Source organism: Xiphophorus maculatus, chromosome 10 (genome assembly GCF_002775205.1).
Source record: "Xiphophorus maculatus strain JP 163 A chromosome 10, X_maculatus-5.0-male, whole genome shotgun sequence".
In the NCBI taxonomy this organism is placed as follows: domain Eukaryota; kingdom Metazoa; phylum Chordata; class Actinopteri; order Cyprinodontiformes; family Poeciliidae; genus Xiphophorus; species Xiphophorus maculatus.
Genome location: NC_036452.1, coordinates 18630384 through 18736155, shown reverse-complemented (window position 1 = coordinate 18736155; position 105772 = coordinate 18630384). Strand labels below are relative to the sequence as shown.

The 105772-nt window shown below is 41.1% G+C and overlaps 1 protein-coding gene across 12 annotated transcripts; it reads right to left on the bottom strand.

The window, feature by feature from the left end:
* Nucleotides 1-8140: 8140 nt before the first annotated feature.
* On the bottom strand, nt 8141-103653 carry LOC102234723 (protein shisa-6 homolog). 12 transcript variants are annotated; one of them, XM_023340814.1, is made up of 10 exons: nt 103406-103653; nt 102024-102966; nt 100659-100819; nt 87436-87540; nt 39008-39046; nt 19668-19730; nt 17067-17087; nt 12656-12808; nt 10429-10529; nt 8141-10231 (listed from the first exon to the last, which is right to left on the bottom strand). In XM_023340814.1, exons 2-10 carry the CDS (start codon nt 102539-102541, stop codon nt 9347-9349), a joined length of 2046 nt encoding a protein of 681 aa, XP_023196582.1. In that variant the 5' UTR covers nt 102542-102966; nt 103406-103653; the 3' UTR covers nt 8141-9346. The 12 variants fall into 12 exon arrangements, with proteins under 12 accessions (XP_023196582.1, XP_023196581.1, XP_023196583.1 ...); XM_023340813.1 differs by having other exon boundaries at nt 10429-10532; nt 103406-103652; XM_023340815.1 differs by lacking the exon at nt 17067-17087 and having other exon boundaries at nt 10429-10532; nt 103406-103652.
* Between the last annotated feature and the right edge of the window lie 2119 nt (nt 103654-105772).

Here is a 105772-nt window from a genome sequence, read left to right as displayed (position 1 = left end):
AGTGAAACAGGGAGGGAGGGGACGGATCTACCAAAGTGTTCATGCTCGGAATGAAAAAGTGGCTTTCTTTAATGGCGTGCTTGTGCGAGATATAAGGTATCAAGCAGTTGCTAGGTTACAGGTCAGTCCGGCACGGCTAATGCGAAAGGTATAGAGATTTCACAGTGTGTATGATATCCGAGCAAGCAGAGTTCTAACTTTGGACAAAATACGATAACGTGCTAGCAAGGCTCAGCAGTAACAATAACCATGGCAATGACTCAAATGCAGCTTTACTCTCTGGATATGTGCCATTCACCATAAAGGAAATACATGACATTTTCAAACTCACTTGGAGACCTTTAAATGTGTCTTGCGATTGCAGCAGTAACTATCCCAGTGGTGGTCATTTGAAGGATAGACTGCTCGTCTTTAGCACAGGATGCAGGAACCCCTCCACTCGCCCTCTCAGCCCTTTTTTACTTGCTGTCAACTAACAGGTTTCTTCAAAAGCTGGTTTTCCCCTTTCGTACTCTGATTGTAACGATGGTAATTTTGGACAAACGCTTTGGATTTTTGACTCTGTCACTCTCCTGCCAACCTCGGTTAACATCCTCGAAAGAGCTTTTCCTTTTGTTCTGGAGATTATTTTTTTGCATTTTGCGCAAAATATGCTAAACTCTGAGAAATGGAACCCGTTTCCTTCATAAACAGTACAAGAATTGGACATTCCCATGAAATTTACCTGCATATGTAATTGTTGACATCAAAGAATGAACCAGAGTTGTGAGGGATTCGGGACATGGCTTCTTTCTTTTGATTTCTTCTTCACGTTACTTGCGGAAGCACTGTGGCTTTAACTCAAATGTCGTGACATCATCGACTGGAAGTGTGCAGAGATATGACGTACTCACTTTCAGATAATCCAACCTTTAAATTTATAGCATTTAATGGGCAAAAGTCACGTGTTAGGAAATAATTGTTTTCAACAAACTCAAGTGAAACATCTTCAGCTTATCCCAAATCCTGCAGGAACTTCCTGTGGGAACTTACTGGAAACATCATATTTGTCCAATATTTGCTTGTCTGCACAGTTAAATCATAAATGTAATTTAAACTGGTTTTCTTCTTTTTAAAATAACTTTTCATGTTTTTCTATGTCTGTGTTTTCCTTCCACTAGGTATAGATATTCTCTCATGTATTATAAATCTAATATTTACCTTTATGTGTTGGGAATCAGATCTATGTTTTTCTTTTTTTACTTAAGCACGAGACTTTTGTCACTAAAAATGGCATTTACGGGGTACAGATTTCATGAATATTTTTGTGCGGAAGGTATAAATGACATTCATAGAAAATGCTGCAAAAACATGCCCATACATAATATTTCTATGGCAGTCCTTAGTGTCCAAGGAACGCAGATGGAGCACAAAATGAAGGGACCCCAGAGGGTTAATGCTGGTTGATAATAACTTCCATCAGCAGCACATGTGCATAATTGGTGTGATGCAGAACAACATTACCTCTCAAAGCCCCCGTCCCCTGAAAAAGTTATTTTTCTTTTTTGGTTCTGTCATCCATTACCTGTGTACCAGCAGAGTGTCACATGGGTGATCTTTGTTACTGATTTTGCCCCACACCTTCCAGTAACGACTTGACAACCAGACAGTGTTTGCACTACCCGCCCCTAAAATCCCCATCACGCTCCTGACGGAGAGAGCTTTGCTGCCGTGACAACCAAAGTGCTGCTAGCATTAATTTTCACAACAGATGTGCTGACAAATTGCACGGTGGTGTCTCAGCCTGTAATTGTGCCCGACTCGTACTCCTCGGCTCGCTCAGACTGTAGGAAGCGAGGAGCGTTGGATGGTTTGGGCCGGACCTTACCTTACGTTACTCCCCTACCCCCACCCACCATCCCCACCCTCGCTCCCTCCAGCCCCCGCCACCCCCATCCCCGCAGCAGCCAGCAGACTCGAGCCGCCAACTAGGACGGCTGTGAGAAGAGCGAGTCGGGTTTTGGCTCTGGCTGGAGGACGGAGTAATTAGCTTTGACACAGCTGACGAGTTGCTAATTAAATGTTTATCTGACTCTGGCATCTGTCATAAAACAAATGTCTGCTAGCTGCCTACAATCTGTGGATTATTCCAAATAACTGGGGTTAGGTCCTGCTTGCTGGGCACAGGGCGCACTCTGAGCAGCCAGCCGTAGAAATAGCAGCTTCTGTCCTCTTTTTAGAAGCTCACTGCACTCACAATGGCAATAATTATCTCTGTTCACACTCAAGTTGCACTCATTTATTTCATGCTTAGAAATTTAATCTTCAAGATCCTTATTTGAAGCCATGTAATTAAAATCCTCTCTTTTTTTTCCCACTTTTCCTTGAGATATCTGCTTACCACTCATTACAACAGAAGGAATTTAATGGCTCCTGTTACGACAGGAGAATGTTATATTATTTGAGTTTGTGGATGATAATTTTAAAGAGTTGTGCATAAAAATTTGCCCAGCTTTCTCCATCTGTAGGAAGCTGTTTTGTGGGATACTTCTATTTTGATACAGCCAAAAAAATACCAACATCTCACACAAATAGCTTTTATCAAAAATATGAATTTGTGGCATGTTTCTATTAAATGAATGTTTTTTCTCAAAATTCTAGTTTGCACAATTTCAGGGTTAACGTAAATACAGCTATGAGAATTACTCCACAGTCCAGTTCACAAGTTCTGTTTTTTTTCCGCCACAGATAAGACCAACATATGACTAAACATGATGTGTTCATGTTTTCAGTCGACCACCGGTAGAGAAACGGTGTGTTCCTGCCACATGGCGTTCTGCTGCTGATTGTCCTGCTGGTGTTCCAGTGCTGGACAGAGGTTGAGGCTGTAGCAGGCAAGAGGCAAACGAGGTGGCTGGCAAGAAGTTGAACTTTGTGGTTCAAGAGATTTAAATGAAACTCAGGCAAGCTCCCCAGTGTTACTCTGTCCAACACATTGGACATGTGGGTAGACTAAGAACCAATGTCATGTCCTGACCTATAAAGTAAGAAACCCGCGACAGTGTACATTTAACAGAACAGGAAAAAAGAGAAATATATAAATATCTGCTCTACGTTCAGCTCTACTTTCTGTTAAGAACTGAAGAATAAGCTGATTCTTAAAATATCTGGACTACACTCTTTGTGCGCCACTGCTGAAGTCTGAAATGAAAACGTCTGTTTAACATTCAGACATGTCGATCTGAGCGTTCTCACTGGCAGCACTGTCTGGCCGCAAAAGCCATACAGAGAACAACAAAACATCCCACGTTAAGGCTTCCTAGCCTCGATTCATGTTTGCTAGAAAAAGCAGTGCCGACGGGTAATAAAATAATGCTTGTGCATTTTAAGTCGGCGAGAAACAACTCATTATTTTCCTGGTCAATGTCTTCAATCTGAGTTAGAGTATCACATCTATCCTCTGACACTTTAAGCTGCTCTCTCATTCATATTATTCAGTTTGATTGCAGTCGCATATTTTCATTTAAATGCTGATGGGCTCAAACATCAGTGTAAATTGAAAAGCCAAACTTATTACTGTGGTTTCTTTTCTATTCCTTGGTATGTTTGGATATGGTGGGAGGGAGAGGCGGTGGATTGAACCCGTCTTTGTTTGTCATGCAGATTCAGACCCATGGATTTCTATGAATGTAAAAAAGGTTCCAAACTGCACTGACCTGCATTGAAATCCTCCATTTTTAAAAATTCAGATGTCAAACTGAGTCACAGCTCAGGCCAGTGGCTAGACGTCCTGCTGAAAGAGCGAGTTGGCATGTGAGCGATCTGTTCACGACACACCTCGGGTACACAACCCTCCAACTGCTTCTCTACACCCGACTCTTTAAAGTTGGCAGCCTGGACTGTAAACAACACCAAGCTTTAGCAGAAGCAGTTCCAGAAGTACAAAAACTCTTGTGTTACGAGTTGCTACAGCTTAGAGAACAGAGACAAAGAGGTTTTCACTCCCAGCAAAGGCACAAAGATAGGGCAGCACAAAGCTATCCTACAGGGATGTTTTCTAGAAGTTAGGTTCTGTGAAATGACTATCTGCAGTTGTTTCTTTACCTGTGGACAAACTTGTTGGACCTTACAAAATTATTGCTTTCAGGTGTTTCACTCTGTTCCATGGCCACACGTGTATAACAAGATCAACCCTACCATCGCTAATGGTCCAGTCATTAAATTTGCTTGTCTCTAAATGCTCCATCCTGAGCCATTTGAGGTATTATGACCAAGTGGAAGTGATTCAGAATGACAGCAACTCAACCATGAAGTGGTAGACGACATAAACTCCAGGAGGAGTGGATGCTGCAAGTCAATGACTCAACGCAATCTGCTGGGTTTCCTTGGAGAGAAACTTTGAAACTACTCTGAATAATTAATTGAACTTATTGCACTGTTTGTTAACTAGAATCGATTTGAATGTATGTATGATTGAACTGAAATTACTTTTTTTGTGTGAAGAGTCTCAAGACGATATTTGTTGTGAATTGGCGCTATCAAAATGAACTGAGTTGAATTAAATCAGTTCACAAACCAGAGTCACCAGATGCTGAGGCACTTAAACTTTCTGCAGTTAGTAGCAGGAACCTATTCTTGCTGCCTGAACCTTAGTAGTTGCTGAGACAGTGGCACTTCCTTCAATTGTGTTGTTTGCAGTGTTAAATTTTGTGCAGAGTTGATTCCAACTTGAGGCTGTTTATAGCGAGTTGCGTTTTCCCTCTTACTTCAAGATCTATTTTAATTGTCCAGCATAGCCTGACATTTTGGAAAATTTCATTCGCTGAACTATCTGGGAATTACTATTGGATGGCTCCTCCCACATTTCTGCACACTAGTGCACAAAGCAAGGCTCATCGAGGCGAGGATGGTGAAATTTGCTGTGGAAGAACTTGACTGGCCAGCAGAGAGTCCAGATCTTGATCCAACTGGAATGAATTAGAGTGTAAGCCTTTTTGTCCAACATCAGTGTCTGACCTCACAAATGGTCAAAAATTACTACCAACTTACTCCTGAACTTTGCAGAATCGCAGGTAGAGTTCGGCTTTTAGAACATAAAATATAATAAAAAATCAAATCCTGTGGATGGCTGGGAGAGAGCAATTAAAAAGACAAGAAGAGATTTTGCAGATGAAGACATCAGGAGTGAAATGATGAAAATCCACTCTGTGTAAACAGTCCTTTATGAAACCTTTGTCATTTGTTCTTCAAATTGTACAATCAGCGGTATCCACAGGGGAGAGCATCTGACCTTTGGATCTTTGGTGTTCTAGTGTTTAATTTGCATTTCTGATGTCTTGCATTTCACCCATGTTGCTGAGCTTTTTTAATAAGCTGTCTTTGAATTTTTAAAGGTTTTGTTGGCTCTAGTGGCCTTTATTTGAAAGCAGTTTGACAGGAAAGAGGGTAATGAGAGAGGAGGAAGACATGTGGCAAATGTGGCTAGGCCGGGAATCGAACCTGCAACTACCGCCATGAGGACTAAGGCTTTATATGTGGGTCGTGCTTTGCCGCTGCGCCACCACAGCACCTCCCTGAATTTTTATGTTTGACTAAATAGTACAGACTTTGCTTGTTTTGTAACAACCAGCTGATTTTATCCACTCATCTTTAGTTTGACCAGTTTGACCAAATGGCAAGAATAATTTTGGAAAAAGCCCAATAATACGGTTTTGTGCTTGAAGTCTTGACCAATCCACATCAACTGAACCATAGGTGATGTAAATGAAAATATTGTTTATCAAGACAGGTCACCTGCTGCCATTGCTTAGTTACATTGTTCTGGTGACCACTAGTCTGTCCAGTGTAAGTGCCAAGAGCCGATTTACTCTGCATTTTGTAATCATTATTGTACCTGAACTCTTTTTAACATATATATATATATATATATATATATATATATATATATATATATATATATTAGATGTTCTTTTGGCAGTTCCTAAGAGAGAATAAGGATATCAAGAGAAAAATGGCAAGAATTTATTTCCTGTTTCAATGTCAAGTATCAGCTCAGGCTCCTAATCCAGCCTTGCAAACTTGATTCCTTAAGGAAACCTATTGTAATCGTAGTTTGTGTGTGAGTTTTGTTGTCAGCTTTTTTGCATTGAGTTTTCAGAAATTGTTCTTGATGGTCTACCAACCTCTTCAGGGTTTAACCTGCCTCCTGCCTAATGGCTGCTGGAAATAGACACCAGCAAACCTGCACGAAGAAGCAAATATAGACATTAGATGGATGGACTGTATATCTAAATTATGGTTTTCAAGCTATACTAATGTTTTAGCCTTTTACATTTTTGCTTAATCTTTACTTAGTACAAAATGACTTAATGAACTTTGTGGTTTTGTACAATTTAGGTTAGATTTCAACAATTTTTACTTTCAAAACATGACAGGTGGGCTGTAATGACAAAGAACAGACAGCTGCCAGATTTGCTAAAATACCCATATGGGATTCTTCCTCTTCTTTTAATTAAGGAGAAGTTAGATAGAAATTAACTGTCAATAGCACCTACTCACAATGGTATTTTGTGTGTCAGTCATCATAAATTTATCTTTGCTAAGCAGCTCTACTAACACAATTTTCAAGGGACCTTCATTTTCCCTAATGGTGCGTTCACCCCAAACGCATTCTGAATGTCGGCCATGTCTGGTTTACATTCAAAGTTTATGTGGAGGCGCATCAGGGGCTGTTGCGGCGCATTTTGAGCATCTAGCATGAAATAATTTGAACCGTTTGGAGCGTTTTGAGCGTCCAATGGAAAATGGCGGCTAGAGCTGGCGCGTCTGACGCTCCCTCGATGCGCCTCCACGTAGACTTTGAATGTAAACCAGACGCATGGAACGTGAGGTGTAAAGCAAAATGTCAAGCGTCTGCATTCAAAGTGCACACGTGTCGAACTTGAAGCGTTGGACGCCGTTTGTGACGCACGTAACATGTGAACACACCATAACATGGAATTTCCAGATTCTAAGAACATGTCTGTAAATGTTTAGCTGATTTACAGTTTTGCAGATTTTACAGATTTGCATGTTTAGCTGATTTTTGTACAACCCCCCCCCCAAAAAACATTCCAAGCTATTAAAATCTTATAGTTAAAAAATGTTCAATTTGTGTCGATTAAGATGAGTTGGACCTGGCAGCCAATTCTAATGACTTGTTTCAGAGAAGTCGAGACCCAGGTGGACTCTGCTCTCATCAAACAAGCTTAAGTGTTTTTGTCAGACAATTGACAAAAAGTTAATTGGTGCAAAAAGTCCCAAAATATTGCATGTACTGAGAAAATGTGTTGGACTTCAACTAGAGAAAGTTTGCATATTCTCAATGCATGTTTACAATGAGACGACTTTTAAGTAGTGCATTGCTTCCAACCTCTATTTCCCATGTAAATTTCAATTGGTTTCTGTACAATTAACCATCAAATGCAAATGTTACCTACGTTCAAAGTCTTTTAATTTCGTACAAGTCCACACTGGCCTTGACCCCTCTCCAACTAGCCTTGAGTTAATAAAGATTTATGTAAAATGAAAATAGTATGAAGGTTATCTACTACAGGAACGTTTTAAATTTTAATAGCACCTCACCTTAACTCCTTGTAGACTACAGATGTCGTTTTACTTCTACCCACTTTTCTCTGAGAGTGGATAATTTTTCACATTTGCTAACCAAATAACTAATTTTAGTTTTATTAAATACCATTATTATTCAATTGAACAATCTGAACTTAGCATCTAGTTGAGGCTGTATTTTGTTTATACAACTGTAAATAAATTCAGATAAGTAGTTTTAAATGAAGAAATATCCCTTTTAACAGATTTCTATTCATTTAGACTTTATTATTGATTTTTTTATATATATCTAGGCAGTCGGTGTGAATCTGATGCAAGTACATTATTTGTCTAATGGCTTGTTCCAGTGAATTAATATGTTTATAATGATAAAATTTAAGGTAGATTTTGAAAGATCCCCCTTCCTCAGATTAAACTTCACTACAAAGGCTACCTATATTTAATTTTCACAACTCGCCTGCAGAGCTCATGAAATGTAATCAGCGTGGTCTAGGCGAGTAGGAACACGTCTAACAAAGAAAAACAAACCACACAAAGACCTCACCGAGCCATGTTGCATGTTTAGAAAAATATGGATGATTTATTTGACCCTACTTTTGACAAGCCTTGAACTCCATACCCGAGAAATTTCAGTCTTCCAACGTCAGTGCACTGCAATCTACATCCAAACATGAATGTGGTACATTTGTTGTTTGCAGCACATTCATTCACTTCTTGTCCAAGCACGTCTGCAAAGAAACACAATAATTATCTTTTCAGATACTTGGTTAAGTGGGTTTCTATCTTGAACTCACAAAACAGTGATGAGTTATAGTTGTTTAGAATCTATTTAAAACAGACAGTCTAATACAAAGTTCATCCAGTACAGACTTCTCCATAATACTGCTTCTAGGATAGCTTATTTACAATTATCTACTGGAAGCAAAAAATGAAAAGAAAAAAACAAACAAAAAAACAAGATTGCCATTGTTTTAAGAACAAAACAAACTAGCCGTCACTATTCGAAGTCAAAGATAAACCAAAACTGAATATTTTCTATTGATTGTGCTTTGTAACCCACAAAACCACTTGATATTCAGAAATGGAACATCTGTCAGAGGCACCAAATACGAGTGTAGATAACATCCATTTCAGTTTCTCTCTTGAGATTCTCTAAAGCTATGAGTTAGATGGGGCGTAAAAATATTCTTTTTATTCCTTTATTTTATTTATTTATATATTTATAAAGATATTACAGGCTCCCTCTTGTTCATCGCCTGTGATGGTGCTGCTTTGCACATCAGAAAGTCACAGAGGAATCACTTTTTTGTCTATAACCATGCAAAGCCCTTAAGATTTGCCAGAAAAGGTCACAGATTGTTGGGACAAAGGGGTCTGATAAAGGCTTAAACAGACACAATCAGTGTTTTCCACTAAAACATACACAGATGCAGGCCGTTAAGACTGTGGACAAATAGGATTATCCAAAAACTGGAAGTTATATTAGGCAGGTTAACTTGACAATGCCCAACCTCACCCCTTCCACAACCCAATCTGGCTTTAAATCTTGCTGGGCATGTTTATGCGGTGTACAGTGTAGTTCTTTGTTCCGGTCTCACAGTAAGCTAGCGGATGATCTTGGTCCTGGAATCTTCAGTTAAGGAAAATGTAGTCACTACGTCCTACTCTACAAGGTGGCAAGTGTAACCATGTTCTGCAATCGACCCCACTGCCTGGTACAGCAGTGATTCTTCTAGCACAGTTTAGGTTTGGGTTGCTGTTACACAGTCACCTCAGTCTTGCTGCCGGTGCGGTAGTGCTGTGGCTGTTGTTGCTGCTGCTGCTGCTGCTGGTGGTGCTGTGGGATATAGTGGAGCTGCTCCACAGTGTGAGTTCGTCTGGAGGCAAACACTTGCCTTTTATTTGCTGTCTGGTTCATGGCTAACGTGTTGGAATGCACGGCCACCCCCGCCCCCGGTGCCCCGCTGCCGCCACCACCACCGGTGCCACTACCACCATTGTTCGAGGCACTGGGATGGGAGTGCATTTTGGTCATCTTGTAGCGATCCATGAGCGGAGTGGCCGGTGTGAACACGTCAGTGTGTGAAATGGCGCGGGAAATTGACTTGTCACTGCCATAGAAGCCGCCAGAAATGCTGCTGACCATGCCACGCTTCAAGGACATCATCAGCTTGTCCGGCGACAGAAGAGGATCTTGGGACAGGAGGCGGTCTTGCGAGTACAAGCGGTCCTGTGAATAGAGGCGCTCTTGAGAGTAATGGCGGTCTTTCGAATACAAGTGCTCCTGGGACAAGAGTCGGTCCTTGGAGTACATGCGATCCTTGGAGTACAGGCGATCTTGCGAGGTGTGACGGTCCTGTGGCAGAAGACGCTCCTGGGAACGAAGACGTTCAGCAGACAGGAGTTGTTCATCTGAGAGGATTCGGCCTCCGTAGGGAGACATGCCCTCAGAAGACATGTTGTAGTCCTGGTGGGGACCACTTTGTGGGACCAGAACGCGGTCTTGGGACATGGCCCTCTGGACACGGCGAGGCCTCTGCCTTTGCTGTGACTGTTGCTGTGAAGACTGCGACTGAGGAGGGGCCTGGGAGATACTGGAAGGTGGGGGCTGGCTTTGGAGTTGCTGCTGCTGCTGTTCCCGATGCTGGAGAGAAAAAAACAGAGAGAGGGTAAATTTACTCACAATCTGAGGCAGTTTAGTTGGAATCTAGTGGATGATCATATATAGCTTTGAAGACATTGAAGTCTGGAGGCTTACAGCCGGCACTTATACTTCACACTTCAGAGAACATGACCTCATTTTAAAGACTGCTCACTCAAATCTAACCCTTGTGCACCCACCTGTTCTTGAGTCATTTTGAGAACATGCAAAGGAAGAGTGCTTCTTGCTGCCAGGTCAGGCAGGTGGCGCTTACGGGTGTAGTAGTCATCAACTTCTTTATCTGCTACAGAGGAAATGATAATTAGGAAAAGAAAAGGAGGCGAGCGATGAAGAGAGAGATCCAGGATGTGAAGGAACAAGAAAACACACAGGAAGATGTTTAAACGGGGAGGGAAAAATTGGATCAAGAGGAAGTGTAGAACATTGCACACATAGCAGAGAGCGATGTTGACAGACCCATCTGTGTTTCACCTTTCCAAGCACATGAAGGGGAATAGAAAGTAGAGGAATTGCATATTACATGCTAGGCACACAACATCCACATATCCTTGCTTCATCGGGAATGCTACGGTCAGCCCTGGCTGTGTAGGGGGGAAACTTTTCAAAGGTCATGTGAAAATCTATAAACAGGAATGCTCATTTCGCAGACATGGAGGGAAACATACAGGCACTTTATACACTCATGCTGGAATGCTACTGGTTCCCAGGCAAAAACAGGTCATCCTTGAGAGCTGCAAGAGGTTTCATATTACGGAGTGGGTGTCAGCAGACAAGAAAACATGCTTTTAGAGGCAGATCAAAGTGACAAGAAGACTTTCGCAGATGATCAGTTGTAGGGAAGAACATAGAATCAAGGTCATGCCACACAACACAATCACATGCATAAAGACTCATCACTAAATTACAAACATGGTGACACACATATACAAAAGTTGGCCCAGACGTCTTGTCAAAGATACACGGAATTGGCGTCCGTGAATGTCGGTGAGTAACTGGTCCGCCGCTGTACTAAATTAGGAATGAGCGCAAGCGGAAATAATGTATGCAGAGCTCCTAAATGACTTGTGTGTGATGCTATCTTCTTCAGTAATGAGTGCAAAAGTGTTCATGCCACCTGTCCATATTTGATTCAGCCAAAATCCCCTTTGGCAAGCCACGGGCGCTCGCTGCAAATCGATTCATTATGAGAGATAATAAAAACAAGATGTTCCTATCTCAAGCATAATAGTCAGCGCGATCTGGGCAGGGCATTGCAAGCTCATCAACCATATTATCACGGAGTGAATTAATAACTTGAGATGTATACTGTCCTACATGGCAACAGTCTAAATGTTTTTTTTCTTCAGTTTGATAGCAATTTGCATTAATAAGCAGAAGCATTATTCTCTTTTATTATCTCAACAATGAAACCGCTGTGCTATCTTCCCTCTCACACAATCCTGCATGATCCGTCAGCATGCCCACAGTAGTTAGGCAACAAAAAGAAACAGCACAGCCTTTTGGCTATTTGCTGCAACAAATAATTTGCTATGGAAGCAGAAAGAAAGTTAGCAAAACTGAAGGACACAGCCTGGGGATATTTGTACTGCTTTGTACACCAGCTCTGTGGTCGGCTTCTGTTGTGACAATTGAATTCATTTGTTTTTGATTTAATGCCCATCAAAAGCTGTTATCTTAATTTTTCCCAAGCATTGTTCACATGAAGGGATAACAACTAGCCCTGCGTGCTGCAGAACCATTTCACATTTTGGCCAGAAACGGTTGCTGGCAAACTTGCCGCCGTGGAGTGAACCCTGACTGGAGGAGCCGTAGATTGTCATCCTTCACTTTGAGCGCATGCCAGCAGTGAAGTTGGGCAGTCTTGATGAGATTACGCAGGCCTCAAGGAATATTTGCGTTTCCCTTAAACAACATCAGGAGAGGAGACCTCATTACGCAGCAGAAATCCAGCGTAGTGCCACTAAATCAATACGAAACCAAGCCGCGTCGGGCCGGGCGCAACACTCCACTTAATGCTGTGCTTCTCTGCTCTGAGAGAATAGGTGGCTGCAGTTGTTAAGAGGAGAGGAGAAAAAGCAACGAATATCAATGACTCATAGTGTCTGTGAAATGACTCCACTGAGTTTCTGATGGATCAGAGCTGAGAAATGAATACCTCAATTAGATTTGAACCTCTCTTGATTCCCCTTTATATTTGCTCAAATTGGAGTATTGTGAATGAGTTCTTTTGCTAGATAACCTCAAAACAGCAGGAAAATCTAATTCTTCTCGCTTCCAGTGAGGAGTCATGGAAGCACACATGATGCGTTTTTGTTTTCTTTCTGTTTTTGGGGAGTGGGGGGGTTATCATGCAGGCACCAGGACCGGGATCCTTCTCTTGCATTAGTGCAGTGAACTTGGACCTACTGAGTTTCTTCAGGGATGAGAACCGGCTTAGGTCGGCCTTGACGGCCGCCTCGTAGGAGGGCGGCAGGTGTGACAGGCTCTGGAAGGAGCGCGAGAAAGACAGGTCGTATGGCTCCGTCTGCGAGGTCAGGATGCCGCTTATCCGATTGTTCTCTGGAGACACATACGTACATATACAGACACAGAAGAAGAAATAATGGGCTTCCCAACCCAAACTCCTTCAAAAGACACCGAGCACGGATGAGACCCCAGGCGATCAGCACAGACGGCCACCTGCTGAAGTGGAGGGAAACAAGAGTAGGCTGATGGAGGAGCTGAAGTCTTAGCTGTACAAATATTTCCTGGGGGTTCTAAAGGTGCTCTGAGAACATCGTCTCATGGAGAAATAATTTATGGTTGAATCAGTTCCTTTTGGTGCAGGTAAACTAAGTTAACAAAAGACACATCTTCACATTTTCTCACATTAAAACCAAAGATTTTAATGTATTTCATTGGGATGTTGCGGGATTGACCAACACAAAGTAGTGTCTTTCACATTAGGAGAATTCTGTCCTTTTATTTCTTTACAAATAAAATCGTCTTCAGACCCCTTTACTTTGATACGCCTATATAAAGTCAGGTGTAAACAGATTTTTTTCGTAAATGGAGTTCGCCTATATGTAAATCATCTGTTCTGTGAAGGCAATTTGTCTGTAAAATGTTGCTATTGGTCTAAAGATCTAAAGACTTTTGAAATGCCAGGTGCATGAACAGTGCAATATAAATAAACCTGCCTTGTCCTCTCTAGCCAGAATAGTAAATTTGCTTACTGCATTCAAGTGTTAAAATTGTCTAGTCAAAGGCTCAGTGGTAAAGCAGGCACAGCATATGCAAAGGCTACAGTCCTCATGCAGTTGTCCCTGGTTCAATTCCCGACCGTAGGCCATTAGCTGCATGTCTTCCCCGTCTCTTTTCTTGTTGCTGTGGAACAAATCCCACTAGTGCTACAAAAACCTTTAAAGCAATAGTCAGTGTTCAGACATGAATCCAATCAAGAATCTGTTTCATTAATTTAGAACGTCTGTTCACAGAAACTCCCTGTCAATCAGACTGAGCTGGAGCATTTACTCATGGGCATCAGTTTTAGTCTGTAGATGTGCAAAGCTAGCCAAGAGATACCCCAACAGAAACGTCTGTCAATCGTCAACTGAGGGAATTTGAACGTGCATGTACTCCACACTGAAGATTTGTATTTGTAGAGAGTTATGAAAATCATTGCTATGCCCCCTTCCACTTTTATTCTCCACTTTGTGTTGGTCCATCTCATAAAATGTCAAGATAAGATACACTGGAGCCAATGGTTTATAATGTTAAGATGTTGGAGTGTTATTGATAGATTTGGAAGCCAGCATCGAAATTAAATGTGTGAAGAAATGAAGAATAAAGCATTTTTACAGTTGGCTGTACTTAATAAATCTTCAAAACCTCCAAACACTCTCCTGGCTGTTGGCTTTGCAAGAGCTCCAATCGTTGTATTCTTTCACAAATCTCGCCTTTGAAGTTCTATTTCTGTCAAAAAAAATCTATATAAAAACGTCAACATCCAAGTACCTGCTTCTCAGAAACAGTTGCGCATCTAAAACTCCAGCTTTCTGTCGGTGGCAGTGGAGCAGTGGGGTGGTTGGGGGGCACTATAGGTGGAAACATCACATAACTGAGCGAGCGTTTGCTGCGGGACTGACTCGACAGGTGAGGCGGTGGTTTGACGTGAGGAAACGGTGCTCTGAGAAGGAAACGAGTGGAAGAAAACAAGACAATACACGGAACGAGCGCTGTGTGCTGGAGAGTGACCCTGCTCATGACAGCATTGTGATGTGATCTGGGACCGGGCGGGGGAGCAATGCCCGGACTGACTGTTGTTGAAGCGACGTGATATGGTTTCAGGAAGACACTCGGGGTGGGTTGCTGCCGAGAGGCATGTCTCAAGGACCTAAATCTTGTGTTATTCTCACTCCACTTTTTTTTCTCTTTTTCTTTTATCTCGCATTCGCACGCATGCATGCGTGCAAGCATCCGGAGTCTGTCCCATTTACCTCCGTCTTCCTCACTCTGTCAATCTTATCTATCCCGCCATGCTGCCACCCACTTTTCTCCGATTCTTAATTCTTTCTTGTCCATCCAGTATTCCCTTCTCCCTCATTTTCTCTCTGGCTGCTTCTCTATCTCACTTCCCCTGTGAGCCTTGAGTCTGTCACAGTGCAGAGCAGCAGCATGGGTGCGGCTTTAAAGCAGCCTCCATTGAACAGATAAAAAATAAAAAATGGGGCTTTAGTAAATTTCTGCAAGATGGAGAACATGAGGCTAAAATGCAGCAAAAATGTAGATGAGACCATCTGAAAGGGACAAAAAAAAAAAAAGTTGGCTAATATAAGAAGGAGAGAAAACTGGACGGGAAGCTGGACAAAGTAGGGAAGCTGGACAAAGTAGGGAAGCTGGACAAAGTAGGGCAGAGGGGCGTCGAACAACTGCTGGGGGTCCCGGGAGCTGCAGGGAATGGGGACTGAAGGATGTGAATGATTTGTAAGTGGAGTGTTCGGCAATCCTGCATCAACAAGGAAGAACCGACTCAGAATGTGGCATGCTGTTAGCGTTCAATAGAGCAAACACGTTTTTACCCCTTCATCAAGACGGACACTACAACCACACAGACCTGGCTCAAATAGTCCCAGGCTTCTGGGAATGATCAATTTCACACAAAGCTTTACACCATAGAACTTGAGATTATATGTTACTGCCAACAAATTCAATGGAAATGTAGAAAAAAAAAATGTTGAGTGTGAATACTGTGGAGAGAAACCTGTATGATGGCTGAACGTGAGACTGGTCACCTGGAAGTGGTTGCCTGAGATCCTGGAGTCTCTAAGCAGAGAAACTGAATCAGGGTAAAAAGAAAATAACAAATTATTATATTGTTTATGTTGCTTAAACTGTTTGAGTAAGAGCGATGAGCTTGATGATATAAAAATTTGGCTTGTGCATTGAAGTTGCAACGAATTTTAATTCGATTAGTGTTGCATCACTCCATTCAGTTAGTCACTGTGATGACTAGTCACCAGACCATTAACAATCAATTGTCCATAAACATTTATTGAATTATTTATTTCTGATTCAGTAAATGATTTAGAATATTGTTTTCCCTTCTGCTTTGCTTTGTGAACTGCATGTTTGAACGGAGATTGTAGCAACTGTTGTTTTTAGCTTTTAAAGCTAATTTGGCTAATTTGATATTGATATCACCATTACTAACCATTACCAGTAATGGTGATGGTCATGGCAACTATCACTAATCCTTTTACTAGTTAGTGACCATTAAGTTTTCTTTGCTCCTTTTTACTATTTTTCTGTAATTTATTTGCATTCCTTGAATGTTGCTAGCCTTGCTATAAAGAGTTTCTTGAAAATTGGAAGTTGAGGTATTTTTGTTAATAAATTTTCATCGTTAGGAGAAAAGCTGTTTGCTTTTATTTATTCTGTTTATGTTTATGGCTTTCTGTTTGAGAGCCGTGACGCAAAAATTCACCCCTTTAGCTGTTGTATAAAACCACACCTCACCAGATGGGCATTGATAAAACAATAATTGACTGTTTGGCTAATAATGGTTAATACAGAGGTGTCCTGAGTCGATGAGATCTAAATTACCAGCTTTATTAACATTTTCCCTTGGTCCTTATTAATAGATATTAACCAAACCTATTGTCAGAGAACATCAGTTTCACACATGACTACTGCAGTGTTTAACTTGCATTGGGTTTTAGGTTAGGAGTAAACCATCTAATTAATCGTCATTATTATCTTTTGACTTTTTTAAAAAGTCATTATGAGAAGTTAGTGGATTGGAATAAATATATATTTATTTCCACTCTGGGTCTCTTACTTTAAAACAAAACAGTCATGATGCAGAAACTAACAATAGTCAATATCGTCACAGCGGTTCCTGCTGTTTTTGGCCGAGTTATATGTTTTTTCTTAGCGTAAATATGGAACTGTAGTATTTTGGCCTGCTGTGGCTTTGTCCACAAAAATGACAAACTCAGTGGCAGAATTTGTTGGCAGTAAGAAAGATTTAAGTCGCAACTTAAAACCTCGGTTTGGGTTGCGCATTTGCAATCGCGTGAAATCTAATAGTAGTTTGAACCCAGTATTTGAAACCACATGGCAAACCCTGAAAGTTTCCCGTCGGAGCGGGACCAAACGGGCTTTCAAATCTACTTAAATCAGGTCTGAAAAAAAAAAAAAAAAAAAAACACACCAGCCGATGTGGAAGAAAGGAGGACAGAAACGTGAGGGTGGGTTTGTGGAGGATGTACAGTATGCGTGATCAAATGGCGTGAAGAAACACTTATATCAAATCAAATATGTATGCATGACTTACCACGTCTCAATGATCGGTGAGCTACCAAACCCAAGTAAAAACAACAACAACAACAAAAAAAACAACAGTAGTGTTTTCAGAAACATGTCAATGGCAAGAGGGGGCAGAAAACATACCGCACACAAACCTTCTCCACATTCAGCATGACCAGTGCAGAAAATCCTCCCACAAACAATTATTCTGATGAATTCAGCCTTCGCCTCCGGAGGCTCCGGTTCCGGAGTCTGTGCCTGATTTGCCATTTTGTGCGTGTGATGTAGAGCAGCGTGCTCCGGGTGTGTCAGTAGTGGGCCGCAGAGAGGCTCGGAACATTGGGTTTTATCTGGGAAACACACTGCATGCTGAAATGCGAAAGGACTTTAGCCAGACTGTGATCAAAGTGGCTGTGTTAGATATGTTGTTGAAATGGATTTTTCATGTTTCCCACAGATCTCCAGGCATTTGTTCCCAGTGTGTGGCTTGCTTATCTGGGTAAGTGTGTCTACACCATATGGTCAATTATGTCCACAAAAGGAAAGAGCTGCTCTGACTGCAAGACGTCGGACTCGTTTCCTGCATACTTGAAATATTTTTTCCTGTTTTCTACTTTCAATGAAATGTATAAGAAGAAAATGAAACAAACCAAATCTAAATGGCGGGGTTTGTGTTCAGATCGATGGCTCTTTGCTGTTCGTTCTGGGATTTTCTGCTACGTCTTTGTACGTGGGAGTCTGCAACCCCGGACCAGCCTCGGCAACCCTCACAAGAACAATTTAGACTTGACAGCTGAATGACAGAAATAATAACAAAAAATTATTTGTAGTGTTGCTTCTCTTGGGCGCTATCGAGTTTTGGTGATAACTTTTGTTACTTGGGATCCCAGAAAAAAATTCTGAGTTAATATAAAAAACATTACTGAAATAAATTAATAATGAAATTTCACATAAGCTATAAAATGCTTAGATACTTTTTTTTTCTTAACATGGCAACTCTAAATAAGTGTTGGCTTATATGTATCTCAACTCCTGATGTCCTTTAGGATGGACATTCAACTTTGAAAAAAATCCTGCAGTTTGACAATATTTCCAAAATAACTTCAAATACTATCACTGGAAATATTGGAAATGTTTATACTGAGAGCAATTTTATTAGCCTCCCATGAACTTAAATTTATATTTTTGAAACAAAATAGACACTCGCCACTCCCCTTCTCTAGTTTCAGAGCAATGCTTGTCTTGTCTAACGTGTGACGCTCACCCATACCCAAGTTCAGATTTAGAACTTCATTGCCATAGGTCAATAATAAACTGGTCAGTGAATCATTGAAATGACTAAAGTCCTATTTTTGTATTTGCTTAAACCCAGAAATCCATCATGTCCATTCCAGTGGACGTGAGGTCTGATGGGGTTTTAAGGCGAGTTTTTATCTGACAAAACAATATATAGGCACACAATTATTATCTTGAAAGTTCTAATCATGTATTTCTGTGACTCTCTAGAGCAGGGGTGGGCAATCCTGGTCCTCGAGGGCCGGTGTCCTGCAACTCTTAGATGTCTTCCTGGTCCAACACACTTGAATCCAACAGCTGAATCACCTCCTAGTGCAGTCAAGTTCTCCAGAGTCCTGCTAATGACTGTATTATTTGACTCAGGTGTGTTGAAGTAGAGATGCATCTAAAAGTTGCAGGAGACCGGCCCTCAAGGTCTGGAGTTGCCCACCCCTGCTTTAGACCAGCGTTTCCCAACCCTGGTCCTCAAGGCAGACTGTCCTACATGTTTTAGAGGTTTCCCTGCTTTAATGTTTCTGATTCAACTGATTGCAGTTCAACAAACGCCTGTTAATCTGTCATCAATTGAAATCAGCTGGACTGAAGCAAGGAAATACCTAAAACATGCAGGACAGTGAGGAGCAGGGTTGGGAAACACAGCTCTATAGTCTAGAGGGCCACATAAAACCTTATGGCGGGCTGAATTTGCCCCCCGGGGCCTTGAGTTTGACAAATGTGATCTATAGGCTAAATCTGTGCGAAATATGACTAATAATTGTCCTGACAACTGATTCTCCCACCTGAGCTGTAGGTTTCTGCTGCTCCTCCAGAGTTACTTTCTTAGCTTTCTGGTGGTTTCTCTGGCCATGATTTTTTTCCTGGTTTTCCCAGTAAAGTTTAATTTTTATAACGTTTCCCAGTGGTAGGTGTCTTAAAGCTTGGCTAATTCCTTCATAACCAAGCCCTGCTTTCTGCCTGACCTGTCTGCTGCGTTCCTTGGTCTTCATAATCCTGTTTGCAATATTCTCCAGCAAATTTCTGAAGCCTTTACTGCACAGCTGCATTCATACTGCGATTTAATGACCCACAGGTGGGCTCTACTGCTCATTATGAACCAGTTTTCCCATATGTCTGCTTCATAAAACCCCAATAAAATATGTCGCAGCTTGCCACTGTAATGTGACAAAAAGCTGGAAAAACCCCAAGAGATATGAATACTTTTGCAAGGCACTGCACACGGAGCGAAACTGAGAGAGAGGAGCGCGTCATCGGGTTTCCCCGCCCGTCTTTTTCCAAGAGCCGCCTCTCGAACACAGAGCTGAGCCAAGAAGTCACTTCAGTCACTTTTTCTTACCATTCTTAGGTGTGCGTGTGGGGCTACCTAGAGCCACATGGTTATAGCTGTGCTGATGGGTACCTGCAATGACAAAAAGCAGTGAAAGATCTGTTGAATGTCCAAGAGGAGCTCCAGGTGTCAGAGTGCAAATACAGTGGTGTGAAGGAGAGGCATTTAAAGGGATAGTCCACTGCTTTCAATGGCGTCTATGGTTTTTTTGAGGGCGAAAAACCATAGACTCTGTATTCGACTTGTGATCAGAAGGTTGTAGGTTCGAATCCAACTGCCCCCTGCCACATGTCGATGTGCCCCTGGGCAAGGCACCTAACCCCAAATTGCCTACTGATCTGCATATCAGTGTATAATTGTGTGGTCAAAATGATTGGAAAAGCACTATATAAGTTGAGTTACCATTTGAGTTGGATGCAAAATTATGACTTTTTTTTTTTTAAGTAGGTGAAATATCCCTTTACTTATTTATTAATTTTTTTACTAAATTAGCACAGTGGACATGAAGACAGGAGGAGAGTGAGAATTGAAGCCTGCTTAGACTTCAGCTCTACCCAAAAAAACTGTTTACATCAAATAGCATCCAGAGAAGAAGAGCCAACAGCAAATACATTAGAGAAGCAAAAAAAAATAAATAAAACAAATAAAAACATAAAGCAGGGTCAGTATGCAATATTTATTACATCCTGTCCTGGAACACACAGGCAAATTGTATTATTTAAGAGTAAGTCATACACAGCGACCACTTGAATCGATGCGGTCCTATTAAAAACGATAATATATATGCAGAGCAGCCGGCACAAGAAGCTGCTGGAAGATTAATGAAGCAGGAATACTTGCTGACCAGTCCGTGTTCTATATGTTTCGGCTACTACTGAGGAACACACAGGCATTTACTGCAACTTCACATTCCATAAGCAACATCCATTTTGAGGTAACCCGGTTCGAATCCATCTCAGGCCAAAATAAATAAATACATCTTCCAGAAAAATAAAAAATTAAAATGGCAGCCCCATTTCTAAACTACCTTTCTTCCCCGGGGCTTTAGAAGAAGTGGGGGCGGAGAAACGCGTTCCTTCAGTTCCGACGGCTTGTGGCCAGATCCAGTCCACAGAAACACATTTGCTTAGTTATTGTGAGTGCTGTGTTGATGTTACAGCTCTGGTTTAACTTGCTCCCACCTCGGTTTTTAATGCCACATTTCTCATTTAGTGGGGATTTCATGAGCTGCTTTAGACTAGATAAAATGATTTCATCAGTTGAAAATTCAAATAGCAAACATTTCTTAATTAATAGAAAGAGCCACCTTTATTTAAAGTATAAAAACATTGGGTGTTATTTCTCCTGATAACTAGGCTACTAACTGGCCAGTAAGACTCCACTGTTCAGCCAAGCCTGAGAAAATTTTGTCTTGACTTTGGCCAAGTCACTAAACTCCTGATCTAAAACTTTTTCTTACCCAAGAATCATTTTTAAATCATCTCCGATACCAAATCCTGAACCATAGATAATTATATGTGTTTTTAAATCCTCTCATTTAGATAATTGGAATGCTCCTTTTTACTTGTGTTAACAGCAGAAAAGCCTTTGATCTTCTCCAGATAGTGCAACGCAGCTCAAGGCGCTTCTGCAAAGTGCAATTGTCTAACACGGTTTGGCCGTGAATTCATCTAAAATTCAAACCGTTTTACTTTTTATTCCAACAAGTAGAGATAATAATAGGTAGTGGCCGTGGTACGTTCAAAAAAAAAAAAAAGCCCGAAATAGAAACATCGGCCGCGTGCATGTAACACCGCAGTGACATTCAAAAGCTTCAGCAACAAAAACCAGTGAAATAATGCGGCAGATAAAGGAGAAACATAAAACATAGAAGCACTGCGTGGAGCCCAGCAGCCCTCCAAAGTGACATCTTTTCGAATTTTTATGACAGAAGGCTATTTTCAACACAGGCTGTCACTATCACACCATCAGGCTTCGTGCGGTAACCTTGTGAGCCGCATTGTTCTGTTATGTATTGTGATGGAAATACGCGGCAAGCTTGGACTCACAGAATCACACTTACGAAGTCAGAAGGAATGATTGAGGAAATTTCATTTAACACGACAGCTTCCTCCGCCCCGGAGGCAGCAGGCTCACGCACAGAAGTACACAGACCTTTAACACACCCAGGAATGGTTTACCATCCTGGAGCTGCTACAGAATCCCTTTCGCAAGACTACACATAAAACAGTTTGCGCATTTTCTCCCAGAATAAACTAATCTTACTTGTTTTTAGGTGCATCAATGCTCCTGAGTGTTGACAATGCTGATCTGAGAAAGGTTTCTGACATAGCTGGGTAGTCCTGCCGCAACAACTTTTTTTTCCCTACACGCTTTGAATGGCTCACTAAAAGAAAAGAAGTCAAACCCAAATCACCAGCACACATCTAACAAGTTAACACGCGGCTCTGATTCTGTTTTGGTTTGGGCTTGACATGACTGTTGGCATCTGTATCTAGCCTCTGGAGTCCACCAGATCATTTTCGTGAACAATGCATCTACGATAAAACTGACTAGCAAACTCTCACTTTCACAACATAACAGTAAAAGAAGCCTTAAGGTGTACTTTCTGGGGTTATTGTTATCCCCCTATGTTTCCACTACATTTATCAGGGTAAAAACAGATGACCAGGGTAACAAAAGTAAACATTTCCCCCTAAATATCTTGGATAACATTTGGTTAAAACTTTAGGTCATAATACCAACCATTGGTGTCGTCCTTATATTCTCCAAAACACTTTACAATACAATCAGTCACCCATTCATGCACACATTCACACACAGATAGTGGAAAACTACGTTGTATCCAAGGACACACTAACTGTTTCAATTAACTGTTTTTCATGCGTATTTGGAAGCATTTCAAAAGTAAAAATGGCATAATTCATCAATTTTGCAAAAAATGTTTTTATGCCCGCTTGAGGTAAGTTTTGGCTTTTCTAAAAAAAAAAAATAATTAAAATGTGTTAAAATATAGATGGAAACACATTTCTCAAGTTATGGCAAAGTTAACACCCCCATCCTCTCGTGGTTTCTGTGCCTTACCAGAGGCACAAACCATTAACTTGGAGGAGTGGCGTCTCTCCATTTTTCTGTGACGTATGGGCCATGCTAGTTTGCAACTTCTAGCTCTTGCATATTACAGCAGTATTACACAGCTACACATAGCTTATTGAATTATGCTGGCTTGGCTGAGTCCCCCGAAACCAGGAGACAGAAATGTGACAAATTCCACTGAACGCTGGATCTCATCGTCCAAACATCCCTTCTGTGTCCGTACCATACAACTGCTCAAGTATTTTATCACAGCTTCAGTAGGATAGGTTGTTCTAAACTCAAATTACAGTGGATATGTAAAAAAGAAGTCATTTTCTACATCAACTTCATCCGTCTAATGAGAAGCTAAAATATACGTGGAAGATGGAGGACGCCTCAGACAGACCGCCAGTCTATTAGTGGGCAACAGAAAGACACACACGCCCACACACCCCAAAAAACTATCCACAACCAAGATCTTTGATACGGCTCAGGGAATACAATTTCCTGCTAACGTTTCCGCCAGATGATGCTAAAGAAATCTCCTGACTACTTTAGATTTGAAGGCGTTCGGCGATAACGAGCGGCGACATTTATTTTTGCGTGTGGGGTTGTGTGTGTGTGTGTGTGTGTGTTACCTTCCGCCTCAATCGGGAGAGTGGTTTTAATTTCAAGCCACAGAATCAAGAGTTTCAGCCAATCATCCACCCTCCCACTGGGTAAGGAGTGTTTTGCAGATGACAGGAGACGTGATGCAGTGTCGCGGCGCTCGGCTGGGCACTGCACTGTGGAGGTGCTTTAGTTGAAAGATGGGACCTTTACTGAGCCCCTTGTACTGGGAAAGATGATGAATGACAGCCATTCTCAACTGTGTGTGTGTGTGTGTGTGTGTACACGTATATGTGGCTTTTGCGTGTCACGTGTAAGGAGGAGGCGGCAATAGACGGAGGCTACGACATAGTAATGCCGTCGCGACACGTTCTTATGCTGTCTGCTGCTGTGCCTGTTTAAAAATGCATTAGAGCCAACTGGTGAAACATCAATTTACATCTGTCACAGAAGTGAAGGAGGAGAGCGAGGCTCACATCACAGCTCTCGATATTTGCTCAGGCTATGAAGATAGATGGCATGTGTCTTGTCTGTGTTCCTCCTTTCTCTTTACTCATATCTCTGCTTAACAGCGACTCTCACTACAAATATTGCTCAAACGGCGGTAAATCCACACACATCCGAGGCCCTCTCTGACGAACATATTAAACGGTACTCATCGTGATAAAAAAATGTCTGCCCGTTTACTGTCAGAACTGGAGGAATCCAAGCTGCGGTCGGAGATTTGGAAGCGATAGTCGCTGCTTATGGATGGGCAGTGTTGGTGTTTTCAAAACGTGTCGGGAAAACAGCTTTTTTATATTTCCTGGAGTTACAAAATTAGTTTGATTATTTGAGTCTGACAGAGAGACGAAAACAAAACAATACTTTCTGACCGTACTTAAGTGTCGAGCTTTTTAGCTGCATTGTCCATTAGTGTGTCCATTAGTTTAGCCAAATAATCCACCTCTCACCGGTGAGAGTTGGAGAATCAGTCGAATCCAACACAGACTTTGGGTAACTTGCGAACTGACTCGTCTACCTGTCTCTCTGCAGAGATGCTTTTCCCCTCTGGGTATCGCAACAACTTGGTTGATTTCCAGAAAATGTCACTTTAACCACAATAATAATAATAATCATGATGGACATTTAATTCCACATTCAATCTGTGAATCCAAGCGCTATCCTGTCTTAAACAGGAGAAACATTCACATGTCAGATACTTAGCAAGGCCGCAGACTCCTTATGTTATGAGGTTCCAATAGAACCTGCATGAGGAGTTTGCTTTGACGAATCCTACAATCCCGCAAAACCATTTGACGTGGACGGCTCGCAGCCAAGGTGTGTGTGGTTTGTTTTAATGTTAACGTTTTAAAAAGAAGAAATAAAAGTAGTGGAGTGGCGCAGTACTGTTTTCCTGTTTGGGCTTCAGATTGTTGGAATACATCAGATAATAATACCATCAGAACTAAGAAACATTACATCACTGAACTCTTTCAGGAAAACACTTAATGGTTTCTAGGTAATCAAAACTGTACTCATGTCTTGAATCATTTTAAAATGATCTGATATGTTTTCACCTTTTCTTATGGATGTGACTTGTTTTTACGGTAAATTACAGCAGCTATACACTGAAATCTGTCATAAACCATAAGTCATGTACGTTGTTAATCTCTTCCATCAACCTGCTAGAGGAGTACTGATGAAAATTTGCTTCTTTGGCTAAATCTGGCATATTTCTGTGATGTATAGTCATGGTTCCCTTTATGAAATTATTAAAATCCACAAAAAACAATCCAACATCCATTAAACTTACTAAATTAGCTCTAATAAGATGTTGTGCTAAACTCCTGGGCTGAATCCCACTCTGGGATCTTTTTACATAGACTTTGAGTGTTTCCCCATCCATACGTGGGTTCTCCCCGGGTACTCTGGCCTCCTTTCACAGTCAATAAACACCAGTGTTGGCTTAAATTATCTCTTTTAAATTGCCCTTAGGTGTGTGTGTGTGTGTGTGTGTGTGTGTGTGTGTGTGTGTGTGTGTGTGTGTGTGTGTGTGTGTGTGTGTGTGTGTGTGTGTGTGTGTGTGTGTGTGTGTGTGTGTGTGAATGGTTGTCTGTCCTGTGTGTCTCAGTGATGGACTGGCAACCAGTTCAGGGCGCATCCTGCCTCTCGCCCAGTGACTGCTGGAAACAGGGACCAGCCCCCCAGGCACAACTGGGTAGAGACAATCGGTGGAGGAAGTTGGAGTTGACTTGATGATGGATTCATGTAAGAAAAAAGATTAGAATCACTCTTTTCTTTAAAAATTTTGAAAAAAGTGGAGAAATGCTTTAATGTCTCTAGGTAAGGGGTGGCAGGAATCCAAAAAAACAAGAGGGAAATGAAAGAATAAGTAACTTGTGCTTAAATGGTTTTGCAATGGCAGCCCTAATGACCATCCTCTGATTAATTTAAGCAGCTGCCTAACACTAGAAGAAAAAAAAAAATTAATAGAGCTAATCAGCACCAAACAGGAGCAGGCTGAGCCGTAATGAGGACATGACAGTTAAATTCTTAGTGAGACAGAAATGAATACCTGCTCTGAGTTTTGACACATTATGGATATTGTGCTAATGAAAATTCAGGCAACCATAAATATTAAAAACAATTTTAAAATCTACACAAACGACTCGAAAGACACACAACGGGGGGGAATAAAGCGCCCAGCGAGACGCGGCTGGCGCTTCCATCACAGACGGCCATTTGTATGTTTCAAACTGAATTGGACTAAACGAATCACTTCTACTGTGTGGAAATTGCAAATTTCTCATCACAGTAAACTGTGAACCGAATGTAGCAGAAGAAAACCTCGAGCTCCTGAGAAAGGAGTTGTTTATTATTTATGTTATTTTCATCCCAACTCCTCGACCTGTTTTGTTTCACGTGTTTGCAGACGCAGCGGAGTATCGGCTTCACTCCACAGCGATCCGGCTGACCCCTCCAAAAGTGCTGGTAAGAGTGTGAAATGAAACGCTAGATAAAGTTTTAACGTGCCGGCGCGGCGGTGCTCTGTTCCACCGAGCCGCTACAGATGCACAAACATGACCTTCATGGTAAAAACATCAACGGCAACAACCCGTCCTGTGAATCCTGACTGCAAAAACCAACGCCTGAGGTATAGAGAGAGGGCTCTGTGGACCGATGGAGCAGAAATTTATTATTTTAAACTGGGGCTGTTTTTTTATTGATTAAATCTGAATTATTTAATGTGAATTAAAGGTGAATGCACTTTTTTACTTTAACATGGTTTATTCTTAACCTTGAGGGTAAATCGTGGATTTTCTGTAAAATTTCTGATCTCTGGATGGTGCAAGGTTTTGGACTGTAATGCCAACTTCGACCAACTCTGCTTTCTCTTAAAGAGCTGGAACTTAAGAAGACATAAACCAGCATTGAAAATATGATTGCTCTAAGCGATTGTTGATGATTGATACAAGAATCAGAGTTGACATTTTCATAACATCTTAAAACAAGACATGTTGATGGAGGAACCATTCTGGCTTCAGCATTGTTACAACAGTGGACTCTGGATATATTTCATAGACAATGCAAATTTTTATCAAACACTAACACATCTTGGATGCTGCCAACATCTTCAAAGCCAATATTTTTGACAACAGACAGATGTTTAAAGTTTAACTGGATAAAAATATATGTATATTCTATATTCTCTTCTCACCGTCTGTGATCTTCTGACAGGGTTTCACTTTCTTCTACAGTCAGAATGAACCACAGAGATGCTTTGAGACGTAGAAAATACGATTTGTCTCTAAAGAGCTTCTTAAAACTTTTTACTGTATTTAAAAAATATATAAATAAAATGAACAATAGATATCAAACTCTGAGTCTTTTTCACTGAGTAAATGTAATAAATTTGGTCCCCAATCAAACAGAATCTCCAGGATTACCAAGTCTGAAAACACCCTAAGAATGAAAGTGGAGGTTTTTTTTCAACTGATCTGACAAAATCAAACAGTAAGAAAAAAAAAAAAAGCATGTAGTGATTAAAAGTGACTTTCAGATTCAGTTTTTAGGCCCTAAGGAATTTCTCTACAAGTCATTACTAATATCCTGGAGAATTGGAGGGGAAAGAAGCCTGTTTCACAAATGTACCTGGCAAACAAGTAAACAAAACTGCATTTCAGAAAGTTCGGCAATACAGACGTAATGTTCAGTTCCTCTGCAGCCATGAGTTTAATGTTCACAGGAATGAAGTTGGGACTTTTAATACAACTTCCTGCACTACTTTTCCGCTACTCTGCAGTAAGGCCCCCCAACGCCCATTTGTACGCACAGCTAAAAAAAAAAAACCCAAATGTGAACCAACACTAGGCAATTTTCTCAAATTCTGATCTCACTCTGGCGATTTCCACTCAAAGCCCCGGTCCGAGGGGCTCTGAGGAGACGGGCGTGAGCTTCACAAACCAGCCGAGCAGAATCAGAGAAGGGCCGAGGCTCATTAAGACCCCGGGCGGCTTCGTTCAGTGATCCCATCATAATCTGGAGACCAATTAAATTCATTCAAGAAACTCCAGCACAGTAGCCTCCCACCAAAACTCTCCTTCCGCTTATCAGCTCCTGACACCCCGCGGCCTCGTCACCTTCCTGGCCTCCTGAAGCTTATGTCAGAAAATAACCTCCACACACGGCGTTGCTCTGAGGCAACCCCAGGAACCTATTAGTGATTAAAGTTTCCTCCCGCCTACCTCGATGTCGGTCGGCTCTTGCATTTACCTCCCTAGCTTGTCGTGCTAAAGCGCGTTCGAAGCCAGCGGTGCCGTTTCTTAACACGATGACAAAATCCTTTGTGACTGACAATGCCCCCTTCAGATTACCGGAGTTAAATCTCTAAATGGCCGTTTGCGCTGCCAGCACGCCGTGTGTGTTTTGTGAGACTTAACGGTTAAATCGGCCTCAAACACATCTACGATCAGTGAGCTGCGGAGACCGGTCGCACACGCATTCCTCTAGATACAGTCGCCTGCAACTCCACAAGAGGATTAATCACATTAAATTTCCCTCTGCTTACACAGTAAGGGTTCTCTGGAGAATACCTCCTTGGCGAGTTTGCATAATAACATCCAGATGGCGGGCAAGTGAGTCAGTAATATGACATTTGGTGTGGCATTTTGTTTCACATCACACTTCCAAGCATCGCATCCATATAAAGCACTCTGGGGAGGCATGCCAAGGGAGAGTGAGCCAACTGGAAAGCACCTTGAAACCCCCTGCCAAGGTTAGAGAAGCAATCGCAGAGCTAATTGTAGTTACACGCTCGTACCCGTATTCCTGTGACTGCCATTGATTTCTGCATTCTTTGATGTCCAAGTGGGAATCCCGCCTATTTTTCATGAGAAGAAATGTTGCAGTGCCTTGCAAAAAGTGTCCTCGCCCCTTGATCTAAATGGCCAGAACAATTAATTGCAGCTTGCAGTGAAAGAAATGTACAACTTTAAACTTTATAGAAATAAAAATGCGAAAAAGTTGACATGATTTTGTGTTCAACGTGTCAGAAAACTAACTCTATCACAGTGAAGCTGCAAAACACGGTGGTGGCTGCATTATGCTGTGTGATATTATTTGCAGCAAGAATAGGACAGCTGGTCAGAATTAAAGGTAAAATGGATTCTGTTTATTAGTGTGCATTCAGTTGGAAAACCTTTTAGAGATGGCAAAGAAAGGTGCAGGATGATGACACAGTTTCATCTGGAGATACTTTACTTTAAAGCAGAATGCCCTAGTCAAAGTCCACACTAAATCCAATTGAGAATCAGACTTCTGTATAAATGCTTTCAACCATGTCTGACAGAGTTTCAACTATTTCCAAGCAGAGTTACAGACTGTAGATGTGGGAAGCTGGAAGAGACATGTAGTCACTAAAGGGAAAATGATCAATGGGAATGAAAACTTTTACAAGACTCTGTGTGCTTATAAAAGAGAAGGGGAGGAGAGAAAGGTGGTGCACTGCCAGCAACTCATTTATCCGTGCAGACAAACGTGGTCATCAGGGTGTTTGACTTGGCGCCCATGCGTTGCCAAAAGTCAACTTCATTATGTCAAGTAAAAGCAATTTGCAGGAAAACAAACTCGCAAAATGCCAGAATCCTCGACTCTTCCACTTCCCACAGGAGAAAAAGTAAGAAGCCGGGAGCTGGGTGGAGCGCAACAACAGGAAACTATTCCACCGGGTACGGGTGTGTGATAAGTGTTGACGGGGGTGGGAGAGCAGATAGCATTGTGACGAGACAGTGAAATGATGTTGGTCTGAGTCGTTTATTTATTTATTTATTTTTTAAGTTTAAACAAATATCTGTGGAGAATAATCTCATCCAGAACCAAAAGAAGTCCATACAATGATTTAAAAGGTCATCCTTTCCTCCCAGGAGGGTGTTTACAGTCATGCAGGAATATTCTAGCCTCGGGTACATCATTAAAGGTCAACTTTATATCACATGGACACTGGTGAATTAACTCCACTGTACTGCAGCGTGCAATGGAAACCAAGACGTTAAAACTGGACGAACAACATTCTCTTTAAAGTTACCCTTGATACAAAGACCACACTCTAATGTCCCTGCAATGAAAGCTCACTTGATGGACAACGTGTCAGTATTACAGAGGATAAACTGGCCTACTGGTGTTTGTACAGGGCTCTGAACACGCTCTGAGACTCCTCACACTTTCTAAACAGCTGCCATGAGGCCAGTGGTGGCGCAACATCAAAAGCGCAATCAAGAGACTGCCACACAGCTTTCTGCCTCGAGATGTTAATTACGTCCCGCATGCGGTACTCTACCTGCTTTCAGGTCAAACTGCAGGAGTTTTAAAGGAGCTAAAATACCGTCGTGCTGCTGTCAAGATTATGACCTTCATGTCATCGTAGAGATTTTACGTTTTATCTATTTGTGTTTGTTTAGATACTTTGGGTTATTTTGCCATAATCTATTGAAGATCAAAGAGAAACATTCACATTTTGCAAACTTTTTGCTTTATGGTGCTGATGGAGTCAAAACAAAACTGATAGGATTTTCTTTTGACATGCCAGACATACGTGCTTTTCAGGGTGTTTTCACACCTGATGGTCAGGTAGACTCGGTTTGTTTGGGGACCGAAATTGCAACATTTGTTACATTTTCAGCTGGTCATACTGTCCAGACTAATGGAAAAAGTTGTTCCCCTCCCTCATCTGTGGTGGCGCTGCCAAATGAAACAAAAATACCAGAAGAAGACATAAGTGCAACTTCCTTCTTCAGAAAACTTAAAACAAAAAGCGATTATAGGATTCCTTTTTCGTCTTTGTAAAAGCTCACGAGTCATTTTAATGCTGGCGCTAGACTCTCATGTTTGTTTTGGTTGCATTTACCCAGAATGCCCTGCGCTACAGACCACTTCCTAGACCTTTCACACAAATGAAGTAGAGTTTGATTAAAGTGGACTAAACAGGGCCGATGTGAATGAGTCTTGAGAGAAAAATCAACACTGGGAAAACATGCATACATCACTCAGAAAGGCACCGTCTTAAATCTGAACCTAGAACCTTCTTCCAGCGCTATCATCTACAAATGAGAGAACTCTAATTTGAAAAGGCGATTATTTAGCCTGCCAACAAAATTTGTCCAACCCCCTTAAAAGAAACAATAAATACATCAGGCAAAAAAGTTTGCATGGTATACCTTTACCCAAAGTCCAAATAATTGATTGGTGCACATCGGGGAAAAGCACCCCTAAAGTTTTAGGTTTCAACTCTTTCAACTCTAGCATGGTGGACTCAGACAGCCTAGAATACACTACAGACAGATAAACACAACCTAATGAAAAGCCTAAAGGCTTGATATCACTCAACAACACACGAGAGTGGACAGAAGAGCAGTGGGGAAGGGAGCGCGGGGCTATGGAGACAGAAATACACTGGACGCTGGATAAAGTGAGATAAAAAGCAGATAAGAGAAAAAAAACCAAGGATTTGGTGGAGTGCTGCAATAAAAAGTAGAGAGAACCATCAACATGGGCGAGTGATCACAAGCCCTCACAGCGCTCCCTCAGCCCCTCACCTCCGCACCCCCCACCGCGGATTCATAAGAAAGCCATCGTCTGCTCTCTGCTCCGCTCCCCTCATGGCATCCTTCTCTAAAACCAGCAGCCATTCTGCTCTTTTAGCCCTGCCAAGCAACATGCTGAAGCTATGACGGCCCCAAAAAGGAGCTCGCGCTGCCACGAGGGCTTCAGAGTGCACATCCTTTATGTGTGGGGGTGGGTGTGTGTGTGTGTGTGTAAATCCATGTGACAGGTATGAATACAGATAGTGGAGTCCCGCCGGCTCAGTTGTCAGCGTGCTGTGCTGTTAGTAACACCTCCTTGCCTTCCTCTCGCCGCCGAGGACGCGGAGGCAACGGAAGCCACCGTGGGCCTGACATTTAACAACTGACAAAGAGTGTTCACATTTAATGGCTAAATGTTAACTGTCATAATAGCCCCACTTCACTCGATTAGTGGGGACAAAACTTCAGGGCCCTGGATAGAAGCAGCTTCCACCTCTCCATTGATTTCCCTGGCAGAGCAGGAAGCTTAACGCTGACCCAATTGCAGCATTGATGATAAAGCTTCAGAGTTTGGTTAATAGAACTTGCTGCTCTGCTAATTTTGGCTTAACTGAGTGGCTACTGTGGGTAATGCTTTGTAATTAAGAAAAAATGACCATTTGAGCTCAAAGCTTGACTTTTATCCAAAGGTATTTGTCTCATTCAGCCAAAACTATAAGAACCAGTGAATGTATAATCTCTGCACTAACTTCTGTCTTTAATTTCTCTGATCTGCGTTGCTGATGAATGAGTCGTCTTACACCTATAGAGCCTTATAAAGGCGTTTCTACTCTTTCAACCTTTTCAGTAGTGCACACATGTGAGATGGAGGCAAGATGCATGTTTTCAACAGAAGTGTGCGATACTGCACATTTTGATTTCAATCCGATATCAAGTAAATTACAGGGCCAGTATCGCCGATACTGATACCCAAGTATTGATATTTTATTCTTGTGGTTTTTCCTTATTTCCTTTTTTTTTTTGTTAAAACCTTGAACAGACTTTAGATAAAGTCTATAGGTGTCTACAAAATATTTGAATAACATCTTCACACAGCAGAAACGGAAACAGTAGAAAAACACATTTGTGTGGATTGTTTACTAAATAAACTGCAAAAAATGAGATCTAATCAAAGCAAAAATCTTTTTCACTGTGGAGTTGGGAAACTACAATACAAAAATAATTTTAAAGAAATTCAAGAGGGAATCTGGAACTAAAATATCAATCTTATTGGAAGCCTTTTCATTTGACTCCTGCTGAGTCTTTTGTAAGTATCCACTTAAAAAAAAGTGTAATAGAAAAGATAATATATATTGTAGGTTTATATGCACAGATCTATGCAGTTTGAATGTTTATGTCAAACATGTATATGTAAGTTTATTATCTTACAAATGCATTTCCCTGTCATATTGGTGGTGCGCTGTAGGGTTGGTATTTTCTCAGGTGGTAAACAGTTTGAAATATTTGTGTATTCGCGCTCTAGAAAATCCCAGTCAGAAGTCCAGATTAGAAATTGGCTGTTCACAGGCATCCAGTCCGGCTGAGCAAAATAGAATGGGCAAAACGTTCAATATTGATGTGGAAACCTAGGAAAGATGTGCAGCTGCAACTGCAGTGGATGGTATTTCTAAAAAGCATAGGGATGCCTGGGTAAAAATACACATAAAAATGTTCATATTTTTATTTGTATAAAGTTTAGTCTATTAAAACATTTGCAAGCCGCTGTAATAAGCTATCTCTTCACCCACTGTTTTTAACCAAAGCACAATTTACGTGGAGCTAAGACGGAATAAATATTAACATGTATGCCAGCCTAATTGGTTGACACATCAGTGTGGTTTCTGAAACTTGACTGCGCTCCATGAAGGCAGTGAGTGACAGCTCCGCCTAGGCATCAAGGCAGGAGGCAGAGAATTTATTGTGATTTCAGTGCCTCCTGCAGACTCACTCGTTGATTTCTGACTTGAAAATGCTGCTGGCAGTTGCACTGGAGCTCCGTCAGTCTCTTTGCACCCTCATTTTTAATTCATCACGCTGCAGCTAACGCTCTGCGAGTGTTACATATTAAAAGTTTTCTGCTGTCGCTCGGTCAAAGTCGAGTGCTCAAACTTCATTGCATTGAGCCGGCAGGACCTTTAGAGAGCCGTGCATCAATAAAACACCTGCAGACCTCGATGGACCGAAGCTCTGTTGGGAAGGAGTGTGGGTCAGACTCAGAATTCCTCTTTAACAATGTGATAGACAAACAATTACGTCAAATTCTTAATCCTACTTGTTTTTTTGTTGTTGATGTGACCTCATTTTCATTATCTTGTTAAGTTAGTTTAAATATGCAATGCTATAAAAATGTTCCCAAGTGTTCAGGAATCATGAGCTGAAAAAAAAGTAAATATAGCTGCCGGCAGCAGAGGGTGTGAATCTTCATCAGTGCAGACAAAGTGTTTGCATATTGTAGCACGTGATGAAGCAACATTGTTTCCATTTGTTGCTGCAGCACTTGGGTAGCATATCTTTAAATTGCGTAGTAGTGTTGTAAATGTGTGGCATACTGTGTATGGCATTTCAGTTTTGTGAAAGTAATGTGATGCTGTGGACTGTAATGACACATCAAAATTGCAACAAAATTGCAGAAGCTGTTGTATGCGCTTGAGAAAGGAATAGTGAGGCTTTATCTCCCTATGCCATTAAAATGCAAGGAAAGGGAACCAGATCCCTTCTGAAAAGGGGAACTGGTTCTACTCATAGTGGTAAAACGTTGCAAACAGGTCACAAACTGGACCCTGAAGTATGAGAGATCTAAGACAAGTTTATTTAAGTTTGGTTAGAAATCCTATGGTTTTTAGTCTAGATCTATTTCTGGGTATCTTTTCAGTAAGAGACTTCACGAGTGAGCACTAATATTGGCACAACAAAAAAGCTGCTTTATTTTGACTGTCTGCCTTCAAGTGGCTTAATGGCTTAATTATTTGACCGCCAGTTTCAGCCCTCTTTGCATTTTATTAGTTACATGCCAACGCAAACGTACCCATAAAGTCCAGCAGATGTGAGAAATTTTGACTTCTTCTGCGATATAATCTGCAAGTGATGCTAATGTGCAACAACAGACTGGAATGATTAACTCCTAGATAAAAGCCAGTTAACCTAAACATCTATCAGTTTGTCTGTATTGATATTTGGTGTAATGGATCCCTTTAATTGGCTTGAATTTACATAAATATACTCATTTAACTGCAGGTTTTATTTTTTAATTTGTCAGTATAATTTTGTCATTAAGAGTCATGGCAGCACACTTTTTAGAAGCATACATTCTGGTGTCTGCACTTTGAATTTTGATCATCTATTTGAACAATTTGCTTCATGAACAACTAATGGCTTATTTGAAGTTTTGCCCAATTGTCAAAAAATGTCAGAAGTCACATACTGTATGTTTACTATATTGAGATCTTAAGTTGCCGTACCGTTTCTTACAGTGTTTTTGCTATTGTTTTGTAAAACAAAGTGGGGAAGGAAGATTTTGCTAAGCCAGTCGTGTCGGTCTTCTAAATAGTTGTTTTGTTTTTGATGCATTTCTATTTTGAATACTGTGTGTATACTGGGATCAGTGGGGTGAAATCCACAATATTCTGCTTCATAAATGTAGAGAAAAAACCCAAATGGCCCTGTCTTGTTTTTTTTTTCTGTTAAAAGATCAACTCAACATAATTGGAACAATCTGAGCGCTCCTAGTGGTCATAAAGCTGTAACCCAAATTGAGTAGAAAGTACGGCATCCCACAAGTTTCACTTTCAGTTCAAATTCCCATTATTATCCTGAGGCGAACCAGTTGTTTGGATAGTATAGTTTGATTATTAATGTACGGGAGATGCGGTGGATTGGTGGAATTTTTCAACATTTACAAAAGAAGTACATGGCTTCATATCTGCCAATGCCATTGAGACAAAATGCTCACATTTCACACTCAGACAGGTATTATAAAGCTAATATGCTGCACAAATGGTATTGATCTTAAATCCCAGTAAATGTATACCTCTCCCAAGTTATTCATGCTAATTTCCAGTCTTGCATGTACAGTGCATTGGTGTTTACCTGCTAAGGAAGTTTTCATTTCTCAATTTTCTTATGAGTTAACATAAGGTGAATAAAGACGGGGCTGGAAGTGCACTTACAAAACAACTTTAGCTCAACGAGATGATTGCACAGAGTGTCTTTTCAGGTCTGCTATCCAGCCGTTGTAGCACTACTCTATTGTTTCCCCCGGCGACAGAGCAGACCTGCAGAATTAGAGTCAATCCTGTGCACATCGTTTCCATTACGCACCCTCATCTCATGTGGTATTTAACAGGGTTAGCTTTAAATACTGCAGCGCATGTCTGTTTCATATCAGTAAAAAGCAAACAAAAAACAGACCAAAATGAATAATAGTGATTTAATTCCTTGAACTGAGTTGGAAAATCTCTTGAAGAAGTCCTAAAACAAACAAACAAACGATACGACTGTATCAGTTTTCTCAGCTATAATGAGCCATCTCCATTAATTTAATAAGAGCTTCTGTTTGTATCCACACGCAGACGATCCTTCTGATGAATCAGTTTTGCCATCATAATCATTTGTACTTTGTTAAGACGGCACATCCATGTTGGGTTATCCATATTTCACATCGGATAATGACTAAATCTAAATGAATGTGTTTTGAATTGGTTGAAATGAATAGCTCCGATGAAAAAAAAAAAAATTCAATACCACTCTAATGCTCTAAACGTGTGGAACAACCCCTGTCCAAATTGCTTCCATCCGGTACGCTGGTAAGTATCGCTCTTTATCTCATAACTCACAATCAAACCCCCAGACAGCAAAGGCCAAGTTGTTACTTGACGTGTCATCGCCTTTCCCTTTTGACAAATGTGCCGGGATAGTGTCCGCGGTGGTGGGGAAGCAAGCGCAAGACGTTGAGATGGACTTCGTGACCGGCTCGTTGTGGAAAACGATGGACAGGTGAACTCTTGTGACCCCTGTGAAGGCAATAAAGTAACCATTCCACTGGGAGAGCGGAGTTGTTGTGTCACAGCAAAAGACATAATTAGCCCAGGTTTTTCTCCCCGAAAAACCAAAGCCGGCATTTGCATGGTAAGTTACATCGAATGAATAAATGTAACAGCGAAGGCCGTTTCTTTTTTTCTTCTCAGCAGTCGACGGAGGTGCCAACCAAGTCCGCTTGCAGGCTGTTGAAAAGCAGACTTCCTTTTGAGAGGAGGTGGAGGGCGAGGAACAGGCAGAGGAGGAAGAGGAGGGTCCGTATATCGTAAGCAAGGATAAGCACAGATTTATCTGATGTCTCCTTAAGATAAAAGAAGTAACATCATCAAAACTGCGTTTATCCGTGCCTTTATAGACCAGCCCTCCTCTCCACTGAGACGGACAGAGCCAGAGAGCACACGCACGGCAGAGGTTAGCACATCAACTCCAGCGTCAGGACATCACAGAGAAAGTGAAGCAAGTTTTTAAAAAGAAAAACAAACGTACATTTCAGAGGGCACAGATTAGAACAGAGGAGTGAAATGAGGCTGACCAGTCAGGTTCTAAGGCACAGCACAATAAAGAGACTAAACACGATGTGGGCCGGCTGCAACAAACACCAGGAGCGTCGCTTTACTTGCAGTGCGTTTTGGCTTTTTCATGTTTTCCACAACTTCCATCCAATCTGTGCTCAAGGAGTGTCCCATTCAGTTAATAAATGGAAAACAGAGCAGGAGAGACGGCAGCTGTACGGTGTTGAAGGCAGGCCCACATTAGCACACAAGAGTTTAGAGCAAAACCAAGAAAGGGTGTCACGGTACCAGGTTAGTCATTCACAGCTACTACAGGTTTCTGCACTTTTAATGGACCTTACAGATCATGTTAGTGAGAGAGACAAGGGAGGAAGAGACGTCACTGAAGCTACTGTCTACAAACACGGTTACTGTCTGTTGTAACATTTTTCCTCATATGAAATAAGAACAAAGGAAATGATTTTCTTTTCAGTAAATAGCTGATTTATATTTACTATGATGGAGTATTAGGGCCACGCTAACACAAGAGAATTAAATTACAAGAATAAAATAATTATAATATCATAAGAATAAGCTTGTATGAGAGCAAAGTAATAAGTGAATAAAGTCATAAAATTAAACATTTATTCTTGTAATATGACTTTATTCCATATTATTATGAGTTTATCATATTTTAAATTCATTCTTGTAATGTTACGACTTTATTCTCACCAATACTTTGTCGTGATTTAGAACGTACAATCAAATGTAGATTTTTAACTCGGGAACAAACTCAGAATTATTGTGAAATTTAGAAGAAAAAAAAATCAATTCTCAGGAAATCTTAGCAATTAATAAATGTGATTGTTTTGTTGTTTACTAAAGTTGATTAGCCTTTAGCTAAACCAGCTCTAAACATGCACAAATTCTTAACATTTTTCTTAAGTTAAAAGGATACTGTAGGTGTGTTTTTAGGTGAGCTAAGATCCTCCAGCACCAGTTTTAACATGTCCAAGTACTTCATGGAACTACTGTAACCGACTGAACACTGTCTGTGTTTTTAAGCAGAAATTTCAGTTGAATCAATGTTTATTTAGGAGGAAAGCATTCATCTGGCCAATCAGCCAAATGTGGGGAAATAACATATGGTGAACAAAAGTTGTTCAGTGTGAGGGATTGGTGCAAAGTCAGCGACACAACGCAATTGGTTGTGTAGGTTCACTACCTGCCCTGCTAGGCGGAGTGAACGCTGCAAATCAATCACTTCATGACGTTTTAGCCAATTTGACAAATAAACCCAACTTTACTGCATTGTTTGATAGCCAGGAATAATTGAATGTGTGTATGACGGGAATGGATTTACGTTTTTATAAAGCGTCTTGAGATGAAACGTCTTGCATCGTGTTGGCGCTATATAAACCGAATTCAATTCAGAACCGTTTAAAAAGAAGGCTTAGCCAACCAAATGGTAAATGTGTATCTCTTTTCCAACTTTTATGTATTCTTTACATCAAATCAATCATTTCCTTTGCACTTTGGCTACTTTGCAAGAAAAAAAAAAGTATTATAAAATATCTGACATGCAAATTTTTTTGTTTCTATTTTGCATTTTCGGGGGGGTGAAAGAAAAAAAAAAAAAGATCTGCAAATAATATCTTGAAGTCTCTCTTGAGAGAATACCGAAATGAACAAAACCCGTGAACGTAAAGCAGAACAGTTTGTGGACAGTCAATAAATTCTGCTTAAAATCCTCCTGTACCGTTACACCCCGTGAATCCAGCACATACAAACCAGACTGTAACACAGGTAGTTCATCACACAGACAGGAGAGCTAAACGTTACAAGGTCGAATACACAGGTTAGATAAATAGATAGAGGTCAATGGGAGGGCACTGCACCATGATTAACACTCCAGGTTTGAGCTGCCTCCAAACACTGTCTCTGCTGCTGCTGAACATTAACAGGCTCACAGAGCCAATCCAAACAACAGGAAGTGGTTTGAGGCAACTTTGACCCTTAAACAGAAAACAGCCATCCCTACCATGGTGACTCTGGGAGCGGACCGGCCAATGTTTTTCCCCTAGAAAACAGAACCCAGTGGTTATTGATCAGACTGAGCTACAGCCACAGAATGTAATCACACTGAGCTAGTAGTTAGCAGAAGTCAGAGCAAGAAAAAAAAAAAAGAACAGAAAAGGTTTTATTCAGAACATCAGTCTGGTAGACATGGTCGATATGTGTGAACATTCCAACATTAGATAATAAAACAGCACAAGAGCTTAATGTCATTATAATTAACCCTTATAAATCTTTAACGGGCGCCCGGGGGCCACAGCAGCAGATTTCTGGACATGCCGAATGCGGGAGGCAGCGGGGAGATGAGCACAATTTTAGCGGTTTGATATTGATTCTGTGGCATTTTATCTTCCCATCAACTACTGGCAGATCCCATCTGACACCATGACACAAGGTATCAACTATTACTGCTAAGGCGCGGGCGGAGGGGCGGAGGCATGACAGAGAGGAGTCGGGATTTTGAGATGAAAAGAGAGAAACGGGGCGAGAGGAGAGGTGGGGAGAGGATAATGAGAAGAAGAAAGGCGAGGAGTCACTGCTGTTCCCCTCCGCCCTCCCCCACTCCACACACACCCCGACACCACGGGGCTCCAGCCATGCAGCACTTTGATCCATCACTATTGATTTACCATCAGCGTCTCATCGCCACTGCCTCCCACACAGCAACCAGGATGCGTTCCTGAGATGTGGCTCAGGACGACGAGCACACCGGTTTTGACCTTAAACCTATCAACTATATGAACCATTATAGCGCAGTTTACATCTATGAGAAGTCTTGCTGGAGATGCACTCTGAAATGAAAATAACAGGTTTCTTTTTTTTTTTTCATTTCAGCAAACTGACAGGGCCTTAAAGGGGCAGGATTATGTGTTTTCCAGGTGCATAGTGCCATTTTTACAGCATTATCAAGTAACTGTGTTACCTCCAGATGTAAAAAAAAAAAAAAGCTTAATATTACTTAAAAGAAACTTTAGTTCCTGATTTAACACTTTGAAAATGGGCCTCTGTCTCTTTAAAAACGCCTGCTCTTTCTGAAACTCCACCTTCAGGAAGTCATCACAATATCAATCCTCCATAATTAACCGTTTAGCGTCTTTACCAGCGTTGCTCTGAGAAGTAGCTCCTATAATGAGCTTAGCTGAACCACAGTTCCAACAGGTGGTTTGCTAATTGCTGATGACTAGTCTGAAGGAGTAGAGTAGGAGAATCATGGGGGAGGGCTGCTCTGTGAGGACGAGCTGCACCTTAAAGGTGGGGCTAAGCCCAACCAGGCGTTTTGGACAGCTCAAAGGTTGCCATGGAGATGAAAGGATTTCTCAAACATGCATGAAAGAATCACGGCAACACTCCTTGTATGTTTTTGATGAGTGAATAACATTATAACACGATGTAAAGCTCCAAAAAGTTGATTTGGCATAACGCTGCCCCTTTAATAAAAGTCTCTTTGACATGTAGACATATTTAGAGAACAGAAATAACCTGGACGGTGCAAGAACACCGCATGACTGTTGCTATAAATGTTTGCACAGGTCAACAACAGAAATCACTGTATTAGTCCAGATATCCATGCAAACACATCTAAGCCCACTCTAGTTCCTAAACATTGTTTTAAGAACCGTCTTTGTGCATGAACACTCTCAACCTTCATGCTCTTCTAATCTCTAATTGGTACTTAACAAGAGTCACACATATTGTTTTAAGCAAACATTTTTACCGCCGTTTCTCTTGAATATATACATTAAAAGCGAAAATGTACTCCTTTTATGGTTTAAATATGCATCAACTACATCCAGCTCTTAGAAAAGATTTTTATTTGAGTTTAATAAGTTTATTAAGAATACTTGTTTTGAAGTCTAAGCGGGGATACCCTGGATTTTATCCTTTGTTGGATTCAAAAGTCTTACAGCAAACCAGGGACCTGCAGAACACTTGTTTTTCTTTTTAATTATGAAATTATAAGGCATTTTACACACACAGAGGTTAAGACTTCAGGGAAAACCGCAACTTCGTATCGGCCAGTAAATTCCAGTCTGTAGCAGGGGGACATTCTTATTTCTAGTCAATTAGAAAAACTATAAAAGTAGTGAAGATATAAATAGCTGGCATATTCAGAGGAGAGTGTTTTATCTCTGGGAGTGTTTTCCGCAGAGAAGAGACTCTCCTGTCCTTGGCTCGGTGCGCAGCTTAAGCCTTGTGATGTAATACTACAGTGAAGGAACCCGGTGAACCCGGCGAACTCCCAACATTTTTTAAAGTGAGAAACGAGGCCGCTGTAAATCATCAACTTTAACAGACGCAGAATGCATCCCTTGAAATTTATTTGTGGTATTTCAGCGGATTCTCTCTGAACCAGCTGGAGAAGCAAAAACAAAAAAACCCCTTCAAACTTTTGTGATCCATCAAACAGCAATCTCCCAGTCTTATTGTTTGGTTGTTTTTTTTTAGGAAGAAAAATCTGATAAATTCTCAAGCCGAAGACTTAACATTACGCTTCTTAGTTTTTGTTTTGTGAAGGGCAATACCTAGTTTTGTTTTTTAGCCAGAAACACGTAAGGTTGACGAGTGCAAAAGATTCAAAACTTCCCCTCAGCAAATAAGCAAACGATGGTTTCGATTCACGGTGTTGCCATCTAATGTTAGGCAGCCTTCTCGATGTTTAGTGTGTTTTTTTATTTTGCCCGGGGAGAAGCGCAAGTCGGAGGCTTCAAAAACAACTGTCAGCCGAGGGTACAACACTTTTCATGAAAGACGAAACCTTAACGGCGGTTACAAAGAGCGCCTGGCAGCTCAGCGGGGCGCGCTCGCGCTGCCTCACTGGATTGGCACCGCGTTTTCAAGTGCCATTCTCACACCTCCACTTATTCAGCGAGAGCAGTTCTGACGACAAAAGGAGGGAGGAAATTTCAGAATTTCAGATAATGCACCATTTTAAATAACACAACGCCAAGCATAAAAAATAATAAGCTGAGAAGAGAAGAAGAGAATCCCTTCCGAGTGCCAATCAACCTGCCAGCGTTCCCACCCGCAGCTTTTTCCAGTATTTGCTCAGCTTTTCAAGATTTCCTCTACTTGGATTTTTCCGCGGCAGACCTTGGCATATCAGCAAAATTATTTCACTGGAAACATGATGTGGCGCTTGCTTGCTTATATAAGAGGCTAGGACTGATGCAATAAACAATAAGTCAATCAATTAGCATGATTTATCATCTTCCTCTTTTTATTCCATCTCTCTTCCTACCAAAAACTAGACGACAAAAGCCTTCAGTCTGGTGCTTTGGTCTCAACCAGCCCGTTTTGTGAAGGACAATTTTGTTTACAGAGACTTCATAATTCATTTGATTTGTTGTTTTGTTTATTTCTTTTGGATATTTAAAACGTCTTCCAGTTCCAATGTTGATAATGTTGTTCATTAGAATTTAAAGTGTACGGATATTTGAGAGGGTGCACTTGCATTGTTATGCCATTACCAATATATTTCTTGAAAATAATCTCAAAACAATATTATCGTTCATTGCGATAACTTCTGGGACAATTTGTCGTCCAGCAAAATTTATCGTGACAAAAATCGATAAATCAATGGTGAGTCTTTAAGAGCCGAGTTCAGAACTACCAACTGTTTCACAACTTCAAGTTTTGCTTCCACTGATAATAGCAAATAAGTACAGAAATCAGAAATTACACACATAAAAGTGAGCGCCTTTTGCTAAATCTCTTGATCTACTGTCAATATTTGAGTTTCATTGATAATAATGAGTATTTCAGTGACATAACGGCTTACATGATGGTAATACTGACTCCAGGGGCTGCTGCCAGACTGTGATGTATGTTGCAATAAAGCTAAATGTTTTTTTATGACTGCGAGACTTCACATAGTCTTGCGTTTCATATTAACACACAATGTAGCGCATGTAGCTCTCATAAATCTCATAAAAAAAATTTAAAAAAAAAACCTCTCACTTGCTAATGATGCGGGTGCAGCCTGGGAGCCGAAACCACATTCAAACCAAATGTTCATTAATTCATCGCTGCAAATGGATCATCGTAATGTGATAACTCCGAGCTTTCAGCGTAGCATGGAAAAGAGCTGTTAGGATTCTGGGTTCACTGTTTTACAGCTTTGTTCCTCAGCAGAAAGCGATGAAGGAACCCAGTGGTGTATTGTTGTCAGGCTCTTAATGTCTGGTTTAGTCATTTCATTTTTTTTTCTCCATGGGTTTACAACCTCATGCCACTGATGTGTAGCATGTTAGAGTGCACTGACGGAAAACAGTGGTGAGGCTTTTAACCAAGTTGTAAAAAAAATGTGTGACCACGTGCCACAGACTTACAGAAACAACACTATGTTGTTTTAAGAAAGAAGCATCTGTTGTGGCAGTAAATGAAGGCGAACTTTTAGTTTTTTCATAAACAGCTTTCTAATTTCACTTTCAAGCAGCTGCTGCTGCATTACAACTCTCACTTGGAGACTCGTCTAAGTTGGCTTTGCATTTCTTGTATGCACAATACCCAGAAAGTCCGGCGGACGTCAGAGAGGTCTTTGTTTTTTTTTCTTTCTCTCTTCCTGGTCGGCCATGTTTGTTTACGTTGAACTCACGTTTGGTCTCGAGAGGTTTTGTGAGATTTCCCTGATTGTTGTTTGTGTGTTGCCGTGTTGCTCGACGCCACAAACTTTAAAACCAAACTTTAAGTCTTTTTTTTGTGGTCTCAGGTTTTGAGAATTGGTGCACAATTTTAAAATCTTGCCATGTGAGGCAGGCGTAATAATGTTACTGTCAGAATGTTGTGTTAATGAGTTTGACGCTGGAGAACCAGTTTGTTCACTTAGGATGACTTTTGACTTTTAATAGATTTTCACTTTGACCAAAAAATTGGTCATAAAGTCAGCATAGACAATCTAGATAGCTACCAGTATGGACAGGGTTTTTTCAGGCACTGCTAACTGCTTAGCATTAGCATATTAACAAATTAACACGTCCGAGACCCAAACTGCTCTGTAATTGTGACAAAATGTCGAGCACCGTTATTGTGCAGTAGACTAAAGGTGTAATTTATGTTGCACCACACACGCACGCACACACACACTTAACACGGGGGACACACGCTGACAAACTCACAGCTGCTCCCCTGCTGGGCGTGTTGGAATTGCTATCAGTCCCTCAGAACCCTGCTTGCATAAGCCACACTGCCAGCTCCAGCCCACGTCGACCTCCGCATTATACTGTAGCATCTGAAACAGCTTTTCTTTTTTTTTTTGACAGCGTCGTACCTCACTTCTCTTCGTGGAGACGAGGCCACGTGCGAATAAACATAAGAATGATGTGAAGCACGGTATGAAACACAAAGGCGCGTAGGGAAAGATTAAATTTGTTGTTTGTCGGAAGAGGAATGAAGCGTCTCAGCCCGCTTTAGAAGACCCGCTTAGAGCGGCTTGTGCGGCTGTTTGGGGTTTGCTCCCTCTACATTTAAAAGTAACGACGTGAAATTTTTCATGCTCAACTGGTTCAGGGGTTGAGACCATAAAGCAAGAAAGCCGATCGTGACGTGATTAACAAAAGAGGAGTACAAAGTTGCTGCAGTTTACCAGTCTTCTAGCAGGGGAGAGAAAAAGGCTTTCTTCATTAACTCTCCATCTCATCCAGCAATCCCCTAAGCTCAGATAGAGCAGGGCGAGCGAGCAAGGGGAAGATTAAGAGAGAGAGAGAGAGAGAGAGAGAGAGCAAGGATTCGATAAAGAGGAGCCTCTTATTTCATCGCTTCACACACTGCTGGATGATCAAAGTACAAAATACTGTTTTAATTCCAAGAATCATATCTCATCTTCTGTCCACATACTCATTTTAGAGAATTATGCTGCAGGACGGCAGGGGAGAGAAGACACGGCACACAAATTAAGCTTCCAAACTTCAGCTCGACTGCTACAAAATATTTCACGCAAATGATTTTTGACCCACGATGGAATCTGCAAGCAGGTGAGGAGACTTCAGCGTCTGCCCCGAGGGGTTTCCACATTACATACCTTCCAATAGTCAAGTTTCCAAAGAAGCTAAACAAAAATGATTCTTAAAAAGAACTTTATTAAGACATGACTACTATCAAAAGGTAACTGAGACATGCCGACTCAAACTGGTCGGTTCCTGAACCACCAGGGTTAAAGATTTGAGTCTTTAAATAGCTTGAGATCTTCATTAACTCTGATCATATGAATAATCCTGCAAACTGCTGCAAACTACACAAGTTAGTGAACCCCTGGAACAAACTATTGACTAAATCTATTCACTTAGTCGAGCTAGACGGTTCTACTGCAGCGTTGTAAATATGTCTAAACAATGTCTTTTATACTTTTGGTAAAATCTTGAAATGTTTGGTTTAAAAGTGAACGTTTCTAGTTGTCTAAAATCAGGATTTCAGATTCTTGTTGACGAAATGTGACTCCATCGTTCGTCTCCCTTGCGAAGGTCTGGTCAGCCATACTTCAACTCTTTGACAGCGCCACTATGAGAGCTCAGTTGAGGTAGGAAATTACAATTCATGCTTTTTTTATTTATGTTGTTGGGTTGGTTTTTTTTTTTAAATCAAACTAAACTTTGTCTCTAAAGATCTCCAGAAAGGACCTGTGTTCATCAGATTACAGCTCAACGGTTCAATCCTCGCCTATTTGTGGTTTAGTATTCACAGATTCAACTATTCGCAGATTTATCTGTGGAACTTGACTTCAGATCATTTGCGGAAATCTTTCCATTTATGGACTTTTCTTGGCGATTTTGAAAAAATTGATCTAAAATATTCTAAAGAAAATTCGACTGGTGTAGCTGAAATAAGCCGGCCGCAATACTTTACTTGCAATTGGCTGACATTTGCAAACCAGCCAATCCAAGAGCGGAATTCATTTCCTTAGTGCTGATTGGTTGTTTCTCTTTCAGCACAGTTAAGGAAGACCGTGAGTTTTAGCTTCCTTGGTATTACCAAGACAGTTTCCACTGTGTGTATTATTGCACAATATGGTATATTTGGTGTTTAAACTAATAGATAGTTAGTTAATGTGGTCCCTGAGCTGGAAGTCCACTGTACAAATATGTAATTATGTCCCTGTGTTCACCATTAATGCCTCAGTCAGCACTCTTAAATGTTTCGCAAATCTTTTACTTCTATTTGGTGTTTTGCGGGAGCAGCCCCACCCATGATGGTTTCAAACCAGTTCTTTCTTCAGCTGCAGAACCAGTGGATGTAGAAGTTATCAGATAAATAGAGCAAAGTGTTTTACTTTCCCATGCTACCAGGTAATACAGCATTCCTCAAACCTTTCAGTTCACCTCCTCCTGGATGTGGTGGTGAACTGCGTGCCCCCTAAAATGCCCTACCCCAAATGCGTTCATAATTACTTATTTAAACGTGGGGACAAAATCCACGAGTGCTGATATGCCGCTTACTAATTTACGAGCAGATCTACTGCTTCTAGTTTCTAACCTAGAAGCATGCACAAACTCTGGTTCAGCACCCGCAGAACCTCACTATACAGGTTTACTGTGCTCAAAAAAACACGCCACATTTTCACTTAAGTTATCACAATATCATAAATAGAATCTTAGTTTTGTCTTCAATCAATGCAATTACTGTGAAAGTGGAAATTCATTCCGTATATATACACATATACAGCTTTGGAAAAAATTAAGAGACCACTTAAAATGATTAGTTTATCTGATTTCACTCTTTATAGGTTTATGTTTGAGTAAAATGAACATTATTCTTTTATTCTATGAACTACTGACAACATGCCTCTGAAATTCCCAGCAAAAATGTAGTATTTACTTGCAGAAAATGAGAAATAGTGAAATTAACAATAAAGATGCAATGCTTTCAGATCTCAAATAATGCAGAGAAAACAAGTTAATGTTCATTTAGGAACAGCAATACTAATGTTTAATCAGAAATCAATATTTGGTGGAATAACCATGAGGTTTTCAATGGGGTCCAGTGCAGTGGGCTCTTAACTTTTTCCAGAGCTGAATATGAATTAGCTCAAGAGATGGCCAACTGGATGAGTTTGAGAATTGAACGAGGCCACAGCTTTAGCAGTCAACCCCCTGCTTAACAGTAATTTTCACAAAAAAAACAATCAGCCAAAGTAGATGACACCTGATGCCGCTGCAGCGGAGACGCGCGGCGAACCGTGACCCCCCTAAAAGCGATCCTCCTTGGCTCTGCCGATGCAGACCAGCGCAGGACGACGTGCAGCTTCCAGCTCCCAATTCAACAGCACAATCAGGCTCGACGGGCTCCAGTCTTCACTCATTACAGCCAGTTAAACCTAAACTCATTAACAATGAAGCCATAACAATAGTGAGCACAAAGGCAGAAGGTGTGGGAGGACTGCCTTCACATGGGGGGGAGGAAATAAAAGACAGAAATGTAAGGGGTTTTTTTTGTTTTTTTTTTATAACCAACTGTCAGTCATTTACTAAGATAAAGGCTTCTTTATTACTGCATTGGGGGGCAGGAGCTCAGTGTTGCATTTTAATTACCATATTGCTTGGATTTTTACAAAGTGAACATAAGTATGCGTTGCCATGACTGTAACGGCTTGGCCTTATGAATAGAAATGTGTTCCACAAAAGACACCAGAGAGAGCAGAATTAAAGCCTCGACATACTCATTGAAATTGCCCATTTTTCCCCCCTCCATCTCCCTGGCCTCCTGCTTGAATTGGGACTAAAATGACAAAAAGGTTTTGGCTGAATATTAACAATTCCTCTCTGCACTAGAGGGAATATTGGTCACCTTTCCAACCATCTGTGATTTCACTTTCACTTTTGATCCTTTTTTCTTCCCTGCCCCCATACGTCAAAAGCGTAATTCCTTCTCTCTTTTTTTTTTTTGGAGTTTAACCAGAACCTTCAAAAGGCGTGCAAGTCTCCCCAGATACAGCGGAACACGTGTATCCTGCTTGAACAGCTGCCAAAAAGCACAAAAGCTGATAGCACTTGACTAGGTGTGCTCAATTTGTTCCTGACGCGGGGCGTGAGTGAGACGCATCTGAGTATTGACTGAAGCCGCTTCGTCCACCCGGGTCCCTATTGATGCGTCAATCATCCCGCTAAAATCCAGTGAGAGTCTCGAGAGCGGAACCGTGGGCCCAAGGACGCCGCTCTTCTCTGTCGTGTTTTAATTGCCGCTGGCACGGCACGCCATGAATCATGGTAATGAGTTAATGAAGTCGTCGAGATTTAGTGAGCAGCCACGGGCGAAGGACTTCCAGCCGAGAATAATGCACCGTTCAACGTGGCTTTATTAACATTTCCACACAAAAAAAAAAAAAAGTGCCAGTGGTCACATCAGCCGAACAATCACAGCTATTGTGATTAATTTCCTGCGTGTTCAATAGAGAGGGCATCGTGAGGTGGACTTTGTTGGGGACGTTTCATGGCGCCATACGTTGGCATTTTAATATTTGATCGCGATTGGAAGGAGAGTAAATTGTTTTCTCGTCGGGACGACTTTTCTTTGGCGACACGCAATAATGATATCCAAGGACGTGAGAAACCAACCCGCACTGCCGAGTGCTAATAACGCCGAACTAATGCCGCTTTTCAGTCATGCTACCAGAAAGCTGTAGTTATTACACAGGGAGTCTGTCAGTCACACACTTAATCCTCCTGTTTGCTCCAAAAGGAAGGGGGTTTCTACTGCCAAGTCTCCGCACAAATGTGCATTAACAAGCCTGACGTTAATGCAGCGCCAACAATATTCCTATTGCTTGAATAGGTGACAGGATGTGATAGAATCATTTCTATTATTTTTTATTAACCCTCTACTGCTTAAACTTTTGTAAGATCATATAAAAATACATTGTGTTTTTGTTGTGGTAAATTAAGCAGAGATTGCTAATTTGAATATATGATGACAAAAACTGATGGGTATCATGCAAATTAAATCACATTACACATAACTCAGTACAACACTCATTTTTTGTAGTCTCAGGTGTGTGTAATCTTTTACTAATGTTAAACAAGGGGGTTGAAATTGCAACACAGATTTCTATACAATCCATTCTGATCCACTGTGACAGTATTTTTAATGCAGCGAATTACAATTTGATATTGCCAAAACTTTGACCCTTATATTTTTGGGGGGGCTGTTTTGGAGGGTTTTTATCAAAAAGGTGGGTTTTTTTTAGCAAAAAAATAAATAAAAGTTAAAAAATTCACATTTTTGGTAAAAAGGGATTGAAAAAAAACATCACGATCTCTTTCTTTCCAAGAGATGTTTTAGGCAACACACAAAAAAAAGAAAATCACTTGTGCAAAAAATGACAGGCCACTATTTTAGTAAAGTGATATAATCTGTATTAATAAGAGCCTTGACTACATTAAGACTGTGACAGACTGGCGACCTGTCCAGGTGACCCCGCCTCTCGCCCGGATCGTTAGCTGGAGATAGGCACCAGCACCTCCCGACCCCACTGGGGACAAGGGTGTTAGAAAATGGATGGATGGACTAAATTAAGACCAGATGCAATTGGGGAAACTGTGTGACAACAGTCAACAACTGACAACATTAGCTAAAGCAATACTTTTCTGAACTCTTCTCTTTAGGATCATTGGTGTTTCTGATAAAACTACCCATGGGTAAAGTCCAGCAAGCTTTTCTGTTGCAGCAGAGTTCAGCGACAAGTTGATGTACTTCAGCTTCAGTACTGATGAATGATATCATGGTTTAATTTTTTTCTGTCACCAAGATTCATAGATTGCGTTCACACTGCAGACTGAAGTGACCCAATTCCGATTTTTTGTTAAATCGGATTTTTTTTGCTGGGGCCGTTCACACTGCCAAACATACAGTATGCCACCTGTATGTGCTCATGCAGTCTGTACGGGCAAATGACCTGAAAGTGTCCCGCATGCGCAGTAGAGGGCGCAATAGTGTCAGCCATCTCAGTGTTTTGCCGACCGTCATAAAAAGAAGAAGTGCTCAGTGTTTGCGGAAGTAAACATGGGGGCTAACGGTGGAGCATAGCTTACATATTTGAAGTTGTTGTCTGACCGGAGCCAGAATATTAACAACTTACCCTTCATATAGTCAGTCATAGTTGTTGTTTCTCTCCCTGCTTGCGTGTATCAGGGAGCAGAACAGTGACATTGGTCGAATATCAGTTCGGCTGAATACGACCTGGACGTTAGGTCACATTTGAATCGGATACGTATCAGATATGGGTCGCATTGGAAAAGAATCCGACCTGATCTACATCTAATCATGAAAAGATTAGATATAGATTGCATTACATCAAAAAAAATCGGAATTGGGTCACTTCAGCCTGCAGTGTGAATGCAGCCTTAAGCGTATCTCCAAGGAATTCAAGGATACTCTTTAATTTAAAAAGTTACAAATGATAACAAATGTTAGAACAAAGATGTTTATGTTGTTTATTAGCAAATTTATGAAAGAAATTGAGCAAATCTTTAAGTTTTAATAATGTGAATCTTTGCCAGTTTGGATAGCGTAGCAACACTCAAGATTTAAACCTGTCGGTTCTCATAGGTCCCTTCAAAATAAAGCACCTTGAGAGCCACGCAGAATGATTTAACCTCAGACTTACAAAGAGACAATGTTTCATTCCAGGTTGAAGATGTCTGTTAGCATAGCAGGACAAATCCCAGAATAACCACCAGAATGATGTGGAAGAAACACACCTTCACCCACAGGGATTTCTTTTCCACTTGCTGCTAGCTTCTACCTGTTTTTGGGGAAACTGAAAACTCTGAGATAAAAATGCGACTGTACTTGTGTGGCAGAGCATTCGTGCTCAGCTAAATCTCCAGTGTACGCCGCTGCTTCTGTGCAAACACAGGGTCATTGTTGTTTGGCATCGATGAGCCAGCGTAAAAGCAGATGTAGTTATTCTTCTACCCCTACGTTTCGACAGGACACATCCTCTTTATTCCAGGTCAACAACTATAAAAGGTCTAAGCGTTTTAGCTACCAACAGTTTAATGAATCATACCGCAGAGACAGGAGAAGTTTTAAAAAGCTCTTACCATCAGTATTCGTGCTGAGGGCTTTAGAAAAGCCGTGGACTAAATGTTGTGCTCAGTGAACAGACCATGTAGGCCAATAATGCAAAACATTTCTGCAGTTTTTAAATATAAATTGATCAGCTCTAGTATTAATTTACCTTAATAAACCTTGGTATTGTAATACACTTTATTTACTTTGAATGACAGAGAATGTTTGCCAGATTCAGTAGCAAGTTAAAAACTCATTGGTTACCTAACTATTGTCCTATCAGCTGAAAGAAATAACCGTAACCTAATAACACTTCTATTCTCAATACATACGTTGAAACTGGTTAGTAACATGCTTATTAACGGAGGTTGATTGTCAGATCTAACATGAATTGCGCCAAATTCCAAACAAGGTGGATTTTATTTTTGGCGTGAGCACTTTAAAGGCAACCAGCTTTCATATTAAGAATTAATTTGTTAGATTATTTAGAAAATCCAACTGGTTTTCTGACTTGCTATCAGGTTTGATGGACATGGCACGATCAGAGTTCTGACTGCCATGGCAACTGGAGCAGATTAAAGCTTAAAGTTTTCATCAAGTTGAATCAACACCTCTAGTGGGCCAGATTATTACGTTTCAGACTACGTTAACTGGTATAATTGTACTGTTTGGGTAAAGCAGATATTCTGGAACAGATAGCAGAGAGGGCAGGTACAGCACCCCCTTCTGGTGGCTAAGAGACATAGCAAGCTGATTAACTTTTAAACTAGCCGTAGAAAGGAGGGGAAATATTCAAAAGCTTAGATAAGAGCTAGAGCTGAACAACATATATAATCACAATCATCATCACAGTTTCAGAGTGTGCAACATTGTGACCACAGAAAACTCAAAATAGGTGCAACATTTGGTAGCATGTATTTTTAGCATCAGACATTCAGGCTGCATCTTGCTGTATTATCAGCAGGCATGCAGGTAAAATAAGTGTAAAATGTCAACATCTTTCACACTAAATTCATTTTTACTTCCTTTTGACAAGCAATTTAAGGTGCCTGGCAACAAACCAAGTAATTCATGCCTTTAGTCCACAAAGATGTTATGTTTGAAAAAAATAGTGACTCAAGGATGAATCATTGAACATTCATAATGCAATAGTCCATAGTATTGCACTATTGGTAAAAGCAAAGAGACCTTTGCAAAAGAAAGTCTCCAAGCTGCAAAACATACTTTCGAACATTTGGAACATTTCAGTTCCAGTGAAGACTGTTGGAGCTGCAATCCTGAATTGGAAAGAACATAATTTTATCACAAACCAGCCGAACGAGAGTCATAAGATTTCTGAGTTAAGAGTCAAAATAATAATCCAAAGAATCGTGGAAGAGCTGCAGAGCACTGACAGGGAGCTTCAGAAAGAACTGGAAGTAGCAGGTAAGGCCTTCCCCATGAAACTTCAGCAACCTGAATGCCTACTCACTTTACAAGACTCCTCTTGTTCAAAGAAAATGATTAATGCAGCTGGTTCAAAGTTTGCTGCAGAACATTTGATGCAGCAAGTGAAACACTGGTAGAGTACAGTCTGCTCAGATGAGGCAAAAGCTGGCTCAACTCTAGTCACTGCAAAAAGAAAAAGAAAAAAAATACATGTTTGGAGGAATACTGCCTACCCAAAAACACCACACCGCTAAAAGTGAAGATTGCAGGTAGAAACATCACGGTGAGAGCTTTCTTACAGCATATGCTTCTGGCAGAATCCATGTTATTGAAGGAAGGACGAATGGAGAGCTATACCAGAATATTCTTGATAAGAATCTGAAGACGAAATGAGTATGAAACTCCAAACAAGACAGAAGTCTTAACCTTTCCGGACCGAAAGGAGCGCCAGCAATCCAGTCAAATTTGCAGAACCGTAATCCCGCCACACTTTGCGCTGTCTGAAAAATTCCAGCGGTTTCTGAAAGGGGAGACGTTGCGCTTTTCAGCCAAAATCGGGTTATGACGGTAATTTCACCCCCCGCTGAGCAGGGAGTAAAATTAATCTGAGGGGCGACTCTTTTAGTGGACGGTAAATTGCGAAAATAACTTCCTTGATATTGAAAGTTCCAGTTGTTATGGATAAATGGGCAAATATATTTACTCACAGGACATTTAAAGAACAGCGTACAATTAAAATATGCAAAAATATCCAGGCGGACATTTGAAACTTAGGATTACAGGCCTTTCCACAAGGCCTTTAATGCATTTCTGTGCATATGTTGATGTGTTCAATACTTATTTTACTTATTGCATTTGCGGGTAAAAGACTCAATTCAGCTCATTAATAAAGCACCAATTCATAACAGAAATCATCTCAAAGGACTTTGTAAGACACACACACCCAATTTATATCCACATTACAATATATTACACTATAAAACCAATTTAGAGAGTTACTGCAGTGAGTAAGTTTTTATGGTTTTGATGCTGACAATACGTAGGATGTTTGTATTTCCAATAGCCACAGGAAGCAATGAGTCATTTTATGGCAGTGTTCGTAACAATATATGCAAGTGGAAGCATATGCATAATAAGTTCTATATGCCAGAAGTGAGGAGGTAATGGGATCCGAATATCTCCACAGTTTGAAGGACGCTCCAGTTTGAAGGACGCTCCTTCAAACTGCCTGACGACGCAGTGGTGGACAGAGAAAAGGTTTTCGCTTTTGCAGATTTTTCTTCGATCTTTTATTTTTTTTTTGTCACACTGAAAATGCTTCAGATCATCAAACAAAGACAACCTGAGTAAATACAAAGTTAGTACTTAACTGATTTCATTTGTTAAGGAAATAATTTCCTAAAAGTCTCGCAGATGATCAAGATGGTTTTTGGATGACGTTTCGTGATCTGTTTTGATCAGAAGTGCTTCTAGCCTTTGAACTCTCCCAATATTATTATTTTTTCTTCATATTACTACTTTATATTCCCAAACAGGTTGTATTTCAGCGAGTTATAGAGTCTACGGGGTTGAAACCGATGTCAGCTTTCCAGAAAGTCTCGTTAGTCACAGTTTCATGGATTTACTTTTTACTACAAAGTGCCAGGTTGGTTTATTTAACTTTTTTTCCTTTTACTAAAAAAATATTTGAAAAGGGTTTTGTATTTGCTCGGGTCAGATTGGAATGATATTAAATTAAAGGCAGGCTTTTTTTTTTTTTTTTGCTAATTATTTCATCACTTAATAAGCTTTGAGTCGAACCTATCATTAAAGTTTTATGGATGATTGCTGCCAATTTTAAGCCAGAGAAATTAGTGACGAATTGAGGAAAATATGCTCCAGGTACTATCTAAATTTAATTTCAAGAACCACGCTCTGAGTTGGTTCTGACATAGTTGTTACCTGGGAAATAATTTGATTTGTATCACAAGAATTAGGTAATGTTTTGAAGACATAACAGTGTGAGATTTGAAGAAAAAAAAAAAACTTCGATAGAGCCAACAAATTACTTATAAGCTCACATAATGAAAAAACTCTAAATGTCATGGAACCATAATGTGTTTTTAATTCTGTCGTTCATGGTTTCTAATGAGAAGTGGAAGGTGAAGAGGAATATTTACTGAAAACGGTCCCTCACCCCGCTGTAAAAGAGCAGAAAGGCAGAAAGTGAAGAAAAGCATGATTTTTGTTAGCTTAAATTTTACATCTGGCTGTTAATTCAAAGGGTTTGCTGAGCGATCACTATTCAACCAGCACGTAAGGCGAAGTCTCGGCCGGGGGTACGGGAGATGTCTGACTGCGACTTTCTGTGATCTAATTAAGTAATAACCCTCACTGAGCTCAGAGGAAAATCTATACAACTCATTTCCAGAGACGCAGCAATCATTTCTCTCCAAATGAATACTACTGCATGTGTTGGATGACCGACATCTTATTTTCTGAACGGAAGTCATTTATTTGCATATTTTTACTGGCTACAAACCAGTTGCTGTTCACGTCAACTCTGACCAGTTTGCCCTAGTGTCTGTTTTCCTCCTGAGCTATCAAGTCGAGGTTTTGTGCAAAAACCTGAGGTGCCTATTGAAACAAACATGCTGCATAATGCAGAGGCACTTTGGGGAGGCATGCAAGAGGAGAGAAGAGAGCGGATTGCAAGGTGGTATAAAGTGCAAAATAAAATCCGACAAACATCTCTGAAAATGCAAGATTTGTAAAAAAAAAAAAGAAAGAAAACAAAAATAGAGAGAGCTGCTCTTTTGTCTCTGCATAATGCAAACCATTAAAAAGATTGGTTAGTCAAGGATTTCTGCTTGTGGCATTTGTTTGCTCAAAATACATCAAATTTCCAGACAAATGGTTATTTGATAGCTTGCAAGTGAGGGGTTTCTTCCCCATTTTCGACACTGCTCCACTGATATCATGTGGAGAAATTAATTGAAAGACGACTGAAGTGGAAAATGACTGTTAGTGTATTGTAAGTCCATAAACTAAGGACGGATTGTAATTAAGCTCTGGAGCCGGGCATGAAATGTTTACCCAGGGACCCGCTTTGAAAATGCGTACCACGTACATGTCATTGGATGAAATACAATGGGTCTTTATGGGTGTGTTTAATTATTACATTCTGCAGCTCAGGAGCCAATGTGCTCCCTTTGCCTTTGACAAAGCATCATATTTCATGTTGGCACGCGTTTCAGTCAAATGAGGGCGAGTCAGGTTGATAGATCGGGGGTCTGCAGAGATGATGCATTTCCACTGTGATTGCTTTCATAGCCATTACTCACAGTATAGAGTGATTAGTGGGCCACTGGCTGACACCCATGCTTGCTCCTGTATGACAAAACCCTCTCCGAGGAGTGTCCCCCCTACCACCAACCTGATCTTTTACTATGAGGCTCAATTAATGGGCTAAAATAATGGATTATGTGCATGGCGATGAATTGAGCTGTCAGGGGCAAGACATCTTGAAGGACAGACAGCAGCCATCTTGGAACAGGTTGGAGAATTTAGAAATCTCTCTCTGCTGCTGTCTCTTTCCCAGAAGTCTTTGTGCTACAGGTGCTTAGGGAGCAACGTGTCTGTAAAGATCCTGAGAGGAAATTTGCCCTGTTCTGACAGGGAGCATTTCAAATCAGCCGGGATGACAACCAAAATTCAATAAAATATAGCATTTACATAAAAGAACAAGAAATCAACACCACTAAAGCCTTCATTAGGATCAATGTTTCACTTCCAAAAATCAGCTAAATATTTAAAACACGGCAAGTAGTCCCAATTTGTGAGTATGTTTACCCCGGACGAGCCCCCAATTTAGGTTAAAATTTAAAACCAAACAAACAAATCAAAAAGTATGTTGCTAAAGATGACTGACAGTAAATATTGACAAAGTAACATTAATACTAATCAATAATAGCTAATGGAAAGTTAGCAGTGATATGAAGTGGTGCCAGCACCCAACAAAGCTGACATCTCTCTGACCTAAATAAAAAGCCTAAACTTAACCACTGACTCCTTTAGGAAAAAATAACTGCAAAAACATAAAGATATAATATTAAAAAAAAATTCAAGAAACAATTACACTACAGAGACTTAAAGTACAAATGTGAACCAAGGCTATTTTTTAATCTGGCTTCACCAGAGGAAGAAAAACAATTAACACATCAAGCAAGATCCAGTTGGGCTGGAGTGTTTGAGTCAGAACCACTGAGGGATACCAGAAATGATTAAAGTGAAAAACAATAAAAGGCTTTTTTGTTTTCAAATAATGAATTATATGGGATCAACTTTGAACTCCCATCAGTAAACTAATCATACCCCTGACAGATTTAGACATAAAATTATTGCCATTCAATCCAGAAGTTTGGTTCCTGATGAAAAACATGACATGCATCTTTCAAAAGATAATAATCTAAAAGCAGTGTCAATTTTGAAAAGAAAAAAGTTTCTATTCACATCTAAGAAAAAGAAGAGCATGCCAATTATTCAGAACCTTATTACTGAATTATTATTCAATCAAGCCTTTCCCACCAAAGAGAGAGTCCACAGCACTCAACAGATTTGTTCCTGGTTCGATTCCCGGCTCTGGTCTATTTGCTGCATGTCTTCCTCCTCTGTCTCCACCCTCCTTTCTTTCAAAGTTTAATAAATTTCATTTGTACCACAAACATCCTTAAAAAGACACCCTACATTTGCTATGTTTGATATATGAAATGCTCGGTTTCTTTTTCTAAGTAATTTCTTCCTTGATCTTAACTCATAGATTTTATGATAATGAGTAAAAAAGAAATTAATTTGCTTCCGTAATTGTATTTTCAGTGAGATGACTACACCTAATAAAACTAAAAAACAAACTATAAAAAAAAACTAATCAATTCTAATACCGAAGAATTATGTGCATTTATCAAATGTTTGTGTGGCGATACAGTCTAATGTCCATAGCTGCATTAAAATAGCACAAAGAAATCCAAACAAATCAGGATGCATTAGTCATGCTTTGTTAAGTGATTAGTAATGCAGGAGTTTCTCACAGAACTCATTCAAAAGAGCCGTTTTTGCAATCTGCATTTATATCACTCTGGCGCATGCCTTAGCTTAGACCAAGCAAATGTCCTACTAGTGAAAACTGAGTGGAATCGTTTCTCTTCAAGCCGCTGGAAAAATGATCCCATCTCAAACAAAGTCCTACAAATAGAGTCTGAGGTCACTGCACTGGAAGAGAAGATTAGCTGCTCCAGCTTTGAATGAAGAGACTGCCATTGATTTCCTTTGTTTTCGTTCAGTTGGCTCTGACGTCGTAGCCTGTGTCGTCATAAACGCCAACTATTCTTATAATCGTCGTTCAATTACTAGACGCCACAGGCTTCCCAATCATGGCAAGTTGTTGATTTAGAAGCCATGCCATGAATTGAAGGCATGGCCTTCAATTCATCTACCTTACCTGCCAAGGCAGGTAAGGTAGAAGTGAGCCAGCACCACCAGAGTTGGTACTGAAATAGCTAATGAGCTAGCTTAAAGACTTGAACTCAATGAGCCACCAACAGAGTAGACGTCCTCCTCCTGGAAACATTTTTCATTTTTCCACTATATTTCCCAAAGGAGCTTTGAGGCAGCTGCATGGCTTCTATTTAATATCTCCACACCTCTGCAGGTTCGCCGTGTCTGCCAAATGCACGCCACCGTGGCTGGAAACGGAAAAGAGGCGCACTGTGCGGGCGAATCTCCTTCGACAGAGCTGGACGGCGTCACTTCCCTGCGTCACCCAGGTGAGTTTGAGCGCTCCGGGGGTAATTCTTTAGACAGTTCTTTCGACTAGCGGCGAGCAAATATTGACTCGCTCTTTTGCAAACATTTAATCTCCTCTGAGCAGGCGATTCAGGGTGATGAAAGGACCAAATGCTAATTACAGGGGAGCGCTAATTAATATTTGAGCCCATTAATAATGCAGGAACTCTTTTTTTCCCCCTTTGTTACATTCAAACCTAACCTCTTGGGGTGTGTGTGTGTGTGTGGAGGGAAGAGGGGTGTAAGTTATTCTGCCCTCACTTGTACAAAATAAAGCAAAGGGTTGAGCTTTGGTGAAATGTGATTCTCCTCGCCCAGGGAATGAAGACAGGCAGGAATTTTATTACATTTCCCTGGACGGCCTGCAAAGGAGTTCTGGGCTGTTTTCACTGAATGTGATGCAATATTGATGGTGCTTGGTCAGGTTGGCTCTAACAATGCTTTGAGAAGACAGATCAATGCCACATCAAGGGAGCCGAGGCAGTTTAGCAAGGAGGGATGAAGGAAGCGAGAGGAGGGGAGGTATCTCATTTGGTTTAAAATGGGGAAGGATTGAGCTTTGTGCCTTGAAGAACAATGACACAGAAAATCCTAAGCACTTCTTACTTTGCTGCATTTCCATTGACCATATAATCGCAAAATTTGGCATTTTGAAAATAAATGGAAACACTTTTTTTCGCATTGCACGAGTCACATGATCAACAACCGGATGTTACTACTGGTGGAGAAGATAAAGAAGACGACAGGAAGTAGTTGGAAGATGATGATGTGGCATGACTTTTTTTAATGACTTATCACATGAACAATCTTAGTCACATACAGTACAGACCAAATGTTTGGACACACCTTCTCATTGAATTCAATGAGAAAGTGTGTCCAAACTTTTGGTCTGTATTGTAAGTCGCAATGCAATTCCAAAACTGTGGTTTTTCGACGTTAGCGTAATACTGACAAAGTTTTGTGCATATTTGTGATGGAAATGCAGCTTTTGTCACGCTATATCCTATCTTCCTATGTGTGCTGGGGTATTAAAAAACTCATGTGAAGAAACAAATCAAATTTTCGCTTTTGATTATGGTCTTGTTTTATATGGTGCGTGTACATTGGGAATAAGAATGTGGAATTCAGTATTGTGCTGGATCAAGAAATGTTTTGTCACTTTTACATTGATGTGACGTATCTCATTTTATTTCGTCTTTATATTATTGATTAATTTGTTTATATCAGCTGACTGTCTGGGATTGAAACTGCATGCGCACGATTAAACGGTCAGATTATTAAAGGAAGTAGGGTGAACTGTCAGAGTCACTGAGTGTCAACCATCCAGCATGCTGGGGGGAGTGAATCAACATTCATGCAGACAGGACTACGAAGTGTGAGCTTAAGTAATGCTATAATTGGGTCATTGTTGCAACATTCGACTCATCCTTCCATAGATTTTGTAACAATTCTGTAAACCTGTGGTGCATCTAACCTGTGAGGTAGTCATGTGACAACATTTTTCTTTGACATCTCCGAAAAAGTATGTGCCTTCCTGGCTTAACTGGAAGGCACATATTGGTTTCCCATATTGTCAAATGGTTAGTGATGGGGGTGATACATCCACCAGAGGTCCAAGTTTAGATCTGTTTCATAATGCCTCACATCTGCATCACATTTCCATGCATGCTTTGCTCACAATCAGCTGACTATTAGGATTAAAAGGACTGAGCAAGCAAGCAAGCTTGGTTCTGGTGGCAGAGTGTTTCGTAGCACAGATACAGGCACAGATTTTACATCAACACCGCCAGTGCTTCGCTGTCAGCCTTTGCAGTTCATTGCCCACGGCTGCAGGCTTCCATTTTCACAGCGGGCTCCTTTTGCGCTTTTCCAATATCAACCAACTGAGGAAAGAAAAAAAAAAAAACACTGTCTGGAAATTGCTTGGGTATACAACCCGCACAGCAGTCTTTTATGTCTTGCTATCTAAATGGATTTGAGTGTAATGGAAGATTTCCACTGGCTGATTTGATTGTAAATAATGATTAAATTGAAACAAAACTAAAGTGTCCGTGAAAGATTTCCACGTCCCGGAGTGTCTCGACGTCTTTTAGCAAAACTTTAATTCAGCCGTTTGGATGGCTCCGTTGTTAATGGCAACCTAAATGGCCTGGCGTTAAAAATCAGGTAAACAAAAAAACAGCATTACGTAGAACATAACAACAGGGGAGTCTCCGTTTTGTCTGTAGTAAATTCAACTCAATTATTTATGCAGGGCCAAATCGCAGCCAGATATAATTTAGTTAGATGTAATCAAATTGAGAAATTAACTCAATGAAAAATTAAAAGTCACTAATAGCTCCGTCTAATTATGATTATTAATAATTTGAGCTGTTGCGTAGTAAGTTCTCTGGCTCATGGAACGTAACGGTACTTGAGACCGACCTCACCAGGACAAGACGAGACGAAACTTTAACGATAGTTTTAGGAAACTGACTCCTTGTTAAACCCATGAGACGAGACCTGGCAATATAAAAGTACCACAATATTTCCAGTCAAACTCTGTCTTGCAGAATGCCATGCAGCTGCTGTGAGGATGTCCCCTCTAGTGCAGTAATGTCCAAGCAAAGCGGATTAATATGGATGTGTTTTACGAAGGTGTGTGCCGCAGGCTTGACCAGTTGCTACGAAGAAGATCCAGTCACTCTAAATGTTTTATGTGGCAACATTTTGGATACCCTGTGGAATAAAAAAAAAAGTGATAAAAAAGATAAAACATGTCAATCTTTAGTACCAGGAGAATACTGCAATTGGTCAATTTAGTTGCTAACTACTGCGCTAATTCTGTTACCTTGTTTGTATGTAGCTTCATGTTAACTCAACTTATTTTTGTTTGTGTAGGGACTTAATTTACCTAGTGATAGTCTAATTATGCTTCACACTCGAGCCACATTCACCAATTTAACTCACAAATGCACACACATTTGTGAATCAAACTAGGAATGTACCAATATGAAAACTTGGGTCGATACTGATATCTAATATAAATTTATGACTGACAACTGATATTTACCGATATTATATATTTCACTACTTTTTTGACACCTTGAATTAAACGACCACCCAGCTGACTTCGCCACAGCTTCAGATAAACTCTCCACAATCCCTGTGCTGCACGACCAAACACCGACCTTATATCGGCCGGCTAACATTGGCCGATACCGATGTTATTGTCGAAATATCGCGCATCTCTTAGTAGTGACCTTCCAACTGCAAGACCACGACTCTACCTACTGAGCAGTCACTCGTAAAATATACTAACACTGATTTTATTTTAACTTTTATTTTGATATTAACTCTAACACTGATTAAGATTCATTTAGATTTATGAAGTTTCTGTTTATGAAAACAGAAGAGGGATTTTTTTCCAAGAATATTGCTTAAAAACGTCTCATTCTCCAATATTGTGTGTCCTCTAATCTTGTGAGCAGAATGTACTGTTACACCTCCCTTTAAACACAATTATTAAAAGATGGTCAACAAGATGCAGCATTACATGATTCACTGTTGAGATCCACAAAATATTGCAATCTTTGATGTTTCATAACATTTTGTCAGAAGCTTACCTTGTTCTTTTTTTGAAAGCTTTTGCACAAAAATGGATCTTAGAGACGAGGTTTGAGGAGAGAACCTTCAAGCGTGAGCACAAATTTAAACTTGAGTACAATTTGCTCGTGTAACAACGCTAACTCATTTAACTTTTCCTGTGTCGCTGTTAGTCTGTCTTAAACAAGCAGTCTGATGAAACGACACTGTGGCTCCAGTATAATTTGAGTGTTTCTCTTAGTTTTTTCTTCTTGTAACACCCTTATCTTCCTTTTACCGCCATCAGCATTCCTTCAAGGGTTTTGATTTGCGTGCAAAATGAAAGGAACCAGACAGTACATGGCATCTCCAAAGCGGAAAGAACAAGTGACTGAGAGTGTTGACACACTCAATATCTTCTCTTTCAAGACGGCATATGGATGTTTCAATCCCACCATATGCGCCTGAGGGGATTTCTCCCTAAAGCGAGCTCTTCCTCTTTCTTCTCGCTTCTCCTCGGGGATCTCGGGGCCCCCTCCACCGCAGCTTCTGTCATCCCAGGCATGATAGCTGGGAGCCTTTTCTCTGCTGCGTCCTCCCTTGGCTTCTGTCACCAACCGCTGCCTGCGCGTCTCGGCTGAGTCCCTAACTCCCCGTGGCCCCCGGTAGCGCTGCAGCTCACTGTGCCAAATGTGAGGTAATTAAGACACAGAAAACTCCAGCGCTCGGTTGGAGGGAGGACTGAAACGCTCGTATCTGTCAGATGCTGCAGCATGTGGCTAATTTTTTGCTGATTTGAAGGCGGCCAGCTTTCAATCTGGACGCACCGCAGGCAGCTACTTTTGACCGAACAGAAAACTAAGTTTGCCTGCTTTGCAACACAGCAGTGTGTACTCTACATATTCATAGGTACACAAATGGAGACGGTTGTAGTTTTTTTTTTCTTTTTCTTGTTTTGACAATGAATCTAAATTATTAAAAATACCGAAGATACTTATGTCTTACATTCACTCTTTAAAACAACTCCAACAGGCAATGTTAGCTAACAGTAGAATTTGCATTTTTGCAAATGGAAGTTCAGAAAATAGATGGAGTTGGACATTTTTAATGTATGATACAAATGATACACATGATCAGTGTTGCACATAAACACATTCAAATGGCTAATTGGTGTGAGAAACAATCAACCAGTGTTTGAACTTAAGATTGTTTTTACCTAAGCAAATTGTACTTAGTGCAAACCATTTTAGCAACATTAAACTATGTTCTTATGTGGAATGAAGACTTTAAGACTTTACAGCCTAGGGACAAAACGTTTAAATACAATTTTTTAAAAATCTTGGTAATATTGCTTTAAAACTAATTTACTAGTGTTGTAGTCAAGACTAATTAACCCAAGTACTAGTCAAAACCAAGGCGAGATCCTGAGAGAGTTGGGACTAAAGTCAAGTCTAAGGAGAAGAAGACCAGCTAAAAGCCAAAGACTAAACTAGTGAAAGACTAGTTGTAAAAATAACATTATAGTTGTTGCACTGCATTTGCAGCCAGACGTTTAACACCGAGTTGCACCAGAAAAAGTGATTTTCAGCTGTGGTTTTGACTGGTCTTGAGAAAACATGCTGGGTTTAGCGCAGAATGTTTGGCAAATCTTCACAATAAGAGGCTTGAGTGTAAACATTCTTCACTTTGGACTTAACAAAAAACATCTTCCAGACATTAAATTACTTACAGTCTATTGTTTCTTTTTTTGGCTTTTGAATCGCACAAGTGTGGATGCTGAGTGTTCAATGGCTGTAGTCTGCAAAATGTAGACATCACCCATTATGTCTCACTTATTAAGCAAACTCACCATACCATTGTTTTTGCCAATCACATTCACGAGTCTTCCTATAGTGTTATCACATCCCAAATTATACTTTTTGCTTATTTTAGAGACTTTGAAGCAAAACCTGGATATTATTAAAAACCGTAATACATTTGCCCTCCTTATTCATGACGTTAAATCTTTATTTTGCTCAATGTTAAATTCAGACAAATTTCCACTATACATTTTTTGTTGTTGTTGTTTGAGTGGAGGATTAAGTGGTTTGCTATTCAGTGAGGCTTTCGCGCGCACTTCTGTTTCCATAAGGGGCATTTTTAGACCATAATTCAATCTGCAAGAATTAGCTTTTCTCCTTTGTTCATTATATATCTGAAACAATATATTTGATGGGAGGTTTTCTTCTCTGAGCATACAGTTGAAGATTTTCGGTGAATAATGGGTGAATGAGAGCATTGCATATGCTGCCTTATTAGAATACAGTTTATGGGAGGACAGAGAACCACAAACGTGACGTGTTTGATGCCATTCATAGACTAAATGACTCATAAAGTCCTTTGTGCAGATTTACCATTTGTTTGGAAAAGTCGACTGCTCAAATTTTGATTGAGAATAAAATGCTCTATGTGTGGAGTGTGAATTCAGCTCGGAGTTTCTAAGTGGATAAATATGAGCACTTAGTTGGAATTTGTGTGGGCTGAATGTGAAAGTCATTCTTGCACACCTGGTGAACAATATGACTTACCCTGATTATAATATCAAGGAAAGCGTCAGTAATTATATTAAATATTCAGTCAAAAATCGACATTCGAGATAGCAGACCGCTTTTTTGTCAAACGGTGTGTTTTCATGCGCGTGTGTCGAAAAACAATTTTCCTTCACAAGACGTGTTTTCCGCTTGACACATCTGAGCTCTTCCCCATCTTTAGACAGTTTGTCTGTGATCAGTTTTTTTTTTATTATAGTCGCATTCTTTGAATGCCACATTAACACTATGCAAAACAAGCTACAAAACTACAATATGCCTGCACAACCGTCACTACATTGTTAGACGTGCGCGGCCGGCTTTGACAGCAGATAAGACATCTTTTCAGAGGAAGCCGAGCAACAGGGAGGGAAACAAAATAGCTACATGCAAATTCACACAGCCGGCAAGCTTGTAACTGTTGAACATGGACGAGTTATTTCTGCTCAATCCATTTCTTTTGTTACATGCCTATATATTTAACAATTTCTTTTTTGTCTGGAGGTTAAGGAATATGCTATGGTATCAGTTGTCTATTGCCATTCCATGTCGCTTTTTAGTGTCAGCTGGGTACGGAGTAGTTTCCATCATCAAGGTACATCAGTACAATCCTTGTGCCATCTCTCTCATCGTCTGTGTCAAATGATGAGAGCTTAAAATTGTCTATTGTAGACCAGATTACTTGGATGTTCCAAGAGGACAAACATGCGTCAAAACCAGTTTTAGAAAGGATGAGGCAGGCTAAAATGCAGCTTTTGGAAAGTTCAAATGTCAGCAACACTGAAGATGTCTGAACTGGGTTTGTACCAGGTAACCAACCAGCTTTAAACAAATTCTACCAATTCCATCAAGACAAATGCTCAAATATCCAGTCAGAGTTAAACCAGAAGGTTGTTAAAATAATGATAACTGTTGTCAAGGTGCTGTTGTTCGTTAAATATCACTGGCTGAAACAAGTATGACTCAAAGCATTAGAAGCCCAAAATTAATCCATCTGTTGCCATCATGAGTGGACTTAAGCTTCTGATTGACAATTTACATGACAAATAAATTTATCTGTTACACCTGGAGCTACAAATTCAGAATTGGCCAAAAACCTGAACACAGAAGAGTAACAATACCTAAAACTCATGAAACAAGACGAGACATGATTTTAATATAACTTTTTTTAAGTTAGTTCTTTTTTTTTTACCCCCCCAGGGGGTCTTCTTGCGGGCTCTAGTGTCCCTTATATGAAAGGAGGCCGACAGGAAGGGGGAAGGAGAGGAGGAAAGAGTCAAACCCGCGACGGCCGCGTTGAGGACTCAAGGCCTCCAAATACGGGTCGCGCTAACCGCTACGCCACCACGGCACGCCCTTTAATATTACTTTTAAGAAAAGTTCAAAGATCAAATTTATTCTTTAAAAAAGACTTTTTGCATTTTTATAAATTCTGCCACAAATAATAAAAAAACCCCAACAATGTTTCATTTTCTGATTTGTTTTCATTTCCTCAGACTTTGGAACATTTCTTTCACTATGTTGTCTGCTATACAACATTTCCCAGTTACTATTGATACAGTGGGTTATGATTGTTACATATCTTTATGTGGCGGTTGCTACATAAAGCAGTGCTTTCTTTATGCATCTAAAGAACTTGTACAGTATTTGTCTGGCTCTTTGTTGCATTTATAGTTCCAACTGGAAACCCAAAATGCTGCCAAAGAAATGATTGAAGTGTAGTTGGGGCATCTTCTATTCCAACTTCTTCAGGCAAACGCATAGTGACAGCAACTAGAGAGTGCTCACAAGACGGCAATTACCTCAACGAGAAATATTATGTTTTAATATCACGAGATTTTGTTACACCACTAGTAGAAGATACGATGCTTCTACAAGTTCTTTTATCGGGTATCAGGACTTGAAAAGTCAGCAAATGGTACCTGAGATATCATCAGTGTTACACCATGTATGGACCTGTTCCGGTCGATACGTGGTGAAGCAGTGAGAGTGACCCCCGCCCCACCCCTCCTGTGTTTTTACACCCGCATCATATTCCCTCAGTGCCTCACTCAGTGGGGGGTTAACAGACGCACTCGATGTGTGTGTGAGAACACCCTCCTCAATATGACACACTCTTTTCCCCCGCCCTTGATGGCCTCTGGGGAAACTTCATTATTTATCGCTGTAGAAGGGGCCTTTCAATTATAATACCTCCGCACACCCTCCTGCCTCCCCGCGTCCATTACCCTCACAGTCTGAACTAGCAGATTGAATACCTGTAGCGTCTATCGGCGGTAATTCAAGCACCCACCTAGTTCACGGAACCTGCCATGGCGACAAGGTGGAGGCAATTTGCCATTCTGGTGGAGGAGAGTGCCGGGGAATGGTGTGCAGTAATGTGCAGTGGGGGAATGGAGTAAGTGACAGCTATGAGATGTAGACATGACCGTGCTTTCTCTCTCTCTCTTTAACTACCAGGTCCTGAAGACTCTTCATCGGCCCACAGAGCTCCGCTCAGCATGTCAAGTCTCTCACGTATGGGGTGTGTGCGTGTGTGTCTGTGTGTGTTTTTGCTTAAAATTAGTACCTCGCGCCAAACTCGACAGGGCATTAATCCCTCATCGTGCAGCCGACGTGTCGCATGAAAAAACCCCCCAAACAAACAGCGTGAGGTGGTTAAGGCGAGGCGTGGCGTGTCGGCAATCCTGCTAAATATGTGGCAGAGATAATGAAACGGCGCGTTTAAAGTTCCAGACTGGATTCTATTATTCACCGAGAGCAACAAGAAAAGGGTGCCCCGTAATGGTTTATCGTCTGTGAATGCGAAATTAGCAAATTGTTTAGGTGTGCAGTAAACAATTGCCCAATGCAAATTGATAATGATTACTTATTACCACAGAAACAAGACTCATTTATCAGCCTCCGCATTGGAAGCTGAGCTGCTAGATCTTGACGTGTCTGGGTTTTTATTGGAATAAGTGCTTGTGCACACATGGGTTATTAATGTTGTACTGTAAGCAAAAACCTGAAAACAGAGTCCTGACATCAACTCGTATGGCCGGGAATGCTGGGTGTCCACACTGTCCTAGTTTTGCGCTCACTTGCATTTAACAATAAAGCATTGAAAATGTGCATGTATTAACTTAAGAGACGAAATCGACATAAAAAAAAACTTCCTTGGTCCCAGCAGGGTAACAACCAACACATTTTGGAGTTCGCCTAAAGAAAATCAATGAGAAGAATCTAGAAGGAACGATGGTGCAAATTTGTGCCGTACTAGAGACACACACTCCCCTTTTGCCTTTTCAATTTTTCATCGGCTGGAAATGGATTTTGAGATGGATGCCTACCCAGAGCTGATAAATTTTAATTTGATCCCTCCCGTGCATCGGTATTTGCACGATGCAACCGGCAGCCGTAACTCGTGTGCTCTGAATGGCAAGTCTACGTTCAGACTCTGCACACAATACGAAGTCTCTCCTTCTCTTGTACAACAAAAGGCAATCATTCCATTTGTTTTCCCCACACAATGGCCTCTGGACAATAGCGTTCGGTGGGTGGGGGCGGACGGCGGAGGATGCAACCAAGTTATCTGCCTTTCCCAGTTTCTGTCTCTGCCTCCTCGTAATGAATAATAGATTACAGATGAGTGTGTGACTTGTTTTTTATGCTGCAGGGAGCTGGTATAGAGCCGATCGAGGTCAACATGCCAGCGCCTTGATCGGTGCTTCACCAGGTTGGTCTAGAAGTACTTGGGAAATTGCTCTCGGCGAAAGACTTTTCATGTCTCCTCCTTCTATCGCTCATGGCATCTCTGTGAAGGACACAGCTTTTCAGAGGGCAATGTCAAGCTTTTCAACACGATTGTAGGCAAAGGTCAGCTATTTTTGTCGCTAAATCTTTGTCTGTTAGGTATTTCGCTGGTGTGTCTATAAGACGTTTCCCTCCCTTGTGTCGGGCTTAGCCGTCTTTATGCTCTCTCAGTTGGATTCTCAGTTGGTGGGGAGCCACACCAGCTGAGAACCGCAGGTGAAAGGTATTTCTGGAGAACAGGAATCCAAGCAGCTGCAGCTGTGTAAATTAAATGCGTAGCCGGGACTTAAAGGCATTTTAAATAGGGGGTGGCTGGCAGAAAAAAAAAAGGACTTTTCCGTTCAAAGCCTCAAAGCTGTCCTTTTAGCAACGGATTAGCAACTCTCAGATCTGCTGTCGTGTGTTTAATGAGAGAGGGTGCTCACTGCTCACATTCGGTCATAACAACAAAAAAAAAATCAATTAAAGGCACACACTGGATTCAAATCCCATCACTTATGCAGAAAAGCGGAGGAAAAATGCTCTGTGCGAAAAGGCTTGAAATTCAAAGGGCCGAAACAAATTTCAACCGCTGCAGCCATCCTCCTTTCATCTGCGAGAAAATGTGCAAGAAGGAGGCAAACCGTCCAAGGGGATTGATATTCAGGCTAAAAGTTCACAAGTTCATTTGATTTCTGAGCAGAGCATTTAATAGCGTTTTGAGTCACTTTTATTATGGATTTCCCCAAGTGAAGGTTAAGATGGCGACGAAGGAGGCGGAAGGAATTAAAGGTGCTAAAAGTTATTTCCATCCGGAGATCGCTACCAGGAGAAGAGTTGAAGGACAAGAAAAAAAACTTGATTTCCAGACTTTGCGGTCGTGGTACCAACGTACAAAATCTGTCCATTTTCTCAACGTGCTTATTCCTTGCAGAGTCTCACTTCCCTGTCAGTGGTTGACAGGCAAGGTAAGCTAACATGCTAGCGCGTACCTGAAGAAAAGAAAACGCCTTCACAAGGATTTGTAAATGTTTCGAACTGGAACTTTTTTGAGACTGTGCAGAACCAAAATATATCAAGGCTTCTAAAAGTTATTTCAAAACTGAATGAGTATGACTTCTATTGTTGAAAACTTTTAAAATGAGATGCCACAGGAGGTACCAGAAGGATCAGTGTTTTCCTCAGCTTTATATCTAGTGTAACGTAACGCAGTTCTGTTATTTCTCCCCCTTTTGTAGGCTGAAGAAAACCTACACCTTCACCTGGGAAAAAACATAAAGACTTGTAAATATTTGCAGTCACAAAATAATTTTATCTTCAATATTCTCATGTGGAAACAGGTTTCTTCACTAAAAATAATTGAAACTCCCACACACACCTCTCCTGAAAATGCACTTAAAATCATATTTTTCAGCATTACATAGTCCTTAAACCCTTATATTAACATTGCTAGAAGGATTGTAGAGTGTAACAGTTATAAAACAATACAGTTTTCCCTGCAATACCTATATGTCCAAACTAAATGGGCTTACTGAAAAGTGGAAGAGAAAACACCGTACACTTATGGTATTTTATCATTGGATGACTTTCACCCGAAAGGTCCAACACTGAGCCACTCATTCCTGCAGTATTGCCAGATCACACAAAACTGCCTAGCTACACTTTCTCCAGGCTCCCAAAACAAATAAAAGGTTTCCTAGACATCTGTTTCCGCCTGGGCTTCACGATGTTAGGAAAAGCACCACATCACTGCTAATGTACATAAACAACAACAGCTCTGCTTGAGTGTTTAGGTAATGTTGGGCATAGAAACTCTAAACTATTCCCAACATTGCACTTCTACTGTCTGCTTTTTCGGGACAAGCACCAAAAACAACACAAGAGAAACGATGTTAGCATACAACGAGAATGCCAAACCGGCCCCACTTTCTACTGGCATAGCTACGTGTTAGCACAAAAGAGTTATCCATTCTTCCCTTCAGCTGGAGGATGGTTCAATGCAATACACAGTGACGTTAAACAAGAATGAAACTCCTGACCTTGCTAAGTAAGCTTGAGCAAACAAAACAATCCACTGGCGTGACGCTTCAGCACATGACTGATTTCCGTCCGATCCGGCGCTTTATTTGTGTATAGAACCCCGCTGCTCAAAAATGATGAATGTCGATTCGGAAGGAGGGAAATTAGCATGAAAAAGTCCTTGCATTCCAACCGATGCATGAAATATCTGTGCTTACTTTAATGAGCGCCGATAAGAGTTGCCACGCTGTGCATTGGGCAGCGTCTTGATTGATGCGGTGCATTAAGACAATGTTACTGTGCCCAAGCAAACGTCACAACAGCATTGTCTGCCTATCAACCCACCAAACTACCTGCTTGTGTGCAATGCTCGGCAAACAAATTCTCTTGAATTAATTCGACTTTTTAAGTTTGCTATTTTCATTTTTGAGGTGTTTTTTTTTTATCATTCTTTCTTCCCTCGTCTTTTCCTTAGGAGATAAAAGCCGTCTTTCTTTTCCCCTCCAGGATAGCACATTGCCAGACAAATAGCTTCACTTGCTCTAAAGTGGCCCCAACAGAAGGACAATGATAAGAGAGCCGTCTTCCAGCTGTCATTTTCTCTGTCTGCCGCCACATCTCACATCACCGTAATTGACTGCTATCTGAGAGTGCTATTGTTCCTCAGGACTCCCAAGGGTCTTGTCAGAAAATCTGGGGAGTTTTGTCTTTCACTGACCTCAACATATTTGTTCTCTGGTGGTAATTGCAATAGCTACAAGGTGCTTGGAAAAGTGTTAATTCGGTAAAAGCCAATGAGAGCTATTATCTCAGTTTCCTCTAAATGAACGCGGGGGGTTGAGTTGAGTAAATAAAGGTAAAATAATAGCCGATGTTTATTACTCCCTAATAGTCATAAACGTAGGAAGTCGTGCACATCTTGAACTTAGGGTTCTTGTGGGACCTTAAAACAAATAATTAGTCACCGTTGGCGGCATATAAAATCCCTCATGTACTACACAGTGTGGAAAACCGATATGTTAGACAACGTAGAATTGACTGGAAGGCCCCCACAGATGTATATGCAATCCAATGTACATATTTATGGAAGTCTACAGTTTTTCAGTCAAACCCTTGAATAAATGTGAAAACTGTAATTCAGTTTTAGTCATTACAACCTTTGATTTCTGGAAAAAATAAGGTCATTTTAGTAACTTTAATGAAACATTGCACTGACATTCAATAGCTGCGAGAACTGGCAAAACGGATAAATCCTGATTCGAACGATCATGCTAAAAAATTTAAAATACTGTACAGTCGCAGGTCTAGACTAAACCTTTTCCATCTGATCTTTTGAGAAAAATTCTTCCTGAAACCTTTGCTGTAACATATCCCCATCAACAACTTTTACGAGTCATAGAACTTTCAGTATTTATTAATGTATTATTTGTATAACGCAACTATTGTTTTGAAAGTGCCCCGTCTTTCCCTAACTGGTCCCTGAGAGTAAATCCTGCTGGAGGATATGTCCTCAGATTTGGCTTTTAGAGGCCATAAAGCAGACAAAGTGAAAGGCTCAGCAAGCGACTTTCTTCCACGCAGTGACTTCCTCTTCAAACTGAATTTTATAACAGACATCTAACACAGGACACCTAGAAATAGCCAGTGAGCCCCTAATGGGAGAGGACAAGGAAACACTGCTCTTTTGAAAGATAGCTACAATTATTCAACTCTGTCCTCGTTTTAAACACTCCTCGATATTCAAGGGAAGACGCGTGGGAGATGAGGCACGGGGCAAAGATGCCCGGTCATTTCCCCCTCCTCGTGAATACAATAATTCTTCCGTTCCCTCCCTCTCTCTGCTAATGAGTGCCACGGCCCAGGCTCTGCTCTCCAGGACCTTATTAACACTTTCTTATTGGTTATTCTGTTAGAGTGCTTAGCCAGCAGGTCAGCCGTGCCACCTCCCCAGAACCTGACCATCAATTTGTATGAGCCGTAATGCCTCCCCCCAGTACGGCGAGCGCTGTCAATCAAAAACTCACACAGGACACTCGAGCCGCATTTTAAGCCATGGAAAACAGATTCGGGGGTAAAGATTGCTCCCTGAAGTGCGGGCTGACTTTTTCAAAGCATTCTAACAGGAATATATATCGGTGAGGCTAGTAAATGAAGTTGCTCTGGTTGAAGCGAGCTGTCACATCCTAGAAGTTGTACTTCAGCTGTCAGAGAATAGAACTGTAATCTATAGAGTGGTTGTGCTTTCAGCAGCTCCTTTAGGGCATTCTGTGGTATGCAATTCAAATATTGACAGTGAAGGACCTCTGGACAAAAAAAAAGGGAAAAAATGGCACTGATTTAACAGATAGTTTGTGGGGAGAGGGGGGGGGGTTCTGCAGACACTTGAAAAGAATTGATGTGGGCTTTGTCACAGGGCTGAGTTGGAGAGTGGGTGTGAAGTGGGGGAGAAAGAGTAGTTCTCTATTTCATCCAGCAATTTCATTGAACATCTAAAATGGTTAGTTTAACATTTCCAAAGGCTGATTGTGGGAAAACTTTATTTGGAAAGATTTTATTCAAATGCATTTATCTATGTTATCTTAAATAAACTGACATGGCTTGTGATGTAAACAATTTTCTACATTTCCAGGGTGTATTTCTGTGTCAAAGACCATTCCTTGGGACAACACTGCAGAGTTGTATGACATCGATGACTGATCATCATTGTCAATAACAAAAGCCAAGCAACGAGAGAGAGTTCGGAGAATCACGACCCGTTTCCACAGACTACTGAGACCAGGTATGTAGATATGATTTCGCATCGCTTTGTTTGTTTATCATAAAAACCAGTGGCATTGAAATTGTACCATGAAATGTGTTGTCATTGTTCCAATGGGCTACTTTATAACACTGATATTTAGATATTCAGAGTCTGTCAGAGACATTCTTACTTCCAGATGTCGAACTAAAATCAGTCAACTCCGGGACTAAGCTTTCTTGGGAAACCCACAAAAGGTATTTAGTCTCACACAGTGAATTATTTATGTCAGATGTCAGCAATAAAGCTCAGTGAGACCTATCCATGGGTACTTGCTTTGCAAAAAATACTGTTTTCATCTTGAGTCTGTTCCTCCAGGACTTGGAGTGACTGAGAGGGAGAATCAGTTGATGCCAAATCTAGTCTAGTCAGTAGAAAACTGAGCCGGACAATGAAGGGTGGATCAAAAAGGATTATAAAAACCAATAGACTTCATAAATCTGATTATTTACGGACTGTGATGTTGTTGCACAAACACAAAGTGTGTACCCATTCACACATCATTTGATAGTTGCTTACATTTTTGTGCTCTACCCACACATCAGGATGCATTAGTTGAGCGAGTCAAGATTCCTCGGCATCCCAGAAACATTCCCACGTGAAAGAATTTTCAAACTTAATCAATAAAGGTGAGAATTGAATCCAGAAGACCATGGCGAGTGTGTAAAATTCTAGACAGAGAAGATTGGAGTGTGCATCAGCGGGTTTATTATTAGTCTATGGATATGTTGTATATTTCTTTGAAATGCCTCGTTTGTCCAGATAAAATTCAATCATAATGTATGGTAACTGTATTTATTAGCTCCTCCTATCCTCAAATAATGTCTAAAAATAAAATGCTACACTAACTCAGCTTGCACAGTCAGTTTGGTTGAACAGAGCAAGCTTTAGTTTACTTAACTTCAGTTTAACATTTAATACTGCAAGTTTTTTACTTTTTTTGTGAGCTCCTGGTCCCCAGGGAACACTGGCCTACATGTTTTGCTCCAACACACCTGAACAAATTAAGAAGAACATGTTTCATCAGCTTTTTGTCCGGTTGGCTGAGGGTGAATCTTCCTACAGAAAGTTATAAAAAAAAAAAAAAAACACAAAAGGCAATTTGCATGTACAATAAATACCATTAACAGTTTCATTAATAACGTACAGAGATGCCATTTATAGTTGTTCAATAACGATGCACTGCATAATCAGATTTAAAAAAAAAAAAAACATACCCTACAAACATATGGCAAGTGTTTTTTTTTCTTCTGGTAAATCAGCACAGATGCTCAGAAAAGTTTTGACAAGTGCATCGGTTATTTCTCACAGGGTAAGAGCATGGAGGAGGGAAGATCGAACAAGAGCTGTAGTTGTTGCTTTAGTACCACGGTCCATCCGATAAACCTGAGTCCCTTATGTCAAACAATCCGCGGTTCAGGTTTGTGCTTCACTCCATCTGCTTGCTACTGTCATTGAAGACGATGTAACATAACATTTTAGGGCTTAAAAATTCAAAAACCTTCTAAAATGCACAGAAATTTGACTCAGAGGAATCCTTTAGAGGTTTAGACCCAGTGAAGTATGCAATTGCCTCTGATGCATTCAATCTATAGCTGATTCTGATGTTACCAAAAAAAAGCTGTTGTTACAAAATAACACCTGAAACAGAATCTCAACTCAACAGTTAAGCACAAGCTAGCATTGCTAGCACTGCAGCACAATTAACTGCTACAGGAAGTCAGAAAAGCAGCAGTATACGTTTTTTCAATATTAGTGCTTGTTCAAAAGGGGGGGGAATGGAGTTTATATAGTGCACAAAAGGTTTCTAAATGAGATAATTTTGCAATATAGGCACATGGTTATATATTTTAGGCCTGTATTACAAAATTAAACAATAGAAATAAAGCACCATAGGGCTCAACCACATTAGGAGAGCTTGTTTTCTATGTAAGATGCTTACAGCTATACGCCTTTTTTTTTTATTATCCCTCCTCATCATATTGAAATTAAACTCTTAAAGTTTTGAGGGCAGATGATATGGGAGCAAAATGATGAACTTCCATTAAAACCTTCAAGCTCACAGACTAAAAAAAAACAGCCTCCGTAATTTATTTACTTCGGAGTAACTTGTTAAGTTTGACAACGCTACTTATAACTGAAGCATGGATAAAAGTCTCTTTACTGCGGCCTTTAAACGATCATCAATCACAGATGGCAGGGCAGCTTGCTTGGCTGCCTCATTCTAAGCTTCCAACTATTAAGGAGGGAGTTTTAAATTAAAATGACGCAGCTCCAAAAATCAAATTAAAAATGTATGTGACCAAATTCAACCAGCCTTTGATGCAAATTTCAGTTTGTAAAGGGTTTTTTTTTTTCCTCGACCTCTAAATGACCTAAACCCAGGAGAGCGCTGAGACTTTTTCTTGTTTAACTGAAGAGACTTTATAAGAAAATCCATGAGAGTTTTGAGCAGAAATCTGAGCAGAACGATGTTAGAGATGCATTTTTGCAGAAAAATTAAATAAAATCATACTGCATTTCCTCTCTGTCTGAATGATAAGTGGATGAAAATGCTAAATTATTTTACAGATTTAGCCAGGGCATTTCTGTACACCTGCAGCTTCAGTTTAGAGACGAGACTCTCTGCGAGCTTTAATGCGAAATATAGCAGGAGTCTTAAATCAGAAACCAGATTGCTGACACAACTCGATGTTGATGAATTAATACGCCTATCAATACAGCATTCCCTGAAAATAAATAAAAAATACTGCATTCTCTGTGATTTGTCAACAACAGGAGATAGAGCGTTCACTCAAACTGATGCATATTTCACAGGGCTATATAAAAGTTGACCAGTAAAAGACGATGTGATTTTTCTCTTTTTCTGTCTTTGTCAGAACTGAAGCCTGTCTGTCTATGCAGTCATGGAGGACACGAGACAAACACCCATTCACACGTACACATACACCTTAGTCCAACTTCAATCCTCCAATCAATCCAACATGCATCAAATTTGGAGTACATGGAGAAAATCCACTCTTGGTTGAACCCTACACATGCCACACAGAAGTCAACATTTTAGTAAAACACATCTCAGCACTACCTTTAGAAGAATGTTCTGATTTCTGCCCAGGGTCAATTTAAAGGAGCCGACAAATCCAGACCTAGTCTCACATCTCCAGTGGATGAAATCAACATTTCCCTTTAGGTTCATATTGGCACAATATTGTCAACTATTGTGGATAATTTTCAAAACTGATGAGCAATAGAAAAACTAATAGAAATGAGATGAGCATGTGTTAATGTAGGATTTATAAAACGAATCAAGCAGGAAGTGCTTTTATTGTGAAGGACTATTACTGTCACTGGAATGATGCAAGCTTAATATCGAGATATAAAGACGTCAGGGTAAAGTCAAGTGTTTTTTTTTGTTGTTTGTTTTGTTTTTAATCTTCAAAGATTATTTAATGCAAAGTTCAGTTTGAGAGAAATATTGATGGTCATCAAGATGCTGCAACACATATTTACCTTTCGTTGACCCATTCAACAATATTTAATGAACCAACTGCATAATTTAACTGCAGAATATGGGTTGGAGGTGGTGAGGACTTTGTTCACTTACTCCAGGAGATTGCTTGATGCTTGATGAAAACAGATCAACTGACTCCAACAGACTCCTTACATTGGTGTATATCATTAAGAACGACTGCAGACAACCAGAATATATACTGTAGTGTGTAATGTTACAATCAAAGCCAGAGATTTTTACGCCCTTCTGTAAGTTTACTGACTTGCATTCACCCCTTGACACAAGAAACTCATTTCTTATGAGACTTAAGTCCCAGACATACATTTTGAATTAGTTTTGTAAGTATTTAGAGCACTACTCTCACTCAGATCTGAATCATTTCTTTTCTTAAGTTTGCAAAGTTCTGCTTGAGTCTAAGCTGTAGATTCTAGTTCTTCTCTGTACATGTCTTAGTCAAACTATTCAAGGTCAGTTTAAAAGTAATAGAGTCCCTGATTGCTTAATTGCTACTTGAGGAAAACATGACATTACCCTAACCTTGGCCCAGTGCATTATTATGTCTGCTGAAGGCAGTTTTGATACCTGACGGAGTAACACCACCCATATCTGATTGACCTGGACATGTGAGCGCTCCATCAGAAATCTCTTCCTCCATCTCCAGTTTGATGATTTGTGGTCATAGGTGAACCACTTCAGCTCTAGTTGTTTCTCTTCCTTAAAAAAAAAAAACACTTTCAAAGACTTTCCTGGGCGGATGCTTTCATCATGAAGGGTGGGTGTTGATTACATGGACAGGAGAGGATGCTGCTGCCCGTGGGCTTTTTCTCCCATGGCATTTGATTTATTCGAAAGGCAGGAAATGATTGTCTCTCTCTCTCTTAGCACAGAATTTTCTGACTAATGGTTGACACAAAGAGGAGAATTAGCAGGCAGCAGCTGTTCTGGTGTCTATAGCTAATACGACGTACAAAAAGACACAAGCTTAAGCACACAGTTTCCCTCTGTGATCTCCTGGAAAAATGAAGATGAATCAGACGAGATATCGGGAAGAGAACTGTGCGCTGCCTCAAGTCTGGCTCATCCTTGGGTACAATTTCCAGATGCCTGAAGGTGCCACGTTCATCTGTTCAAACAACTGCATGCAAATGAAGCCACCATGGGAGAATCCAACCAACTGTTTGGGAATTTGCAGGGTACTGTGTGGCAGGGACGAACAAGCCGGGTCTTTACAAACATGAGTATCACCCCCACGCTGTTTAACTCTTAGTTAAACAACCTAGAGACCTAGGTTTCAAATGTCCGCCTGGATATTTTTGCTCATTTTAATTGTACACAGTTCTTTAAATGTCCTGTGAGTAAATATATTTGTTCATTTATCTATAACAACTGGAACGTTGAATATGTAGCAAGTTATTGTCGCAATTTACCGTCTACTAAAAGAGTCGCTCCTCAGATTACTTTCACTCCCTGCTCAGTGGGGGTGAAATTGGGTACCGTAAAAACCCAGTTTCAGAAATGGTTGGAATTTTTCAGACTGTGGCGGAATTACGGTACTGTGAATTTGGCTGGATCACCTGCGCTCCTTTCGGTCTGGAAGGGTTAAAAAAGATAATATTGTACACACACGGGATTGGCTTAAGGAAAGTGTTCATCCACATAAACCCGCTGACTTACACCACTGATCGCTGTTTTAAACTACGTCAGCCAATCACTATCCTTCAAAAACAACTTCCTGTAGGGAATTAAACATGGCGCCTTGACATTCATTTGGGTGGACAGACAGGGAAAATGAACAACTTTTAAATACCGTGTTAGTATAGAAAGTTAATAAAACACAAGATGTCGGTTGGGAATTGTGTCAAAGCAAGTATGCAGACGTCGAACGTCGTCGTGCCTCCATATTGGGAGGGATAGTTGGAGTTTAACAGCTGACCTCCAATATGTCTTTCTCCTTTATAACTCAACGTATCAGAGAAGTTGGGCTTGTAAAAGCAAACAAACAAAAATTGTCTGAACCAACATCTCAAATTTCCACTTTGGTAAGAGTTTTTATTAATAATCATTTTCAATAATTAGAGTCCACGTGTTAGTGAACGGGCTAATTACATAGAAAATGTATTTGGTTTCCCAGTTATCTGGGTATGTGTGGATTAAGTCTAAAAGCACCTTTAAAAAAAAAAAAAAGTCAGATTACAGTTTGAAAATGCACACAAGGGTCAAAAACATTAAACTTTGGGGAGACATCCATTTGCGTGATGAAACAAAAATGTAAGCTTTTTCCATGCTTACATTGTGAGGTTTAAATGGAAATTCTTTCCAATTTCCAAGAACTGTCCCAAGAATTAGGGTCCACAGAGTGGTGCACTTCCAAAAACTGATGGCATCATGAGGACTGAACACTTCGTGGAAATATAGAAGCACAAACGGGTCTTTGAAATGGACATTGACCCTAAACATGCTGCCATAAGTGGCAGCAAAGTAAGTATTTTTGGAGTGGCCGTCAAAAATCCCTGTCAGGAAGGCATGGACCAAAATATCCCAGCAAACTCTTGTGAAAAACGATTCAGCAAGTAGAAATATTTTTGTAAAACCGAAAACAGAAAAAGTTTGTCTGATATAATGTCAGTCAGGGGGGGAAAAAGTTGTCTTTTTCTGAAGTGTACGTAAAAACCGGGCCTGAACCTGTCTTCTCTTAGTAATGTGTTGTTTTGCAGAACAACTTGCTACATAAAAACACCAATTAGCACCTCCTGCACTCCCTAATCCCCTGAAATTACATTGTAAATAAAAGTTCTGTGATAACATCCCTCACTAATGCCGCTCCTACATCTCCGATTCCGCCATCCCAGGCACATTATATTCATAAAAAGAAAAAAGAAGTAATTGCCTGCCATGAAAACCAATTTGACTTCCTCCACAGGGCAGAATTAAAAGTTGGGCTTAGCAAGGTAATGAAGTATTGCACATGCTAAATCAAGAATGGAGGCTTTGTCTGGAGTAATCACTTCCTCCCGTTTCTACGGCTTGGCTGTGTTTTATACCAACAAGAGTGACATACGGGGAAATAATTAAAACTGACGCGTTCAACCAATAACAGCTTGCAAGCTGCATATTTATATTATGCAATCACATTTGCATACGGGCTGTCAATCTTCAGTCCAACGCCGAAAATTCAAATCAATCAAGGTGTCGTCATTGTGATCCAGCCGCTCCCAAAAGACGGGGATCCTGGATCCGGACTCCGCGCCTTTTTCCTGAGCGGCAGGGTGACGGCGCTTTACAGATTCGCGGTTTTGGCCCCGTGACTGGGAGCCAATGGAAACCCACGCTGCAGCTCTCCCGTGACAAGAACAATTAATACAAACCGGCGATTGGGCCGCGTTTGCTGGTAGCGATGATGTGTTGCGGCGTTGCATCACCGCTGCCAACACACACACACACACACACACGCACACACGCACAAACACACACACACACACACACACGGAGGAAGCAAAGTTGCTCCGGCTCCCTTCTTATCTATCTTCTGAGATTATGTTCCCAGTGAACTTTTATACAATTTCTGGCATCTCTGACGCTTCAAACTGAGTTCTGCAGTTTTCGCACCCAAGGCAGTTTTAACAGTGCGGTCCCATCTGACAGCGGAACACACACAGACACACACACACGCGCGCGCGCAGGCACGCAGACAACAGATCAGTGAGCAAGCTCATTAGTTTGGCTCAGTTTGACAGAAGCCTCCACCTCGCTGCCTCCTAATTTTGGACAATAGGACAAGAGAATAGGCAGAAACAAAGGAATGTGTGAGGCAGTGCATCGATCTGGACAGATGGCCGTGGGGACGGGAGCAAGGTTAGCAGCTGTGCATGCTAAATAAAGTTTAGCACAAGTAAAACTCTGTCACCCAGGGAAAAACCCTTAGATGTGTAAAAGAAATTAAACTTTTAAACTTAGTGGGTTGTTCTTTGTTTGTTTTTTTTGGGGGGGTGGGTTGCTAATCAATGGAACGCAATTAGCCTCAGAGGGTGCCAGAGAGAAAACACTTATGTGTGTCAAGATAAGACCCTGAGTACTTGGAGTTCATGTAGGTAGAAGATGGAGACCAGACCACTTGTAACAACACAGAGCCTAGAAAAAAATCTATTCGAAAATCCTTACATTTTACTCGTGTTGCATCCATAAACCGAAATCGTTATGGGTGTACAAAGAAAACAAACAACAACAAAACCCCAGGACGTTTACATGGTGGACCATCGCGAAGCGTTGCATAAACCTGGTTGTTAAGGGGCGCTTTTCTTCTTAAGGCAGCTGGTTAGAGTTGATGTGAAGATGGGTGGAGCTAAATACAGAGCAGTCCTTGAATAAAACCTCTTAGAGGATGCAAACGATGTGAAACTGGTTCACCTTTCATCGGCAAAACAACCCTCAATATGCAGGGAGAGGTAAATTCGATTGGTTTAGCTCAATCAACGTGCTGTTAGAACGGCTCAGTCAAAGAACACAGATGGGGCCAATTGAGAATCTGTAGTAAGAGTTAAAATTTGATGTTCTATCCAGCTTGACTGAGTTGGAGCTTTTTTTACGAAGAGAAATTGACAGAAAATCTTCGTCTTACGAAACACAATAAAGGACTTGCAGTTTCAGAAAAAGGTGTCTCTAAATATGAATATGAATGCCAAATGTCTATTTGTGACAAAAATGTCAAAAGAGAATCATATTGTTCTCTGATTGTGAACAATTTGTGTTATTCTGTGACATTAAAGCCCAGTACTAAATATCGGTGTGTGGCTGTAATGTGGAACAAGTCGAGGAGGAGTTTATATCCAGCCTCAACAGGACTGGATATAAACTGGACTTGTGCGCCTTGTAAAGCGTCTCGCAGTGACATTTGTTGCGAATTGGTGCTAAATAAATGATCTGTATTTAATTGTAATACTTTAACAAGCCAGTATAAATCCTAGGCTTCTCGGGCCGCGCTGCAATAAACAGCCTTACCCTCGTTAACATAATTGTTCAGGAAACGGCAGATGCTCTGTTTAGTACGATTGCATACAGAGTCACAGATTAGGAAATGAAAAAACACCGAAACAAATACGTCGAAGCAACCTTTTAAACAACAATCAACATTAAATTGGGACATTTTTTATTTCATAAATCCACTGTGTTGTTGCCCACAACTCACGATCACTTTATTTATTTTCAGACAGTAAACCATGTGGTTAGAAGTAAGTCTTTGTGAAAAGTTTCCAAACCTTCAGTGACTAAGAATGATCCACGGATCAAAACAGAATAAAGTCTAAAGAATGGAAATCAGTTAAATGACATAAATACAACGGTTCTACGTATTTTACTCCAGGTACTTTTAAAAAAAATCCGAGACATGCATGTTTTATTGGAAACTCTTCACTTCTCTAAAAATTGATTTCATGTGAGCATTAATTTCTGTATGTGTTGGTCCATTTGTTGATTAGACTTCTGTTATAGAAAAAACAAACAAGCAAAAAAAACACAAGATCCTGCTTGGAAGCTAAAACATTATTTTGCAATAGAGCAGGCATTTCTTGTCACTTCTTTCATTCGTTGTGAATTTACTGACGTTCCAATTTTAATTCTTTTAAAGGTTTTGTTGGCTCTAGGGGCCTTTATTTGAATGTAGTTTGACAGGAAACAGGGTAATGAGAGAGAGGGAAGACATGCGGCAAATGTCGCCATGCCAGGAATCGATCCCGCGACCACCGCCACGAGGACTGAGGCCTCAATACGTGGGTCGTGCTTCGCCTCTGCGCCACCACAGCACCCATGTTCCAAATTTTTAATTAAAACATTTTATTTAGAAAATTCAGTTTCTTTGCAAATGCTGTTTGCTTTAATCCAAAATTGCTAAAGCTTTAGCTCCTCACCTGCTGTACTAAATTGTTTCATTGCACCTCTGACCATTTCTATGTTATAAATTAGTCGCACATGTGTTTTATAAAAAAAAAAGAAAAAAAAGGCTTGTTTGCTAATAATATTTAGCCCTGTTTAACTACCATTTGTTCATCAACATTGTATTGAAGCATTGGGAATTTCTGTTTCGCCATTCATTCTGATTTCCAACATAAATGGAACATGACAAAAGGCGAAGAGCGTGGCTAACAGAGACAAATGTCTCCTCTTATTACAATTTGCATACATAAGAGAAAAAAAAAGTACTTTTATTGTAAAGGATTGGAATCATTTTTCTAAATAATTTTGGATCCATCTGGTCTGCTAACACAATTAATACTTTGCCAAAACAACACACACACACACACACACACCCCTTACAGGATTGCACACTTTGTCATGTTACACTAAAGTATGGTATTGTGCCGTTCTAACACCTACACATGCTCTGAACTAGACTAGTGCACGGATGCTTCAATTCATATGTTTAGTGTTATTATCCTTCATCTCAGCCTAAAGACTTTTAAAGAATAAAAGCATCCTCAAACCATGACACTAATAAAACACAGTTACAGTTTGTGATGTGGAAAAATATGCAAAGTACATAGGGTTAAAGCCCATAAGGTGAAGTAATTCAGAATAAAAGACATTCTACTAGCAAGAGGGCTTCTGTCCATTTAAAAAAAGAAGGTTGAATTTTATGGAACTGGTCATCTTAAGTTTGTGTTAGCAGCTCATGTAGCAAATCCACTTTTTTATGAGGATTTGAGTTTTTTTAACAGCTGTAAGTCTATACTTAACAAAAAGGAAAAAAACACAAGATTCATGGAGGTAAGCAGTTCATGTGAAACATTACAAATTAAGTACTAAGACTACGAATAATCTTAGTCACAATATTAACTGGACTTTTTGTACCATAAAACTGTCTATTGGCAAACTGGCAAAATGAAAATCAACCCATTTTAATAATATGCAAAAATATATATATATATATTAGAATGAAAGATGAAAACCTGTCTAATGAAGACCTGAAACCAAAACCAGCAAAGATGAGGGGGAGAAAGGGGGAAAAAAACTTTTTGAGAAAATATGAGAAAACCAATTATGTGAGTTCCCCCTTGAGCCTGCAGCTGATCTTATTTAGCGCGTAGCTGTGATGTACTCTGCCACACAGATGTGAAGCATCCAGCTGCTCCGACTCTCGCCGACACCCCCTGAACCCTCCCGCCGCTCCCGCCCCGCTCCCCAATGGGAACGGCTTCGTAACGTACAGACAAAACTTGCCGTAATTAACAATCAAACACACCTACTGCGTGTATAATTAGGCACGGTAACAGACGGCGAGCTTATCTCCGCCAGAAGACCACAATCATGACTCCTGAACCTGGTTCAGTCATTGTAAGAAAAAGTTTGTTTTAAAAAAAAAGCACAGAGATCCAGTGAAAAACACAAACAGCTGTTACTGGATTTATTTTTCCTACTGACAGCCCTGAGTCGGTGCTTGTGTATTCTCTTTTTTTCCTCTCTCCTGCCTTGTTGTCTTTAGCCAAATTAAACTAAGCTGAGCAAACCTCATCAAAAAATAATGAAACTGTATGACTGTAATTCAGACGGAGTGTTTACACGCTGCGAACCTTAGTGGGACTCATCAGAGTTCACATCAGCCGCACACACGGCTTCAACGACGCACAAAGTTGAGATAATTCCAACAAAAAAAAGACGGAGCAAGTCGAAACGTTAGCAGGTTCGTGGAAGAATTTTCCGAGTCATTATGCGGCGAGTGAAATAAATGCGTTTTGCAAGTAAATCTATTTCTGTTAAGGCTGTTTAACATCAAATCCACACCAAAAGGTGGCAACAAGTCAAGTGATCCTGACATACAGAGAACAAAGTCCATAACTTAGCTTATGTTTTTTTTTTAAAAAAGTGGAATGACATTGGGAACAGGTGATGCATTAAGCTAAAGAAACTTAAAAAATAAAGAGTGGAAACCCAAGAAAAACTGTCGGCATAAAATAAAAATTCTGCTTCTTTTCAGTAGCAGCTGATTTTCTCCCAATAAATGGCCTATTTAAAGGTTTATTGCATAAGAAGCATCTCATAATGGGTAAAAACAAACCAAACAAAGCCATTGACCCAAAGCATTCTGATGCCATTCATTATAGAAACATTTGTCAACTTCCAAATGTTCAAATGACGACTGGTTGGGCTCATAATCAAAAAGTTAAAAAAAAATCAAATAAAAAACTAATTTTGTCATAAACCAGACACAACCATGTCCTCCTCACAAATTACTGACAAAGGAGTTAAAAAGGAATAATCAAAATATATATATATTTTTTTATGAAACCAATGCTGCACAAAACTCCACCAGTGTAGAAAAAGAATATTTTGGCTTATTTAAAGTTCACTTTGGAACACAAGGATAAATCAGTGAAATACTGGGAAAAAACAGTTCAACTGAATTAAAACAAACTTTATTGTTCTTTCAAGTAGAAGTAGAATTGGATCTGCACATTAACCAATACTAATATGGAAATTTGGAGGTGGTATCATCATGATGTAGGGCTGTCTTTCGATTTATGTCTCCCCGTAACACAAGCGAGAGTTTAATTGAGAAAAACAACAAAATATTCTTAATGAGAATGTGAAAATTCAACAGCAAATGATTCCGAACACAGCCATAAAAACTCTTTTTTTTTGGTTTCAGAGACAGAAAGAAATTTCTGCTAGACGAGCCCAGTCAACCGCTCAGCTTGAATTAAAGTGAAAATCTTGTGAAAGAAGTGGAAAAACAGAGCGAGCCAAGAGCATTTAAGATTTTTATGGGGAAAAGAAATCCACCCGAGAAATCCATGACTAGTTTCTCCACACAGAAGACGTTGTGAAATTGCGTTAAAAGGGCGATTCTACAACGTGTGACCTGCGTAATCCCACTTTACTTCGTACAACTTACGTCATTAAGTAATTTTCCTACAAATATTTGGTTTGCTACCAACATCTGGTGCCTCATTCGAAGTATACTTACTTAGAAAAACATTCATTTGCTCAATACTTGTTTCCCCTGCTGTGTGTTGGCTGGCTCGACAATGCAGCAGGAGGACAGCACAGCAACACATTTGCGGATATAGAAGAAACCAATCTGCATTTGCAGATGAGAAAAGAAGCGGCTTGGGGCGAGAGACGGAGAGCGGGGGAGGCATTAGCAGAAACTGCTCGTTTCGTTCTGTTGCCCCCGGAGTTATTGTACAGTGGTGAAGATGCTGCAGATAATTCAGAGAGGCAACAATATCCAAGCGAAATTTCACAACGGAGCTTCATTGATTTTAAGGATCCAGTCTGCAGTAACACCTGCCTCCGGGCGCCGCGCAGCCAAACAGAGATGCTGCCAAAAGAGAAAACTGTTTAAAGATTCCATGTGCTTTACTTATTTCTCTTTTCTTTTCTGTTCTGTATTTGTTTTGTTTTTTTTTTAAAGGAGGAGGGAAGGGTGTTTTAGCATCAGCACGCCATCCCAATCTCACAATCTGTCATTTGTTTTTGCACAACGGTAATCAGAAGCAAGCCGCTGAGAGGAAAAGCACAGAATTACTGCAGAATTACCAGCACTGATGCTGAAAGCTAAAGCACACCCCATACTGTCACAGGGAGTTCACTGCCAGCCGTGTGGGAGGCCCGCTATTGTCATGTTTGCACAAAAGCGAAAATCTGTTTAAACAAATTAGGGACTGTAAAATTCGCAAGATTCATAAAACCCTAATAACTTTTTGCCACATTACTCATCTCTTGTAGAGAAAGGGGGAGGGGGCCACTGTGGGAGACGGGGGTTTCACAACAAATCCTCACTCCCCACTCGTCATATATTGACGAGTGGGGAGTGAGAATGGGTTGGGGTTTCAACGTCTGATTTTTTGTTGTTGTTGTTGTTTTTAATCCAGCTGCACGAGATTGTGAAATGGAGCAATCCCTGGAGGATTTAGTATGTCTGTGTGTGTGAGTCTATAAGTATGTATATAATGCGGATATTTTAAGGTTTTCGAAGATATAGGATAAAGTGAATTTCTGAATTACATCTCCATTCAGTTGATGGCGGTAATACACCAAGCATGTAAACTGCCAGTAAACGCCATAAAAGAAGAAGAAGAAGACCAAGCCCCCTGGAATCAAATCAGACAGAGAGCTAACAAGTAACGGCTAATTTTAAGTCAAAATAAAAATACGACGTTTGCTCAAGCGCGTTAAGGACATGGGGGAAACTTCTCACCCCACGCAGTTCGACGTAGTTGAAGACAAAAACCCCGCGACGCGCGGCGTCCGAAACAACGCGTGAAATCAAACCAAGCGGATACCAAAGCTACAGCAGGTCAGGACGGCGAACCGGAAACCAGCGAGCTCCGACGGCGATATGAAGGGAAGCACACGGCAGCGGAAGTCACGATTATATTGAAATGATGTAAACTTGTCACTAGAGCAGTCATTCACAATGCAGCAGAACAGGCGTTCAATTAAATATTCAAAAAGATGCTATCGGGTGAAAGGGGGGTTTGTATAAATAAATAAATAAACGGAATAAATCACAACGTCTTAGCTGCATACTAATTAGTGTTTTACCCATGGGAAAACTTTGCCCCCTGCAACACCCCCAACTAATGGCATGTGGTCATGACTGTGTATGAGTTGGAAGTCACCTTCTCCGCCCCTGCGTCACCCACCGGTGGAGGCGGGCGCGCGCGCGGGCTTGTACTTAATTGCAAAAACGCAGAGGCAGGAGTCCATGTGAATTACCCGGGGAGGGAAATTGAATCTGAAAACATTTCACCTTCATCGAGTGTCTTGTTGTTGATCGCCAGTGTTGCGAGTGGAACATTAGAGGCCGGGAATTAGCATTCAGCCGGGTGTGTGCAGCGCGGCGTGTCGGTGTATGGATGAGAGAGGAGGTTCGCCTGCGTGAGGAGAAGAGAAGGAAATGCGGAGGAAAGGTGGCGCTCTACCTTTCTGGTGGCCTCGACCGAGCGTCACGAAGCCAGAGGAGATGAAGTTGTGAAGGTCGCCGCCGCCGCCGCTGCTCCGGATGCTCTCTTTCCCGTAGTGGAGGCCTGGTGGCGCGAGCACCACATTTGCATGTTGATTCATTCAGGTGGACACAGGCACATGGATGCAGAGAGAGAGAGAGAAAAGGTTTTGTTAGTATTCTGACCATTAAACATGTGGATTTTTAATTGAGCCAACGCACGGCTTTGTTTGTTTTTGTTGTTTCTTCCAAGGTCAATCAAACTCAGAAGGGTTTAGCAAAGCACTGAAACCTCCAGACGAGTTTAACGGTGAGGGGGGCAAAATAAAAACACCTGCTGAAAAAAAGTGACAGAAGGCACAGATATGGGCAGTGTGAAAGCCACTACTGTATCAAATCGATATAGGAATAACAGAGAGTGGGCCACTTTAAGGTAAAAACAACAAACAGCTGACTGTGGGCGGGCAACGTGGGCCGCCCGTGCCGCCGGATCTGGTTTGACAACTATTTCTTGGTTTTCTTGGTCACATTGGGACAAATGCTTCAAATCTTAACACACAGTCACAAATGTAAGTCGCTAGCAACTGGCAAAAGCAACAATATTTTGTTGTAGTGTGATGTATGTGTGAAAGCAAAAGGGGTGAGCCCAACGGACGGGATACGGCAGCAACAGTGACGAAAGTTGAGCGTTTTTCAACGTTTATATTTTTTTTTGTGTGTTGCTAGCCCATGCGTCAACGTCTACACGAGATTTTACATACTCGTATTTTGCCGGTTGCTTGGCAGCAATTGTCCTCCTCGTACAAAATGAACGGAGCGTGAGCGACGTCACTCCCCGTGTGCCAAGCCCATTAGGCTGGAAGGCTTTGAAAATGCCTCTAAATGTTTCAGGGTCGACCTTCTGAGAGGGACATACAAAGAAAACCTCCAAATGGATTCCTTAGCCAGGCATACATCCACCTCTGCTGACCTCTTTTGGTCACGGATTGGCCACAGTACACAGGCTCTCCCCAAAGCCCTTCTCCTTAAAAAGGGTAGTTTCATTTTAGTCAATTGTATTGCAGGTATCATTTTGTAGCTTGACTTGAATGAGGTTTTATTTTTTGTCTTAGGTTTTTCTTTTTCCAACAGATGGAAGCCGAATACGTCCTAAAGTTCATGCTCCAGTCACTGAGGTCGTTAAAGTCAGCCAGAAGCCTTTCACTAATTCGAAGGTGACATTTTTCTAGTTTTCAACCATCAGGCTTAGAGCAGAATGCTCTCTCGTAATTTGGCTTCCTGAACGCACATGCAGGTCGTTAAACATGATATGCACATGACACAAGTGGGCACACCAATGTCACCTCTGCTTATGTACAACTGATTGCACTTCCTAACAAGTAACAAATTACACAGGAAAACATTTTTATCACATACAATTAAAGGATTGGCCATTGGTTCGAGTGTTTTAAATACGTCCCAATCGGAGACGAGGGGGTTTATATGATTGCTTGAGACGCATTGAGAGTTTGGCTGGTGACCAGAAATGGCCAATCAAAGCTCTGATTGTTTACTAATCAGTAAACCAAGCCTCTTTTCAGAGTAAAAGCTGCTGTTAGAAGTAAAAGCAAAGTTGACGATCTTTCGGCGTCGGGGACATCAGAAGAAGCACAAAAGGCGTAAGAAACTATTTGAGAGACAACTGTGTCTGCAGTGGAGGTGTGCCAGATCAACCAGTCTCCACCAAAGCTGTTACAACAGAACCAGACTTTGGTGGGTCGCTGGTCATTTTCACTCCGTCTCCATTTTGTACTCTTGCAGTTTTGTACCCAAAAAGGAGCAGAGCATCAAAGGATATAAGTCTGTACCAGCTACCAGCCTTGGGGACATTTTATTGAATTGCTGAAGCAGCGAACTGACCCAGAACTAACTTCAGCAGACACCGGCAAGGCTGAATGCTTTTACAACAAAGTTGCTTTGATTTTTTTTTTTTTTTTTTTTATTATTATTTCTTCTCAGCTTTCAAACTTTGTTTGTTATAGAAACTAAAAATTAAAAGTGGTGGAAATCTTTAAGTGACTGTATTGGGCTGAATTTTCTACAGAATACATGCAGAAATCAATGTTTACGACTCCTGACTAATGTGAGACGCTTAAGAAGCTTAGTCTACTTCGAATTATTTTCTTTGTTTTAAAGCAATAAAACTCTGCTTTACTGCAACCGTTTTATTAACCAGAGTGGAAAGTTGCCTCAGCTCCTAATTTAATAAATTAATGACCACTAATGAAAGGAGGGGTCAAAAGAGAAGGTACTTAAAGACAAATTAGAAGAAGCAAATGTTGGTATTGGCAAATCCCAGCTTCTCCACTATAAGTACATCTCTGAACAGCATATCTACTTTTTTAATATAGACCAGGATACCGAAACATCACATCCCCACCCCTGAATGCAATTATTATACGATGTTATGTTTGAGGAGCTTAACAAAGCAGATACTGTATGTTTAGCGGTTCAAGTTTTGCCGGTGACCTTTTAAAATTGTCCAATATTTGACTATTTTATCTCTCCCACCCAGATATCAAGAGGAGAATTTCTGCACAGTGTCATTTCTGTTAGACACAAATAAAGGAGGAACGGCTGATATGTGAACCGTACAGACAAGCACTCTGGACCGTTTGAGAGAGGAAAAGAAAGAAGGGGGGAAAGCAAAAAAAGGTCTGAAAAGCAATACGTTTCCACCGCCCACATACCGATGCACTTTGAACTCAATCACACCTCTCAGCACAATGCTTTTATGGCTGCAGATAGAGTATCTGCTGGGGTTATTTTTCCCATTCAATCATACAAGCAATTTCGTGTCTGACACAAACACATGCCATTGTTGTTTCCCTCCGTCACCTTTGTCACTGATAGGCCGCCCGGCAACCAAATGCGACAACCCCTTCCATCTGAAAGACCCCCTCAAGAGCCGTCATCCCGCTCGTTTCGCCAAGCCGCTCCCATCTCCAGCTCATTAAGCCGAGGTTTGTCGCGAAGGGCCCGCAGGGCAATGGCCGCGCATTATGAATTTATCGTCCCTGATACAAAGGAAATGGTGACTTCGTACACGCCTGGCGCACCGTGGCAAGGAGGGGCTGAGAATCCACAAGGTAATCATTCTTTAATCAGCCATTGCTGGACACTTAGACTTTCTGAATTACCTCCAGGAGAGGATGAATTTGAATATTTAGATAATTGCATCTTGAATGGAGCAGAGTGCGATGCTGCGCTGCTGAGACGAGGGAGGGCATGCGCCAATTCAAAGTCAGCCAACCCTTACTAGAGTCAGGCAGAGGGAATCTAAGTGGTGCATCGTATCCTCTAAAACAATCTGTGTGCAGTCTCCATCTATCTACCTTTTTGTTTTATATCCTGAGACACTTTGAGATTTTTTTAGTGCCCTTTTGGCAAAGTACCAAAATGGCATTTTTGGTGCCATTAACACAAGCCCTCTTGTGTTAATACTGGCGAATTGCAGGAGTCCCGATTTCATTGTAGGTCATAATTAACCGTACACTGCAAAGAGATGCTGATGAATCTCTGCCTTCACACCTGAATCCCACCTCTGATGAACATGTATACACTTTGCGGGGCCAAAGGTCCGTCTGCATAATAAGGGGTAATAATAAGACAAAGGCCAGGAGACAATTAGCTCGGGTCTCTGAGATGCTGAGGTTTAACACAGGTGCACTCTGGGAGAAGCCTCAATTAAATATGTTGATGCAGTCAGCACGGAAGTGTTATTTATAATACTGGGTTGAAGCTCATCCGGCCAATCAGGAGCCGGAGAGGTCACAGTCAGCACAGCGGAGATGTTATGGCAGGATTAATTGGCGGGAAGGAGAAAGGGGTGTGGGGGAGAAATTAGTGTGTGTGTGCGTGAGTGGGGGTGCGTTGGGGTGTGTGTTTGGGTGTGTGTGTGGCTGGGACAGGACAGCTCACTGAATATAATGCTAAAAGAGCCTTTTGGCAAACAATTACACTAATTATTGTCTGTACATATGCTGTCTGGGCAAATAAAGGGAGCTGGACTGCCTTGCAAAGCTGTTTAACTTTTTCCAAATGTTGTTCTGCTGTGACCACAAACTTAAATATGTTGCATTGGGTTTTTTATTTGGCCCAATCAACACAAAGTAGCACAGAATTTCAAAATAGAAGGAAATTACGCATGGTTCTTGTTCTTTTTGTACAAATAAGAATGTGAAAAGTGAGGCATGAATCCCTAAATACAGGGATTATAACTGCAACTGATCTCATAAGTCACTTCAGTAGTGGATAATCAAAATAATATAAGCAATGCGTTGGATACAGCACACATGTGGAAGACTGCGCTGGTGAGATGAAACATGCAAAATGCTACTTGTGTAGGACAATGGTTATTAAACCATTTCACCGGAATGTTTTTTTCAGTAGCAATATGGAAATTGTAGGGTATATTCAGCAAGCCAATGACCTCAGACACCCAGTTAGTGCCATAAAATAATTCTTTAGTTTAGCGTTTCTCTCTTAAGCACTTCAGAAAAGGTTAAGTCTACCAAGTACCACCATCTTTGCATACTTTTTAAAATAAGATCGACACATTGTTAGGTTTGTTCTTACCAATGGAACGACTGGTTTTGTCGTCAATTCCATTTTTTACTTGGAAGTTGAAGTTTCCCATTTTAGATTAGAAAACTTTGTCTCCCATGAGTTTGGAACATCATGTTGGAAATCTGTTGAGTTCTCACTAAAAACCTGATCTCAACATCCAATATGGCTTCTTTGGACTTAAAGCTTAGTGAGAACTACTGGGATCTCCGTTGAAAATGCTGCTGTTGCGTTTTAATGGGAGCAGTCAGTCTGGTCACTACATGAAAGCAGATCTCAGTGGTTTACAAATAATCAACAGTGAAGTCAGGTTTGATGTCAGTCCCATACTTTAATCTTTCTTGAGATTAAAGCAAAGATAAATGTGCTTGAACCTTTCATCTTGTTAGCTGCAGCTCAAACTTGAAATCTTGAAAAATAATCCCTATGAAACTTTATTGTAAATGCCACCAAAGATACAACACCAAAGTATTTCTCGTACCTGCAGATGCTATCGCCCTATTTTTACACCTTAAGATTCTTTTTCTTCCACTTCACTGTTATTGACTATTTTGTGTTGCTCTACTAGTTTAAAAATTCCAGCTCTGCAAAAACACAAAAATCTTACCAAGTATTTTTGGTCTAGTTTCTAGTACACTTGAAACAAGAAGAAACTAACTTATAAGTAAGGTTTCAACAAGACTCATGAGCTTGTTTTAAGTCAATAATTCCTTAATATTGGTTTTAAAAAAAGTACTAGTTTCATCAGTAGATTGTTTCACTTATAATATGGAAAAAATGTCTTGCCTCACTAACAGATAATTTCCCAAATAACTAGTAATTTTTCATCAGTATTAAGGAATTATTGACTTAAAACAACCTCTTATATAATCTCTTATATCTTATTTCAAGTGTGCTAAGATATTTGCACTCGAAATTAGACCAACAACACTTAGCAAGGTTTTGCAGCGAATAAAATACATAGAAACGTGTGGCTGCATGCCGTCGCATTCAAGGGCTGTGAATACTTTTTCATGGCGCTATGGGCACTGTGGCGCTTTAAAAATATCTGAAGGTCATGTCAAAGCAGCTTAAACGGCTGGAATGATTAGTCGATCATGAGGACCTCTCATGGTCCACCACTGCTGACCTTTAAGCTCCAAAGTTTGCCCATCTCAAACAAAATTAGCTGATTGCCCAAGACCCCCCCGGCGTGCCCCACGCTGGAGGCGATGAGGCAGATACAGACAGCTGCTGACGGCTTCTCAGCCGCCATGGGGCCAAGCGCTCTAAGATGGTGATTCTGCTTACTCTCATAGCTGTGATGCAGGGAACATAACTCATAATCCAATTTGCTTCTCTTTTTTTTTTTTCCGGAATTGCTCTACGGGAGTGATTGTTTTCTTCTTCTTTTTTTTTTCCCCGCCGTTGAACAAAGCGAGACGGAGGAGAACGGCGACACTCCGCGCTACCTGGAAACTATATTTCATCATTTTGCGCATTAGGAAAATGTCAGAGAGGAAACCAAGCAACACGTTTTGTATTTTTCTGCTTTTTTTTAAAAATAAAAACAAAAAAAAAAGAGACAAAAAAAGAAAGAACAGATCCGTGTCTCCGGTGTGCGGCAGATAAATCAACTTCATCTGAGGAAAGCCGTGAGCCAAACTGCATTACTCAGTGAGCGGTTATTGTTTACTTTAACCAAAGGCGAACCAGTGTTAAGTTATCTGCTCCTCCCCTCTCAAGGACTGCGTCTTGTTGTGGCTGCAGGGCGCTCTGTGTCTACACCCCGGCCTAAAAGAGAATCTGAGCCCGACAAAAACGCAGAGGGGATTCAAATAAAAATAGCTGCACTTTGCGCTGGTATCATATTATGCTGTCTACACTATTTTTATGTATTTTTTTTGCTATGGGCTCCAATTTATTTTCTCTTTTAACCCAAATATATAGCCCTGAAAAAGCAAGGAAGTTTGTCATGCACCGAGGGCGCCATGTCACATAAGGCCTGTGAAGGGGGAAAAAAGAAATCAGCTTGTATTTTTAGAGTCTCCAAGAAAAAAGAAGTTCCAAAACGACAAGAAAGGGATATAAAAAAAAAAAATATTTTGGCAAGGATGTGATTACTGCTGAGAGCGACAGAGCATCTTCACATGCCGCGGATCAAAGGAAAAATGGATGTTATTCCCGCTCCAAACTGAAGCTGATAGGATCCTCCTGGGCCCTTTAGCCACTTGCTTTATGAGGTCTCTCTACCTGATTTAAAAGCGTCTCGAAAAAGCCTCTGGATGTGAAGTGCCAAACTCATCAGCGATGACTCTATCTGAGGACCCTCTTCTTAAGAGGCCCGCCTCCTCCGTGTGTGCCAAATGCCCATTTAAGCGCGCATGAATATGCATTCACTGTCGAGAGCGGGTGTGTACAGTGGGGCTCCCGATTATTATGCGCACATCAAGCACGCCCTCGCCCGCACTGCCACTGCCTTTCATGTCCAAGCCCCGTCAGGACCGCCTGTTCTCCCTGACATGAAGGTTGGGAAGGGTTGGGCCTGGCTAACTTTAGCAAGCAGGCAGAATTCTCCCAGGCCAAGCAAAGCCGCGGCTAGACGAATCGAGCAATGCCTGACCTTTACAATAAGTACAAGCAAGGTTGAACAAAAGGCGGCCTGCCACGTGCAGCTCCATGGCAGCCTTGTCCCGCTCCAAGGCTGCCTGGCGAACATTAAGCGGAGAGTGATGTGGCGACGGAATGGACTGAGACACTTAGTGAATGAATGCAGACTGCAGTCGTAATAGAGAAATGTGAAAAAAAGTACCCTGTGTGCCCACTGGATGGATATGAATAGGAATCCTTTATTTAGCTGCCTTTATTCCAAGTGGCTGCTGTCCTGTGGCACAAGTGGACTCTAAAAAGTACATGGTGTATTGGGTGAAAGAACATAGGTTGAGCTTTGCCATAACTAGCAAAAGTTAAAAAAAAGTCCAGATTTCAGCATCATCTTTAAAATAAAATTATAGGCGCGATGATGGTGCAGTGGTATCCACATACAGTCTCAGTCTTCGATGCGGTCGTCACAGGTTCTAGTTCCGTCCGTTGACCTTGCCGCATGACTTGCTTCTCTCTCACAATCCGCCACTACAGCTGCAAAAACATCTTTAAATATATATGTATTCAAAACTGTTATCAGATTATTATTATTTTTGTTCCTTTTTGGTTTGGCACCATTGTGCCGTTTGTGGGTCTATTAACCCCACCCCTCCGAGATCGAGATCCGTTCTCATAAAAGCCAATTACATGGTGTGGTGTGGCTTTCTAGACGTTAGCACCCTGTAGAGTCCTCAAATCCTAAATCCTTCTTAATCTGGATACTGCAACTTTTTTCCAAATGTGAAAGTAAAATATGAGACGGATTAAGGCAAGAAGTACACTCTAAAAAAAAATTATTTGTTGGTTATGTTCCAACATCCAAGTACCCTAAGGAACTTGGATGTACTGTGGTACACATGCTAATCAGCTGTGGATCTGGAAAGGATTCAAGTTGTGAAGAGCCTGCATGACCAAAAGGGCAACATACAAAGAAGTGGTGCCATCACAAGCCAAAATATTACGTTATGAGGCTTTTGCCGGGGTTTCTTACTGTTAGGCGGTTAAATAAAGGTCATCAAACACACAGGATCCCTTGTAGCTGCAGTAGACAGCAATACCAGCACTTGATATGAGTTTAATAGGGGTCATACTGTGGGCTTGCTAAGTCCAAGTGGTCGTATTATGTATGATTATGTGAGTAGTACTCTTTATAACATAGCATAGAATGGTGTAGCATTTATGGGTGTAACCACTGTCACCAACATACAGCAAGTCTGTAATCTGCTACTTTGTTTGAATCAAACTCCTTAACTTTGTCCTTCAGCAAAGACTCAAGAGATCAAGTAATTTAATTGATGCTTTAATTAATTTTGCCGGTACAGTATAATAAAAAAATACAAGTCACTAAGTTCAGATTACTTCTCTATACACAGGTTATGACTAGTGTTTAAAGCTCTGTTTTTGCTGTAGAGAATGTATTCTTCACAACTGGAGTTATTTCTTATCTAGGCAAGGTGCAAAAATATGTCAAAGTTTCAAACATTTTCTTTGTCTCAGCACTGCTGTGACAGTGAGCCCATTTCTGTGGTTTAATACGGATATCCGGATCCAATCCTATAAGCATTGGCTCAGGTCTCCAATCACCGGTGTTTTTAGTGATTAGCATCTGGAGTCTCTAGTGAAACTTAGTTTCGGATATCTGTTAAAAGAACTGCTTCTCTGTGATTATGTCAGTCGCTCCCTCAGCGACACAAGAAGAGTTTAGAGTTTTTTCTGTCGAATGCTGCACTTTGTCATTGTTTGTGTGTGACCTGTGCCCCCCCCCCCCCCCCCCCACCCCCCCACCCCAACACACACACACCGAGCTCAGATGTACTCAAGACAGCTCCCATTGTGGGGGAGAGTCACTAGTCACTCAGTTTCACAACATACAGGAAACGGAACGTTTCTAACCTATGAGAGTACATTTCTCTAAACTTGGTCTATACATCATTAACAAAAACTGCACTGATGTATATTATGAACAGGTTTATACAGTATTTTATTTACATGTACATTGCCTAGGCCAAAAAGAAATATCTTGCAAAGATGACAGGAGAGTCTGACCAATGGTCAAAACCTTTTCCAGTACATCGCAAAAATTCTCAATCGGGTCAAGGTCTGAACTCTCATTCACAATTTCAGTCCAATGAGACTTGGCATTGTCATCTTGGAAGGAACAACCCATTGAAGGGATAATCTGATCATTCAGTGTATTCAGGTCAGCTGACCCTATGATCTTGGTGAACCTTGACCTAACCAACTGCAGCCACCCCAGATCATAGCACTGCCCCAACAGGGTGGTACAGTAGAAACTAGACATGATGGCAGCACCACTTCATCTGCTTCTATTCTTACACTGATGCACCCGTCACTATAGAAGAGGGTAAATCTGGACTCGTCAGATCACATGATCCTTCTTCCATCGCTCTAGAGTCCAGTCTTTCTGCTTCCTCAAAAATTAAAACCTTCTTCTCTGGTTAGATTCACTGATCAATAATTTTATTGTGCCTACGGCTGTTCAGTCCTAATCCTTTGGGTTCCCTTCACATGAGTGTGGAAATGCAGTCAGGATTTTCTTAGATCACATTTTCTCCTCAAAGACGATTGCTCCCCTCTATCCTTCCTGTTTTTGACAACGCGTTGGACGGTTCTCAACCCAATATTAGTAGCTTCTACAATCTGCTTAATGCCAATGACATGACTTCTTAAAGATTAACATCTGTTCCTTGACCACAGGATGTGTCTTTCCACATGGTTGTTTAAGAAATTCTAAGTTAATCGTTGCATCAGCTGGGGTTAAATAACTTCTTGCCAGCAGACAGTACCTACCCAGTATGAAGCTCATCCCAGTTTTCTCAAGTAAATTCAGATGGCAACTTTTTCTTTGGCCAGGCAGTGTACAACTACATTTTATGTAGATGTAACATCTTCAGAAGTGACCAGACTTAGATGTTACTTTCAACCTGCTGGTCACAAGTTAACACAAAGTCACATAAATCCATACCACCAGCTGGAAGACTACAGTGTCCAGACTGTCCAGAAATTAAGCAAAGCGACATTGAAATGCACTTTTCATCTGGTCCATATATTTCAAGACATTAGATTTTTCAGAAGTATCAGGCTGTGACTCGGCATCAGAACGTGGCTATTCTTAAAGGACAAAACGAAACACTGATCAGGATAATTCCCATTTTAAAGTCCTTTCACTGAGATGCCAGAAAAAGAGCCAAAGGAACCAGAGTTTTCCCAGGCTGTCTGGAGTAGCACAGTTTTGCCTCCCCTCCACTAGTTGCTGCACACTGCAGCTTACAAAGAACAAACAATATCAGCTGTTTGGAAGTATTTCCACTTACAAAAACGGTGTGGATGCTGAAGGAGCGCCACCTGTTTCTCATGTTTGCTGTTTTAGCCTCAATAGGAATAATTGTTTTCTCTTTTCAATAAAAAACAACTGAATGATATCATGCGTTTCACTTCTAGGTCTTTGTGAACACCATCATGTGAACACCATGATGTCATTAGTCAAGTAGCTCATGCCTTCTCTTAACTCAACACACTGAAGTTACGTCGGTTTGGAAATACCTTCTTCAGTCTTGGAAAACTCCATCTTTATCTCCACCAAACTCCAGCTTCCATCCAGCAGGTCAAAACAGGCTCAGACTTGCTTTTTTGTCTCATTATTAACTGCCGTTTTTCCAGTGCAGAAGTGAGTCTCACTTTACATCTGAAATTAATGAGCTAATAATAATGCTCTATCGGCACAATGGAGTTTTATGTCCAACTTGTATGACTTTTGATTGGCTATGTTCAGTTTTATTGCAGCGGGAAGACAGAAACTTTGTCATTACCTGGATCATCAATCGCAATGTCATTAAAAAAAAACATCAAAGAAAAGTTGCCAACACAAGCAACAGTTCCTACCATTAGCTTCAACGAAAAAGCACTATGGGGAGGAGTGCCACCGAGTGACGGGTTTATGAACCTGATTCTGATGGATGGATTTCTGTATTTCAAGAACTGTGGCAAAGTGAAACAATTTCTCATGGGGCAGCTCGTATATTCACCTAAATATGCAATTTGTCTAGTTTTCCAGTTCTTACTTCCAAGTTCAATCGGTTGGGATGGGCTGCCACAGACAAACAGAGAATCTGAGTGGCAAACCGTCTTCAAAACTACAGACTGAAGCCATCACTGATGTCAGAAAAGTCAGTATCTCAGGGGACCTGTGCAAAACAGTAGCTCCACTCCAAAATGTGCACAACACTTTGTCTATATTCCACTAATGTCCAAAAACACAATTTCGCAATCGCGATGTTTCCTCTAAATAAGAAACGCAACTATGATTGCACCTGAAAAAATTTGTTAAAGCAATAAGTTGTTAATAAACAACTTATTGCTTGTTATTATTGTTGTTAATAAGGTTCCATCATCCTTCTACAACTTCCTGTCTTGTTCTTTGACATTTTCGCCAGCAGTAACATCAGGCATTTGATCACATGACTCGTGTTGCTAAAAAGGTTTATACATTGCAGTTTTGCAAAAAAAAAAAAAACACTAATTCCGACACAGTCAAGAAAACCACCTCATCCTAGCGGAACAACTTTTCATCCGGGTTTTTTTGTTTTGTTTTTTTTTTTTTTGAATTAGCAGGTTCCATTAAGCGAATTTAATTTGGTAATTCCAATTTGTGCAGCTTCATGGTCAGTGGAAACGCAGCTTGTGACAAAAATGAACCAATGCACAAAAATAGAATCTTTTCTTGTTTTTGTCAGTTATCTGGACAGGATATGGGAAGGACAGCGAGACGAATTTGCTGTAAATGCCAGTTAATCACTGTCAGTGTGTTTACTTTAACAGCTGCAAAATCAACCCCTCTAGTTTCTCTCATTCTGCACATCGAAGCCTCCTGCATCCCTGTTTTTCTTTCCATCTCACTGGCTGCTTTGTAATATCTCATTATTCCCCATCTGTGTGTTTGCCTCTCTTCATCTGATAACACCTGCCTCGCCTAAGAACCTGCCGCCTCCGCCGCCAATGACGCCTAGCTTCCTGGACCTTATGTGTTCTCCATACTGAGTTCTTTCTCTCTTTTTTTTCGTAGGGGCTGGGTGGAGATTTAGAGGGCGGCGTTTTAGCGATTGATGCTCCCCGTCTGCTCTCTGAATTGCGAGGTTAAATCACGCCGAGCAGCCTGGCTCCGATTCACCCACTGACTGAGCGAGAGAGGTCGTCACTTCCAGCCTGTCAGAGTCTGTGAAGTCCTCACTGCTCCGCCAGCCTGTCATTATCTCCACTAACGGGGCCACTACTCCCCCGCCCCCTCTCTCTCTCTTTCTCTCTTTTCACTCCCTCTCTGCTGCTGTATCTCTCTCTCTAATCGGATGATTGCAGGATGTTTCTGTCAGAAATTATACTGGCGAACAGTTGAGGAAGGTTTCTCTGAAATCTACATGAGAACAATAAACACGCTTCACAGTGAAAGACCCAGAGTTAACGTTAAACAGGTATAACACCTCAGCAGATGCGTGTGGGGAAAGCTGCGGCACTTTCAGAGCAAAGTGAAGACGCGCAGAGAAATCGGCGGATGACCAGAATCAGGCTATTTTGTGCTTGATCAGCCAGTCGGAAACTCTGAAATGTAATCTTTTTCCAGTCAGTGAATGCACCATACACAGAGCCACTAGGTTGCACAGAACAAGAAAAAAAAAAAGAAAAAAAAGCTGAGTGTGGTACAGGAGAATTGCTCTGCTTTATCCTTTGTTTTTTTTTGTTTTGTTTATTGTCGTCTAACCTCTGACGACATTTTGAAACATGGTGGAAAATGACAGTTGTGCTAAATGCTAACATATCATGCTAAAGAGCTTGAAGAAAAACCACAATATCAATTCCAGCACATCAATCCTCTTGCAAAAAAATCGGAGATCAGACACTGGCCTCAAGTTTCTGATCGGTGCGTTTCTAACACGCGTCGCAGACGAGGCCCCGGGGGCTTACCGTGGTTGGATTTGGAGGAATGCACGGGGGTGTAGTGGTTCTTCGACGAGGTTCTGATCGGCGTGTTGTCTTTCGGCGAGCCGTTCATCGCTGCAAAATTCTCGCAGTCGTACTGGGAGATGGGGATGGGCCCCTGTTGCATTAGAATGTCTGCGAGGGCCCTGGAGAAGGCAACACAGGAGCAACTGTTACACACGAGATTAAAGGATCGCGAGGGGAAGAGGGGACAGGTGTTTGAAAACGGCTCTGATACATTTACTCTTTCCTCTTTTCCCCACGTCTGGGAACGTGACGAAAAGTTAATTTGCGAGAGGAACAAACACTGGATGGTGCACACATCCAGACTAATTGGGTTGAATTTGGATGTTTTTCAGACGGCACCAGGTGCATATGGAGGGCTGAAGCCCTCGGGGGGGAGGGGGAATCTGAGAGGGGTGGATGGAACGGGTAGAGGAGCAATCATGATGAAAGAAAGTTAGAAAAAAAACAAGTTTGCTTGCTCTGGCATGGCTTCTGGAAGAGAGGGGGGAGGTGGGGGGTGAAACAAAAACGGAAGGAAATCTAATTACATCTGCAGAGCCGCGGCTCAAAGCTTTTGTACGACAAAATGTACGAGCCGTGTAACCTTTTGCTTTGAAATTAATATTTCACCCCTCCCTCTCCCCGTGCATGCCCGCGCACTCTTCCTCCTGCGCCTTATTGGACGTGCAGCGGCGCATGCATGTCACGCGCCCTTGATGCGGCCCTGTGACATTATTCACAGACTGAAGGATGCTCAGGTGCTGAATAATGCACCGTTCGCCATCAGCGTTGTTTCTGGGACGCGGCTGCAGTACGGGAGGAGGCGTGAAACGGCCTGTTACCATGGCACCAAGTGTTCATTGTGGGGGGATTGGTGTGTCAAGATGCCCACATGTAGCCCACAGACAGAGGGCGGGGTCAGTGTGAGGGGTTGGGGGCGGTGGGGTTATGGTGTTGGAGCCATAACCACTCTGACTTATCTGCCTCACTAGCCAAGTACCTGTGATGGAGACAATGTGATGTGAGGTACAACATGCAATATGAATGTTGGGTATTAATCTCTTCAGGATGGATGTGCACCGACGGACACCTCCACAAAGATCTCTTTCAACTCACATGCAATTATTTCAGGCTTTTGACTCTTTTGGGGGTTTAACGCCTGCTTCAGGTTACCATCACCCTTAACAGCAGATTAACCGTCAGCCTCGCTTTCGCGTTTCTAACGCGGCTCTCCACTAACACGTGACACCATCCTCCTCTTGACCTTTGCTCTCCAGGCAGAAGTGACGGCACTAAACGGTTTGCAATGTTTTCGCTGACGTCCTTCCCGGACGATGGACTCACCTGTGTATGTTCATTTCCTGAGGCGGACCCGTAGCCTTGTCGTAAGCCACTTTGACCGACACCCCCACCACTATGATGAAGGCTATGACCCCGCCGGTGATGTACACCGCCGTGTTGGTGTGATCCATACTCAGCTCGTTGATGGTCGGGATGGGCGTCGAGGTGGAGGTCGCGTCCGGGACCGGCGTGACGAATTTGCAGCCCGCCTGGTTCAGCCGGTCCTTCTTGTGCTCGCAGCAGAAGCGCATGGAGCACGTCCCGCAGCAGTAGCGGTGGTACGTGTTGTTGCACTCGAACGACACGTCTAACTGGCCGCTCACGTCGTAGTAGTCATGGCAGGTGTCGTGGTCCTTGGCGGGCGCCGGCTTCGGGGTCCTCTGCGGGACGACCGTGGGCACCACCGTGGCTTTGGGGGCTTTCCTGGGCGCTTGCTTGGGCTTTTTGCCCCCCGTGGCTGCGCTCAGGACGCAGAGGGGGTCCAGGTATATGAGCAGCAGGAGAATGTGCCTTATCCCCATGGCAGCGCGGGGAAAGAAAAAAGAAAAAAAAAAGCTCTTCAAGTTCTAGACGTGTTGGCGAAAGACACTTTTAACTCTGGTCAAGCATTAAAAAACGGGCTTCTTGATCACAGTCTTGCCCTTGTTCGCGCAGTTTCCCGTGCAATCATTGTGCGTACAGCTGGGCGCAAAGCGGTCGTCAAGGGCATTCTCTGCTTTTATTATGCAATGAACGCTCTGAAGCCCATTGCGGCGCAAGAGAGAGAGACAGAGAGAGGGGGGTGGGGGGAGCGGTGACAACAGAACGCCCGATCCCGGCAGGGACAGGAGCTGAGGGGGAAGCCCCGGCTCCGAGCGCTCTCCTCCCCGGCTCAGCTGCGTCGCGCGGGTCGCTGTCCAAGGTGCTGATACCCGGAGACCCAGCCACTTCTGGAGGCGAACTTAATCTGAAGGGAACACAAGTATACACCAGACGACTTCATTAGGATTTCCGTCACGTAACAAACCCCGTCGTTAATTAATAACCACGATTTCAGCTTGAGCCCTAATAACTTGGCTTTCGTTTGTTTTTTTTTTACGCATGCTGATCATCTCGGTTTCTTTCTTTCTTTCTTTCTTTCTTTCTTTCTTTCTTTCTTTCTTTCTTTCTTTCTTTCTTTCTTTCTTTCTTTCTTTCTTTCTTTCTTTCTTTCTTTCTTTCTCAAAAAAGAAGGAATTACATTTTCTCTCCCACACAGAGAAAATGTAATCGAAAACATTGATGATATTTCAGTTGACAGAAGCGTGCCAAAAAAAAAAAAAAAAAAACTGCGCAAAACTAAACAGGGTGAGATCTTTTAAGGCTCAGCTGGTGTTTTCGGAGTGGGAGGATGAAAAGCGACCTACCTCTGCTTGGATCCCCGCTAGGGACTCGCTCTCTGTCTGGGTCTCCGAAAGTGAGGAGCGCCTCGGAGCTCCTAGCGGCTCTGTCACTCTCTCTCCCTTCTCTCCGCACTTCTTCTCTTCTCCCTCCCTCCGTCTCTTACATCACTTCAGTGCTGGCGTCAGAACTCAGCCAAGTATCGGTAAATTGGACCTCCTTCCCTCCCTTCCTTTTTCCTCCCTGCCTCCGCCGCCTCCTCCTGCTTTATGGAAGTATAAGCCCCGCTTATTGGCATTAACACGTCTAAATTAAACGGCGGTTCGCAGGTCTGTGGTTGCAGAACACGGTGGCCAGTCTCTCTCTCTCTCTCTCTACACACACACACAGAGACACTTGTTTATTTGCCCACACAGTCCTCTTGGCAGCTGCATATTCCATATAATTATGGTGGATTCGATTTGTGTTAAGTTTGAAGTTCGGACAAATCAGCTGAAAAGCCCAATAAGAGCAATTTTGTTTTTTGTTTTTTCCTGATTGGGAAAAACAGGACGTCTTCCCGAAGCCGCCTTTAGAAAATCCAACATGGCTGCGGATATCGTTAAAAAAACAAATTACAAATTTGGAGCGCGAAAGTTTTTATTTAAACTTAAGAACCTAAATCAGCAACAAACACCTGCAATCATATATCTATTTGTTAAAAAAAAAAATTTAAGAAAAAACGAAGTAAAGGGGGAAAAAAATATCATTTGTTTTTGCTAGCATGTTGTCTTTGCGTCAGGACATTGTTGTTTAGCCAAGTGACGTAAAAATAAGCTAATGCCAATTGTTCCTCGACTTGTAACAATGAACATTGTTAATGGTTTCTTTCTTTTTTTTACTTAGAAGTTACACTTTCCATATTCCAATTGAGGGGGGGGGGGGGTTAAGTTTCTGTATAAGTTGAATTTCCAACTTTTAGAAAGCTAACCCGAGTTCAAATCCAACATGGCTGCCGCGTCTTTAAAATTTAGCTGCAGTAATAATCAGTTTTCTGCTCAGGTTGTGAACATGTTTAGTTAGTTTTAGTGACTAGCTGCAGAGTAATACTGATGCTAGCTTATATTGCTAATAACCAGTCACTGAGCACAACATAAGAAAATCCCACACTGGACAACTATTGGTCCTGTCACATTTTTATTGGAAGTAAATAATACAATCAGCTTGGACAAACCTTGGGGTGATATTGTCATGGCAAAACAGGAAGCAGCTCACAAGCTCCCACTGCAAAACCCAATACGTGTAATAGCACGCATCCAGTTGAAATCACAAGTGTACATACACTAAATAGACTAAACAAATACATTTTTCTGTCTGAAGTTAAATCAGACCAAACCTTTTGTGCTTTAGGCCAATCAGAATGACCAAAATCATTTCTGTCTGCTAACTGCCACAATAATGAGAGAAAAAAAATAAATGTGTCAGATTTATTTAAAAATGTATTCAAAATCAGGCATTTACATACAGAATGATTATCTCTTTAAACAATGAGGGAAAGCCCAGATTACGTAGTAGCTTCGGAAACATCTGACAGGTTAACGGACACATTTGAGTTAATCGGAGGCACGCCTGTGGATGTGTTTTTGGGACGCACTGCGGTCTTGCTTGAAGCCCAAAAAAATCACCAAAGATGACAGGGACAGAATGGCAGAGCTGCAACAGCCTGGTTCATACCTGGAAACAACGTCCAGATGGTTGGAGGTGTCTGTTCAAACAATGTGTCCATGTTTTAGTCAAACTGGGAATGTCTAGCTATCATAACGCTCAGGGAGAAGACAGGTTCTGTGGACTGTGTGTACTGGTCCGAAATGTTTGACCCTAGTCATACAATTCAAAGACGATTCTACCAAATACTAAGGAAGTGTGTTTAAAATTTTGACTTTGAAGACATTACTAAATAAATCTCTAACATATTCTCTGTCATTATTGTGGTATTTAGCAACATAAAAATACTTTTGGTAAGTCTAGGGTAAGTTAGGATCTAACCAACCTAAAACAAGTAAAGATTAGTCTAACTTCAGAGCAAAGCCCCCCCCCCAAAAAACTGTCTTTTTATTTGCTATTTCTGAATTTCAGATTTCAACTGTATAAAACGGATTGAACAGCTCAGAAACGAGTCATCTCTAAGTCAGTGGCACACACTTTCTGTCCAAAACCTATTACTGCATAGAATAAAGAGAACTGGATTGTAACAAGCTTTTTTTTTTTTATTTAAATGTACGTACTTACTAAGCACAACTGGACAATATGTGTTTATGTAATACCTGGGACACGTAACACAATATTCTGAGAAAATACAGGACATTTCCTCTTTGAACCAAAACTCTGACATGGAAACTCTGAATCCCCTTTCA

Bases quoted from the DNA above. Each gene is read 5' to 3' on its own strand.
- LOC102234723 (XM_023340813.1), bottom strand. From the start codon at position 102,541: ATGGGGATAAGGCACATTCTCCTGCTGCTCATATACCTGGACCCCCTC. The intron at 87,541-100,658 runs GTAAGCCCCCGG...TCGCGCCACCAG, and splicing joins TTCCTCCAAATCCAACCACG to GCCTCCACTACGGGAAAGAG. The intron at 10,232-10,428 runs GTGGGTGCACAA...TTTTCTCTCCAG, and splicing joins TCAAAATGACTCAAGAACAG to CATCGGGAACAGCAGCAGCA.